The sequence below is a fragment of the Peromyscus maniculatus genome, chromosome 1 (genome assembly GCF_049852395.1).
Source record: "Peromyscus maniculatus bairdii isolate BWxNUB_F1_BW_parent chromosome 1, HU_Pman_BW_mat_3.1, whole genome shotgun sequence".
NCBI classification, from domain to species: domain Eukaryota; kingdom Metazoa; phylum Chordata; class Mammalia; order Rodentia; family Cricetidae; genus Peromyscus; species Peromyscus maniculatus.
In genome coordinates, this window is record NC_134852.1 from 6,606,715 (window position 1) to 6,750,893 (window position 144,179).

The window sequence follows — 144,179 nt, forward strand, 5'->3', positions numbered from 1 at the left end:
TCCATCAATTCTCTTCCCTCAGAGCAAAGGAAAGGCCACAGAAAAGGGTGCAGAAAGATGGTAAGAGTCAGAGGGGATGGAGCACACCAAGAGAACAGAGCCTTCTATATCAACTAAGCAAAGCTTATATGAGATCATAGAGACTAAAGCATTGAGAACAGGGCCCACACGGGTCTACGTCATGTTCTCTGCATGTATATTACAGCTATTATCTTAGTAGTTTTATGGGACTCCTGATTGAGAATGAGTGGATCTTTCATTCTTTTGCCTGCTCTTAGGACTCTTTTCCTCCTGTTTGGTTGTCATGTCCAACTTCAATATGAAAGTTTATGCTTCATTTTATTATATTTTATTTTTTCATATTTGTTTGATATCTCTTAGAAGTCTGTTCTTTTCTAATGAGAGACAGAAAGGGAATGAATCTGGTTGGGAGGGAATGTGGGGAGGAGCTGGGATGAGTAGAAGGATGGGAAAGTATATTCAGGATATATTATATGAGAAAAATGTATTTTCAATTTAAAAATGAAAAAGAAAGCTAGACTGCAGGATGGAGGCTGTCAGATTCCATCCAGCTCAAATAGAATCTTTCAAGTCCCATATCTGTTAAACTATTTTTTTAAAGGGATAACATCTAGGTTGATGTGAGATATCTTTTTTCTTCTTCATTTTCTTGTTTCCTTGCAAAATTTATCACTTTGTTTCCTGGTCTGATAAATTATGTTGAGCTGTGCTTCCTCTTTCTCTAGTTTCAAAAAGTTTTATCTCAAAAATGCACAAATGTTTGGAAGAAGTAATTAGCAAAGCTTCTAAAAATAGAATTTCCAAATGGAAAACTTTTCTAGTGGCAGTGTGTCCTGTGTGTGGAAAGCAATTCAGACATTAATTTATTATTCAACAATAATAACTTTCAATGACATTGAGACATCTGCATATTTTATCTACATCTCCTTGTACATTGCTATGAAATTCTTCATAGTATTCCGTTGTCATTTTTAATATATTTTTTTATTATTTCCAGTTATGCATGTGGGTGTGGATATGTGCCTATGAGTGTGTCACCCTCTGAGACTAGAGGTGCAGATATCTCTGGTGCTGAGTTACAGGTGGCAGTGAGTTCCCTGATGTGGAAGCTGGAAACCAAACTCAGGCCCCCTAGAAGAGTAGTCCGTGCTCTTAACCATTGAGCCATCTTTCCAGGCCCCATGCCGTTATTTTAAAAACATGAATATCAGGTAGCTGGACACTGAGTCATTAAGAGTGAGTACTGCTTTTACTGAAGAACTGTGCCTATATCCACATTGGGTAGTTCATAACCACCTGGAAATTCAGCTCCAAGGATCAATACCCTCTTATGGCCACTATAGGCACCTACACACATGTGATATAAATTGAAACAGATACACACATGGATTTAAAAAGATTTTCAAAAAGTTGTTGTGGCTCTGTACATGCCAGGACCCTGAGGCAGGAAGGACAGTAATTTGAGGTTAGTCCTGTTGGTATTTCAGGCCTTTACAACCATACCTAGATTTCATTCATAGTTACTCATTTATTTAGTTTTATTTTGGAAAAAAAAACAGTCTCAATTATCCTGGGCTGGCTTCTTACTCTTATCCTACAGAACTGAAGATTATGTTGAACCTCCTGGCTCCACCTCCTCCAAAGTTCTGTAATTAAAAGAGTGTGCTATTGCATCTGGCCCTTTGTTGTTATTGTTGTTTGAAACAGTGTCTTACTGTGCACATAAGGTTAGACTAGAACTCATTACGTAGCCCAGGATGTCCACAAAACACATGTAGTTTTCCTACCTCATTTGCCCAAGTCTTGGGATTCTAGGGGTGAGCAACCATATCTGCCTTCACTTATAATTCTTAATATTTTTTAATTGTGCTCATTTATTTATTTGTGTGTGAATGTATGTGTGGGATGGTGTCAGAAGATAATCTGCAAGTATCCATTCCCTCCTTCAACCATGTGGAAGGGATTGAACTCTTTGACTGGCTTAATGGCAATTGTCTTTACCTTCTGACCCATCTTGCTGGCCCTACTGATAGCTGTTAATTTTCTCATTTCTCAGCTTTGATAATTTTATCAGACTTTATGACTAAAATTATTACCCTCTCTTTTTGGAGCCCCATTTGGACATCTCTCATTACCAACAGAATCCTCAAGTTCAAAAAAAAAATGTGTTACATCTAATCAAGTTGTTGGCAAAAGGAGTCCTACGAGAACACCAGAACAACCCAGGCGACTGCCAAGGCTATTTGTTGTTGTTCACACATTGATGCTAAGGTCTTGTTGTTGAAGACAACAGACACAAAATTTCTTGAACATGGAGAAGCTGAGTTGGTGACTACACAAAGCCTTCACCACTATGGACTAGTGTCCATGGTACTGGATAGTGCTATTCTCATTACCAAAGGAGAAACACCAATCCAGCCAAAAACTCTTCTATTTACAATGGTGTCCTGCCTGCAAGATGTCCTGCTGCAATAGTAGCACAAAGGTTGTGTGAGTACGGAACCAATATCCCATTAGATTTAAGGCCAATTCCATAAGATGAAAACCATCTCCACCACTGCTCTGGTGACCAAGAACCTGAGAGTAAATAGGCCAGGGACCTAGGGGGAACTAAATGCTACTGTTCTGCTATAGAAGCATAGATAAAATTACCCCTAATAGTATTATGCTATACTCACAGATCAATGCCTTGCTTAGTCACCATCAGTAAGCTTCCTCCTAGAGTAAATAGAAACAAATACAGAGACCTACAACTGGACAAAGTGCAAAGAGTGAAAGACTGTGAAACAGGCAATCCTAAATAGAACATCTTCATCAAATCCCTGCCCCCAAGTCTTAGGTGACCATATTGAAGTAGAGGAAGAAAGATTGTAAGAGCCAGTGGAGCTAGAAGACACCAAGGAAATAAGGCCCTGCTAAGCACAGCAGGACTAAAGCCCATATGAACTCACATACATAGGGCCTGCATGGGTCTGGGTCAAATGGAGTCCCAGTACTGAGAGGGGAAGTGGGCACAATCCCCCATCTCATAACCCAGAAGCTATCTCCAGTTGATAAGTGCTCCCAAAGGAAAACTTAGTTTTCTCCAGTGTAGTTTCACTGAATATACAAACCACTCTTAAGGGCAGGCCCCATACTCAGAAGTAGACAGCTAACTCACAACTAACTCAATGACATTTTTGGATTTTCTTTGTTTCATAGTGCTTTGTTAGGCCTTTTCCCCCCTTACAGATCTTTTGCATTTGTATCATGGTTTCCAATTCTGTGTTTTTATGGGATTTCTGTATATATGAATATTTGTGTCTCTACATGTTTCTTGTGCTTTTTCTCTGACTCTTTCTTATTTGTTTGTTTTGTCCTACCCCAGTTTGTTTGATTTTGTTTTATCTTATAATTATTTTTATACATCTGTTTTTCCAACAAGAGAGAGAAAGAAAAGGTGTGGATTTGAATGGGGAAGGACCAGGGAGGAGTTGGGGGGAGGAACCATAATCAGAATACATTGTATAAAAAAATCTATTTTCAGTTTAAATAATTTTAAAAAATTCAGTCTTCTCTTTTATTAATTGTTGCTACATGCATATATGTATAGACATATATATATTTCTGAATATATTCTGCCTAGTCTATATACTATCACTTGTATGTATGCATGTTTTTAGGGATGACTTTTTGGTATTGGGTAACCATTTGGTTACCAGCTCTTCCCTGGAAAGACTATTTCTCCCATTCTCAGCATTTCTTAGTTGCCTGTAGTTCTTTGTGTGGGGTTGAAATGTCACTGTCTTTCCCTCGTTCACTTTTCTATGTCCATTGTTGTCCTTGTTCGGATAGTGTTTAGGCAGTCATGCTGGTGAGACTTTATGGGGATAACTTTGAACATTACTAGGAGACACAATCTCACAGCAAACTTCCTGATCTTCTGGCTCTTAAAGTCTTTCTGACCCCACTTTTGCAATGTTCCCTGTCCCTCGGGTGTGGAATTGTGTTGTGACTTTAATCAATGGGATAGGGATTCACAGCTCTGAAATTTGATTGTTGTGGTTTTCTTTAACAGTCTTCATCTGTTGCAAAGAGAATTTTCCTTGATGGGATGAGGACTACACTTCTATCTTAAGATTTGGAGCTGGGAGCATCAGATGAGATAGAAAATGTGATATTTGTCTTTCTGGGTCTGGGTCACCTCACTCAAAACAGTCTTTTATAAGTCAACCTGTTAGAATTCTGCCACGCTCCAGTTGCATGATAGCACATGCACAGTTCAGGAGCTTGACAAGGGGTCTTTTGTCTTAAGGCATCAGTGTGCGCTGGTGATTACATACATGAGCTGTAGTCAAGCAATCTGTGTGTGCATGGCAGCGTAACTCTGTAAGCCCACCTGCACCTTAAAGAGCCATGGCTCAGACCCCACCTTCTCTCTCTCTGTTCTGTTCTCTCTTCCCCCACCATCTTTATCTCTCTCTTTGCACGTGCTCCTTCCCCAGGCCTGGTTCTCGTGTTCCCCTCCACCCTTCTTCCTCCTAATAAAGCTCTGATACTGATACTGATACTGGGTTTTGTCATGACCGTGACCTTCCAGCACCAGTAACCAGCACTGCGTATCATTCTTACACCACCTGTTTACCAGGCTATACTTTAGAGGAGTATGTGACCATACATTTTTAACTACCAAACTTTTAAGATAATTTTAAGATAGAATTAGACTTACTCATCTTGTTTTACATGTGTTGTGTGTTCATGTGTGTATTTGCAGAACAGGGCATCACATCTCCAGAAACTGGAATTATGGATGGTTGTGAACCACCATGTAGGCTGTGGGAGTAGAAACTTAGTCCTGTGTAAGAACAACAGGTCCCATTAACCACTGAGCTGAAACTCCAGCCTCTTTCCCCACGAGCTTTGTTGTTGTTGTTGAAATCCCAAGTAAACCTTCTTGCCACCTTGGACTTTCATATCTCTGTTTTTTGGTTTTGGTTTTGGTTTTCTTCCTTCCTGTGGTTAGGGGAAAAATATATATATATATATATAGCAAGAGGTTTGGCACATTACCAAAATGACATAGATGTGAGGGAACGTTCCAGCAATAAAAAGAGCAAGAAGGGAGCAGAAACAGACCCCAAAAGCTTCATAGTTAACCCCATGGTTGAAGTTTTAGAAGACAAAAGACATTTATGGGTGTCTTTTAATCCTTATCAAAAGCAGTGAGGACTATTATTTCTGTATTGATTTTAAGATGAGGATCATTCCTTTTCTCTACATTTGCTCTCCTTACATTTTGGACCTAGATTTCACAGATCCTTGTCCACTCTCATCAGTCTGGTTGATGGTTGTCAGCAATTAGCCTTTTGCTTGTGTTTTTCTTTATTTCTCCTTACATAGACCTTTTAGGCTTCTCTCAATAACTCTTTCAGTTTCCTTCCCTTTTGTCATTCAGAGTTTTCGTTTTTTCACCTTTTTAATATGTGTGGCCCACTGGGAGTTAAAAAGGGTAATTTTAGCATCTCTTACCTAATGTCTAATCCCAAGTACTTTTTTTTTATCTGATCCTTTAGCCTTTTGAGGAACATTGCAGGCCCTTTTTCTTGTTGTCCATTAGCATTTCTCACACTCTGGTCTGCATTTTAAAGAAGCCACTGAACTAGCCATCATACTCTCACAATGTCCTTCCAGGCAGGTTTTTAACCATTGTGGGAAGATATTGGTCAGGATTCCCTGGATCCCCCACAAAAACTTTGTTAATCACTTCTTTTGCTGGATAGTTTTATGTTAACTTGACACAAACTAGAGTTTTTTAGGGAAGAGGGAACCTCAATTGAGAAAAAAATGCCCCCACTGGATTGGCATATGGGCAAGTCTACAGGGTATTATTCTTGATAGATGGTTGGTGTGGGAAGAACCAGCTCACTGTGGGAGTTTCCAGAACTGGTTGTTAAGCATGAACTGTATAAGAAAACAAACTGAGCAAGCCGAGAGGAGCAAGCCAGTAAGCAGCACTTTGTCATGGTGTCTGCTTCAGCTCCTGCCTCCAAGTTCCTGCCTTTAGTTCCTGCCCTGCTGTGCCTGGATGGTGGGCTACAAGTTGTAAGATGAAACAAACCCTTTCTTTTCCAAGTTGCTTTTGACCATGGTGTTTTATCACAACAACAAAAAATAACTAATATACATCCTCATTGAATGACCCCTCAGAGGACCATCCCACCAAAAAGATGCCCAATCTATTTCAAAGACTGTCCAGAGGTTTCTGGGAGACATCTTACTAACACAATCTCCCAAATAACCAGTTTTTATTTCACCATTGGTTTGGGGAAGTAAGTTTACTTTAGTTGTCTAAATATTTGCTACTCCTAAAAGATGACAACCACATAGAATATAAAAGAGAGAAGTGTAAACTCCTGGTTGAACAGTTGAGTACTTTCCTGTCATCCATCCTATTTACTGGTATGCATCAATCTCTTTCCCATTCCATCCAGCACCCTGGAGTCTGTGGAGTTCCACATCACTCCTAATTATGAGAAAGAGATCAGACTGCACTTCTACCTTCTAAGATAGGCTGATCAAAACTAAAATAAACCTAGGTTCTCAACAATCAGATATGCAGCACCTCCTGAAATGGTTCCTGAGACTCACTGGGTTCTGTTGTCCTTCTGTGGTTCTTGGCTGAGAATGCCAGGAAGATTAATTTTCTATGGATTAATGAGTCTTCTGGTACCAGGTGACTCACCACTTCTGACACTCTGGAGAATCCTTCATAACAATGACAAGGTATATACATATATGTATACACACACACTATTTATTTATTTATTTATTTATTTATTTATTTATTTATTTATTTATTTATTTATTTATTTGCCATCTCTAGATAGAAACCCCAAGAAATGTTGTAGAATTTCTGAATAGAGAAATAGGACTCTGATGATCCTTTACATGAAGTACTTTTTATTGTATGCTAGCACAATCTCTACAAGGTTGCTCCTAAAAGACAGAGATCCAAATATCCAGAACAGAATGTTTATACATCTTCATCTTCTTTATCTCCCATATAGAGTGAATCACATTCTGATTGACTACTTTACTCTGGAGTGGGGGTTTAAAAGCTGGCATGGGAGGAGGAAGGAAAGGAAAATGTGTTTGCAGAAGAAAAATGGCAGGGTTGCACGTACGGTCAAGACATCGGCCAGGTTCCAGGCTGTTTCCTGTTTTTCTTCTTGGATCTTGGGAACCCCTACCACATGATCTTTAATCCTGACATTCTTACCCTTGCTGTCTTGCCTGCAATCACACAGCCTATCTTCCTGCTCCAGTTCTGTGCCCCGGCTGTGTTCCCTGACTGCAGGTACTGGTCTACTAAATGTCTCTGTGGACCTTTACATCCACTCTTCCCCTCGGATGACACCTTTCAGTCACCGCTTGTCATTCACAAGGCCTTCACTGCCCCACATACTCCACCCTTTCCTCTGCTTAGTTTCCATACCTTGTGCACTCATTGGCATGTTGTCTCATCATGGTTAGGGAGTTTGCTCTTTGCTCTAATTGTAACCCCTGCAGAGAGCCTGGTCTAGAGGGTGTTTCTTGTGACAGCTGGGTGAGTGAGTGAATGGAGGTATTGAGAGCATCTGGCCTCATTTATTCACGTGACCTTCGGAGATACCCAGGAGCATGTCAATAAGAAGACAAGAAGCCAGAAATGGGGAGGAGAGAGGAGTCATGTGCTCCCAGGAAAATCAGGAGAGAGTGAGGCCATAACACACAGGAGGCAGGTGCTTGCAGAAGGGAGAGATCAACTCTGCATATCGCTGAGACCCAAGAGAGAGAGAACAAAAAAGGCCCTCTGGGCTAATATGGGCTATAAGTATTAGCACTACAGTTGGAGACAGGGACATCACCCAACTGTTCAGCTCCACATTGTACTCAGCCTATGTGTGAAGCATAAGATGGGGAGAGAAAAGTGGGAAGTGTGGTGATGTCCTGGGTCTATAGTCAGGCTTTAGTTCCTCAGAGTTTGGACACCAGAACCTCCTCAGTACCCCTGTGAACTGAGACTTTATACATCTCTCTCCCCAGGGTCTTCTTTCTCTCACACAAGTTTTCTTCATGGATGGCAGCAGCTGAAATAGAATTGTGGAGACAGAATGATATATTTTGGAAGTGAGCCCTGTCAGATAGATAGGAGTTTGTGTCTCTGGGCCAGAGTTACCTCTTCTGGGGACTTCTGTACCTAGTCACTGGCTCCACAGCTTCTGCAAGAAGTTGTAAGCTAGTGGTCTCTCTCTGGGCTGAAAGAGGGAAAAGATTGCTAGACAGGAGGATGGAGCCCCCTTATGCCCAGGCATCTACAATGAAAGGAAGGAACCTTTACAGCTCACGGGATAAGTTCCAGGAGATGGAAAATTGCACAGAATACCTGCCATCTGCACATGTACTGAGATCACATTTTCTCATCTGAGATTTCACCAGAGGGTTTTTAAGTTCATCTGTCCCAGTCTTGATGGTTTCCCTGATATTGGTGACCTGAGCCCTGGTTGGATGGAACATAGGGAACCCCACTACCTTGAGACTCTGGTCACCTCTATTCAAATCCACTCACCCTTTTTCCTGCGTTTATCTTGACGCTTCAATTGGAGAAGGAGGAGGGTGAGAAGAAAAAGCAACAGAAGGAAGGCCACAGATATCCCAAAGAGAACCTTCAGGTACCTTTCAAGTTCTGGGGAAAGGTGACATCATGAATAAGGACCCATGCTACCTGCCTGAATTACCTACTGGGTGCAAGACCCATGCTGGGTCTTTGCACTCATTATCTGCCCTTCCCACAATCATACAACAAGGATTCATTACCCTCCCCCATTTACACCGGATCACCTGGCTGGAAGTGGTAAATCTGTGGTTTGAAAGCAGGGAATCTAACATCCGGCATTGCACCTTACCCCAAGGATGCTTTCTGCAAGCTAGAGGGAAATTGACTGAATTCCCTGCTGTGGTCCTGTTCTATACCCTTTCATGTGCCATTATGACTTTGGCAGAGGGGACAGGCACACTGCAGATTCTGGAAGTCTCCTATGTCAAGAGAGGTCCCAGCTTAGGTCACTGATGAAAGGAACTTAAAAATGTGGGCCATGCTACTCCCTTTTATAGTAGGAAAAACAGAGGCCCAGAGTAAAAGTTTAAGACAGAATCTCTCTCTCAAAAAAAAAAAAGAGGCTGCACCAAGCACATAAGTTTCTCTGCCCCCTTCCCCCCAGGGCCTACATCTCAACACTACTGTCACTATTCCCAAGGCCTATAGCCTGGATTCCAGAGTGTGCTGGAGAGTGATGTACACATGGGGGCTTGGTACTCTGTTCTCCACCCCACCCACCTACTCCTCCCCAGTCTGAGCCCTAGCATCTCTATCTGGATGTTCCCTTATGCATCCCACCCTCTAAGTCTCTTGGATGCTGCAGACACTGCTGAGATCTCGGCTTGGCCTCTGGGTCCTTGGTCACAAACTGAGATGACAGAGGAATCAGGCAGATGTGCTGAGGGTTGGTAGGCAGCCTGGGGAGGGAGCAAACTCCCAAGAGAGAAGTCAGTGACACTCACCAAATGTTGGAATGGGCTCTTGGGATGAGAAACTGAGGTCTTCAGAGGATCCTGGGAAAGAAAATAAGTGGAGTATGAAGGAGAGAGGCTGACGCTAGAGACTTTGTCTCTCATTGTCTTCTTACATATGCCTTGAAGCTACACAAGACTCTCCAGCTGTCCGCTTAGAACTTTCTGAATTTCAACAAAGAGGTGAGATGGGAATTCTTTGAAGGACTGATGTTAGGTTCTACAACTTGGGGTGTTGAATCCCCATTGGGTCCACCCTACCTATTTCCCCTCATGTTCTAGCTAAGAGCTCTTCCCAGTGGAGGGTCATGAGTTACCCTTAGAGCATGGAGAGGCCAAAGACCACTTACCTGAGACCACAAGCTTCACATGGTTACTGGGGTGTGACAATAAGTAGGGGAATGTGTCTTGAGATCCGTAGCACTTGTAGATGCCCCTATCCGTAAAGGTCACATTGTTTTTGATGAATTTTGCCTGGTATAGCCCAGCTTGCAACACTGATCTTAAATGCTGAAGTGAGTGTCCTGGCCCCTCTTTAGACAGAAGGAAACTGTCCATTTGATGCCATGATTGACACAGCAGGATAACATTTGCTCCAGAGGACACTCTGTGGTCTGGGGACACTGAAAGGGTAGGTGTGACCAAAACCTGTCCTGAAGAGAAGAGGGATGCATGAGGGGTGCCTCACGTTGATCGGAGATGATACTTCACCAGCACTAGTCTCTAAGACTCGGGTCTCACTGAGTCAACTTCTTTTCTGCAACTGTAGCACAGCCGTCATTTTGACCATCACAGCCTGGACTTCTGCAGCCCATACTGTCTAGTGAGGGTATCTGATTGGACTGGCTAGGCTCCTAACTTGTGATCAGGGTGTCCAGAATGTCTCTGGGGTATAGTCCCTTACAAGAGAGTCTATGTATACCATGTCATCTTTACTTGCCCAACCAGAGCCACTCATGGGGCTCAGGAAAAAAGTCAGCCCAAGAGCCCATCTGGGGTTGTAGGCCAGGGTGCCAGGAGAGGTCACTTCCTCCTTCCCTTCCCTGGACAGAGCAAATCCATTGAAGCTGATATCAAAGAAACACTGATGGGCTAGTGCCTTGCCTGGAGCCAGGATAGGTCATGAAGGTGGGCTTCCTGAACAGCCTTGGAAGGAAGACAGATGATTCCTATAATATTTCTGGCCCTTCCCATTATGCCCTGTAGGTACCACTTCCTTAACATTCTAAAACTCTAGTTCAAAAGCTAGGAGTTTCTTTCAGAACCTTCCTGAATGGGATTCCTTAGGGACCAGAGCCCATGAATCTCAAAAGATGATTAGACAGTTTCTGGGGCTACCTTACCTGTGATGTGTATTTCCAGGGGGTCACTTGGCTTAGACCACACATAGGTACTATTCTTGTAGCCATAACATCTAACCGTTCCTCTGTGACTGACTGTCACAGGACCTATATGGAAAAGAGCCTGGAACTTCCCAGTAGAGTTTATATGCTGTGAGTCCTGGGGCCTGGAGAACGTCTCATTTTCCTTGGTCAGAATAAAACTGTCATATCTCTCCCGTGAGACACACTGGAGGGTCATGTTCTCTCCTGAAGTAACCAGAAGGCTTGTCAGGGCTGATAGTGTGGGTTTTTTGGAGAAATAACCTAGGCAGAAGAAAGTAACATGTTACATGTGCTCACACAGCCCACATTGTCTCTCAGGATTGAGATGTGGGAGTGAAACACTCTTGAGAACAGACAGACCCCTGACCTGAATGTAGAAACTTAGGCTTGAACCCTTACCTGTCACCACCAACTCCAGGATATCACTCGTCTCCAGCCAGCTAGGAGGCTTGTAACAAAAACACAGATATCGCCCGGCATGGGACCTTTGAATAAGTGGGATGAGGAATTTGGCCTTGTTTCCAGGCTTAATCGGGGTCATTCTGTGCACAGAATCTAGGTTTGCATCATAAAGATAGTAATCCTGAACACCTGAGGTTGCCTCACATAAGATGGTCACCTGAGATCCTTTGGCAACCACAGAGCCTGGCTCAGCCCTGATGGCAGGCTTTGGAAGTACCACTGCAAGGAAATCAATAGCTATGATCACCATAGGACATCAAGTTGTGGATCCCAACACACTGCTCCAGTAACCTTTTCAGTTTCACTGCATCAGCCCACATCTGCTGTTCTCCATGCCCACTGCCCAGAGATGCTCCCCTGTCTTCAGTCAGGACCCGAGGCCCCCGAGGACACACTTACAGGCAGCTGCTAGGTTCCTGAGGCCCAGAGTCAGTCCTGGAAGAGAGTTCCCTGTGAGAGATTGGTCTCTGAGGCTGGAGTGCACCCTCCCTTCCACAGTTGCCTTCTGGGTTCCTGAGATGTCTTGATAGAACAATGCCGAGCTGCAGTGTAAAGCGCCCCCCTACCCCAGCCCCCGCAGTAGAAGGTTCTCTCCCCTTCTGCACATCTCACCAAGACAGACAAAAGCTGTGAGTGTTCCAGTCATGGCATCTCCTCCTGTGGTTGCACCCTTGTAGATGGTTGGGGACAATGCTAGCCAGATGGCAAGACACACAGGGTGTGGCCTTTTATGGTGGGTTCTCTCTCTTATCACAATGCTGTCATTTCAGCGGCCTCACAGGAAGAGGAACTGCCTCTCCAGTCAACTGTCTTTGGTTTCTCCAGTCATGTGCCACAAGAAGGATCTGGATTCTCTTTAATTTTAGAGAAAGAGTCTCATGAAGGCCATGCATTTCTCAAACACATGATCCTCATCCCCCAGTCTCCTGGGATTATAGGTCAGTGATGAGCTAGTCTTTCCTTAAAGAAGCAGCAATCTCACAGAACCTCCCTATATCTGTCTAAGTTACTTTTATGTCATCAATGGCCAGAACTTAGCAATAAATAGTCCTGGTGTCTTCTTGAGCAGTAACTTTCTAGCTAAGAGTTGTGTGTAGCTGGCCATTCCTTCTCAAAGACACCCCCCCCCACTGGATCTCCTTCATCTTTTCAGCCAGACTATCTTCACAGAACTTCCTTCAGATGACTTGTGGCTTCAACAGATGGCATCTCATCTGCCTTCTCTGATGCCAACATCCCAGAAATTTAGCCACATCAAAAGCAACATTTCCCTAGTGAGAGAGCAACTCCTCAGAAATCTGATTCCACTTTTGTCCCCCAGTCATTGCTTCATGGACACCTCATTTCTATTGGTTCTTCATGAATTATAGTCACTTAAGACATAGCTGGATGAAGTCTGCTGGTTAATTGAGCAATTGTAGGTGTCCACTAGTGTCCAGCCAGCTGAGGACAACTCTTACTGCTCCTCATGGGAAGAGAGAGTCTCCCTATCTCGACTCAGTCTTGGTGTTGGGCAGGATCTGTGTACCTAGGTCTTCAAGCTGGGCTTTGGTGGTGTTTGTGTGACTCTTCCCTTGGTAGCACACACTCAGTACTTTGTGTATGTTGGCTGTTTAGGTCAGTGAGTGATTTCCTGTTCGTTTCCCAGTCAGTGCAGATTTCGGATGGTTTTGGTGTAAATCGTGAAAAGTCCCTGAGTTTGTAGGCATTGTGAGATATTTGTGTAGGTCTCTAAGCCCACGACAACTTCCTGAACACTCCTGGGTTGTCAGTGACTTTAAAAAAAATCTACCTTTCTTGGAACCACTGGACATCACCTACCTCTGTCCTTGCCCAGTCCATCCCCAGCTCTTGGCCACTGACTCCCTACCAGCCAGTCTCTGTTGTCAAGGGCAGCCAAAACTACCTCCTGCCACTTTCTCAGCATTTCCTGTCCTGAAACTCCTCCTGCAGCTCACACAAACACAGCGTTCCAAAATCTCTTAAATCTTAACTCTGTCCAACATTTTCAAAACTTCAACAACATTTCATTTTTCCACCCTCTCTCCTCCTTAAACTGTCTCCAACAGACCAGGAGACTCCTCACTGCATTCACTCCAAAGAGCTCCCCCGCCCCCAGCACAATGCTGCCCACCCCACCCTATCACCCAGACCAGTTCCCCACATCTGCTGTGTCCACACTTGCTCAGCCTACACTGTTACTCTGTTATAGGACTCCTCCCTTCTACCTTCCTAAAGCCAAGTTCTCCACTTTTGATTAATTTGTGGCCCTTTTTTCACACCTCCCTCCTCCAAGGCCCTGGCCTCTTTCCCAACTAATTAACGCTTTCCTGTCCCAACACTGCCTACAACTTAAACTCAGTCATACAAAACAAACTGTCATATTCTGTAATGATAAAGGTTTACTGCATTTATGGTTTACAGAAACAAGTTTTATTTAGCCTTCTGTGTATCAGATTCATTTAACAGATACTTGCTCCTCATACCCTTCAGATATCTGCTGAATATCACAGTTACAATGTTTCATTAAGAAGTCTTTTCCTGATAGAAAGACATGCTAGCTCCTGGCAGCATCCCTAATCTCCTCCAAAGAATACAATAGTGGACAAGGAACCTCCACCTGGAGCTTGCTTTAAATGGGACAATCCTGGCCACTGGATGAAAAATCGCCCTTCACCTTGATTGCTGCCATGACCCTGTTCCAGACTGTGGAGAAGCAGCAGTGGGGGGTTGATCGCCTCACACTGCCAGTTACTCTCCAAGTTCCTACTCCACAGGAAAGTATGTCAGATCTTCTGGTCCTGGGAGCCAATGACTGATGCTGCCCTGGGCCCTCTGCCCCCAGTGACCACAGAAGAACCTAGGGTGACTGTCCAGGAAGCCAGTAAGTCTCTGTCATTTTGATACAAAACCATTTAAATTGTACTTCCTGTACAAATTTATCCTTCCCTGGTCTCTGATGACATTGATGACTAACTGTAGCTTTAACAACAAAAAACAGTCCTTTGTATATGTACATTTTTACCTCACTGACACGCTTCACACTAAGAAAGACTTGAACTCTGAAAGTTATGAGAAACAGATGAGTTATGTAGGTCAGGAAAAATGAATGATACAAGATGTGGAGGTCTAAGACAGGACTAAAGTGATGACTATGAGTTAAGATTCAAAGATATAAAAGTTGGAGTAAACCACGAAGGTTTGAATGGGTCATTTATGGGCCTGAGAAAGTAATTTAAGATCCTTGAGAAGTTGTGTCAGGTTTCTTTCCTTGTCTCTATGCTAACCCCTCTCTCTTACCCAGTCAGAATTTACAATCAGTCCTCCATATTTCTCCCTTACCTTGCTCCTTTCAAGGTTTTATTTTTCTCCTTATTCTCTCATGTCCTGTTCCCTTACTAGAAAAGGGTGTCCTTTCCAGAACTGATTTATATCTTGCCTTTCACCCTGACAACCGCTCCCAGGACACTCCTGCATCCTTACTCTTCCTTTCCTCAAAAATCCCCAAACCTCTCATGTCCTCTGCCTCCTTCTCTGGTCCATCCCACTGTATGGGGTACCATCTCTCCTTCTTTTGCTGCACATCATAAACCCCTCTCTATTAAACTCAAAACCCCTTCTGCCTACACCTCCAAACCCCAATACTCCTTCCCCTTAACCAGCCTATAGTGGGCCTCAAACCCATCACTTCTACACCACACCTCCTCACCCGATCATACTCCCCTATTAACAGTCAAAAAACTTCAAAGGAACCTTCCACCTATTCTAGGACCTTCACTTCATTACCTGTTGTCCATTTACACCCTTAAGTCTCTAACTCAAAGGTTATCCTCTTTATTATCCATGGCAACATCACTCACTTTTCAGTCTGAAATCTTAGACACTTTCTTCTCAATACTCCTGGGCCTCCACTCTCAAGACTGTTTTGCCTTCACATAGAGGGTCGCTGATTCTCAGCAACCCCAACAACTGACATGGACTGTCATTCCCTAGGGATTCAAAGACATTTCTGGTCCTTTTGGCCAGACACCCACTACAGACTTGACCTACCTCCCCTTTTTTCTCTCCCACCTTCTTCAGTATATAAATAACCTCCTCCTCTACAAATCTTCCCTCTATGATAGACAATCTGACATTGTTTCACTTCTCAGTTTACTCAGTTCCAGAAGTTACTGGTTTTCACCTTCCAAAGCTCAACTCCCCCAAGTCACCTGTCTTAAATTCTCTCTCATGCCAAGTACTAGGCACCTCACTTTAAATCACCTTGCCCATCCCCAATCCTTATTTCTGCCCTTAGGGCCAATTTCCTGCATTCATGAGCCTCTGGATAACCCTGGTTCATTCCCTATGCAAAGCTGCTCCTACACATCCTCCTTCCTCACATCCACAAACAATTACTTAAACTTAAAATGTTCTCCTTTCATTTCCAGCTCTCCACCTCCCAGATCTATGCAAACCTTTCCATCCTTACACTTCCAAAACACATAAACACTTCCTAACTGACCTTTGCCCCTGCCACCCACCTCTCCAGAACTATATAACACCATTCATGGCTGACTTCCCTGTGTAAATCTAACAAGTTAACTCTGGGATCCCTTCTCACAGTCTATTGATTGCCTAGCACAATCTATTCCCACCAATAGCCCCCTCAACCCCTGCATCTTTTCCACCATCTAGCATTAAATCTCTCCAGTTTCATCATTCATTCCTTACTTGTCCTCCACTCAGTCTCTCCGTACTTGTCCCTTTGCCTTACCTTCTCCAGTTTCTGCGCCCTCCTGTCCAAAGCTCTCAAACCTCCTACTCCATCCCTTCCATACACAAGAAGGTCTTCAAGCCTACAGTTCTGCCTATGCTTTTCATGTGGATGGTAGCTCCTTCCTGTCAGTTGGCCACATCAGATTGACCCCTCCATTATCAGTGAAGACAACAGCCACAACCATTTTTACAATTTTTACATTTCACTCCATTTTCATGACTCACCCACTTCCCTCTAACTACACAACCCAGATAATGAGATAATAATCCAGATACCAGGCCCTCCTTCAACACAGGACACTCTGCCAACCCCTGCTTGGTGTATTCATCTTCATCCTCCATTTCCAATTCCCTCAAGACCACCCATTCCCCACAAAACTCATCTCTCCTCTCACATTGCTACTTCTCCTCTGTCCAGATGATTGCCAACCATCCACCACAGATGACTCCCCTAAATTCTTTAACTGTCCAGACATCCTCAGACACAAACACTCTGAACACATCCTACATTCCCAATTACAAGACACAACTAAACCCAAGCTATACCCTCTCCAACACTCACACACACACACACACACACACACACACACACACACCCTTTCATGGCCAAACCCTCCCTTGGGTCAAGGTCATGCAGTCAAGGTCATGCAAACTTCCCTGATAGCTCCTTCAGTGCCTCTCACTGCTTTCCTTTCACCTCTATTCAGTACCCCAGGTTAGTCACAATCCCTCTAACCACCAGTGCCCCATTGCCAATGCCCCATCCCACCACTGCTTGTCCCCTTCACCATCCAACTCCCCTTTGGGAACCAAAGCCGTGTTCTCTCAATTTCCCACAGCAAACCCCCAAACCTTTTACACACTGGCCCTCTCCCCAACACAGCCACACCTTGCTTTCATATAGCATTTTTTCTCAAATTAACCTTATATAGCCAATCTAAACTTTCCTGGCTCCTCCCGAGAACTTGCAAGCTAACTCCAGACAAATAATACTCAAAATTTTCCTTCATTGCCTATTCCTAAAGATGGGATTTCTTCCCCTTGCCCTGGTCTTCGGACTCTTCTTCACAACCACCAGGACCATGAACAGTAACAATTAAACCTAACAGTTTCAAATATATATCCATGGACAAGTTTTTCTAAAGTCCTAAACTTCACCTCTATACCTAGTCTATCTGTACCAACAGATTTCAAGTCAGCTACAGACTACTCCAAAAATTCCAGCACTAGCCTCAGCTATCTATATCCTGGTCCAGCCTCATGTACTATACTTCCCCATACTCATATGGTCCCACAGAACCTGGACATCAACGGACAGACACATCACACTCCTCCCAGTCTTAAACAATACCCCAGCTTTCTTGGGTCCCATAAAAACTATGCCACCTTAATGTCAGCAGGAAGCAGCCAGAGAGAATGATGCACACTTACCCAACACCCAGCCACCCAATAATAAAACAAAAAGTTGGGAATGAAGGGACACTAGCCCACAGGAGCATGTGGCTCAGGCAGGCCTTGCCCTTCTCCCCAGTTTCCTCTGCCTTGCTAAAACCTGTTAGATTACATTCCTAGAGCAGGCCACCAAGGTCCATTTCCTATTTGGCTAATTCCTCCTCCTAAGGCTGACTACCAAAGTCCAGCTATCAAAGTATTAAAATCCAGCAATCAAAAGCCCCCTTTGGCTCACCTAATTAACATGCCCAATTAAAATTAACCACCTCATTCTAACACAGGGTTTCCTCTTGTAACTTTATAAACTACCATTTTCCTATGTGCCATATCTGTCTCCTCTCTATACCTGGAGGCAGTCCTTTTCCTCCAGGACAAATATTCCTTCCCTCTTTCCCTAATTCCCTTCCCCTTCTCCCTCATCCTCTATCTCCTGTCTTTGTCTCTTATCCCTGCCCTCTGTCCCTCTGGGGAAAATAAATCTCCTTTGTGCTGAGAACTTTGAGAAATTCATCTTGCGGTCCTGGGACAATACATATCCTTTCAGTTTGTCTTTTTCTGATAAACAGTACCAGTGTTACATAATCTTTTGTCTTATTAGGGTTTTTATTGCTGTGAAAAAACACCATGAACAACTTGGCAACTCTTATAAAGGAAAGCATTTAATTGGGGCTCGCTTACAGTTTCAGAGGTTCAGTCCATTATTATCACGGTGGGAAGCACAGCAGCATGCAGCCAGGTATGGGGCTGGACTAGTAGCTAAGAGGCCTACATCTTGCAAGCAACAGGAAGTCAACTGAGACACTAGGTGTTATCCAAAGCATAGGAAACCTCAAAACCCACCTGCACAGTAACACATTTCCTCTAACAACGCTGTACTCACTCCAACAAAGCCATGCCTCCTAATACTGCTACTCTCTTTGGGGGCCATCTTCTTTCAAACCACCACACCATCATTATAATTAAAACCTCTTTGGTGTGCAAATGAATGGAAATCACTGTAAGAATTCCACATATTCTTTAGGCATGATTTTTTCAAACTACATTTTCAAGTACAATTTTTATCGATAAATAACGTATAATGGCTATTGTTGGTTGTCTGCTTGACTATATGTGGAATGAACTATAATTCAGAAATGGAGGGCACGCATGTGATGTGGATCTTGAAGCAAGAAGACAACATGCTTTTTATCAGCATCTTGAGGCTGGATGACACACCTTTAATCTGGGCCACACCTTCTACTAGAAAGATAAGGAAGAAGGAAAAGTTGTGTTAGTTCTTTACCTGCTTGACCTCACCTTGTCAGGACATCCATTTTCTTCACTGACATTGAAGTCTACTTCTTCAAGATTCTGGCATAGACAGAAGACAAGTTGAGACACACAGCCTTGTGGGACTGAGCAACTACTAGATTCTTGGGCATTCTGTTCACAGATAGCTATTAGATCAGCTGTACTGCATGTAGCCTATAAGTCATTCCAATAAATTCATATATATATATATATATATATATATATATATATATATATATATATATATATATATATATAGACAGAGAGAGAAAGAGACAGACAGACAGACAGACAGACGGACAGACAGACAGACAAAGAAACAGAGACAGGAATAGAGGAAGAGATTTATTCTATAAGTTCTGTAACTCTAAGAACCACAATTAATACATGTTTTCATTTTTCTCCAAATTATCATTTATGCTAACACTGTCATTACCTTATGTCTAGCTTTCTCAAAAAAATTCTTTGTGGTGATAAAGATTTAAATTATAAATTATTCAGATATTTTTGTGGCAGAATTTTTATTTTAGCCTTTAATTTAACCATTTCCTTCAGCTTGATGTGCAATTTAAAATATATTTAGTTATACAACTTCATGTATATATGTGTATGCCTGGGTGTATGTGAGAGTGCACTGGTGTGCAATTTGAAATATAGAATACTTGGTCATTGTGATTTACTTCTCTGTTCATTGACTATTAGAAGATGAACCATGTACTTACACATCTACTGTCTGGATACTCTTTGACAACAATTCCCTAATATAGGTACTTTATTTTCTTACAGAAACACATGAGATACTCAGATTTATTTCTCAGACTCTGTGACCATGAAGGGTCTACTGCTCTCTCTTCTGTTCACCTCTGGCTCCAAATAGGGTCCTTCTCTGATCAATTGCAATGAGGTCAGAGGGAAATCTGGATTAACGAGGTTTAGGTATCCAGTGCTGGTTCAAATTTCTTGAATCTGACCCTGAGAAATTTATTGTAAACATTTAAGTACAGTACAATTTGGAAAAAAAATTGTATAGTGTAATAAAATCCCCTGTATACAAGAAAGCATAACTATGTTAGAACTCAACTCAAAGTACAAATCACTTCTTATAAGAAGATAGGTTCTAAAGATAGGGTAAATGTATTATCTTAAAGCCTAGGGAAGGATCTGGTGTGGACTCAGTCATACAGATAGTATAGAGATCACTTGAACTATTGACCACCTTGGGTCTTAGTTGTGGGAGTTTGGGGGTGCCACTGCCCATACAGACAACGAAAAGGTCACCTGGACTATTAGCCCCCTCAATCCTGCCTGTGGGAGCTTGATATGGCCTGGCCCTATAGATAGCATAAATTACCAGGTTATTTATTATAAACCTCCATCCCCAGAATTCTGGGTGGAAAAACAGGTTATTTATCATTTTCCTTGAAAAGACAACCCTGCTTGTATAACATACCTGGTTTCTCTATGCAATCTGTAAGAGCAAGGACTTTTGTGCTCCAAACAATAGTCACCTGGAACTTTGTGGATCAAGTGTAGTGGTTAGGAAGAGCATTTCTGAAGACAACCTTTTTGGCCTCCACCTCTGTGAAGGGTGAAAACCACTCCTTAGAGAGTATCATTCACTCACTCCTGAATAAAAATTTCTCTGTGGGAAGAATACTGATTGACATTCTGATGAGTTCAGAAAGGGCAGGCAAGGAGCTATTTGAGAGACAATGAGCTTCATGTTGTGGTAGTCTGGATGCAATGGGCCCTCATAACTCATAGGGAGTGACATTATTAGAAGGTGTGGCTTTGTTGGAGCAAATACTGCCTTGTTACAGGAAGTGTGTCACTGTGGGGAGGACTTTGAGGTTTCCTATGCTCAGGATACTAACCAGTGTCTCAGACCATTTTGTGTTGCCTGCAAGAAGTAGGACTCAGCTACCTCTTCAGCACTATGTCTGCCTGCATGCTCCCCTCCTTAATGATAATGAACAGAATCTTTGAATTGTGATCGACCCACCCCAATGTCTTTTTAAAGAGTTGCCATGGTCATGAAGACTATTCACAGTAATATAAACCCTGACTAAGACAACATGGAACTGGGATATGAAAACCAGTTTGGGGATGAACCTTAAAAACTCTATATAGCACACGTTGGTCCTTTTGAGGTCCTAGGTCTTAGCCTCATAAGCAGAGTTTAGTATTCTGCTCTTACATGAAATGAGGATAGGATGCTGCCTCTTTGGACAGAGGTGGTGTCTACCAGATTCCATTAGTGGAACAGCTGGTTAACAGGCCTAAAGATATTCAGATATCTCTAGAGAGCATAGGTGAAAGGATGCCAACTTAGTTCTGAGCTGACACCTCACAGGGCCTATCCTGAAGACCCAGACAAGGTCCATCTCCTCTGCTCTTTCACTGCTCTCCTCTCCTTGCATGTGGATGAGATGGTCATCACACACCCTGCCTTCTGACAACAGGGCACTGAAGAGGCTGGGTCCTTGACTGGAACTCTTGGGCTTCTCTCCTGTAAGTGCTCCTGCTCATCCCTGGGGACCAGTCACTTGCAGGAGAGGCATGTAAACCTTAGCATTTGTACTGGTCAATGTAAGAGCCACTCATAGGGCTCAGGACAAAGTCAGTATTAGAGAATCTAACTTGAAGCTGTCAGTTGGGTCTCTGGAAAAGGTCACATCTTCTTTTGCTTGAACAGAATGAATCTATCACAGCTGATGTAATATCAACATTGAAGGGTCAGCTTCTCTCCAACGACCAGGATAGAGCTTTGACAGTTTAACAGGGAGAACTTTTTGCGCAATCCTAGAGGGAAGTCGGGCTGTCTGTTGAAGTGATTGTTCCTTCTAAATTTCTGTCTTTCCAATTCAGCCTGCAGGGGTCCTTCCCTCTCACACTTGGCACTCTAGCTCAGGGTTGGAACTCCCCTCTGCTGCACACTTGCCTGGACACTGCGAGCAAAGCTCACAGAAAAGGGTTTAAACAACTCAACAAATGATAGAGTCAGTGATGGGGCTTCCTCACCACAGATGTGTATTTCTGGGGTTGAGGGGGGGCCGATTTACTGGATTCTGACCACACTTGTGGGATTCTCTCTTGCAGTAGTCACAACCATTGAATGTCCCCAGGCAATTAAGGGTGTCACAAAGCCTACAGAAAACATGGCCTGGAACTACCCAGAGGAGGTCTCCCATGAATCTAAGGCCCAAGAGATCTCCTGTTCTCTTTCCTTTGTCAGAGATAATCCATCATTGCCTCAGCTGTGAGAAATGCTGTCTTATCATGTCATCTCCATTACTCACCACAGGGATGGGCTAGATAGATAGGCTATGTGTGCTGCAGAATACTAAGAGAGGAGGTGGGTATATGTTCAGTAGGGTCACACAGCCCACTTGTCCCTCAGGGCTGTGTGTGATTGGGGAACATCACTAACAGAAGACCCATTTCTGAGTGAAGAGTCTTGGGCTGGGTTCCCTGAGTGTGTTCTCACATGTCACCACGAGCTCCAGGGTGTCACTGTAAGCTTACCAGCCATCAGGGTTGTGATATTTTCCTGTTTGTTGACATGTCATAGATGTTATGGAGAACCTGGCCTTGTTCCTGATCTCCAATGGTGTCTATCTATCTCAAGGTTCTGGGTTTAACTCTTGTTGCAGAGTTTATATTTGGGTCTCCATGGTCCCCTGACACCATATTGTCACTGGATTCCCTGAGGTGATCACAGAACCTGGCTCAGCCCTGATGGTGGGTATGGGAATGGTACCTGAAAGGAAGCAAGTGAGGAGGTTGGTGTGTTTGAACAGTGCTGTGGTAATATATTGTGTACCTTAATAAAGCTTGCCTGAGGGTCAGAGGACAGAGCCAGCCACTAGATTAGACATAGATGTCAGGCAGTGGTGGCACATACTTTTAATCTTAGCACTCAGGAGGCATGGATCCATCTGAATCTATGTGAGTTCAAGGCCACCCTGAACTACATGAGGTTGGCTCAGTCTAGGAGAGAAACAGAGCTAGACAGTGATGGTACAAATCTTTTATCCCAGCACTTGTGATCTCATGCCTTTGCTTAGGAAGCACACATGCCTTTAATCCCAGGAAGTAATATGGCAGGGCGAAGAAAGGTAGATAAGGTGTGAGGAGACAGGAATTAAAGGCTCTTTTTGGCTGAGGTCTTTCAGATGAGGACTCAGAAGCTTTCAGGATCAGCTGAGGAGTTGGCAAGGTGAGGTTGGCTATGGCTTGCTCTGTTTCTCTGATCTTTTAGCCTTTACCCCAATTTCTGGCTCAGGTTTTTTATTATTATTATTATTATTATTATTATTATTATTATTATTATTAAGACCATTTAAGATTCAAACAACACAGTGGCACAGAGAAGGCTACAGTTAGAGATGACATGTAACCTGATTTTGACTAGCAGATCTATTTTCTCCAGAATATCCCAGGGTTCCATTACAAAGCCATCCTTTCATTTCTGTATCTTGGGTTCAACTGTTTCTCATGCTCCATGTCAATAGGCTTAGGAGTCTGGCTCCCCTCACCCATAATCCGCTGAGAACTTACATAAGACTCACCATTATTTCAAGACATGCTTGGGCTTCCTTATCTGATACCAGGAGCTATGGATCTCATTGGGTTCTGACCATGCTTACAGGTTTCTCCAGTGTTAGCTATACCATCTGAATGTTCACCTCTGGCTGAGGATCACAGCCCTGTAGGGAATAGACTCCTGGACTGCCTGGGTGCATAAATACTGTGAGATCAGGGATCAGGAGCACTCCTGTTTTCCTCCCTTGCTTTGAATATTTTATCATGTGCTTATTGTGAGACACACTAAAGAATCGTATTCCCTCCTGCAGTCACAGCAAAGCTGGAAAGGGCTGACAAGCTGGGTTCTCTATAGTGGATACGGAAGAGGAAAGGAGACAGTGTGTTAAATGGGCACTCATCTTATCATTGCCAGTCAGTGTCAGGATATGAGAGTTGGACACCCTGAGAGAAGACCCTTTCTCTGAAGGTAGATGCTGGGGCTGGGAACCGTGGGTACTCTCTCACCCATCGCCACCAGATCCAGAGCATGAACAAGCTAGTACAGATCTGATAGTCACAGAGCTATCTCTCTACATGGTGCCATTCAATAGATAGAATAGGAAATTCAGCATTACTACTGAGTTCCAGTAGGGTCTGTGTGCACCATGGATCTGGGCTTCCATCTTTACAGAGATGATATTCCTGGGATCCTGTTGTCCTCTCCACATGATTGTCACTCAGGTCCCCCAGAGAACCACAGAGCTTTGCTCAGCTCTGAGGATGGGTTTAAAGAGTGTCCCTGTCAACCCTCAGCCTAAGGTTCTTCCTTGCCTCTCAGGATCAGCCCATACCTGCTAACCACCACCTCAACTGCCCAGGAGGGGCTCATGGTTACCAGTTAGCAAAGAGCAACCTGGGAAAGCTAGAAACACACTCACTCATTAGTACCAGGGTCTAGAGTCCAGACTCAACCCTGGAATAGAGTGACCTATGAGTGGTTTGTCCCTGAAGTCCAGTCCAGTTTTATATTTCTCAAGAGCTTCCTGCATCCCCTAGGGTTTCTGATGGGACCACAAAGTGTCCTCCCACCTTCGCATCTCACCCAGACAGAGAAGTGTTGTGAAGGGAAAAGTCATGGCGTCTTCAAGGGGCCACAAGGCCTGGATGGATGGACAGGCACATAGGATGTGGCTGATGGAGGCTGGTGCTACTTGTCATGTGATTGTCATTACAACAGCCCCACTGGATAGGGCATTTCACTCCCTAGATGCCTGGTCCTCATTTCCTTAGTACTCAAACTAGGACAGCCTCAAGACCCTGTATTCACTTCTTACAGAAACGGTGTTTGCCTCATGGGTGCAAAAGATGTTGAGAATAAATAATGGTTGGGTGATTAGCCATTAACAAGATATTTATAGCACCACAAGGAACATCATGGGAAGAAGAGCAGAAAAGATACAAGTACCAGAAGATGGGGAGTGTGGTTGTGAAATGCTGTCGTCTGGGAAGTGGTACAGCTGTTACAAGCATGAAGCTAGAAGAGCTGTGGTCACTTGTTCTGACACCGCATAGGACAGTCAACAACCAGTCATAGATGCAGGTGGGAGCCTAGGACCATGTGCTCCCCTGCCTCTGGTTAAACCCCAAAGTCACAATACAAAACAGAAAGAAAAGAATATAAAAAAGGATTTATAGGGAAGAATTCAATTTGAGAGGGGTAGGAAAGAGACAACAGAGGGCAGAGGGGAGAGTACAAGTCTGAAATGATAAAAGAACAAGTTTAATAATTAAAAAATGTTAATGAGAGACTGGAGAGATAGGTCAGCAGTTAAGAACACTGACCCCTGTCATAGAGGACATTGATTTGTTGTCTTATGGGGGATATTTGATGAAAATATCCTGTACATTCAAAAAGACAGACTTTTTTTACTGAACCTCAGAGCCAGAGTTAATAATACACTTTGATTCCATTTAAGACTAATAACCTGCCTCCTATTCACCCTGTTTAACATGCCTTTAAGAGACCTTTAAGAGGACAATGTATCAACAGACCTTTCTTGCCTTGGATTTCCCACAAAATAAGCTTTTATGACTTATGCTAATGCATAACTTTAATATTAAATTAGTTAATTTCCCATTTTCAAAACCCAGAGTAATATATGAAGGTACGTGTGTTTTATGGTCATAATGTGCTGAAAACATCAGACAGGTCAAAAGTGATCTTGTACAACAAATACCCACCATAAATGCTTAAAACAGCATATGTATATTACTTCATAAGCATATACTAAAGGACTGAATTCTTTAGGGTTAGTCAGAATAAGTGAATTAGTAATCCCTTATGAAACTCTGTTAAAATCTCTGTGGGTTGTCCCTTATTCCTTCCTCATGTGATGAGTTCTTTGTTGTTAAATACATACAGAGACAAGCCTTTTGTTAAGGACTATCAGATACTACAAAGACACAGCCAGACACACAACAGAATGACAGACTAGTTAGAAACCATGAATTGCAGATGGACAGAAGGAGCAAGGAGAGAAGTAGCGAATTCAGTTTTGGTCTCCATCTTGGTCAAATCAATCTAAAGAAAAATGTTTCTTTCCTTAACGCAGCACTGACACATTTTGGTGATGTTTCTGAGGTTAACTTTTTTTTAATTAAGAATTTTTTTATTCATTTTATATACCAGTGACAGATCCCTTTCTCCTGAGGCTGTCTTTAATGTGTTTAACTAATGTACAAAATCAGTTCCTAGCATCTACCATGAGTATTAGTGTGCTATTTCTGATATAATGTGGTATAGTTTTTTGGAGTCTATTGTGTGACTTCTTTGCTCAAATTGTTTATGGTCATCAGGAAAAAAGAAAAAACTGTACTGAGTGAAATAACTCAGGCAAAAAAGACAAAGATCTTGAAGATGGAGAGATGTCTTTGTGATTAAGAGTACACACACACTCATCTATGGGACCTGACTTCAATTCCAAGCACCCATGTCAGATGGCTCACAGTTTGCTATAACTCCAGCTCTAGGGGTATCAGATGCCTCTGGCCTCCCTGGACACCTGCAACATATACACACCACATCTACACATATAGTTTAAAATAAAGCAAATCTTTAAGAAGACAGAGGCCACTCAAGGCCTGAGCTGGCAGGAAGACACCTATGTGCCTTCTGATGCCATTGGACTCAGGTAGATAATAGCCACCCATAGGCTAGCTTGGGCCCTTAAGGCTTGGGCTAGTGGGAAAACATGCATAGGCCTGCCTGGTGCCAATCTGCTTTGGTGTGAAGATACTCCTGACTATGAGCTGCAGGAATATATTATGGAGATTCAGCTGTATATAATAAAGCTATACCTAGAAAGATCAAGGTATCTTTCTAGAGAGAAATCATTTACCAGGGAATGTTTGGTATTATCCAGCCTTTAATATATCAGCTGTCTTCTGCTATGAATTTCTTGTGTGCTCATATACTACTAGACCATATGGAAAACAGTATAAGCTTCTCAGACATACTGCTAATCTACTAGGTAACACCCCTACAGGCAGTGAAGGAGACAGGAAGACTGCAGATACATAGCTTTGTTTCTTGTGCAAACGAAGTTCAGACCATCCCTTTCCTTCAGACCTAGTGGCGTTCCAGAGGTATTGACTCAAGACAAAAAGAGGTTTTTTTGTTTTGGTTTGGTTTTGTTTTGCTTGTTTGTTTGTTTGTTTGTTTGTTTGTTGTTGTTGTTGTTGTGTGTGCAACCATGTGCAGTAAAGACTAGGGCAGAATTCATGTGGCCAGAGAGAAGAGAAAAAGGCAGAGTTTCTGTAGATGGTCATTCAGACTGGCTCAGGCCAAGGAGTAAGGAGCAAGGAAAAGTTTTGCAGACTCTGGATTTGAATCATGTCAGAAGAGGAGAAGAGGAAGAAAGGATGGAGGACGAAGGAATAGAGGACAAAGATGAGATCAGAACTTAGTTGTTACTAGGGCTATGAGAGGACAAAAAAAGAAGGGACAGAGAGGAACCGAATGTTAGAATGGAACTGAACCTGTGTAGATATAAGTTTGTTGTAGAGAAATAAAGTAAATGGACATAAGAAACTGGTGTGCATAGATTCTTTTCCCTCAGATAACCCCACACTGGATGTAGCATCATCCCCAGGACTCTAGAAAGGATTTTCTCAGGCCAGGCCCTTGGGAAAACTCTAATAACTCCCACTGACCAGCCTGGGTCCTCAAGGTCTGGACTGACTGAAGACATCATCAAGCCTGCATGATGCCATATGTCACAGGTTAATAGAAGCTACCCACAGGCCAGCCTGGGTCCTCAAAGCCAGGGATAGCTGAAGACATCAACCAGACCACCTGGTACCTCATTGTACCAAGCAGGTAAGCTCCATTGTGATGAGCACAATGTGGAGGAGAAATGGAAGAGGAAGAGAAGCAGAATGGTTCATGTGCTGTAGAAAGATGTGGAAAAGAAGAATTGAAGGTGGTGAGGAGCAGGCTGATATGGGTGGTATACTTGCCACCCGAGGCCATGGTGTAATCTGGTTCCAGACTGATGCCAAGGGTCATGTTTTAGTCTGTGGTCCTACCACTGCCAAGGTCTGTGTTGATGTTCATGGCCCATGTTGCCACCAAAGGCCACAAGGATGCCCAGTCTCTGGGCTACCACCCAAGGCCATGTAGAGGTCTGAGAGCCTTGTGACAACAGCAGCCATACTGATCTGAGTGGCCTGCACTGCCACCTAGTGACATGGTGATGTCTGGGCCAGAGCTGCAAGTGAAGCCCATGCCTGGGCCCTACGAGATCAGGGTCTTTGATGATGACTTTGCCTCTGTTACCACCAAAGGCTGTGGAGGTGTCTTGGGTCTGACCTGCAACCTAAGGCCATGTTGGTGTCCAAAAGCCATAGTACAGCTATGAGATACGGATCAGAGTGGTTTGCTCTACTACCTGGGGCCAAGATGACCCCCGGGCCTAGGCTGCTCTTGAAGGTCATGTCTGGGCCCACGGTCCTGTTGAAGCTAAGATCTGTGTTAAAGTCCATGGTGCTTGTTGCCACCAAAAGCCACACAGAAGCCTGGGCTTGTTGGTGGCCACAAATGGTGGATGACTACAAGGAGGCAGTGTTTTCTGCACCCAGAAAGGCTGCTGCACCTCTGAACTCACCGCAGTGATAACAGCATATACAAGCCCCTAACAAGCTCAGGTCAGACCAAATATAAGCATAGAGAGCGTAGTTGGGCATGAAGGCTCCACCATAGCTGAGGCAATGCTGTCAATTGATAGCTTTTTGGAGACAGATGCCACACCAACTCCAGTGTCGTCCATGTGACATGAACAATTATGTCAATAATAGCGCACGGGAGATAGGTGTCCCACGGGACTAAACTCCCTGGAGGTCCCTGGCAGAGTGCTCGTGTTATGCCTCCTTCTCGAAGGAGATGTGCTTCATGGATCATGAACTCCCTGGGATATGGGTTCTATATAACTGCTTTTCTGATAATGTTCTAATTAATCTATGAAGCACAGCCAAAATTAATGAATGCTTGGGTTGTGAACTATGGAGGATAGGGGAAGCTGAACATGGACCTTATTTAGATATAGCAGAATGAGCTATTCCTTAAAGACCCCAAGCCACTAGATAATAGAAAGTATATAATAGAAAGTATATAGTAGAAAGTAGAATAGTTCAGGCACTTCTAGGGAATGAACACTCACCCACTAGGAACCCTTTAGAAATCCCAACTAAAGGGATTTATGACAAAAGACATTATCTCATAGGAGGCAGATGGTGGGCTCCTCTGTTGAGGAAGTTCAGCATGAAAAACTTAAGGACTACAGCAGAACCCCTTCCACTTACAGGCATAAAAGTATAAAAGTCCATATTCCAGCAGGTAAAAGGGTTTTATATTAAAGGAGATATGTGATAAAAGAACTGAAGAAAGACTTAGGGATGATCTGCAACATTCAAATTGGCTAAGTGGGTCATGAGAACCAGAAAAATAGAAGTGCTTAACAAACTAGCAAGTGGCTGAGATAAAGATGAAGGACACAGCTGCAAGAAGCCTTCACAAATCTAGGAACTGTACTAAGGTTAAAAAACACAGACTGCTCTTTGGGTCATAAAGTTCTTGTGGGTAAAGGGATATATGTCTAGCGCCGATTAATAATTGTGTGCTTGCTGTTTTTTAAAGATGATGTAATTAAATTATTGCCAAGCTCTTGTTGTTCCTTGTATGACTTGATAGTTTTCTTTTCTGTATATAAACTACTGATTTGCAGAAGTAAAATTGCAGCAGACTCAAACCACTTCTGATTTGAATCTGTCATTCACCGAATCCTTGCCTTCCTGACTACCCAAGCCCTGATCCCCCTACAGTCGTGGTACCCTCGAATAGCCAGTCCGTGGTAGACAGTCTGTTTTTTCAAGGGCATGGCCTCTGGTTGATGGACCATAGTCCAGCGAAGAACTCCTTGGTATGTTCCTGAGAATATATGCTAGGCTTCTTATGGTCACTTGAGCAACTAGAAAGAAATATAATAACAATGAGGGTGTGGATCTGGGGCACAGCCTGAAATGTCTACACACTTGTGATGGGTTGTAGGATAGCTCTCAATATCTGCCAAGGGCTCTGGTGTTTTAAAGAATACATTATAAGTGTCCATTCAGCACTTATCACTGCAGTGTTTAATAAAAATACATAGAAATGGAAACAGTTATGAAGAACTATGTAAAGGAACAGAACAGACAAAGTGACTTATATTAGAAAGGGTGATTAGCTTACATGGTTTAAGCTGGGAAGTGCAAATGTCTGTTTCCATGCCTGAGAAACTGAGACTCCAATAGCTGTTCAGTTCATGAGGCCGACTTTCTCAGCAGTTACAATCTGGTACTGAAGGCCTGGGTGACTTCTGTAAAGTTACTGATCTTTGCTCCATGTGGGAAGGTTGAAGAATGGAGGGTTTTTTTTTTGGTTGGTTGGTTTTTTTTGTTTGTTTGTTTTTGTTTTTTCGAGACAGGTTTTCTCTGCATAGCTTTGCGCCTTTTCTGGAGCTCACTTGGTAGCCCAGGCTGGCCTTGAACTCACACAGATCCGCCTGGCTCTGCCTCCCGAGTGCTGGGATTAAAGGCATGTGCCAGCTGGGATTAAAGGCATGTGCCACCACCGCCCAGCTAGAATGGAGGTTTTAATGAGAGAGAAAGATGAGAAGAGGAAGTGCAGGAGGGAGATCAGAGGGAGCAGACAAAGGGAAAGGGGAAAGGAGGGACACAGGAGGTGGAAGAAACCGAAAGAATGCATGCACTCAGGAGCAAGGCCTGAAGGTGGACCAACAAAATCCGCACTGCTTTGCCATCTGACATATTTATGGCTGAGACACTGCATGGAGGTGCTGAAAATTCTAGGGAAATGTGTCACTTTATTCTTCCTTAATTAAAATGCACTTGCAGAGCCGGGCGGTGGTGGCGCACGTCTTTAATCCCAGCACTCGGGAGGCAGAGCCAGGCGGATCTCTGTGAGTTCGAGGCCAGCCTGGGCTACCAAGTGAGTTCCAGGAAAGGCGCAAAGCTACACAGAGAAACCCTGTCTCGAAAAACCAAAAAAAAAAAAAAAAAAAAAAAAAATGCACTTGCAGAGAGCCAGGCAGTGGTGGCATATGCCTTTAATCCCAGTACTCGGGAGGCAGAGGCAGGTGGATCACTTCCAGTTCAAGGCCAGCCTGATCTAAGGAGCTAGTTCCAGGACTGCCAACACTACACAAAGAAACCCTGTCTCATACAAACAAACAAACAAAAAAGCAAAGCATTTGCAGAATTGCCCGCAGGAATCTCTTATTCAATTCCAGCTCCAATTAAGTTAGATGTCAAGTGTTGTATATTGGGTATGGGTGTTCACTAGGGTCCATGGAATCAAGAGACTAGAGGCACCTCAAGTCTTTCACAGCTGCAGGCTGCAGGGGGCGATCCACCTCTATGGACTGGTCTGTTGTAGCTCAGCAAAGGGCTCTTTTATTGTTCTCCAATTGACACCCTTTTAGCAAGTTAATCTTCATATTCCAACACCTGTCATCTAAGCTTCCCAAAGGGACAATGCCAAATGCTAATTCTCGACTGAAGAATACCTGCTATGTTCTGAGTTCTTCTTGAACCAATTTGCATAGGCTTTGCACCTTCAGAAGACTCTCAGAGAAGATTCACATTGAGGGTACCCAGGGAAAAAAGGTAGGAATCACAAAAGTCAGATTAAGGCTAGGTGCTGACACTCTGAAGTCAAATCAGCTGTAGCTCTGCAGGTATTCTTCCAACAGTCAAGTTTAATCATCACAGGATCACATATACCTCTCCCAGGATCTGCTCTTGGCCTTCAGGATACAGACTCATCAGGAATTATGAGTCACGGTCATAATAGCTGTGACTACAGTTCCAAGGGTTCACTGTGTGCTGCACACAGCAAGAGGTTGTGGGCATCATCAGCTAGAACAGCCTTGCTGAGAATACAGAACTTCTGAATTGTTGAGGATTCCACTGCAGGACTCAGAGATGAGGGTGACAACTCTTAGACATTTTTAATGGGAGAAGTGAAGTTGGATTGACCGTTCAGACATATCTACGCTAGGGGACCAAGTGCTCAGGGAGGGCTTGTTCTGAGCAGTTGTTTTTGTGGTTTTCTGTTTGTTTGTTTTTGTTTTGTTGTTGTTGTTGTTTTTCTGGGATGTCTTGCAAGAGCTGAAGAAAACTGGTAAGTGAGTAGGGTGTTACTAGAACATGGGAGCTCAGGATGTAGTCACCACAGTCCCAGGTCACACTTCCAAAAAGTCCCGGCTTTTGCTGACCACACAACTTTTATTCTGTCTAAAAAAGTAGGTCTAGGGGCTAGGTGATGCTGTCACATGAGACTCACAGTTCACCTCACCTCTAACTGGAACCCAAAGACCCTCCAATGTCTGCACTGGGAGGTCTGTGAACTATAGGAATTGTGGAATGCAGGCTTTGCAATTCCATTCTTCACCACAGTGGCAGCACTGTGTCCCCTGCAGGCCGCACCCTTCCCCTCTGTACATCACAAATTCGAAATCCACTGGAGAGAGGATGTGTGTTAAATACTTTTCCTACAAGAAATAAATGAACAGAAGAAGGGAAAACTGTGTTGATGGACATGTTAGTTAGAATGATTATGACAGTGGATCCATAAGGTAGAGGTGTATAAAATCACCAAATTGCACATCTCAAACACATAAACTTCTGTTTAGCCATGTTTCATCTAAGATTAGGAAGAGTTTCTTTTCCTTTCCTTTTTTTATTTTACAATTCTATAAGACCACATATTTTATTTGCATAATATTATTTAATTGCAAATTTTAGTTTATATGTGAACTATTTTATCTAATTAGAATACTCCCTACAGAATAGAAACTTTTCAAAAGTTAAATATAATTATACTGTCCCCATCCACTTTCCTTCCTCCAATGACTCCCATCTCCCTCTCAGATTGATGGCCTCTTTTTCTTTAATTTGTACACACACATACATACACACACACACACACACACACACACACACACACACACACACACACAAATATATAAACACAGCCTACTGAATCCATTTAGTGTTGCTTGTTTGAACATGATTTCAGGGTCCACCATTTGGTGATAAACTGAAGGCCATCCCAGGGAAAAACTGATTCTCTCTCTTAGTATTGCTTAGTTGCCTGTTGTTCTTTGTCTAGGGGAGGTGCCCTGTGATATTTCCTCCTTACCCATTAACATTTCTCCTGGTGCTGCCCATGCTCAGCTCTTGTTTAGGCAGCCATATTGTTGGGGCATCATGGCTGTAGCTTCTCTGTCATTCCTAGGAGACACAGTCTCCCAGAGCAGAGGCCATGCTTGGTTCTTAAGGCACTTACAGTCTTCCTGTCTCCACTTTGTCAGTGTTCCCAGAACCTTAGGTGCAGAAGCGGTGCTGCAGATGCATCGGTTGAGGCTGAGCAGAACCCATCAGTTTTCCCTGCAATGTGACCAGCTGTAGATTTCTTTAATGGTCTCCGGCTCCTGCGAAGTGAAGCTTCCTTGATGAGGGGTGAGAACTACATTTATCTGTTAATTTGTCCACTGTTTTAAAACCAGAAATAAACCAAGAAAACATAATATTTCATTGGTGATACAGTTGAGTGAGTTCAGAGTGAACACCCTTTCTTGAAATTGTAAGACGATGACTAGCTTATAGAATGGTAATGTCTGAGGAATTACAGGACTAAGCACTCTGTATTGGAGTGCTCATGCCAACAAGGAGGCTCATGACTGAGAGAGGCTAATTCTCCTTATAATGGTCACTTTCTTCCTGTAGTTCTCTGCCTAAGCATTGGACCCCATGAAAATTTTCCCCTTCCATGTGAATGCATTCATTGATAGTGCATTTATTTCAAGTGTAGAAATAAACCATTTCTCTAGACAGTTCTAAGAGAAAGAGTTTCACTGAAGACTTCCTGGCTTTTATAATCTTTCTGTGGTGTTCCCTGGGCCACAGATGCCAGAGCTGTGATATACATGTATCTGTTGGGGCTGGACTTCCATGATCTGTTGATCACTGAATTGTGTCCACTTGTTAATTTCTGTGATGATCACCATTGGTTGTAAAGAGAGGCTTTTTTGAGGCAGGATTAAGACTCTGAAACCATATATATATACAAAAAAACAAAACAAAAACAAAATCAGACTGACTCAGTAGATTTTGTTTATATATTTGTGCACATGCATATTCATATAGCACAGATGGATGTGTACATATGTAACAATAATAAAAAGAGTTCATCAACTTGAGAGTGGGGGACATGGTAGAGGTTGGAGGAATGGTATCTGGGAGGGGCTAGAGGGAGGTGAATAGTGATATAATTCTATTTTAATTAAAAACATATTTAAAAAATAATCATAAGAAGTAACCCCTCAAGGGCTGGAGAGATGGCTCAGAGGTTAAGAGCACTGGCTGCTCTTCCAGAGGTCCTGAGTTCAATTCCCAGCAACCACATGGTGGCTCACAACCATCTGTAACGAGATCTGGTGCCCTCTTCTGGCCTGCAGCCATACATGCTGTATACATAATAAATAAATAAATCCTTAAAAAAAAAAAAGAAGTAACCCCTCAAAACAATGAATATTTTTTATCTCTATGAGCCATATAGTAAATGTATCAGAGTTTTGACAAACTCTATGAATTCAAAGAAAAAAGATTGAATTTGCTTTCTATTTGGAGGACTCATATGAAGACAAGACAAAGCAAAACATAGAGGTTATCAGTGGGATAACTGACCTGATAAGTGATGACATGGATGTGTAGATTTGTGGTGGATATTGCTACATATGTACATCGTGGAAGTGGAAAAAGAAAGACTCTAAGAACCAGAAGATTGGGAGAATGGCCACCAAGTAATGACTTCCAGGTATAACACAGCCATTGCAAATGTGAACTATGTAGCCTGCACTGGATGAATAAAATACTGGCCCTATCAACAATCTATTATGGGTCAGGTAAGGACTCATGGATCTCTGATCATGAGCTATTGACTCGTGATGAATTCTGGATCAAGGAGACTCATTGTCTTAAGTTGCATACACATCAGTGAGCCTGCCAGGTTCCTATAGTTCTAAACACAGGTTCAGAGGGACAGTTTGGTTAAAATGGGTGGGAAATTACAAAACAAAAGAAACACAGATAAAGGATTAGGACTTTTAAGGATGAGATAAGAGTTGCTATGGATAGGAGGGAAATACAAGAGGATGGGATAAAAATAATCAGAAAGAAGTATATGCATGTATGATGTTGTCAACAAACACATCCATTTAATGAAAAAGAAAAACAACTTGTAAAAGGGTATAATTTGCTCTGCAAAGAGAAGTTTTGTGAATGGATCTAACATCTATGTTTCAGTCAAGTTGTTGAATAGAAATCTCATCTTTTCCAAGCCTCAGCTACCTCTGAAGTTCATGTGATGGTGTTGATAGGCCAAACTATGAGGAGGCAGATCTGTGCCTGAAATGATATTCTGTGGAGAGAAAGTCTCAGTTTCCGTATGAATATAAACAATATCTGATGCCTTAAATCAACACCAGACATCAGTGTTACCATGATCCTGTCATGCTTGTATGTTGCTGTTAAAACTCATGCAAACTTCAAAACAATAGATTAAATTCTTGGAGAAGATTGTCTCCTCCCCATGCATACAGCCTGGTTTCTTTTTCTTAGAAACATTGGTGTCTGTAAATTTTCATTGTGGTTAACTGTAAGTGTGCTTTTTTTTATCACCTACACTTTTCACATCTCTCAAATCAAGATCTTAGTTTATTGTGGGGATTATAATTTCCCCAAGAAGTGTGTGAGGAACTGTTGAGAAAAGTATCAGAGCTAAGCTTCCAATTTAGAGCAGATGAACCTTCACACTTTCCAAGTCATGGTCCTCTGGCCAGAGTTTACATCCTAGTAACCATGGAAACTGGATTGCAAAGCCCCACCAATCTTCACCTTGTTATTTCCTGGAAGAAATGGTTGACAAAATAGGTTCATGGTGACCTGAATTTTCAGCCCAGATAAGATCAGGTACTGAATTTCTGTGGAAGTGTCTTGCTCTGACATTCAGAACTCACTAAATGGGAGAGCGCGCCCTGGATGTAGGAGAGAGCCAAACCCCAAGGTTTTGATATAATTCATGAAAGTGAACACTCTAAGAACGGTTGAGGCATCTCACCTTCAAACAACGACCTTCAGTGATGCTCCATACACCCTGTCCAGCAAATGAGGTATTTCCTCCTGTCTGTTTTGTTTGTGACAGTCTCACAATGTATACTAGGCTTGCATTGAACTCACAACAATCCTTCTGCCTCAGCATTTTGAGCACTGAGATTACAGCCACGAACTACTACTGTTATTGATTCATCTCACTCCATTATTCAAACCCAAACTGTGTGGATTTCTAGTGTCAGTTTTAAAGGCCACATTGAGAAGAGCTGAAAATGGGGGGGGGGCTCATTTTCTCCGCTCCCTAAAGCTAGAGCCCCTCCCTCTCCCACAATTCCTCAGTGTTGCTAGGGGTGTTGGTGAGAAAGAAATGTTTTAGTGTGTCACTCTGGATTTAGCTATTTCACCTTGAGACTGATGTTGCCAATTTATTTCATTTTTTTTATTAAAATTGGGGTTTGAGTTAAAGAAATAAAGCATATGCGTCATTCATGAAGGAATGCAGTTATTAACCCAAATTGTTAAGTTACATGGAAAAACAATAGAAAATGAGTACTTTAGGGAGGCAAAGGGGTGAGAAAAGAAGGGACCAGTCAGAGAAAATAACAGCATTTGTGGGAAAGTATCAGAGTTTAATGGAAGAATAATTATCTTCAAAAACTATCCTGACATCTCTGTGCTTCCAAATCATGTCACTCCCCTGGAGATCCAAACTCAGAGTTGACCCAGTCTGTGCCAAGATTTAACTCCAGAACCACATCAGCTTGTAGAATTCACTACGTACAGTAGTCGTTTTTCCACCACTCTGAGATGGGTACTGCTGTCTCTGTTGTTCACCTCCTGGCTGCATCTGGTGTCTTTCTCTGGCTGTGCTGAGCATCAAATAGAAGAATTCCAAGAACCAACAGGACCAAGCCACCCAATGTGATCCTGGTAAGATTCTCCACTGTGTGATCTTGGAGATGTGAGCCTGGGTGATTTTAGACACAGAGGTCACACTACAGCCCAGACTCCATGTTCCACACAGGGTACTTACCCCCACTAGATAGACAAGGCTTGACTATCTGCAGCCCGCTCTGCACCTGTTCTCCTTACTCACCTGTTTTGGGGTCTGACATGTTTGGTGATGAGCTGGTGGTCTCAACCATTCCTAAGAACCATAAAAGAGGAATAGAATAAATAAAGTGGTTAAGAGAACAGGTCATTGACTATTTCCTGGATTCCTCCTCTCTATAAGTGTATGTTATTCTGATCATGATGGTTTGAGATGAACTACTTAACTGTTGGCTAAGGGTTCTTTCCATAAGCTCCTCTTGCTTTCAGATATAACACCGAATTCATGCCACCCACTGTGGACTGAGCCATCTCGCATCAATCATTAATCAAGAAAATGGCCTACAGACAAATTTGAAGGTGACATCTTTTCAAGTCATGTTCCCTCTCTCTAGATGACTCCAGCTTGTTTCAAATAGATAAAAAAAACTAATCACCAAAGAATGCATTATATATATAAATAAATTATATATATATAATATAAAATAATATACTTCATATATTTTATATTTGTCATATATCATATCTTATATAATATCCATTTTTATATATTTTATATTATATGAAATGTCAATTTATATATTGTCAAAAAATGAGATATATTAATAAAGACATTTAACAAACTGTTTCTACATTTGAGGATAGAGAGATGGAGAGATGGCTCTGTGGATAAGAGTGCTCAGTGCTCTGGCAGAGGACCTGAGTTCAGTTCCCAGCACCCATGTCGGTGGTTCACGTAGGTGAACACTACGTGGTTGTTTCTGCCAAACACTTCCCACCAGCCATTGTGCACAGCAGCGGCCTCCATTTCTCAGTGTCCATCTCCAGTTTAGTAGCACAGAATGAACAGAATTGGCAAAGACCTCTTTGGGGTGTGACAATCATTTACAATTCAATCACAAAGGGCTTCCCACTAATGGGACAAATATTCATAAATCAGTGGGGAAAAAAGCTGCCCAGAGACATATACAGCACTGAAAAGCCAAGCCGTGAAGGAATGCCTAAAGATGTGGCCATCATTTGAACCAGACAAGGGAAACAGAGCCCAAAGTTGTGAACAGCATCTGTACACCAACCTCTGAAAATCTATACAGAGGTGTGACTGGCATCTCTGAGCCCTGGAAGGAATGCTTAGAAAAAACTGGCACCCAGGCAAGATATCACATTTAGATTCCACATGCCTACCCAGACCTATCTATAAACTACCTATCTAGTTTATTCACATGAACTCAATAATTTGTTAATTTAATAAAAAATGTTTTTGAAACAAAGTCTGTCTGTGTAGCTCTAGCTGAATTGAAAGTTATTATATATACCAGGCTGGACTAGGACTCAGAAATCTGTCTGCCTCTGCCTCCCAAGTGTTAAGATTTAAGGTGTGTGGCACCATGGCTGCATTAATAAACATCAATTTAGAAGAGCAGCTTGTTCCTGCTGTACTCAGTTTCTCTCTCTCTCTCTTTTGGCCGCGTATTTATTTTTGCATCATATATTTTCTCTATATTGCTGTGGTAGTTTGAATGTAATTGGCCCCCATAGGCTCTAAGTAGTTGCACTATTAGGAAGTGTGGCTTTGCTGGAGTGGGTATGGCCTTGTTGGAGGAAGTATGTCGCTGTGGTTTCCTATGCTCAGGGTATTATTACTCAGTGTCTCAGACCATTTCCTGGTGCCTTCTGATAAAAATGTAGCCAGCACCATGTCTACCTGCATGCTGCCATGCTCCCTGCCATGATAATAATGGATTGAAATTCTGAACTGTAAGCCATCACTTCAATTAAATATTTTCCTTTATAAGTGTTGCCATGGTCATGGTGTCTCTTCACAGTAATAGAAACCCCGACTAAGGGAATTACCATTCTACAGTCTTTTTTTTTTCTTGTGCTTGCTAGGCAAGCACTCTACCACTGAGTTAAATCTCCAACCCTTCCACAGTCTTTTTAAAAGATGTATATTTAATTGCGTTTATTATAGTGTATACGTGGTAGTATGTTAGTGTGTGCACATGAATACCATATCACCTGTGTGGAATTAGGGAACAACCCCAGGTGTCAAGTAAGTCTCACTTCTGTATCTGGCTTTGTGTAGGTTCCAGGGGATCCAAACTGAGATCTTTCACTTTCAAGTAAGTGTTTGAACCACTGAGCCATCTCTCCAAACCACACTCCACAGTCTTACTCTGATTTTCTTTTTTCCACTCCACTTATACCCTCAGCACTGCACACAGTACTTCAATGCTCCATTACCTACTAAAGTGACTAGAGTGGAAGGGAGGTTTATTTTTTAAGTGAGTGTTGTAGTGTACTAGTTTTTAAAACAAACTAAGAACATGAAAACCAATGCAACATGGTTTCCTCTGAAAATTAGTTTCCCCATAATGGTTTCCAATGTGCATGGTTAAGGAAAAATATTAAAGAATTCAAAAGAATGATTTTAAACAATAATTGAAGGAGACATGGACAAAAATTTTGAGGTAATTCAAAGAGTGAAACAAACAGCTGAATAAAATAGGGAAGCACCAAGAAGGACCATTTTACTTTTTTAGAGTTACTTTTTAAAGTCATGAGGTCAACAACTTGGACTACTATGCATGTAAGTGCTAATGCAAATTAAAACCCAAGTTGATCTCCAGCAGCAGTTCATTCTATGTTGACAGTGAGAGAACACTTTGCCTCTTAGGATACTGTTACTATTGGACTGAAATGCTGAAGAAACCCCTCCCCCTATTTTGTTTTTTGCAAAAATCAAGGTATATTCTAGGGTTTCCTGGTTGACCTCAACAGATAAATTGAGATGATAGTCTTAGTTCAGAAATTATCTGAATGTAGATTTACAGTCTATGTGTACAGCTGGCTAGTGAGATCGCTTTCACAGTTCTGCATGTATCCCATCGGCTCCCCATTAGTCACTGAACTCTTAAAACTGGTATTGTAACATTATCACAATGTTTTGCGCCAATTTTATAAACTTTACAGTGCAATATGTGTTCCTTTTCTGAGGCAAACCAAAGGTATATTTCTCAAGGTTCTGCTGCTAACAGCAGTGTTGATGGAGGATTTTTTATACATTTGTAATAGATAGAAATAAACCAGAAAGAAAGAAGAAAAAAAGTGGTGGAGGAAAAGGTGAACACTGCAAGAATACTCAAAAGGGCTGAGAGTTGCAAATGCCAAGAATGGCTTTGCATAGTAAATGGAATAGAACAGCTCTGAACTATAGCTTACTTTTCCTGGTTTGGTCTGACAGAATGATTGGATGCTTTTGTACAAAAATCAGAGCCTTGCCGGGCGGTGGTGGTGCACGCCTTTAATCCCAGCACTCGGGAGGCAGAGGCAGGCGGATCTCTGTGAGTTCGAGGCCAGCCTGGGCTACCAAGTGAGTTCCAGGAAAGGCGCAAAGCTACACAGAGAAACCCTGTCTCAAAAAACCAAAAAAAAAAAAAAAAAATCAGAGCCTTAAAAACAAGGATTTGGTGAGATTGTAAAATGGTGTGCCACTTTGGCAAAACAGTTTGGTGGTTGGTCAAAATGCAAAACACTGTTACTCTGCTACTCAACAATTCTACCCTTAGGAATAAATCCTCAAACTACTGAAAATGTGCACCTATGAAACATGTACATGAAAGTTTACAGCAGTGTGTTGCTAATAGTAAAAAAGTTAAAACAACTCAAATAGCTATCAAATACTGGAGAGAAATAAAATGTGGCTTATTCATACAATAGAATATTATTAAGACATAAAAATGAATGAGAAACTGACAGATTAAATGACTTTGGTGAACCTTCATAATTTCATTTGTAGATCTTTCCATTTCTAATTTATAAATACATTTGGGGTTATAAATTATAAATGTACTGCCTCCTGTCAACATTGTATACTTCTATTTGATGATTTCTGTGTCAAACATTATATGGAAATGTTTCCAAGTATTTTCTGTATTAACTGTGAATGAATAGAACAAAATAAATTGCCTGTGATGGAAAAAAAAATAGGGAAGCAAATATAGGATATGAAAGTGGAATTCACACAGACTGATAAATACAAAGAACTGTTGTAGAATATTATTTTAAGATGTGCTACACCTGTTTATGCTGTAGAACATTTAATGATGCAAAGATGTGCTGCATTATTTTATGTTGCATTTGTTTAACTCTGTGAAGTTGTGTTACTTTACCTGTCTAAAATACCTTATTGGTCTAATAAAGAGCTGAACAGCCAATAGAAAGGCAGGAGAAAGGATAGGCAGGGCTGGCAGGTGGGGAGAATAAATAGGAGAAATCAGGGGAAAGGATTGAGGAGCAAGAAAAAGAGAAGAGGATTCCAGGGTCCAGCCACCCAGCTACATAGCAAGGCACAGAGTAAGAAGTAAAGAAAGGTATAAAGAATAGAGAAAGTTAAAAACCCAGAGGCAAAAGGTAAATGGGATAATTTAAGTTTTTAAAAAAAAAATCTGGGTAGGAACAAGCCAAGTTAAGGCTGGGCGTTTATAAGAAAGAATAAGCCTCTGTGTGTAATTATTTGGAAGCTGAGTGGTGGGCCCCCAAAGAGCAAAGAGTAAAAAGAAAAAACTACAAAGGTCTAATTAAAATGAGGGAAAAGAAACTATATGAAAGAAAAAGATAAAAAAAAAAGAATAATAAAACCAAAACCTTTTATAAGCAAAATAAGACCACTAGTGGAAAGCCTCACAAACAGGATTAACCAAGTACAGGGCAGAAGAATATCAGGGCCTGAAGACAGGCAGGTGAATTAGAACATCCTGAAAATGACTAAGAAAAATTAATGCAAAAGTACAAACAATTTGTACAAAATGTTCTGTTGACAATGAAAAGACCAAATCAAAAAGTCATGGCCAAAAAGGTGAAGAATTTGATTGCAGTGATGCAAAAACAATTTGAATAAAATAATAGCAGATATTTACTTTTGCTAATCTAGGGAAAGATGTACCTATCCAGGCAAAGGCACTGGAATACCAAGCAGTCATACTGCAGCCACAAACACTCCTGCTTCAAACATTCATATTATAGTTAAAAAGCTAAATATACAAAGGAAAGAAAGCATAATGAAAGATGTGAGAAACACATAAAGGACAGACCAATGGTGAAGGCATGGACCATTATATTTCAGACTATGGAAGGCAATAACTACCAAAACTGGTAGAGTAATATCCTGGAAATAAATACAGTAAAATCCAAGAAAGCTGTCATAATGGGAAAATATTTCCATAATGAAAACAAGCTGAAGTTATCCATGAATTCAGCTCTACAAAAAAAATGCTTGAAGAATCCTTGGGTGTGGTGATGCATGCTTTAATTCCAGCACTAGGGAGGCAGAGGTAAGAGGATCTCTGCATTGAAGTCCAGCCTAGACTACAGGGTGAGTTCCAGGGCAGCTAGGACCACAAAAGGAAACAATGACTCAGCTCCCAATACCTAGAAACACATTTTACCTAGAACCCCCAGTGGCCATACCTGGCAGGATGACAGAAGAATTTCCTGTCAGGCAACACACAGCCACCATACCTCCTAAGAAACAAAGAGGATGACAGAAACCAAGGAACAAATACACACTCAATAAAGGCAAGATCTGATAACATCACATATCATCATCAATTATAATCATTCCAAACCCAGATGCTTAGACATCAATGTAAAAACACAATTAATAACAGCCAGGAAAATATGTCTCCCCCAGAATCCTGTAACATTACTGTAGTAGACTTGGAGATTGCATAAGGCAAGGACCATAAAATAGGCTTTATGAATATTATATTGGTCTTTAAAGGGACTGGATAAATCCCTTAAAGAATTTAAGAAAGCACAAACGAACTGTGGAAGGAAGTGACTAAAACTGTTCAAGACCTAAAAGTGGAAAGAGAATCAATAAAGAAAACCCAAACTGAGGAAATTCTAGAAGTGAAAAATTTAGAAACTCAAACAGAAACATCAGAAGCAAGCCTCATCAACAGAGCACAAGAAATGGGAGAGAAAATATCAGGTGTTAAAGACACAATAGAAGTATACATTGGCCAAAGAAAATATTAAATCAAAAATTTTCCTGACACAAAACATCCAGAAAATGTGGGACACTTTAAAAAGATAAACTCTAAGACTAATACTAGAGGAAGAATAAGAAAACAGGTCAAAGGCACAGAAAGTATTTTAAACAAAATGATAGAAGAGAACTTTCCTAACGTAAAGAAGGAGATTCCTGTAAATGTTAAAAAAGCATATAGAATACCGAATAACCTGGGTCAGAAAAGAAAGTGCCATCAGCACATAATAATCAAAACACTAAACATAGAGAAAAAGAAAGAATATTAAAATCTTCAAGGGATAGGGATTAAATAACATATAATACAGACCTATTAGAATAACACCTGACTTCTTAATGGAGATTACTAAATGCCAGAAGTGCCCGGATAGATGTTCCATAGACTCCCAGAGACCGCAGATGACAGCCTAGAATAAGTTTCCATCACAATAGATGGAGAAAATAAAACATTCCATGGTAAAACCAAATATAAGCAATATTTTCTACAAATCTAGCCCTACAGAAGGTACTAGAAGGAAAACTCCAACCTGAAGAGGTTAACTACATTAGTAATGGAATAAACAATACATGACCAGCAAATTAATTCTCCCTTCCTCCCTCCCTCCCTCCCTCCCTCCCTCTCTCTCTCTCTCTCTCTCTCTCTCACACACACACACACACACACACACACACACACACACACACACACCACCAGCAGCAGCAACAGCAAGAAGAACAAAATAACAGGAATCAACAATCATTGGTCATTGATATCTCTCAACATCAGTGGCCTCAATTTACGAATAAAAAGACACATATTAACAGAGTGGATGTGAACACGGGATATATCATTCTGCTACATCCAAGGAACACAGCTTAACATCTAGAATAGACATCTCCTCAGGGAAGAAAGATGGAAAGAGATGATCCAAGCAAACAGACCTAAGAAGCAAACTGATGTAGCTATTTTAACATCAGACAAAAAGAGACTTTCAACCAAAACAAATCAGAAGAGATAGTGAAGGACAATAAATAGTCACCAAATGAAAAAAAAACACCAAAAGAGCATTGCAGTTCTAAACATCTATACACCAAACAAAAAGGCACCCAAATTTGTAAAAGAAACACTACTACAGCTTAAATAGATATTAACCCTCACATACTGATAGTGGGAAAGTTCAACATATCACTCTTACAAATAGACAGATCATCCAGACAAAAGCTAAACAAAAAAAATCTGGAGCTAACTGATGTTATAAATCAAATGGACCTAACACATTATAGAGCATTTTACTCAAACACAATGGAATATACTTTCTTCTCTGTACTTTCTGGAACTTTCTCCAAACCTGACCACATATTCAGGCACAAAACAAGTCAACAGATATAAAAAAAATTGAAATAACACCCTGCAACTTTTCATAACACAATGGATTAAAGCAAGATATCAACAATAACAGAAACAACAGAAAGTTTAAAAACTCACAGAAACTAAGTAACTCACTACTGAATGAAAATATGGGTCAAGAAAAAAATTGAAGAATTTCTAGAATTGAATAAAAATGAATACACAACATACCCAAACTTATAGGACCCAATAAAGCTAATTCTATGAGGCAAATTCATAGCACTAAGTGCCTACATTAAAAACTGGAGTGATCTCATAAGAGCGCCTCTGAAAGGTCTAGAACAAAAAAGAAACAAGCACACTCAAGAGGAGTAGATGGCAAGAAATGATCAAACTCAGGGCTAAAATCAACTAAACAGAACTAATACAAATAATCAATGAAACAAAGAGTTGGTTCTTTGAGAAAATCAATAAGACTGACAATCTCTTATCCAAATTAACAAAAAGGCAGATAGGTATGTGAATTAACAAAATTAGATGCGAAAAGGGAGACATAACAACAGACAGAAGGAAATCTTGAGAATCATAAAAGTCATTTTGAAAACCTCTACTCAACCATGTAGGAAAATCTAAAAGAAATGGATAATTTTCTCCATATATACCACCTACCAAGGTTAAATCAAGATCAGACAGGCAATGTAAACAGACCTTTAATCCCTAGTTAAAATAGAAGCATTAATTAAAGTCTACCAACAAAAACAAAAAGAAAAAGCCCAGGACCCGATGGTTTTAGTATAGAATTCTACCATACTTTCAAAGAAGAGTCAATGCAAATACTTCTGAAATTATTGCACCAAAGAGAAACAGAAGAGACATTGCCCAATTCATTTTACAACAGTTACCCTGATGCCAAAACCACATAAAGATCCAACAAAGAAAGAGAATTACAGACCAATTTTCCTTTATGAACATAAAAGCAAACATTCTCAATAAAATACTTGAAAATTGAATCCAAGAACACATCAAAAAGATCATCCCTGAGGATCAAGTAGGCTTCATCACTGAGATTCAGGGATGGTTCAACATATGTAAATCAATAAATATAATAGATCTTACAAACAAACAAAGCCAAATGATCATATCACTGAATTCAGTATGCCTTTAACAAAATTCAAAACCCCTTCTTTTTGTTTTCATTTTTTTAATTGAAAATAGGTTCTTTTCTCATACAATCAATATATCTTAATTACTGTTTCCCATCTCTTTACTTCTCCCAGTTCCTTCCCATCTCCCCTCCAATCCCAATACACTCCCTTTCTGTCCTTCATTAGAAAAAAAAGGCTTCTAAGAGACAACAAAACATAACAAAATAAAGTCTAATAAGATATGGCAAAAACTATCACATCAAGGCTAGACCAGGTCATATAACAGAAGGAAAAGAGCCCCAAGAGAAGTCACGAGAATCGGAGACTTGCTCCTTCAAACACTTAGGAGTCCCATAAAAATAATAATCTAAATGCTAAAATATGTATACAGAGGACCTGTTTCAAACCTTTGTAAACCCTATTATTACTGCTTCCATCTCTGTGAGTTCACATGAGCCTTGTTCAGTTGGATCAGAAGGCTTTGTACTCTTGGTGTCCTCTGTGCCCTGTGGCTCTTACAATCTTTCCACCCCCTCTTCTGCAGGGTTTCCTGAGCTCTGAGGGGGAGGGATTTGAAGGAGATATCCCATTTAGAAGTGTGTCAATACCCCTTCTTGACAAAAGTCCTGGAGAGGTTAGAGATACAAAGGAACTCAGCATAATAAAGACAGTTTATACCAAGCCCATAGCCAACATCAACTTAAATGGAGAGAAACTAAAATTAATTCCACTAAAATGAGGAACAAGACAAAGATGCCCATTCTCTCCATAAATATTCAATATAGTACTTAAAGTCTTAGCTACAGTAATAAGACAAAAAAAGGACATTAAGAAAGAGGATTTTCTTAATATATCAGAAATAATATCAGAAAAGAAGTCAAAGTAACTTTATTTGCAGATGTTATATTAGTATACGTAAGCGACCCTAAAAGTTCCACTGTGAAACTCCTATAGGTCGGAATATTTTCAGCAAAATAGATGTGTGCAAAATTAACTCACAAAAAATCAGTAGCCCTCCTATGCACAAATGATAAATGGACTGAAAAAGAAGCCAGTGAAACAGCGTCTTTCACAACAGCCTCAAATAATATAAAATATTTTACTATGACAACTCTAGCCAAAAAAGTGAAAGGTTTTTATGATTTAAAAAAAAAACACTTAAGATGTTGAAGAAAGCTGGGCAGTGGTGGTGCACGCCTTTAATCCCAGCACTCGGGAGGCAGAGCCAGGCGGATCTCTGAGTTCGAGGCCAGCCTGGGCTACCAAGTGAGCTCCAGGAAAGGCACAAAGCTACGCAGAGAAACCCTGTCTCGAAAAAACCAAAAAAAAAGATGTTGAAGAAAGAAACAGAGGAAGATAACAGAAGACAGAATGATTTCCAATGCTCACAGAGCAGTAGAACTAATATGGTGAAAATGGCCATCCTACCAAAAGCAATCTCCAGATTCAATACAAGCCCCATCAAAATTCCAACACAATTCTTCTCAGGCTTTGACAGAACAATTCTCAACCTCACATGGAAACACAAAATAAACAGGATACTTCTAATGTTCCTGAACAATAAAGAAAAAGAATTACAGGATGCATCACCATCTCTGATTCCAAATTGTACCACAGAGCTGTAGCAATAAAAGCAGCATGGTATTGGTACAAAAACAGATGTGTTGGTCAATGGAATCTAACTGAAGATCCACATACCCATGAACACCTGATTTTTTTTTTAAGAAGAAGGCAGAAATACGTGCTGGAAAAAGATATCTTCAACAAATTGTTCTGGTCAAACTGGATGTCCACATGTAGAAGAATGCAAAGCGATCCCTACCTATCACCTTGCATAAAATGTAAGTCCAAGTGGATCAAAGACCTCAACATAAAATCAGATACACTGAACCTGATAAAAAAAGAAACTGGGAAATAGCCTTGAATACATTGGCACAGGAAAAAGCTTTCTGAACAGAACACAGCACAGGCACTAAGATCAACAACTAACAAATGGAACCTCATGAAACTGAAAAAGTTTCTGCAAAGGAAGTCATCATTTGGACAAATGATCATCAGCCTACAAAAAGACAAAAGGATTTTTACCAACTACAACTCTTATAAAGGACTAATATCCAAAATATGTAAAGAACTCAAAACTACATATCAAGAAAGTAAATAACTCAATTGAAAATGGGGTACAGATCTAAACAGAATTCTCAGGAGAGGAAACTTGAATTATTGAGAACACTTAAATAAATGTTCAACATCCTTAGTCATCAGGGAAATGCAAATCAAATCTACATTGATATTTCATCTTACTCCTATCAGAATGGCTTAGATCAATAAAACACGTGGCAGCTCATGACGCTGAAGATGTGGAGTAACTGGAACACTTCTCCATTGCTGGCAGGATTGTAGTTTTACACAGGCACTAAGAAAATCATTGTTGAGGTTCCTCAGGAAGATGTGAATTGATCTACTTCAAGATTGATCTATACCACTCTTGGGCATATATCCAAAGGATATTTCATCCATCACTATATGCTGCAAGCCACAAGAATAGGAAGTAGGTTTTCAGCTGATTATGACAAGCTAATACCTGGAAGAAGACAAGGGTCTTTCAGAGGTCAAACTGAGGCTTAAAAGGAGTCTTGGTGATATTAGCTCTTGAGCATTAGTCATTTTCCTACAATGGCATTTCTTCTGTGCTATTGTAGCTTTTTCATTCAACTCTTTTTTCTAAGAGCAGTGTGTTGATCATTTATTGGGCGCCATGTCCCCTCTACAATGGAATATTTAGATAAACTTCTGTGCTGACAGCTATACACAGCCAGAACCCCAGTTCAAGCCTCCCTTTAATTATCGTCATTAGCAGCATCCAACCAGGACCATCCCCAGACAGACAAAAATATCTTGTCAGAGATACCTCTGTACTCTCTAAGAACAAACTTAAGCCCCAGGCTATCTGTTTGAGAAGGCCTGGTGGATGTGCTAATTAAGCTTAACTTTCTCCCTTTCCAAAATCTTATCTCTAGTTTTAGATCTACCTTTAACTATTACCTCAGAACTAAAGGGTTTCTACTTACAGGTACATCAAAATGACTCAGGCTGCCCAGCCACCGAGTGCACTCCCCCATCCTGCCAAAAAACCACAGTAGCCAAGGTAGCTTGGACAGATAAGGGCCCAAGGGAAAATAAGGCAGTTTTATTTTCACTCATCACTGATAGACTCCTAACACTTTAACCACTTCTAAGAATATTGTTGAGCACATAAAATTCCCCTTGCTCAGATAGTAACTGAATTTAGCCCTCAGTAGATTCTATTCCCTATTAGTCACTTCCCTTTTTGGGTTGCAGATGATGGCTGGCAATTATTGCTCTTCTGTGTGGGTCTTATTGCCCCTCCTTTTGACCCTGAGGGAATTCAAGCCTGGTGATCTTGCCTTAGCCAGAGCATTGCTATAGCATGGGTATATAACTGTAAACCTCAGAGACTTGAGGGGATGGATTGGACAAGAACTAGATTGGGGGAGAACGAGGTTGGAGGACTAGAAGAGAGAACTAGAAGAATGAGATGGAAGATGAGGAAGAGCCAGATGGGAAAGAACTAGATGGGTAAGAATAAGATGGGAAGAACTAAAGAGATGGGGAAGAAATGGATGGGAAAAAATGAGAGAGAATTTAGAAGATTATAGAGAGTAACTAAGAATGAAGAGGAGCAAAGAAGGGTAAGAACAAGATGAGAAAGACCAACTTGGGGCAGAACTAAGATGAAAGAATTAAGATAGAACACAGAGGGAAAGAAGCTAAGTAAGATACCAGAATAGAAGCAGTGCAGAGAGAACTCAGAAAAATAAAGTGAATGGATGAAAGAGTTTTTTGTACATAGATTTATTAGAGAATCCCTTAGATCAATCCACCACTGGTAGCATCTCTTCTGGGACTCTGGGAGAAGACTATGGAGGGGCTGGACCCCAAAACCTTTTGGTAACTATGTACTCTATTTCCCTTCCTGGGAAGCTCTATCTGTTCTCCCTAGTCATTTACTCTGTGCCTACCTCTGTGGTTCTATAGTTTGGATATCACTGACTTAGCTAATATATACACATAAATGAATACATATTAGATTTGTGTTTGTGGGTCTGGGTCGCTTTGCTCAGAATGTTTTTTTCTGGTTCCAACTATTTACCTCAAATATTCATGATTTGATCTTTTTAATTACTGAATACTAGTCCATTGTGTAAGCTTGTCACATTTTCTTTATCCAATTATCCTTGAGATATATCTAGGTTGTTTTCAATTTTTAGGTATTGTGACTAGAGTAGCAATAAACATGGTTGAGGAAGTGCATCAGTGGTAGAACAAAGCAATCTTTGAGTATATGCCTAAGAGAGGTAGGTGTAGCTGGGTCTTGAGGTAGGTTGATTCCCATCTTCCTGAAGAACCCATGCTCATTTTACGTATTTTATTTTATTGGTATCCTTTAGAAGCCTGTTTGATTTCTAATGAGAGACATAAATGTAATGGATCCAGATGGGAGGAGATTTGAGGAGGAACTTGGAGGAGTAGACGGAGGGGAATCCAGAGTCAGGATATTTTATGTGAGGAAAAAGAATCTGTTTTCAATAAAAGGGAAAAAAGAAATAACTTCAAACTGAAGAGAAACACAAATATATTTATGTGACAACAGGAAAGCATAAACAATGTTGGACTAAATGAAGAGTAGGAACCGGACAAGTACAACCAAACAAATCAGAATCAACCAAACAAAAGGAATTAATGCACATCCTCCAATAACAATTAAATATTAATGATCCTAACTTCCAAGTCAAGCACACAGACTGGCAGATAGGATTACAAAATAGGACTTGTCTGCTTCTTGTCTCCATAGAAACCCACCTTATCATCAAAGACAAATGCAACCTCAGGGTGAAGGATGGGCAGACACATTTAAAATACAAAGAACTATAAAGCAGGTATGTGTTGCTATTCTAATATCTGATGAAGTAGATTTCAAGCCAAAACTAATCAGAAGAGATAAAGAAAGCCACTTCATATTGGTTAAAGGAATTGTCAATTAAGAGGATAATACTATTCCAAACATGTATGCATCACATACATGATTTCAGGATCTTAAAATAGATACTACTGTATGTAAAAATGCAGATTAATCTCAACACAATAATAGTAGGTGACTTGAATACTTTGCTTGCACCAATAAACAGGTCATGCCAATAAAACACAAAGAGAGAAACACCTGAGTTAAATGATACTGTAAATCAAATAGAACTGCCAGGCATATGCAGACAGTCCCATTCAAACACTGCAAAATACTCATTCTGCTCATCAACCCATGAGACATTCTCTAGAACTGGCCATATGACACACACAAAAAATCTCAACAAACATGGAATAGTGATGTCAGAAGCTATGTGATGGGACAAACAGGCAGCGTTAGAACTCATGGAACATGAAAGGGCAGTTGACAAAGCCAAACTTTAGTAAGCCTTGGAGAGGCAAAGTCCAGAGGACTACATGTCCTGAGGACCTCATGCTGTTATTGAGCATAGCACTGATCATTGCTCTCATGGTCACCACATCCCTCATAATCTATGGGTAGTATGTTTGAAAACTCTTGGGGAGTTTCTAGTCCGTCACTGGGCAGTATTACTGGTATTACAATAACAGTGATTGACTTTTTCCAAGCATTGCTGCTGGAGCAGATTAATGATTCAACCACCACCCTTAGGAAGAATTTAGACTTGTAGAACTGTTAGAAAGGTTAGGTTAAGGTGTTTTGTTAATAACTTTGAGGTAGAAAATCTTGGGGAACAATTTAAAGTTTAGAAAGACACACTTTTAATAGCTGAACAAGGGATTCAGTGAGGTCAAAAAACAAGAACAAAGATAGCCCAGTTAATATTAGCTGACATATCTTTCTTGCTAGGATGGGTTGGTCATCAAGAGTGATAATCAATTCCTTGTGCCATTTTCTGCCCTCAGCTTCCTACTATAAAATACTATTAATAAAAGGATATGCACCCCAAGGATTTAAAGTAGAGCTGACTGATGTTTTTCATGTATAAAAGTTTAGATTTGTGATTCTTTTAAGATTTTTTTATAAGATTACCTTTTGAGGTAAATAATAAAGTGATTTATCCTTTCTTTGTAACAGCAAAATGCAGCCTGTCAGTAAAAGAACTGGCTGAGAAAAATACTTTGCTTGCTTATGCTCTGTTAATCTATAACAAGTTGCTTGGACATGAATGTATATAGGTTCTTGGAGGTAATTTGTTTTTCACCTATAATTCCTAAAATGTTTAATCATGAAAGAGATTGGAAAGAGATATGGAAAACATTATGTTTTTTTAACCTGTCTGCATTGTGATCATTCACTTAAGAAATAGAATATATCCACATTGTAATTTTTATATTGCTTGAAAGATTTTGCTCTGGTATATAAGCTGTAGGGAAAAATTAAGTATATATAAATGTGATACATCTGGACATAAATAAGAAAAAATTTAAGAGATTAGAGAGAGATGATAAAAAAGATCCTAAAGGTGTGTGTGTGTGTGTGTGTGTGTGTGTGTGTGTGTGTGCATTTCCCTTTTTTCCACTAGCCACAGTTAAGTTTTGCCCCACTTGCCAGTCCCAGAGAAATAAGTTTTACTCCCTCAGATAGAAAAGTCCAACTGAATGATTACTTAGCCAACTCTGTGGCTCTCCCTCAGTTCCTGAGCTGCTGAAGATTGGCTGTTACAACAGCAGAGTAGAAATGATTTCTTGTGTTCTAACTGACCCTTATTGGGCAAAAGAGCTAGAAATCTACAGCAAGAGAAACTACAGACACACGTAAGTTCTAAGTTCATGGCGGCTGGGCAGCACTTTATCAAAGAGGAATGGTTCTCAAGGAAATCAAATGCTGACCAGGTGGCACAGTGGGTAAAAACCAGAAAGGCAAGAGTCCACTCTCCATTCTGATTCAGTTCAGTGCTTGATGTCTTCGCCAGAACAATATGTCAGCACAAAGGAATAAAGGAAATTCAGGTCTTTCAGATGTTATGAAACATGTTTGCTTTCTTAATAAATCTTGCATTTATAGACAGATACACAAAACCATGTATGTATGCATGGCACGAAAGGAGAAATGAAAGTTTCCAGGGCAGAGAGTAGACTAAGAGGAAGGAGAAAATAAGAAAGTAGCAGATAGTGAGGTGTGGTGTGAATATACCCAAAGTACATAATGAATGTGTATGGAGGGATACCTTTACGAACCACAATACCATGCGCAATGGTTTTATGCCAGTTAAAATTACATTATTTGAACAAACAAAACGAAGTAAGAACTATTTTTGAAATAGCTGTGTCAAGAAAGAGATTCTCACCTGAGATTATGAGCTCCAGGGGTTCACTAGGTGCTGACCATACTTGGGCATTGCTGTTGTCATACCCGTAACACCTGAACTTCCGCCTGTGGCCGGGGCTTACGGGACCCATCGGAAAAAGTGCCTGCATGTGCCCATTTGGATGTCTCTGTGAGTCACCCATCCAGGAGAGCTTGTTTTCTCCCTCCTCGGTCAGAATGAAGGTTTCAAACCCCAACCATGAGACGCACTGAAAGGTTACGTTCTCTCCTGGGGTCACCACAGAACTGGGCAGGGCTGACAGGCTAGGTTTGCTATAGACATCTAGAGAGAAGGAGGCAGGATGTTACAGGGTTCACATAGCTCACAACATCCTTTCCCTGTGTCTATGCCGTGGCAGGGAACTGGACCAGTAAGTGTCCTCTCACCTGTCACCACCAGCTCCAGCATGTCACTGTGCTCTGAAGAACCAGCAGGACTCTCATAGTAACAGCGATATCGTCCTGCATAGAGCTCTGTAATGAATAGGATGGGGAACATAGCCTTGCTCCCAGGCTCCATTACGGTCTGGCTGTACAAGCGTGATGTTCTTCCTTCTTTATTTAAGTAGTACTCCTGTGCTTGGATGTTTCCTTGACACAAGATGGTCACCGACTTCCCCCAAGAGATGATAGAACCTGGCTCAGCCCAAAGGATGGGTAAGGGGAGTGCTTCTGAAAAATATTCAAAAGTTGGGTCCCAAGATATCACCTCCCTCATTCTTGCACTTAGTTCTAGGACCTTCCAGATTACAACAGAATCACCTCTCACCCACCGTTCTCCATGCTCGCAGCACAGGACAGTATTTGTTGTCTCAAATGAGGATGAAGGAGTTGGGACAGCTGTGAAACTACTCACCTTTCTGCACTATGGTAGTACTGGGACTCAGACTCAAGCCTGGAGGAGTATTTCCTGGAAGATATTTGTCCCCCAAATGCTCAGCAAATTGCATTCTCCCAAGAGCCCCCCTGAGTCCCTGCATTTTCCTTAGAAATCTGGATCTTACTCTCAAACAGATTACAATGTCCCTTCCACCTCTGCGAATCTCACCAATGCAGAACAGGACAGTGAGGATGGTGATCATGGTATTTCCTTCCGCCGGCTCAAACACACAGATGAGAGACCACGGCGCTTGGCAGCACTTGCAGACACAGGAGATTTGGACGCTGCAGAGCCTGTGCTCTGAATCATGAGGTTTCTCATTTCAGAGAAAGGAAATATCACCCCAAGCAGGCATGGTTTCATTTCTCCTGGCTTGTGGCTGGATCAGGCACCAGTCTCTTTGCTGGCATTAACAGGCTCTCCCACAGACACATCCACTAACTGCCTCATTACTTTGACATCAGAAAACAGCTGCAAGGAGAACTTCTTTATTCCTGGGCCAATCCAGTCTCAGCGAGAGTGACTGAGGGCTGGTCTTTCCTCCTAGAGCCTCCCCTTGGGGGTTCTCTTTCATTCCTTCAGCCCATCCATCCATACGGTACTGTGTGGTCCTTATCATGTCCAGTAATCTCCCCAACCCAAGACATGTTTTATTTTCTTGGGGAAGGGGTGTTGCAAGGGCAGAGGGCAGGTGTGAAGGGATGGGGAAATGGATGAGATCAAGATATGTGATGTAAAAGACACATAGAATAAATAAAAAGAAAGTTAAAAATAGGCTATAAATCTGAACCAAATACTCAAAATAGAAATACAAATGGATAGTAATTATTTAAAAGTGTCCAGTGTCATTAGTATCAGATAAATGCAAATTAAAACCACTTTGAGTTTCTGTTGTGCCAGAATTAGGATAGTGGTTATCAAGAAATTATTAAAAATATCAAATGCTTGCAAAGATAGGCAGAGAGGATCACTTATTCACTATTGCTGGGAGTGTAATGGTACCACCACTATGGAAGGAAACCAGTAGGAAGGTTCCTTGACAAGCTGAAAATATAACTAAAATATGACCCAGGTATACCACTCTTTGGCATATGTGCATAGTGTAGAGATACTTGCTCATCCATGTTCACTGTTCTGTTCATAATATTTAGGAAATGGAATGAGCATAGATGTCCACCAATTGATGATTGGATAATGAAAACATGATATGACTGTTATGTAATATCCAGCTCTTAAAACAAATTTAAAGAAGTTAAATACACATATCAATCCAGGAAGCTAGAAGGGGCTCATTGGTGCAGAGGGGAAAGAAACATCTTAAAGGTAGATGTGGAGAGAGGTTGAATTGGGAAGAGGGACATGAGGTGGGATGGAGAAGGGAAGGGAAGATAGGTAACGGATAGATAACCAACACAGAGGATGTTTGAAAAAGCAATACAGAAATCTGCTGTTTTGTGTGTGTGTGTGTGTGTGTGTGTGTGTGTGTGTGTGTGTGTGTGTGTGTGCGTGCGCGCGCGTGCATATCACCAGAACTTGATGATAAAATTCTTATTGCTAAAGACATCACACGCATTTGTTACAGGACATACAGAAATGAAGTTGATACTGACCAGGAAGCTTCCTCCCCAGTAGCTAGATTTCATAGTACCAGAAGGTGCTATGCATTCCTCTGGGTGAAGAATCACCAATAGCTCTGCACAGATACAAACCCTGTTTGCTACAATAATAACTGGTGGGGCAAAATATGCCCATGGATCCAGTAGTGGCATAAATGTTATAGATAGGGTCAGCCAACTGCTTCTTGAGTAGAGGCAATTTATTCGTGGTACTGTAAAAGTGGACAAGAACCTGGGTCAGGGAACACACATACTACCATTATTTTGCCAAATTGACATAATAGCAAACCTCTAAATTCATTTCTCAGTACACACAGATTTATACAGATCTCAGACTTCATCAGAGAAGTTTCTTTGCACAGTGGACAGCAGTTAAAGCAGAAATGTACAACTGGTCAAAATATAGAGGATAAATGTCTATGGACTGCTCGGCCACAGAAGAGACATCTACGTCACATCCCTCCTTGCAATGCTCAGGATCATCTTGGAAGACAGTCCAGAAAGATCGTAAGAGTCTAAGGTCAGAGAGGACTGGAGTGAAACAGTGTCTTCTGGACGTGCCGGGACTCCTGCACTCATGAGCTCACAGCGGCTGTAGTTGCCTACACAGGACCCAAAGAAGATCAAGACAGGTCCTTTGCAAACTTAGCAAGTGCTTTTGGCCACTGGTCCATCTCTCCAGTCCCACATATGTAATAAAAAAAACCCACTTTATTATGTGGTCTAAAGTGTGAACTTTGCAGACGACAGTATCATGTCATAATGTCAAGTGTTGGATGTGTCTGGGCCTGATGCTTATTGAAGAACATGCTGTTTGGCTCACTTGAATTTGTGTGAATTCTTGTTTCATTCTCACGATTATTATTTTTTTGATACTGCTTGATATGGAACCTAGTGTTTTGTGGCATTTGCACACAAATGAATGTCCATACACACCAATACACACACACACACACACACACACACACACACACACACACACACACACACAAAGAAAACAAAACAAAACAAAAAACATCTCATCGTATTTGAAGTAAGCGTATAGTTTTGTGTAGGTTCACAGCTGTTTTCAGGCATTTCTACCACTGAACCACATCCCTTTCCTGTTTTCACCTTTTATTTTTTGATTCTCACCCAAAACTAATAATCCTCCTTCTTCAGCAACCCAAGTGCCTGGAATTATAGGTGTTCATCTCCAAGACCTACCTTCCCATTTTACTAGTCATTTTTAATTTCACCTGATTGTTGTCTGAATCACACATGGGATTTCAATCTTCCTAATGCTGTGACCTGATCTGTGACCCTCAGTAACCTGTCCTGGAGAGCTCCATGAGTGCCCTGTGGGCTGAAAGTTCTTGAATATCGGCAGTGCTGTTCATATCTACTGCTTTCTTACTAATGTTCTGTCTGGATGTCACGTCCAATGTTAGTAAAGATGGGAGTCTAGTATAACATTTCCTCTATCTCTTTTTATGTGTTTGTATGTAATGATACAGAAGGAATATACACACTGTTAGTTGTTCATGCTGAAGTCTTGATTCAGAATGATAATATAGAATGAACTTCTTTGTCTCTTGTGACAGATTTTCACCTCAGTTCTATTTTGCATAATGTAAATGTGACTACTACGTCTTTGATCTATCTATCATCTATGCTTACATCTCTCTGTCTCTTTCTCCCTTCCTCTCTATCTATCTAAGAAAGACATAGAGCAGATGGGCAGCTGGAAGGCATATGTTTTCTTTTTATTTTTCAACCTAGAAGAAAATAGAATTTACCTAAGACCTGTGATAATTAGTCATCATTGTTAATGCGACTAGATTTTTAATCACCTAGGAGATACACTTCTAGTTGTGTCTAGCAGGACATTTGCAGGGAGGTTTAACTGAGGAAGGAAGATTCACATTGAACGTGGATGGAATCAAGGAACAAAAGAAGGCTAGAGAGATAGCTCATTGGTTAAAGTGCTTGCCTATCCTATTATGAATATAATTGCTTATTAATGTTTATTGACCATTTATAAATGATAAAGGGTGATCTTTCTAGATATTATCAACTTTAGCATCTGCTGGTTTACAGAGCAAATCTTCCCCTGGAAGGAAGCTGCTTGCTGCCAGTTTTTACTCTCATTTGCCTGCTCTCATTCCTTGTAATACATTGGAAAATAAATTTCAATCACTGAATCCACCCTCAAGCTCCTTCTGCTTCTCCTGACATCCTCTCAAATCACTGATGTCCCTTTTATTTATCATTGTTACATGTACACACCACTTTTTTATCCATTTAGTATTGCTCCTATGTACATATGACCAGGGCTGACCACTTGGGATTGAACAACCTGTGTGGAAACTCATCCCTGGAAGAAACTTATTCTCCCTTTCAGTAGCTATTGACTACCTATAGCTCTTCATCTAGGCATGTGACCATGTGTAATTTCCAGTGTCCATATTTGCATGCCAAAGGGTGATGTTATTATGCTGCTCTTGTTTTGGCAACTGAGTTGTTGAGATTTCGTGGATTCATTTTTCCTTACCATGTCTAGGGGACACATGCATCATCAGGTATCTTAACAAGATTTGAGAGCCCCTGGCTCTCAAAATTCATCTTCCCCCTCTCCCATAATTGTCCCCAAGCCTTAAGTATGGGAGTTGTATTGCAAATACATAAGTTGATCTTGCGCCCTGTTTCCAAAGACACCACACACTTTGGACACAGGATTTGGAGGAATCAAGTTGCAACTGAGCTGGTGTCTTCCTCCTTGAGAACTGGCCCTCATAGTACCAGAAGGTGTTCTGCATGCTGCCAAGTGAGGAGAAAAATCTGTATTCCTATCAAACTTCAAAGTCTACAAGCCACAACAATGACTGGACCAGCAAAATATCCACAACAGTGAAATAGTGGCACTACTGTCTTGTGAATAACCAACAGCTATCTGATCAGATGTAATGCCCACTCAATAAAAAGGGGTTCATGTCTGGTATTGTAAATTTAGACAACTGCTTGTGGCTAGAGATGTTGTAGACCGATGAGAAGAACCTACCACTTCCCTTACATAACTTTCTCACCTTTCATCAAAGAAGCTTCTTTTTCCCAACATACTGTCTTTGTTCATGCTCCTTGTTTCCTCCATATTCCCCATATTTGTATCAAATTATATTCTTCCTAATTGAAGGATTACTTTTATTTTTTCCTTTATTTCCAGCGTAAAGTATAACATTTCATTAATGTTGGTAGCAAGGTTCTCATTCATCTTCATTCGTAAAAGATGATTTCACAAGAAATAAAATTCTGAGAAGGCAAAACTATTTTCTTTCTCCCATTCAAATGAAGTCCATTGCATCCTGCCTTCTCTTTTGCCAAAGTCAGTGATCAATTCAAAGTCTCTTAATGAAAAATCCCATGCCATCAACATAGGGTGCTGCTACGATTTTTTTCTCACTTTGATTGTGTTTCTATATGTAGATCTCATTGTTTTCACTGACTAGAGTTAGGTATGGTTCTGAATCACAGAGGCCCTTGTAATGATTTTGAAAGTTTCTTTCTTCCCCTCACTGTAGTAACATAATTGAATATTTTGCAAAGTTACAGGATATTATTTCACTTTTCTTTATTTGTTGAGACTTTTTGTGCACTAATATATGGTTGATTATGAGCATTCCATAGACTGCTAAAAAGAAATCTGTATTCTTTCATGTTTGGATGGAAAGTTCTGTAGATGTCTGTTAGGTCTGCTTGGTTTATAATATATTTTCACTCCAGTGTTTCCCTATTTCATTTTTGTCCAGATGACTTGACTATTGTGGAAAATGGGGCATTAAGGTTAATCTATAGTTTCATACATAGTCATATTTCTTTTATAGAATTAGGTGCTTCTATGTTTGGCATGCTTGTTTAGAATTGTAATACCCTCTTGGTGGATTGTTCGTTTAGTAAGTATGAAGTGACATTCCTTAGCTCCCCTGACTACTTTTGGTATAAAGTCCGTTTTGTCAGATATATAATCTGTAACAGAGCAGCACAAAGAAGGGAGGGTAAATGAGTACAGATAATTCAAGAGTCTGTTTCAGGGCCACAGATACAGTGGTTAAGCAACGTACGTCATGGACAGGCTTCGGTTTAACACTCTGCACCACGAAGGAAGAAAGTCTGTGGCATTGAATTAAAGAGAGTGGGATGTCTCTGAAGCAAGGTGGTACCAGGGAAGGTAACGAGAAATCACTAGGTTCTGCACATCTGACAAAAGTAGCAACGGATCAAGAAAGAAATCGACACAAGTGTGAGAGAAACGGGAACCCAATCCAACATCAAGATTTCTATCTTGAGCGAGAGGAATAGAGCAAGGTTCCAGGGGAGTCACTAAGTAGAACAAGATCCTTCTGTCAAGCACAGCCACTATGACAGCATCAAGTAGCATGTGTCTGTGCGTCCTAGTTGAGGACAGTCGTCCAACATTTGGACATATTTAACTGAACAAAGATTACACCATGTTCTTTTTGCTATTCTTATACAGTATCATTTCAGGGTAAAAATATATGTGTCTTAATCTGAAAAAAATGTAAAAAAAAAAAATAATAAAGTACTTGCCTATCAAGCGTGGGAAGCTAAATTTGAATTCAGGAATTCACATGAAAAAATAGGCACTGTGATGCCCCAGTAATCCAAGCATTGCCATGGTGAGATGGTAGGCAGAGACAGGCAGATACCAGGAAGTTTGTAGATACCAGGAAGATAATCTGGACTTTGGGTCAAAATCCTGGGCCAAGCAGAGGTGAAAGATGCCTGAGGACTGATATTTGAGGTTGTCTTATACTCCCAACATGCACACTGTGCATATGTGCACCCACACTCACAGGTGCATGCCCGAATACACACTCAAATTACAGAAATGAGGTGGGAAAAAGGGTAAATGGGGTTGTGCTTCTCCTTCTGCTCCTTCCTATTTTCTTTTCTAGTTTTGCTGTTTGGTTATTATGGACACAATGTAACCAATGGCCTCAAGCTCCTGTTGCTATTACTTCACTACCATGGTGGACTATCTTCTCTCAAACTGTGAGTCCAAACAAACCATTCCTTTCATAGGTTGCTGTTGTCTTAGTTTTTGACACAGCAACAAGAACAATAATTTTATTCTGTATTTATATGTTCATCAGAGATTTTTATATTGCCTTATTTTATTATTATTTTTATTGTTTATTTGGGAATTTCACATCATGCATCCTGATTTTACTCACCTTCCAGTCTTCCTTTCTGCCTCCCTCCTCTGTGACTTCCCCTTCCAAATCAAAAGTCTATTTTATGTTGTCTATATATTCACTGGAGCATGGCCAAATTCCTAGTGTCCAGCCCCCTAAGGGAGGATAAGTCTTTCTCCACCTGTATCCCGACCAGAAGCCATCCACTAAGGAGAGCCATTTGCTGGCAGGAGTTGGGCAAAGCCAGGTCTCCTGAACCCATGCCACTCCCTGCACCTGCAGTGCTCTGGACCGGTGAGGGGCAGAGTCAGGTCTCCCACAAAAGGCAGGGTCAGCTCTTCAGTGCCCATAAACATTAACATGGCTTCAGGAAGCAGCCCAGATCACAGGCATCAGCATGGGCTTCAGTGGTGACATGAGCTGCAGACATCAACATGGCCCTTGTGTGTATCAGGGCCACTTGTGGCCCTCGGCAGCTGCGTGGTTCTTGAGTCTTAATGTGACCTCAGCTGGTTACACATGCCACTCACATCAGCATTATGCCCTAAGGCAGCAAAACCTGAGCACATTACCAAGACATCAGGCAGTGGCACAGATTACATACTTCCACATGTTCCTGAAGCCTGGGAGCAGCACCAAGGACCACAGGCAGTGATAACATGGCCTGCAGTTGCATCATGGGCCACAGTGGTCTGTTCAGAAGGTCCAATCCAGGAAGTGAACCTTTCTTCATCTCAGGCCTCCATCACTGCCCAGAGCCAGGGGTATCCCAAATCCAGAAGGCAAGTTCAGGGGATGGGGCTCAGTCTGTGTCTGAATAAGCTCCAAGCTGTTATATACCACCCAACCAACCCTACTGGTCAAGATGGCCTGTTGATCTCAGCCTCTTTCTCTCTCATCTATTACCACCATCACACTCCCAGTTCCACCTCGCTCCATAGCACTCGTGCCACCCTGTTTTTTTCTGTCTTTCCCAACTCTCCATCACATATTTGTTCTTTGTAGTGGTGCCTGACACTACCCCAGGCTGTAAGCTTGGCTGTCTTCATCACTGCCCTGGGCTGTGAGACCCAGCTTGGTTTGTATTTCTTACGGGGCAGGGATCATGGGGATGAACACCTTAGTGTTTGTGTGTCTGATAAACTCTCCGCTACTTCTCCACTTCTGAAAGGACATGGACATATGGTTCATTCATCTCTATTTTGGGGACATGCCTAAAAGGTTGAAATTAGAGCCCCACCTTATCAAACTCAGCACCCAAAATAGATGCTTGCACATCCATGTACTGCAGTATTATTTGCAATAGCCAAAATATGAATCAATAGATTAAAAATGGAAAGTATGCACATTGTTTTCTAAAGATTTATTTTAAATTATGTGTATGTGTGTGCTTGTCTCTGTGTGGATATATGTGTGTGCTGGGGGGCGGGGCGGGGGAGGTGCTCAAGGAGGCCAGAAGAAGGCATCATATCCTCTAGAGCTGGAGTTAAGGTGGTTATGGGCTGCCTGACATAGGATCTGGAAAAAACAAACTTGCGTCCTCTAGAAAAGCAACAATTACATTTAGCTTCTAAGCCATCACTCTAATAAACACAATGGAGTTGTACTCAGCAATAAAGGACAAAATGATTCCATTTATAAAAAACTGGATGGAACTAAATATAATCATACTAAGAGAAGTAACCCCATGTCTTAGTTAGGGGTTTGTTGCCATGAAGAAACACCATGACCATAGGAATTCTTAATTAAGAAGATATTGATTGGGGTTGGCTTACAGTTTCACAGGCTTAGTCCATTATCACCATGATAAGAAGCATGGTGGTGCACAGGTAAACATAGCGCTGGAGAAGGAGCTGAGAGTTCTACATCTGAATCAGCAGGTAGCAAGCAGAGAGGGTGACACTGGGCCTGACTTGAGCTTCTGAAACTCCAGTGCCTCCTGAGGTGACACACTTCTTCTGACAAGACCACAATGACTCCAACAAGAACATACCTCCTAATAGTGCCAGTCCCTGTGAGCCTATGGGAACCATTTTCGTTCAATCACATCCAGATTCAGGGAGATAAATTTTTCATGTTTTCCTCCATAGGCAGAATCTATATTTTTAAAAGGTGTAGAATAAAAGGGAGATTCTTAAGGAAGAGGAACAGACACCAGAAGCAGCACAGGAAATCAAAGAGTGACCTACAGAGGCCAATGTATTCAAAGTAGGCATTATGTTTCCATGGAGATGACATAATAAAATCCATTGTTTGTGCAACAAATATACACTAATAAATTTTTAAAGCATTTCCTAGATAACATGTTCAATGCCATGTCTAGTCTTTTTAAGCTTTAAGAATTTTGTTCAGATTAAGAAAAAATGCCCTACTCATCAATTAATTCATAACTATTTTAATAGGATAGTATTCAAAGCACAGTGGGGTTTGAAATATTTTCATATATAATGTTCTGATGAGAAATATGAAACACTGTTTTTTCCTACGAATGCTAAACAATTAGTCACATTCTTTAAATTCCAAAGTGCTCACAAACACACACACACACACACACACACACACACACACACACACACACACACATCTATGGCTTAAAAACATTGTAGTTTCTCCTTCTGCCCATCAATCCCCATCTCTGAAATTCTCTTTTGAAATTTCAGCTCCAAAAAGAATAATGTAATTTGGGATACTAAGAACATGCAATAGTTCCACAAATAATAAGTCAAATGGCAAAGAAAAGTGACCATTTTAATCATTAGCTAGAAACAAAACTGTGTTAAAAACTAGGAAGAGTTAGACAAATTATTGACAGAACAACTGAAATGATAATCAAAATGTCATTTTTCATGATCATTTATTCCACATGCAAAACTTCACATTAAAAGACTTAGGTTTTCATGGGTTTACTCAAACAGGGGAAATGCGATTTTTATATTTATTTTTGAAGACTTCCATTTTGTGGTTTTTATCTGTAGCAAATTAAGATGAGAGGGAAAGCAAAATGAAAAAAAAATGTTGGCTTATTTTAAGCACTTGGATCTATGCTTATGAAAATGCAGAACCACCTGGCGTAATGGCACCTGCCTTTAGTCCCAGCCTCTGGGAGGCAGAAAGGCAGTGGGATCTTTGTGAGTGCCAGGACAGCCTGGTCTCCACAGTGAGCTCCAAGCCAGTCAGAGCTCCTCACTGACACCCTGTTTTGAAAAGGGGGAGAAGCAGAACCCGAGAATCAGCAAAGAGGAAAGTCAAAGGTTTCATCAGTGAAAATATAAATAAAGTGGAAATAAGAGGTAGAAAGGAAAATAATGTAACAATAATGGAGAAAGAGAGGAAGAAGGGGAGGAAGTAAAGGAGGAGGAAAGGGGGGTACAGGAATATCGCTACACCATCAACAAAGGCAAGCACAAATGAGACCACACTTTTACAAATAAAGGGAGAAAGAGCATAAGTGTTCTACAAACCAAAGAAAACTGAAGGACACTCATGTGCTGTCTGTGAGTTTATATAAGTTTGTTAGTACCCCTCCTCTCTGCTGTCCCCAAGGAGCTCATCTCATATCTCGGGTATGCTCCTTGCCTTGTGAGGTTCAACTGTTCTTCCAAGCATTCCCCAAAAGGCTCTAATACCCTAAATACATTCCACATTCACTCAGGGACATCTCAGCAGGTGGAGTTCTTTCCAAGGCCCATTCTGCCAAACGATCTGTTCACAGGGTCCTGGCAGAAATTTCTCTCATTTCAACCTGTGGTGCCTCCTTATGGTTCCACCAGGCTTCAGCCAACATTATCAATGGAATAAGGAGAACCACCCCTGCCATGCCCATCCTGATTGAATTCTCCAGGGTGTAATCCTTCATGACAGAACCTGGCAGGGGGAACAGAAAACTTTATCAGGCCATCCATCACAGGAACTCAGAAATGCAACTCTTTTCTGTCTACCTTAAAAGAATTCTTTCTGTCCAGACAGTATCCTCTGCCCTGAAATCATAATAAGTCTTTCAAGGGGAACCACATTCATTAATTCCTCACTCTTGCAAGTTTCCTTTGAACTTCCTGGTCTTTGAGTCTGTGCACAGGCCTGTTGGTGGCTATCATCTTTCTCCTCCCCAACCATGCTAGGATTCAGGGGTAGAAATCCTCCATGGACATATGTCTATTCACTTGAATGTCCTTTGTTGCTACCTGGACTTAAAATAGCACATGTTTCTCTCAAGCCTGCTAGAGGGACATGGGGGACCATGGTCCTTAGTTTTACCTCTATCCATTGTGAATATCAAGGAATCATTTTCTCTCCTGGTTAAAAAAAATGATACCAATAAGGAAACCTTCTGGAACTCACACATCTAGGGTTACGGTCTGATTGACAGTTGGGATGCAGTGAACTAGAGTATATTCAAGAGGAAAACAGAAGCAAGAGCAAGTGATAAAATGTCAAGAGAGAAATAGATTTAAGGGCAGGGCAACTGCAAGGAATCTTTAAAGTTCTGTGTGTATGCTGACTACCGACAGTGTTCACATACTTCCTTGTGTCCCCACCCTCTGACACGGGTATCCCTGGTACTCACCTTGTGTGACGTTAAGATGATATGAAGAGTTGGTGGCATCAGGAACTGGGAGGCAGAGGAAGAACAGAAGATGAGGTCTTGATTCTTCCTACAAGTTTTCAGCCCACCTCTTTCCTCTGTGCTTGCTCCAGGAACTTGGCATTTGTTGTAAAGTCACTTCTCTATAGGAATGATCACTGATGCTTCCTGGCACCACATGCTAGTGACACTTTTGTGAGTTTAATTCCATGCTGTCATTCTCTTGAATATTAATTTCTTCTATAAATTTTAGCATTGGCAGCAATATAGTATACCAAACCAAACTGAGAAAGAATACATTTTTTATCGCTTTTTGGAAACTTAAGTATGTTATGTTTTTAAACTACTCTATCTACCTTCCTTTGTAGATTAATGGAGTAATAATATGATGGAGATTTCTTATAGCCAACCTGTGTTTCAATGAGTTTCTTTCTTTTTTTTATAGAATTGTGAATTGCTGTTTTTGGAGTTAGGAAAAAATGCTTTTCTGTCCTCTACTCTCATTGGCATTATTCACCAATCTAATTAATTTCTATATATATTTCTGTATTAAAATATTTATGCTGAGAATCAAACCTAGGGTCTTGTCTTGCCTGCACATGTTAGGCAGATGCTCTACAAATGAGATGCACTCTCAAGACCTTTGTATTTTATTTTTTTAAAGGATTTATTAATGTTTATGTTGTGTCCACAGGTGTTTTGCCTGCATGTGTGTCATATACCAAATTCATGCATCCTACCCAAAGAGTCCAGAGAAGAGCATCAGAGCTTCTGAACTAGAGTTAAAGACAGTTATGAACCACTGTGTGTGTGTGCTGGAAACCAGACACAGGTCCTCTGCAAGAGTGGTAATTGTTCTTAACCACTGAAATGTCTGTTCAGGCCCCAAAGATTTTTTTTAATCTTGTGAATGTGTGTAATGTGTTTCTCTGTTGTATATATACTCACATGAGTTCAGAGCAGTTGTAGGCAGAGTATTGCATGACAGCCCTTGGAGATGGAATTATAGGTGGTTGTGGGCCATCCAACGTAGGTGCTGGGAAACAAACTTGGTTCTTCTTGAAGAGTATCAAGTGTTCAAGTGTTCTTAACCACTTATCTACCTTTACAGTCTTTCATTTCTTTCTTTTTTAAAAAATAACTTTATTTTATGTACATTGGTATGAAGGTGTCAGATCCCCTGGAACTGGAGTTACAGACATTTATGAGCTGCCATGTGGGTACTGGGAACTGAACTCAGGACCTCTGAAAGAGCAGCCAGTGTTCTTAACCACTGAGCCATCTCTCCAGCCCTGCCTTTCATTTCTTAAAAAATGTTTTATTTTACTAAGTGTTTGAGTGTTTTGTTTACATGTATGCATGTATGTATGTATATATGTATGTATGTATGTATGTTTGTATGTGCACCACATGTATGCAATGCACACTGATGTCAGGAGAGGACATTGGATCCTCTGGGACTGGAGTTACAGTTGGTTGTGAGCCACTATGCAGGTGCTGGGAATTGAACCTGGGCCTCAACAAGAGCAACAAGTGCTCTCGACCACGGTGCCATCATCATCTCCTCCTTATGTTTTTTAAGTTAACTGCTTTTCCCCCCCCTCTCTCTCTCCCTCTCTCTCTCTCCCTCCCTCCCTCTCTCCCTCTCTCTCTTCCTCTCCCTCCCTCTCTCTCCCTCTCCCTCTCCTCCTCCCTCTCTCCCTCTCTCTCTTCCTCTCCCTCCCCTTCTCTCCCTCTCTCCCTCTCTCCCCTCCCTGTCTCTCTTTCTCTTTCTCCCTCTTCCTACCTCTCTCTCCCTCCCCCTCCCTTTCCCCACCTCTGTGTGTGCCCACATCTCTGATTTACTTGACTCTACTTATCTCTTTTGGACCCAAAATGTAGTTTTCTCCTGAGTCATCCTATAACATCAGTGATTATTTCAGAATATGGTCTTTAAAAGCCAGTTTGGAGATACAGGAAAGACATACAAACACACAGGTACTGGTGTTCAACCTCTTCACCCAGGACCATAACATAAGGCCATTATGACTCAAGCAGAGGAAGGAGGGAGGGTCCAACTAAAGGCAGTGTGAGGAATCATGGTTGAAGCAGCGTGAGAGAGCACAGCACAGTCCTGAAACTCAGGTCAGGTAGAGGATATGTCTGGGTTTCCTGGTTGAGAAGGGAGACGTAGTAAAATGGAAACTCAGTTTCTGAACTTCACAAGGTAAGAGTGGAAAGAGCCTCTTTCTGACCCATGGGTTGTATCACCAGGGTTTCTCTGCTGTTTGTCTCTGTTCATAACTCCTCTGATCCCCCCATCTATGCTTTTAAAAAATTATTTATTTCATTTTTGAGATTATAAAATACGTAACTCTCCCTTTCCTCTGCCAAACCTTCTTATCTGTTTCTATATAATAATATTAACTTGAGTTTCCTTTGTCATAGTCTCTGTCATTAAAACTCTCATCAAGTCTATTTCTCTCCATAAGTACCCAATACTTACCATCCTCCTGTCCTAAGACTGCCCAGTTCTAGAACATTCAGTACATATATGAACGAGAGCCTAAGGAATAAGTCTGGAAACTCTCACCTGAGATTACAATGTCCAGTGGGTCACTTGGGTGTGACCACACATGGGAATGTTGACTAGAAGAACTGTAACATAGGTAGGTCCCAGCGTGTGCTGCAGTCACAGGAGCTATAGAGATGTTGACTTGGGAGCCACCAGCATAAGGCTCCCCAGCTAGACGCATTTGGACCTCATTTACATCCTCTCTGTACACAACCAGAATGAAGGTCTCAAACATGGCATCTGAACAGCACTTCAATGTCATCATCTCTCCTGAATTTATTGGAGGCGCTGGTAGGGCCGAGAGAGAAGGCTTTCTGTAGACTCCTAAAAACAAACAGGTTGTGAGTTTGAGAGTCACTCTTCCTCACCCCACATCATGGAAACTGGGATAACAAAGGTTCTCCAAGCCCAAGTCTTTCCTCCTACTCATATCCCCATGTTCTCTTCTGTGACTATCTCCCAACCCCACACACTTATCTATTTTTTTCTGTCTTTTCTTCAATTCTCTATGTCTATAGCTTTAGGCTCCATCTGACTGGGGTTGTCCCATGAAGATGACTGTTGCATTCATCTACCACAGACCTCTTCTATTTTCTATGATGGATGAGGGTAGAAAACATGGCACGCTGGGTTTCAGGCTCCCCTCTGTATACATTTCATGCCTTTTGGGGAAAAGTGAGATCCTTGCCAGGATGTGTTTTCTCCTGGGCTAGACTGGTTCACCCAGTGTGCCTGGGCCTTGTCTGTAGTCCCAGCTCACACAGGGCAGCCTTGAGTCTGGATTCACGAGCATCACCCCCCTCTCAGCCTGATGGCAGCAACAGTCCCCTGGTCATACTTGCCTCGGCTTCGCCTCTCTTCCTTTTGTCTCTGACTTGGGTACATATCTAGTTACTAATCACTGATGTTAGAAACGATCATAAAGATGGCATAAGAAAAGGAACATGCATGTGTGATATCTTCTAGTTCTGGAGGTAAAAAGTCTGAAATGAGCCCACTGGTATGAGTCTCGTGTCTTAAGGGTTGCATTTCTTCCAAAGGCCCCAGGAGGAAGAGTATATTTCTTTTTATCTTCCAGATTATAGAAGCCTCCTGAACTCCTGTGGCTTGTGGACACTTCGTTTTCAGAACCCGGAAAAAATGGAATGTGTCTCATGCTTCCTTGCTCTGACCATCGCTATCTTCTTCCTTCTCTTTTATGAGCTAGTGTAGCTACTCTAGCCTATGTGGATAACCCAGGACATGCTCTTCATCTTAAAGGCAGCTGATTAAACCATGAATTGCATCCTCAACCTTTGTCCCTCTTCCATATGGGAGTTGTTTTGTACCAACTGTCCGGTGAGAACTCACCAGGGTCTCAGGAAAACTACTACATTAGAACCTTCTGAGTGCAGTATCCTTCATAACCTAAATATCTCGTATTAAGTCTCACTCTTAAAGATCTCTCCATCACAACACATCTACCCTTAGAACCAAGATTTTAGCACATAAACTTTAGGTGGAGGTTAAACAACCAAACCATCAAACCACATGACAAATATTAATTGGTTCTAGGGCTGGGAATATGAATATCATCAGGGGAACACTCTCCTAACTACCTTAGTGCCCAGTCCCCTATACTGATGTTTCTGTGGCTAAGATACTTGAAGACATCCCTGCTATTCTGGGGGACTCCTATCTAGTAATCAGACTTAAAATCTCAATTGAAATGGTGGGATAATGAAGAACACCTCTGACATGGGCTGTCTCACCTGTAACTATGATCAACAGGGGATTGCTGATTTCTGACAATCCATCATGGACAATAGGAGCAATGCCCTGACATTTATAGATCCCCGCATGTGCCATGGTCACGGGGTACATGTCAAGGCTGTGTCGAAATATGGTGCCTTGGGACTCCCCATCTTCCTTGAACAAACGGAATATTTCAAACCCAAAGTGGGACTGACACCTCAGAGTCACATGCCCTCCAATGGGAACCAGAGGACTAGGCCAGGCAGACAGGGTGGGCTTGTCAGGAACCCCTGTGAAGAGAGAATGGCCCAATCTCAGAAAGGAGGAGGCAGGAGCACCTCCTTTTCCTTTGTGCTCAGTGCTCTCCTTGCTTATGTATTTCTGAAGTTCCTTCCAAGCCAATACATCCAGAAATACATGATGACGCCACATCCTACTGAAGCTTTTGTGCAACTACTGCCTAAGTGATCCAAGCCATTATGAAAATAAATTACATATAAAAATGTAGTCATCAACAGAGAACCAAGTGACATCAATTTGCATCAGAAAAAAAAAACATTAAGCAGCTGAGTTTGACTGGAATAATCTGGAATTCCCAGGACTAAGTTCCCCCACCTCTTCTGGTACAATAACAGCTGACCTCTGCATGCTCCATCATCATGGATGTTCTGGGAAGCTTGCATCCGCATCTCATCTTGAGAGGGACTGGTGTTCCAAGCTATGTGTCCTTCCCCACTACACAAATGACGTCACTTTTCCTAGACACTCAGGCCTCTTCCAGCCTTTCCCCCAGTGTTGATTGAGTCAACCAAGGAAAGAAAGTCTGGGGGTCTCTGGGACAGAATCAGAGAGCATATTTCCAGGCCTTCCGCTTTCCAACTTATGTCACTCACAGACATTCCTGGTAGTCCTTACAGCAGCCCAATCCCTATGCTGTTTACCTTCCTGTTGCAGAAAAATCTTTCTGTGTAGCATGAGAAGTAATCCATGATTTGAGGTCAGACTCACCCACTTGTGCCCATGTCCTCTGAAACAGGAAGACTCCTGGAGGGAAAGACCCATGACAGATGAACTGTCTCCTTCCAGCAGCCTGGCCCTCTATCTCTCTGCCCTGGTTGGTCCTCTGTACATTAGAAGTCAGAGTCCACTCAGTGAAGATGAACTCATGTACCAACATCCACCACTGCATGGAAGCCAGACCCCCTGCTGTGGGCAGATCCAGCATCCCTGGCTGATATTTCTACCCTTGTACTCCACATCATTCATTCCCAGCAGAACTCACCAGGACACACCAGGCTGAGGAGCGTAGGCAGCATGGTGCTGCTGCTGCTGCTGCTGCTGCTGCTGCTGTCAGGAGGCAATGCCCCAATATAACAGACAGGATTTCCTGAGAGATCCACTTCATCTGTTTCACTGGCTGACCACAGCTAAGGAAGCTGATACTTGTTGGCTCCTTGTATCTTGTATGTGGCTCACAAATTATGATGACTTTTAGAAAATTTTCAAGACTCCAAGACTTGCTTTCCCGATTTTTTTTTTACCATGGCTGTACTGGAACATGTCTTGACTTCAATTCCTCTTATTCAGAGCCATCAAATGAGGTAATTATATCAAAACTGTATCTATAGGTTTTTTTATACAATATTTAAATATTCTCCCTATGTAGTGTATATTCATTAAACGAGTACTTTTAAGATAATAATCTTAACATGTGGCCCCTAGGACCCGGGCCCTGGGACACAGCCAGTCCCAGGGAACCCCCACCCAACTCTGCCCCAGTTGCTGGCCAGCAGGGAAAACTCCTGCAGGAAGACCCACACACACACCAAAACCCACCATCGCACCCTGCATTCTACATGCCCTGCCCCAATACCCCCTGTGAAACCAGTAACTTCCTGAGGCACAGAAACCAAACCACCAGCTGTCAATGCACCAAGAGGTGAGTGATTCTCCTCACACCCAGAGTCCTGCCCCTAGGACCCAGGCCCTGGGACATAGCCAGTCCCAGAAAACCCCTACCCAACTCTGCCCCAGTTGCCGGCCAGCAGGGAAAACTCCTGCAGGAAGGCCTCCCCACTGACAAAAACCCCCCATCAGACCCTGTAATCTACAAGTTCCACACCCTGCCCCAATAACCAACCACCTGTGACCCCAGTAACTTCCTGAGGCACAGAAACCGAACAGCCACCTTACATTGGACCAAGAGTAACTTCCTGAGACAGGGAGTCCACCAGATCTCATTAGACCAAGAGTATTGTTCTGAGAGATAGAATCTGCCAACTCTCATTGGACCAAGAGAGGCTTCCTGAGACACAGAATCTGTCACCTCTGACTGGACCAAGAGCCCTAATAAGACCAAGAGCAGGAGTCACATAATCAACTAACTTGGGTTGAGCTAAGAGTAGCTCCCTGAGATATAGAATCTGCCAGCTGCAATTAGACCAAGAGCTAAGATTGGACCCAGAGGGGTCCCCTGAGACACAGAAACAACAATCACAGAATGGACCAATAGCAGCTCCCTTAGACACAGGCACCTCTTTTACCTATTAGACGAGGACATGGGCAGCCATCAAGGTAGAAGCACATACAACAACATAAAGAGCAACATGGCATCACCAGAACCTAGCCCTCCTCCAACAGCAAGACCTGAACATTGGAAGAAGCAGAAGAAAGTGACCATAAAATAGCTTTATAAAGATGCTACAGGCCTTTCAAGAAAAATTGAAAATTCTCTTAAAGAAACTGAGGGAAAGGCAAACAAAAAATTGGAAGAAATCAATAATCCCTTAAAGAAAGCCATGAAAGCCATGAAGAAGCAATTAAACAGGTGAGGGAAACAGTTCAAGATCTGAAAAGGGAAATAAAAACAATGAAGAAGACACAAACAGAGGGAATGCTGGAAATAGAAAATCTGAGTAAACAAACAGGAAACAAAGATGCAAGCATAACCAACAGAATACAGGAGATGGAAGAGAGAATCTCTGGTGTAAGGGATACAATAGAGGAAATAGATTTGTCAGTCAAAGAAAATACCAAAGCCAAAAATGTCAATACAAAATGTCCAAGAAATCTGGGACACCATGAAAAGGTCAAACCTAAGAATAATAGGGATAGAAGAAGGAGAAGAATACCCACTCAACGGCACAGAAAATATATTCAACAAGGTCATAGAAAAAAACTTTCCCAACTTAAAGAAGTAAATACCTATGAAAATACAAGAAGCCTATAGAACACCAAACAGACTAGACCCCCCCAAAAAAGTCCCCTTGACACATAATAATTAAACAACTAAACATACAGAATAAAAAAGAATATTAAGAGCAGCAAAGGAAAAAGGTCAAGTTGCTCATAAAGACAGACCCATCAGAATAACACCCAACTTCTTTTTTTTGTAGCTTTTAAAAGGAAAATTTATTTGACAATGTTCACTTAGCGTAATACACCTAAAAGGAAATCACAATACAATGAAAGACTTAAATCAAGGCCTCAGAATTTCATACAAACACCAAGACCAAAAATCCTAAAGTAAATGATATTGCTTGTCAAAATTACTCCATTAACTTAAAAAAAGGGGGGGGGGGAGCTTTAAACTCACCTGCCTTACAGGTTTATCAAATGAAATTAGAACAAACATGCCAAATGTTTCACTTTAATTGTAGACGCAGCTCCTATATTGAGTTTTACAAAAAAGCATGTCTTTTTAACATGCACCAACAGTGTTCAATGTAATGTATGTATAAGAGCAACATTTAACATAATTCAACTGCTTTAACCTAAATACGCTTACTGCTTACGTACATCCTACAGTAACTAGAGAAAAGCTGGGAATTGTTTAACAGTTACAGTTCTCTCAACTTCACTGTATCATCCTAGGTGACTATGTTCAACATTGAACTGAGGTCCTTTGAGTGATGCCAATGTTCACTTAAGGGGAGGCATCAATCACAAGGCTAGATTTCAAAACTATTAAACTGAAGTTTTTAAAAAAAAAATGACCAAGAGTCAGTGATCAAAATCAATTACATTCCCCATCCACCACTCATACTGGACATGCTAGACATCCCTCCCATTCCATTCATGCCCATAGATGCATGGCTTCTGCTACTGTAGTAGCTGCTGTTCACTACTCCTTGGCTACCTATGCAATGTTTGATTGAAAATTTCTTAATGGACACTTTGTAAGCCAGAAGGACCTGGACAGATGTAATGCAGACACTAAGAGACCATGGATGCCAGCCTAGACTAGTATACCCAGCAAAACTTTCAATCACCATAGACGGAGTGACCAAAACATTCCAAGACAAAATCAGATTTAAACAATACCTATCTACAAATCCAGCCTACATAAATCACTAGAAGGAAAATTCCAACCTAAGGAAGTCAGATACACCCATGAAAACACAGGCAATAGATAACCCCACAGCAGAAGAGAAATGAACACACACTACCACCAAAAGATAACAGGAATTAACAATCATTGGTCAATAATATTCCTTAATATCAATGGACTTAATTCACCTATAAAAAGACACAGGCTAACAGAATGGATATGAAAGCAGGAACCATCTCTCTGCTGCATACAAGAAACACACCTCAACTTCAAAGATACCTCAGAGTAAGAGGCTAGGAAAAGTCTTTCCAATCAAATGGTCTTAAGAAGCAAGCTGGTGTAGCTATCCTAATATCCAACAAAATAGATTTCAAACTAAAATCAGTCAAAAGAGATCAAGAAGGATACTACATATTCATCACAGGAAAGATCTACCAAGATGAAGTTTCAATTTTGAACATTTATGCCCCAAACACAAGGATGCCCACATATGTAAAAGAAACATTATTAAAGCTTAAATCACACATAAAACCCCACACATTAACAGTGGGAGACTCCAACATCCCACTCTCACCACTGGACAGATCTGCCAGATCGAAGCTTAGCATTCCACCCTAACAGAAAAGAATGTACCTTCTTCTCAGCACCCCATGGAACCATCTCTAAAATTGACCCAATACTCAGTTACAAAATAATCTCAACAGATACAAAAAAATGGAATAACCTCCTGTATTCTATCAGACCATCATGGTTTTTATTTAGATTTCAATAACAACAAAAATTACAGAAAGCCTACAGTCTCATGGAAGCTGAACAATGCTCAACTGAATCACAAAGGGGTCAAGGAAGAAATAAATAAAAAAATTAAAGACTTCCTAGAATTCAATGAAAACGAAAGTACTACATACCCAAACTTATAGGACACTATGAAAGCAATGCTAAGAGGAAAATTCATAGCAGTAAATGCCCACATAAAGAAGTTGGAGAAATCTCACACTAGTGACTTAACAGCATACTTGAAGGCTCTAGAACAAAAACAAGCAAAGTTATTCAGGAAGAATAGATGCCAGGAAATAATCAAATTGAGAGCTGAAATCAATAAAATAGAAACAAAGAGAACAATACAAAGAATCAATGAAACAAAGAGTTGGTTCTTTGAGAAAATCAACAAGATAGACAAGCCCTTATCCAGACTAACCAAAAGGCAGAGAGGGAGCATCCAAATTAACAATCAAATGGAAAAGGAGACATAACAACTGACAATGAGGAAATCCAGAGAATCATCAAGTCATACATCAAACACCTGTACTCCACAAAATTGGAAAATCTAAAAGAAATGAACAATTTTCTGGATAGGTACCACATACCAAAGATAAATCAAGACCAGATAAACTATTTAAATAGACCGATAACCCCTAAGGAAATAGAAACAGTCATTAAAAGTCCCAATCATAAAAAGCCCAGGACCAGATGGTTTCAACACAGATTTCTACTAGATCTTCAAAGAAGAGGTAATACCAATACTCTTTAAATTGTTCCACACAATAGAAGCAGAAGGAACATTACCAAACTCCTTTTATGAGGCTACAGTTACTCTGATTCCCAAGCCAAACAAAGATGTAACAAAGAAAATTACAGAACAATCTCCCTCATGAACATTGATGCAAAAATACTCAATAAAATATTAGCAGACAGACTCCAAGAACACATCAATAAAATTATCCACCACGATCAAGTTGGCTTCATCCCAGAAATGCAAGGTTGTTTCAACATATGAAAGTCTGTCAATGTAATACACCATATAAATAAACTGAAAGAAAAAAAACCACATGATCATTTCATTAGATGCTGAAAAGGCCTTTGACAAAATTCAACACTCCTTCATGACAAAGGTCTTGGAGAGATCAGGAATACAGGGAACATACCTAAACATAATAAAGGCAATTTACAGCAAGCCAACAGCCACCATCAAATTAAATGGAGAGAAACTCAAAGCAATTCCACTAAAATCAGGAACAAGACAAGGCTGTCCACTCTCCCCATATTTATTCAATATAGTACTTGAAGCTCTAGCTAGAGCAATAAGACAAGAGGAGATCAAAGGTATACAATTGGAAAGGAAGAAGTCAAACTTTCACTATTTGCAGATGATATGATAGTGTACATAAGTGACCCCAAAAATTCAACCAAGGAACTCCTACAGCTGATAAACTCCTTCAGTAAGGTGGCAGGATTCAAGATTAACTCAAAAAAGTCATAGCCCTCCTATATACAAATGACAAATTGGCTGAGAAAAAAATCAGAGAAACATCACCCATTACAATAGCCACAAATAATATAAAATACCTTGGGGTAACTCTAACTAAGCACGTGAAGGACCTATATGACACGAACTTTAAGTCTCTGAAGAAAGAAATTGAAGAAGATATCAGAAAATGGAAAGATCTCCCATGTTCATGGATAGGGAGGATTAACATAGTAAAAATGGCAATCTTAGCAAAAGCAATCTACAGATTCAGTACATCTCCATCAAAATCCCAACATAATTCTTCACATACCTGGAAAGAACAATACTCAACTTCATATGAAAAAACAAAAAATCCAGGATAGCTAAAAGAACCCTATACAATAAAACAACCTCTGGAGGCATCACAATACCTGACTTCAAGCTCTACTCTAGAGCTACAGTATTAAAAACAGCTTGGTACTGGCATAAAAACTGACACGTGGACCAATGGAACTGAACTGAAGCCCCTTACATTAATCCACACACCTATGCACACTTGATTTTTGATGAAGAAGACAAAACTGTACCGTGGAAAAAAAGAAAGCATCTTCAACAAATGGTGCTGGCATAACTGGATGTCAACATGTAGAAGATTGCAAATAGATCCATACCTGTCATCATGCACAAAACTTAAGTCTAAATGGACCAAAGTCCTCAACATAAATCCAGTTACTCTGAACCTGATAGAAGAGAAAGTAGGAAGTAGTCTTGAATACACTGGCACCAGAAATGACTTCCTAATTGTATACCAGTAGCACAGACATTGAGAGGAAACAATTAATAAATGGGACCTCTTAAACCTGAGAAGCTTTTGTAAGACAAAACCACAGCCTATATCATGGGAAAAGATCTTCACCAACCCCACATCTGACAAAGGGCTGATCTACAGTATATATAAAGAACTCAAGAAATTAGACATCGAAATACCTAACAGTCCAATTTTTTTAAAAAAAAATGGGCTATAGAGCTAAACAGAGAATTCTCAACAGAAGAAGCTCAGATGGCTGAAAGACATTTAATGAATTGCTCAACATCCTTAATCATCAGGGAAATGCAAATCAAAACTACTCAGATACCATCTTACACCTGTCAGAGTGGCTAAGATCAAAAACACTGAAGACAGCTTATGCTGGAGAGAATGTAGAGCAAGGGGAACACTCCTACACTGTTGGTGGGAATGCAAACTTATACAGCCACTTTGGAAATCAGTATGGTGCTTTCTCAGAAAATTGGGAATCAATCTTCCTCAAGACCCAGCTATACCACTCTTGGGCATATACCCAAAGAATTCTCAATCATACTACAAAGACACATGCTCAACTGTGTTCATAGCATTATTTGTAATAGCCAGAATCTGGAAACAACCTAGATACCCTTCAACTGAAGAATGGATAAATAAAATGTGGTACATATACACAGTGGAGTACTACTCATCAGAGCAAAACAATGACATCATGAAGTTTGCAGGCAAATGGATTAAACTAGAAAATACCATCTTGAGTGAGGTATCCCAGACTCAGAAAGACAAACATGGTATGTACTCACTCATAAGTGTATACTAGATATAAAGCAAAGGATAACCAGACTGCAACCCACAGCTCCAGGCAGGCTATCTAGTAAAGAGGACCCTAGGAAAGACAGGGATCACCCAGTGATGGAGAAATGGATGAGATCTACATGAGCAAACTGGATGTGGGGGAGGCATGGAGGGCAAGGGTGGGGGAAAGACAGCTTAGGAGAGCGGGAGGTTTGAGCTGGATCAGGAACAGAGAGGAAGAACAAAGAAAGAGATACCATGATAAATGGATACACCATAGGAATAGGGAAAAGCAGAGTGCTAGGGAGGTCCCCAGGAATCCACAAAGATACCTCCACCATAGACTACTGGCAATGATCGAGAGGGTGCCTGAGCAGACCTACTCTGGTCATTGGATGGCTGAATACCCTAACTGTCATAATAGAGCCCTCATCCAGTGACTGATGGAAGCAGATGCAGAGATCCATGGCCAGGTCCCAGGCGGAGCTCCAGGAGTCCAATGGACAAGAGAGCTTTTGCGGGTCACAGTGAAATGCCATAAGAGTTCAATATATTCCCCAGAAATCTATTCATCTCAGAAACAAAAGTAAAATCAACAAATTCAGTAGTACAAACTCTCATAAAACTAGAAAAGAGCCTGGAGCCCAAACATTGCTTGCAATTTCCACAAACACCAAGTTTTCCATTTTCTTCCCTTTTCCCCAATCCCAGAGAGGTGATGATCCTTTCAAAGATTTTAAACAAGAACTTTTTGTTGACTTCCTATAGTTGTCTGTCACTAGAGTCTCTACCAATGTCACATGTGAACCTTTGCCATCTGAGCAATGGCTCCGCCTATCCCCTTCACACCCAACTACACACTGAATGGTCAAACCAAGGGGTGCCCTGAGGCACAGATGATGGCATTTATTCTGGCAAAAACTGTGCAATTTGCCACACCAAAAATAAGGAGTGGCATTTATGGCTAACTTTCATGGTTTAATAGGTGCAGGCTTTGTTCATATGTCTTCATGGCTTCCAGACACCTGGAATAGAGGCCAATCAGCCTGGGTCTGATTCCAGCCTGCCTCGGTGCCTTGTATTTAGAGGACCCTTCTAGCAATTTCCTTTGCTTAAGCAAAGAGAGTAAAGAAAGTCTCCTGCAGCCACTCCAATGATGTCTGCCACTCTTCTGAGCCCACAAGCAGACCTAACCAGGCTCATTCATGGTCCTGGGTTGCTTAGGGCAAAACAGACAGCTAACATCCAATAAAAGGCTGTGGTTTCTGAAGGAGCAAAACCTGGAACTGAGTCATAGCTGCACTGTTTGGACTCCTTGTCTGTGTCCACCTCATGGTATGCTGGGAAGATTCACCAAGATGCTTAGAGAGGTCCTGAGAGTGCACAGTCCACTCAGATGGCCTCCTTCATAGCCCCTTTTTGTTATAATACTGAAGAAACAAACATGCAGGGTTTCCCAAACTCTGAGCAAGAGGATTGTGGGAAACAAACTGAGTGAAGAGCCAGGCAGCGTCTGTGATTCAAGTCACAGGAGTCTCAGGAGCCACCACTGAAGGAAAGGCATGCTTGGGCAGGAAGGAGAAGATGCCCCTTTCACCCCACCTTTGTCAAGACAGTTTCAGTATTAACGCTCTTTCTACAAAATTGTTTAGAAGAGAACAGGCGAGTCCAATAGAAAAAACCAGAGGTCTTTTTTTAGGTCAATGGACATGAGAATCAGCGAAGACCTTGGAAACGATGGGTGTTGCCCCTTGCTGGTCACACCAGAAGACACTCCTGACCCCTACTGTCCCAGTGGTGGCTACCATAGTAGCTTGAAATGCAAAGGAAAAAAAGGGGGGAGTAACAGAGTGTGCAGGCAGGGGCCTGGTCACACCCTATTGCTCTTCCCAATATCTACAAGAGGTGAAGAAAGAAGTTGGAAGATAGCCCCCCCACACACACACACACACACTCAGGTTACCCAGAATTCCTTTAACTCTCTACTTCCCTTGGGTGATCCTCCTCTAAACTGTACAGTTTCCCACACCTGACCTGCTTTCCCAGGAAACCCCAGGGGCTTTATCTGTTTCTCCTGACCCCTACCAAGTGACAGCCAAATGCAAGCTTCCAAAGTGCCCAGCATCAATGTGATGATGCCCGGATGGTCACAGACCTGGGCCAGGCAGCGCCTGCATGTCAGAAGCTTACCTAGATTTCTCTGTGAGGAGAGCATGAGGGATGCTGGTCTGCATTTCCACTAAGGCAGTCAAAGAACATGCACATGGCAGGACAACTGAGAGGAACCACAAGAGTCCAGGCAGTGCAGCGAGGAAGAGAGACTCATGAGCACACAGGATGTGCGGATGGCAGTGACTGGCCTGGGGATTCACAGGACGCCTTCAGAATGTAATGTTTCAATACCACTAAAGTGCTAAATCCACCCCACACCCCGCCCCCACACAGACTATGAGATGTCACACTAAATCACCAGTAATAAAGGATGCTCCCTGGGAACAGGCTGGGGCAGGACACCTTTTTAAGGCAGCGGGAAGAAATTTCCTCATTTTTCCAAGAGAAGAGTAAGAATTATATACAAGGTGGCCAACAAGTCTGGAAAACCAGGGAAGTCTTTAACAAATGCTTTATTGACATATGATGATAGACAAAATATAAGCATCTTCATTTCTGGACTTTATGGCCACCTATAGACTGCATCTTTGGAATCGGAAGAAAACAAAAAGAGTCTGCATTCCCATAATGGTCTTTCTCAGTGCAGGCGCAATGTACATCTAGTGCAAGACGCTCCAAGCCCACAGGCTTATTCCCTTTGCTGACTTCTTACCCTCTTCTTGGATCACTCACAGAAGAAAAACACTGTCAGCATTAATATCTAGCAGCATGTTCAATATTCATCTTGCCTTGACTAAAGAAGCCTAGACCACCTCTTTAGTCCAGTGATTTCCATACAATTACTACATTTATGCAGAAGATATGATCACCCCACTTTTCCTCAAGTGAGCATTTCCTTTGTTTTTGAGAATTCCCAAAGACTTTGAGGAATCTTTTTTTAAACAATAAAAGGTACAGAGTAGGTTCAAGACAGTCAGAGCAGCTGTTTAACCAAGTAAGCTTTCTGCCTAGCTCAGATCCCAGGATGAAGGGATTGAATCCAGCCCCCTGGTTCTCAATTTGTAGAAAGAGGAAGTTAGAGGGATAAAGGCAGAAACTATCATGTTACTGAACAGCCTATGAAGCGAGCAAGCAGACGAGAGAAGACACAGTCAGCAGAAACTAGGATGTCTAAGATTGGAGGGAGAAACCGTCACTGTGGAGAAGCAGTCACTGAGCGCAGTCAGCATCTATTCAATTGTCATCAAGAGAGTATGGCAGAGGACAAGCTGGGACCACGGCCCTTCAAGTTCTCAGGCTTACAGTATTGTGGTTCAACAGCCTGTGTGGAAGGTGGCATGAACCAGAGCTTCCTCCGCCATCTCATGCAAAAAGGCTATGAGAGCAGCATGTGGCTGTCAACCCACCTAGTGCAGGCTCAACACTGGTGGAAATCCAGTTTGTACTCACTTTCCCGTGAAGGGCGTGATGTACCCGCAGAGCTATACCTTTTTTTCAAAGGCAAGGAGGGTTTCTTCTTCATGAATTCTTTCTACCCACTAGATTTGCCTCATTACTTCATCACTTAAACTAGAAAAGATGTTGCACGCTGTCTCAGCTAGCTTCTAATTTGGCCAGGGCACCAGGACTACACGCATGATTGAGTGAACGACCATGTCGTCTTGGTTCTTCCGATGGCAGGCTCAGTATGCTTCCTTGGATTGAATAGGTGCGATCTTGTTTGAGAAAAGCATATAAACATAAGGCCATGTTTTGTTAGTCTCCGTCCCAGAAAACTGGTGGAGCACTCCTCAGCTCTTGTACAGTTCGATGACTGTTTTCACCGCAGCCTTGTGCCTGGCAGCAACTGCTTCAGGTTTATCACCTTCCTGCTGGACCAGTGGCTCACCAGTGACGTCATCAATCCCCTGCACTTGAGGCGGGTTGAAGTCCAGGTTATAGACTCTCCCACTAGAAGAGTGAACCCATCGTTGGCTCAGACGATCCTCAAGTGTCTCAAAAGGAATATTAAAACTGACCACAAGGTCCACATCACAGGTTCTGTCCAAGGCTTCTGCCTGTACTAATGTCTCATGGAACCCATCTAGCAGCCAGTGTTCGGTGCTCCGGGTCTCCAGTTCTGACACCATTAAGCGTGTGATCACATGATCTAGAACCAAAAGACCTTTTTCTAGGTACTGCTTTGCCATGTCACCAATTTCCATGCTGGCCTTGAGGTTCTCCCGCAAGAAGTGGCCGCTGGAGAGATGCCGGAGGCCAAAGTTCTGGGCGATCCTCTGGCACACGGTGCCCTTACCCTAGCCGGTCAGGCCCAGGATGACCACACACAGGAATTTGGAAGCCACGGCTTTGGCGGGGAGGGGGTGGCCTGGATCTCAGCCCATGCACTTTGCCCAACAGGCCCTGCCTCAGCTCCTCTGCAAGCGGGGATTCGCCGGCCCAGTTTTCTTTTCTTGGTGGGGCTGTCTGTTAAACACCAATGTGTCAGTGATTTCTCAAAAAAATTAGGATAATTTCATGTAGAGAGGAGGGTCCCATGGAATAATTTTAGATTTACCTATTTCTGGTTGGGATCCAATTTTCCCCAGTTTCCTGCTGTTTCACAAGATACTTGGTATGAACTAAAGAATTGTTCACTCACACACAAAATAAAATTGTCAAGTTGCTTTTCAGGGTGGTTGTACCATTTTGCTTCCCATTGACAGGTGAAACTGATACATCCAAACATGAATTTTTCTATGATCAAAGAAAACCTAGGTATTTGATTTTCCAAAAACTTACCAAATTGTTTCACAGAATGTTTGTACCATTTTGGTTCCCATTCATAATATCTGACTGTCTACATGAATGTTTAACTACGGCATGATTTTATCTTTGTCCTTTTTAAAAATGGAAAATGAAAGCCTTATTGTGGTTTAAATTTGCATGTTCCTTGTGGCTAGTCATTTTGAAATTTTCTGTGTAATTACTTGCCACCAATGTATTCTCTACTGAAATTTCTGACCAGAACTTTGTTTGCATTAAAATTGGAATTTGTCGATCAAAACAAAAGAGAGATCCAACAGTATACACAAGGGAATTATGTAATTATTCAACCTGGAATAAAGTGCATGGAAGTTAACTAAGTAATGAGAACTTCACAGATGCTGTAGGGTGAGAATAGAAGGTGTCAGTTAAACTCCATGGAATTTGAGGAGAACTATCTGTACCTTTCTATTTCTGTAATAAAACATTATCACCAAGTGAGCTTATAGGAGAAGTTATTTGAACTCATAGTTCCAGAGGGTTAGAGTTCACCATAGCATAATGAATGAATGATGGGAGGCACAAAATGCTGGGGACTCACATTCTGAATTATAAGCACTGTTAAGAGAGTGTGAACTAGAAATTATGTGAGTATTTAAATTATCAAAGCTCACACCCAGTAACACACTTCCTCCAACAAGGCCACACCTTCCAAACCTTCCCAAAGAGTTCTGTACCAGCTGGAGACCAAACATATTTCAAATGCCTGAGACTATGGGGGCATCTAATTCAAAATACTGTATCCCACTTCCTAGCTCTGATAATTTCCTGGGCAAATAGTGATGCAAAACTCACTTAGTCCAACTTCAAGACTCTCCATGGTCTTTTGCAGGCACAACACTGTTTAAAAGCCCAAAGTTTCTTAATTGTAACCTTTGTGCAACCAAAATGCAAATTATATACTTCCAACATACAATGGCACAGAAATATATATTACCATTCCAAAAGAGAGGGGTGGGCACATAATGAGGAAATACTGTACCAAAGGAAACCCCAACCCAGCAAAGGAAACAGCAATTTCTTGAGCTCCATGTCTGATGCCAAAAATGGTTATCCTTTATTTCTTATAGATGAATCTTTTTATTTTATTTTACATACCAACCACAGTTTCCCCTCCCTCCTCTCCTCCCATTTCCTCCTCTTACAGCTTTGCTAAATGCAGCACATTTTTTGTCTTAGGCTCAGGGGTATGTGTGCAGACAGCCAGCACCTCTGGCATCCCCAACGTTCTTGGGATCTCTTAATGCAAACAAGGCTTCACTTTCAGAGCTTCATACAACAGTGTCTCAGGGTATCCACTCAGGGACTCCCCTGCCACATATTGCCTAACTTCAGCAGCTCTCTAAAACCATGGAGGAAGATTCCATGACCCATTATCTTACACTACTCTAAAGTTAGAACTATGTAAACCACTGCTAAATTTAGCTGCCAATTTGGAGTGCATCATTGACACCTTGAATGACATCTGCAGTATCTTTGGTTCATTGTTGTTCTCTAGGAGCAGAAAAGGCCTTGTGCTCTCTTTCACAACTGGAAGCTGAGGTGGTTGGGGTGATGTCCTAAGGGCAACCTTCCAGTGCAGATGAGGTCTCTCCTTAATCTCCATGTTCCTTTCTGCACAAGCATTAGATAAAACGTGAGATTTCCTGGTGTTCTTTTTCTCATCAACTGTCCATTTTTGTTTTCCTTCTGCCCCACTTGGTCTTCTTCATTATAAACCTGAATGAGAGTGATTACTAATAACAGCACAACAGAATCAATACTGGGATGTCTTGAAATCTCCCCCAAAGAAATTAGTCCATTAATTTTTTTCCTTTTGTTGAAAATAGCTTCTTTTCTTACACAAGATATTTGAATTACAGTGGCTCCTCCCTCCACTCTTCCTAGTTCCTCCCCACATGCCTACTCCCTCCAGATCCATTACTGATCTCTCGTTCATTATAAAAGAAGTCTTCAAAGAGATAACAACCAAACACAAAAAACATAAAATAATTTAAGATAAAACAAAACCCATCACATCACGTGGAGGCTGAACAAGGCAAGCCAGCAGAAGGAAAAAACAAAACAAAGAGCAGGAAGAAGAATCACAGAACTACTCTTACACACACTCAGGAGTCCCATGAAAATACTAAGCTGAAAGCTATAAAATATACTCAGCTGACCTGGCCAGAGGCCAATGTCGGCCTTGTTTCAGACTCCGTGCATTCATAAGAGACTTGCTCGGTCGACTCAGGGGGTCTTATTCTGGTGTCCTCTGTGCCCTCTGACTCTTGAACTCTCTCTGCCCTCTCTTATATGGGGTCCCCTGAGTTCTGGGGGGAGGGACTTGATGGACATAGCTCACTAGAGCTCTGTGTTGTAAGTACTCTGTCTCCCTCTCTGTCTCCCTCTCTGTCTCTGTCTCTGTCTCTGTCTCTGTCTCTCTCTCTCGTCATGCTACAGGTCTCATCATGCTCCCATCTGCTGAAGAAGAATGTTTCTCTGATGATGACTGAACAATGCAGTGATCTATGAGTATATCAAAATAGCATTAGAATTCATTTTATTAATACAATTTTAGATGTTTGATTTTACCTTAGGTCGCCGGGCTGTATAGTCTCTGGTTCTTGTTTACTGAAGCAGTGTTGGGTAGTTGGTTATGGGTTCCTTCCTGCGGAGTAGGCCCTTCTTCAAACTAGGTATTGGTTGGCTACTCCCACAAGCTTTGTTCCACCATTGCCCTAGCATATATTGCAGGAAGGACAGGTTACAGATCAAAGGTTTTGTGGTAGTTGTTTCTCTGCACATTCTTTTCCTGAACCATATCTCCCATACCCCTCTCCACCTGATCCTCCTGTTCCCATCCACAAGCACCACAATCTAGCCATAAAATCTGTTCTAAATCACTCCCAGGGAGATCCCTTCTTCTATATCTAGCCACTCTAGATCTATGGATTGGAGTTTGGTTATCATTTGTTTAATGGCTAATATCCACATATAAGTGAATACATATCATATCTGTTTTTCTGGGTCTGGGATAACTCACTACAGATTATTTTTTCTAGTTAAATCCATTGTCCTGCAAGTTTTTGTGTCATTAAAAAAACTGTGTAATACTCCATTGTGTAAGTGAGCTACATTTTCTTTATTCATTCTTCTTTTGATGGACATTTTTTCCAGTTTCTGACTATTATGAGTATAGCAGCAATGAAAATGCTTGGGACAGTCTCATTGTCTTAAGACTAAGTGCCCTTTGTATATATGCCCAAAGGTGGTATAGCTGGATCTTGAGGTAGATAGATTCCCAACATTCTGAGAAAATGTTATATTGATTTCCAAAGTGGTTATACAAGTTTGCACTCCCAGCAGCAATGGAGAAGTGTTACCCCTATTTCACATTCTCTCCAGCATGAGCTGTCACTTGTGTTGTTGATTTTAACCATTTTGACAGGTGTAAGATAGAATTTCAAAGTAGTTCTCATTTGCATTTTCCTGATGAGTAAGGGATATTGAACATTTCTTTAAGTGTTCTTCAGCCATTTGAAATTCCTCTATTGAGAACTCTCTGTTTAGATCTACACTACATTTTAAATCAGATTATTTGGGGTTTTTTTTTTTTGATATCTAGTTTCTTGATTTCTTTATGTATTCTGTATGTTAGTCGTATATCAGATATGGAGTTGATAAAAATATTGCCCAATCTGTAGGCTGCCACACTGTCCTATTGATGGTGTCCTTTGCCTTACAGAGCTTCTCAGCTTCATGAGGTCAATTTAATAATAGTTTATCTTAGTGTCTGCACTATGGGTATTCTGTTCAGAAAGTTACCTCCTATGTGAATACATTCAAGGCTATTCCACACTTTCTGATCTATCAAATTCAGTGTATCTGATTTTATATCAAGATATTTGATATAAAATCTACTTGGACTTGAATTTAATGCGGGGTGATAAATATGGATCTATTTGCATTCTTCTACATGAAGACATCCAGTTTGACCAGTACCATTTGTTGAAGATGCTGTCTTTTTTTTTCACAAATGTGTCTTTGATGTCTTTATCAAAAATCAGCTTTCATAAGTGTGTGTATTTATCTCTGGATCTTTAATACGATTCCATTCATCAATATAGCTGTTTTTATGATGTCTCAGTTAAAGTTCCTATTGCTGTGAGGAGATACTGTGACCACAGGCACTCTTATAAAGGCAAACATTTAATTGGGGTGGCTCACTTCAGTTCAGAGGTTCAGTCCATTATCATCGTGGTGTCACATGGTGCCATGCAGGCAAGCATGGTGCTGGGGAAGTAGCTGAGTGTCCTACATCTTGCAGGCAACAGGAAGTGGTGTGGGTGTCGCACACTGAGCAAAGCTTGAGCAAATGAGACCACAAAGCCCAACCCCACAGTGACACACTTCCCCCAACAAGGCCACACCTACTCCAACAAGGCCACACCACCTAATTGTGCCACTCCCTATGAGCTTATGGGGCCCAATACATTCAAACTACCACATATGCCAATATCGTACAATTTTTATTACTATAGCTCTGTAGTATAATTTGAAAATGGGAATGGTGAGACCTCCAGTTCTTTTGTTGTTCACTCTAGTTTTAGCTATTCAGAGTTTTTTGTTTTTTCCATATCTAATTGAGACTTTTCCTTTAAAGGTCTGTGAGAAATTGTATTGGAATTTTGATGGGGTTTGCACTGAATCTGTAGATTGCTTTTCATAGGATGGCCATTTTTACTATGTTAATCCTACAGATACATAAGTATGGAAGATCTTTCAAATTCTCATATCCTCTTTGATTTCTTTCTTCAAAGACTTGAAGTTTTTGTCATACAAGTCTTTCACTTGCTTTGTTAGAGTTACCCCAGGATATTTTAAATTATTTGAAGTTATTGTGAAAGGTGTTGTTTCTTTGATTGCTCTCTTGGCCCACTTGTCATTTGTATATAAGAGGGTTACCAACTTTTGTGAGTTACGTTTATATCTGGCTACTTTTCTTAAACTGTTTATCAGCTATAGGAGTTCCTCAGTGGAAATGTAAGGGCCACTTATGTATACTGTCATATCATCCGCAAGTAAATACATTTTGATGTCTTCCTTTCCAATATGTATCCTCTTGATCTCCTTCAGTTGTCTTATTGCTACAACTAAAATTTCAAGTACTATATTTAATAGATATAAAGAGAGCAGATAACCTTGACATATTCTTGATTTTAGTGGACCTGCTTTGAGCTTTTCTCTATTTAAGTTGATGTTGACTATAGGCTTGCAGTAACCCCCTTAACATGTTTGGGTATGTCTCTTGTATCCCTAGTAACTCCAGGGCTTTTATCTTGAAGAGATGTTGAATTTTGTCAAAAAACTTTCTGTATCTAATGAGATGGTCATATGGTTTTTGTCTTTCAGTTTATTTGTAGTACAAATTACATTTACTGGTTTTTGTGTATTGAAATATTACTGCATCTTCATCTGGGATGAAGTCTACTTGATCATGTTGGATGATCTTTTTGAAGCATTTTTGGATTTTGTTTCAAAGATTTTGAGTAATTTTGCATTTATGTTCATAAGGGGAATTGGTCTGTAATTCTCTTTCTTTGTTGAGTCCTGATGTGGTTTGGGTATAAAGGGTAACTGTGGCCTCATAAAATGAATTGGACAATATTTCTTCTGCTTCTATTTCATGGAAAAAATTGAGGATTATTGGCATTAACTCCTCTTCAAAAGTCAGAATTCTGCCCTTAAACCATCTCTCCCTGGGCTATTTTTGGTTGGGAAAATTTTAATGACTGCTTCTATTTCACTAAGGATTATAGATTAGTTTTAATTTTTTATCTGATCTTGATGTAACTTTAGTAAGTGGTAACTATCAAGAAAATTATCCATTTCATGTATATTTCCCATTTTGATAGAGTATAGCTTTTTTTTTTAATTATGCTCTTATGATTTTCTGGTTTCTCGTGGTATCTGTTGTTATGTTCCCCTTTTCTTTTCAGATTTTGCTAATTGGGATGTTTTCTTCATTTTAGTTAGCTTGAATAGGGGTTTATCTATCTTGATAATTTTCGCAAAGAACCAATTCTGTTGTTTGGCATTGTTGCTATCCAGCATTAATCTGTGGTGGTTTAATACAATGCAGGGAGTTACTTCAATTTTCTTACATTTGTTGAGATTTGCTTTGTGTCCAAGTATGTGGTCAGTTTTGGAGAAAGTTCCATGATGTACACAGAAGAAGGTGTATTCTTTGTGTTTGTGTGAAATGTATTGTAAATATCTGTTGGTCCATTTGGTTTATAATATCTGTTTGCTCCAGCCTTTCTCTATTAATTTTTTGTCTGGATAAAAGTGTGATTAGAGTAAGAGTGGAGTATTGAAGTCTCCCAATATCAGTGTATGTGATTTAATCTGTAGTATCATTTCTTTCACAAACTTGGGTGCCCTTGTGTTTAGGGAATAATTGAATTGAAATTAAGAATTGAAATGTCATCTTGGTGGATTTTTTCTTTGTTGAATATGTAGTGTACTTCCCTAAATCTTTTGATTATTTTTTGCTTGCAGTCTAAAATGGCTACACCAGTTTGCTTCTCAGGTGCATTTGCTTGAAATATTGTTTTTCAGCCTTTTACCCTGAAGTAATGTCTACCCTTGATATTGAGGTGTGTGTGTTTCTTCAATGCAACAAAAAGATGGATTCTGTTTTCCCATCCATTAGTCTGTGCCTAATGTTATTCTTTGTTAGTCTGTGCCTTTTTTTGAGTAATTCAGTACGTTGATATTGATATTGAGAGATACCAATGGTCAATGATTGTTGATTTCTGTTATTTTGTTGTTCATGGTGGTGATGGTGGTGGCTGTGTGCTTCTCTTCTTTTGATTTTGTTTTCCTGAGATTATTTATTCCCTGTGTTTTCTTGGGTGTTAGTTAGCTGCCTTAGACTGGAGTTTTCCTTCTAGCAGCTTTTGCAGGGCTGGAATTGGAGATATATATTGTTTAAATTTGGTTTTTATCATGAAATGGCTTGTTTTATATATCTATAGTGATTGAAAGTTTTGTTGGGAACAGCAATCTGGTCTAGCATCTCTGGTTTCTTTCAGTGTGTAGCATATCTGTCCAGGCCCTTCTGGCTTTTAGAGACTCCATTGAGATATTGAACTCAATTCTAATAGGTCTTCAAATGCTACTTTATATTTTTTATTGCAGCTTTTAATATTCTTTCTTTGTTCTGTACATTTACTATTTTTATTATCATGTGTGGATGGTACTTTCTTTCCTGGTCCAAACTATTTGGTGTTCTGTATGCTTTTTGTAACTTTACAGGAATCTCCTTCTTTAGGTTAGGGAAATTTTCTTCTATGGTTTTGTTTTCTGGGCCTTTGAATTGGCTGGTTCTGTGTGTAAGCTTGACACAAACTAGCATCATCAAAGAGGAAGGAGCTCCAGTTGTGGAAATTCCTCCATGAGAACCAGTTGTAAGGCATTTCCTCAATTAGCGGTCAATGGGGAAGGGCCCAGCCCATTGTGGGTGGTTCCAGCCTTGGGCTGGTGGATCTGGGATCTATGAGAAAGCAGGCTGAGCAAGTGAGGGGAAGCGGCTCCCCTTCATGGCCTCAAAATAAGCTCTTACATCTAGGTTCCAGCCCTGTTTGAGTTCCTGTTCTGACTTCCTCCAATGATGAACCACAGTTCATCATTTAAGTGTAAGCCGTATACACCCTTTCCTCCCCTGCTTTCTCTTTGACCATGATGTTTGTTCACAGCAATAGAAACCCTAAGTAAGACAAATCGGTACAGTGTAGTGGGGTGTTGCTGTGACAGACCTGACCATGTTTGGGGGAGGATTGTGGAAGGACTTTGGGACTTTGGGCTAGAAGAACCATTGAGTAGTAAGAGCTCTGGTGGGGAGGGGGGCTGGAGAGACGGCTAAATGGTTAAGAGCACTGCTGCTCTTCCAGAGGACCTGGGTTCAATTCCAAGCACCCACATGGCAACTCACAACTGTCTGTAATTCCAGTTACAGGGGATCTGACACCTTCTCACCAATGCACATAAAATAAAATTGAATAAATTTTAAAAAAGAGCTCTGTGGGATGTTATGCAAGAAGATAAGAATGTTGAGAACAGTGCAGAGGATGGAGGCCTGGCTGATGAATTTTCAGAGGGAAGTTTAAAGACTCTATCAGGGCTGTTTACTATTTTGAGTTAAGAGTCTGTGGTTCTTGCTGTGGGATATTCTGTATGTCCTGTGGGAGCCCGTTCTCAGGTTCCTCGTGGCTTTACCCAGCAGGTCCGCATAGAGGATGATTAGGACCACGGGCCTGAGTGCAGGTGTCTGAGATGGTCTGCACTTGGCTGTGCTGGGGGATGATCTGTATGTCAAGTTGCTCTGATTGGTCAATAAATAAAACACTGATTGGCCCGTGGCTAGGCAGGAAGTATAGGCAGGACTAACAGAGAGGAGCAATAAAAGAACAGGAAAGCAGAAGGAGTCACTGCCAACCGCCACCCTGACAAGCAGCATGAAAAGATGCCGGTAAGCCACGAGCTGTGTGGCAGCGTATAGATTTGTGGAAATGAACTAATTTAAGCTATAAGAACAGATAGCAAGAAGCCTGTCACAGCCATATAGTTTGTAACCAATATAAGTCTCTGTGTTTACTTGGTTGGGTCTGAGTGGCTGTGGGACTGGTAGGTGACAAAGATTTGTCCTGAATATGGGCAAGGCAGGAAAACTCTAGCTACAGGTTCTGGTTAGGTGGGGCTGAAGAATCAGCTGTGATTAACAAGACACCAGAACTATTGAAGCGAAACTTTTCTTTGCTGGGATACTTGATGCTGGTCAGTTGGAGCTAAGAAAGTAGGGTGAATAAGAACAGATCAGCACCACCAAGGTGAAATCTTCAGGGAAGTGTTTTACTGTGTTCCAGAGGTGGCCAAGGATGTACCTTCTGCTGGCAGCCGGACTTGGTAATGTGTAAGCATCACTCAGTTGATACTGGTTTTGTAGGCATGAAGGGGTCATGGAGAGCAGCTGAGGCTTGACACTGTGAGAGGCCAGGAGAGGACACTGGTAAAGGTGCAGCCTCAGTAGTAGTTGAAGGCCCAGGACTGAAGGGCTCAGGCAAAGAAGTTGATTGAGGTTTGGCACCATGAAGAAAGCCTATAAGAGGCTATTGGTGAGGACCTGTCTCAACTGAATGTACCAGGCTTTGCTGACTCCCCATGAGAGGCCTTACCTCCTCAGAGGAGAGGATGGGGGTGGGTATGGGGGGAAGGCTGAGGGGAGCAGGAAGAGGGATGAAAGGGGGATCTATGGTTGGTATGTAAAATGAATTAAAAAATTCTTAATAAAGAAAAAGTAAAGAAAAGCAACAACAACAAAAAAAAGAGTCTATTGGTGAAAATGCAGTATTTTGGAGATGCCAGTACCATGGGATGACCACCAAGTGTCATCTTGAAGAAGATATTTAATTTTAATTTTGATTTTCAAAGGAGCCCACACATGAAAGACTTAAGCTTTTAAAAGAGACTGAAATTTTAATGTGTTTGAATTTAAAATTAATAACAATTTTAATGTGAGATCTTGGGGATGAATAAGAAAGGAAGGGTTGTGGCTTTATAGTGATGTATTTGTGTGTCAAGTTGGCAAGGGTCAGTTGTACTGACTGGTTTTGTGTGTCATCATGACACAAGCTGGAGTCATCAAAGAAGGAGCTCCAGTTGTGGAAATGCCTCCATGAGAACCCAGCTGTAAGGCATTTTCTCAATTAGCAATCAATGGGGGAGGGCCCAACCCACTGTGGGTGGTGCCATCCCTGGGCTGGTGGTCCTGGGTTCTGTGAGAAAGCAGGCTGGGCAAGCCAGTAAGCAGCCTCAGCTCCTGCCTCCAGGTTCCAGCCCTGCTTGAATCCCTCTTCTGACTTTCTCCAATGACGGACTATGATCTGGAAGTATAAGCCAAATAAACTCTTTCCTCTCCAACTTGCTCTTTGATCATGGTGTTTTGTCGCAGCAATAGAAACCCTAACTAAGACAGCCTTTGATCTGGGATTCTCCTCTTACTATTCCTATGTTTCTTAGATTGCTGTTGAAGGGCCCAGCCCCCAGCAGGTCAGGGAAACTGGAGAGGTGATGTAGAGCAGGCAACCCACTGGACAGATGTATAGACACACATGGGAACTTCATCTGAGGCAAAGCTTAATTCTTCATTTTATTTTCCTTTCTGCTGGTGGTTCTACTCTAGTTTTTTTCTGTTCTGTTCTTCTACCCCGATGTTTCTCCTTTCCCCCCAGTTGTTCTATCTCTTCCCTGATGTATACCTTCTATTACATCTCTTATTTTTCTCTTGTCCATTTTATACCTCCTAATATAAAGATTCCTACATAACAAAAGATTACCTCACAACTGTAAGTTACATATTTTCCAAAAACAAACTAAAATTTTTACACAGGAAGAAATCACATTATGATCACAAGTTCTATGTTTTCCTTAGAAGCCCCCAAGTAGTTAAATATTTTTCTTTGTATTAATTTTCCCACCATAACATGCTCACCTCAAAGCAATGATTCTTTTATTATTGATTAACAAAGTTTTAAGCAAGCTAAGTATATTTCAGCCAGTTCCTTTTGTACTGGCAGGTAGCTGTTTGTGGTTTCAGTGTAGTAGATTTCTATTTTCTACTGCAGAGAAACTTTACCTTAAACAAGTAGTTAGCTCACCATCCATTTTCCTTTACACACAATAGGGTCATTTAATTTCCTTTCACAACTTTGTTTTTTCAAGGTGCATACTTGGGCCTGTGACTAATTCTGTAAGTTACATGACCAGGGAACTCGGGCCTAACCTTGGGTGTAGGGACATAATTGCTTTCTTTGATCATCAGCCTGTTTTTCCACAGGCAAAATTCATGGGTCTATAATACATGAGACTTTCTTTTTCTTATTTTTCATCTTCTACAAATCTTACTTCTAACAAAGGGGAAGGTGACTTTTAGGCTATTTTTGCCTTTTTTATATCTCTTATTGGAACGATTGTGGGAATAGCCTAAATCATTTCCCTAGTCATCTTTACTGTCTTAAGCATGTGTATCTTTTAGGATAACTCAGCAAGTCCAATTAAATAATAGACTGAACTAATCATCATTGCTCATATCTTCATCATGATCTGCAAGTAAATTGCCCAGTGAGGAGTGGGATTTTCCCAAGAAAGAATCACACTATACTAGGTACTAGATATACAGTGGGATCCTTTCATGTATTAATCACACCATGCCAAATACAGCAGCAACACAGTAGCAGCAAGCAGGAGAAAACACCACAAAAGCAAGGAGCATTCTGGAAACAGTCCCTCTGGGGCTTTGCCTCTCCACAATGCACTCGGAGTAGTTTTGTTATCCTCTGGGCTGGATTCCATAAGCTCCATGTAGCTCCTCTGACATGGCCACCAGCATTAGGGTTTGTCTTTTCATATGTCCCAGATTTTCTGGATGATTTGTGTTAGGAAATATTTAGATTTAACATATTCTATGATCGATGTACCTCATTTCTTCTACCTCACCTTTAATGCCCAAGATTCTTGTTGCTGGAGGGCTTCTCTCCAGGTTCCACCAAGCCCCACAGTCCCACAATCCACGTATAAAATAATCACTCAAATGCTTATATTACTTATAAACTGTATGGTTGTGGCAGGCTTCTTGCTAACTGTTCTTATATCTTAAATTAACCCATTTTTATAAATCTATACCTTGCCACGTGGCTGGTGGCTTACTGGCATCTTTACATGCTCCTTGTCCTTGCGGTGGCTGCAGTGTCTCTCTCCCTCAGCCTTCTGCTTCCCAGAATTCACCTCTCTCCTTGTCCCACCTACTTCCTGCCTGGCCACTGGCCAATCAGTGTTTTATTTATTGACCAATCAGAGCAATTTGACGTACAGACCATCCCATAGCAGATTCTCTCTTCCATCTCTTCTATTCTGTTGGTGAAGCTTGCATCTGTAGTTCCTGTTTATAATTCTAAATTTTTCATTTCCAGAATTCCCTCAGTTTGGGTTTGCTTTGTTCCAGGTCTTGAAGAGTTTTATTCATTTCTTTCCACTGTTTCTATTTTCCTGGGTTTCTTCTTTTTTTTAAATAACATGATTCTTTATTGATCTTTGGGGATTTCAAATAATGCACCCTAATCCTGCATAACTCCCAGTCCCTCCCTATCTGACCCTTACCCCTGCAGCAACCCCCAAAGAAGACCCAAAGATAATTAAAATCAGAACAACAACAAAACACCCTGCTCCTCTGTCTTTCCCATCTCCCCAGCACCTCTTCATTCCTTCTAGTGACATTAGAAGCTGGAGTGTCACCAGGTATGCCATTTTGTCCAGTAAGTCCCACCTGCAAATGTTCATTGCAATGAGTCATTGGTCTGGTTCAAGGCCTCTGTCCCACCATCCTCACTGGAACCTCACCAAAATTCCTCTTGGATATCCTGCTGTTGCCCTGAGTGACGGAGATCTGGTGGCTCAGATGGAGTAAATGTTAGGGTAGGCCAACACAAGGCCTAAGATGTGGGTCTAAGTGGTAACTGAACTGGTCAGTCTGAACCACTGGGATTTCCCACATCAGGTGAGGGGTGGAGCCAGATTTCCTAAGCCCATGCCATCAGGACCAGCTCTACAACACTCATGGTGAGGAGTAAAACTATCTCCCCTGAGTAGAGGGGATGCCACACCAACTCCAGTGTCGTCCGTGTGACATGAACAATTATGTCAATAATAGAGGATGGGAGATATGTGTCCCACAGGATTAAGCTCCCTGGAGGTCCCTGGCAGAGTGCCTGTGTTACACCTCCTTCTCGAAGGGGACGTGTTTCACGGATCATGAGCTCTCTGGCCTATGGGTTCTGTATAACTGCTTTTCTGATAATGTTCTCATTAATCTATAAAACACAGTCAAAATTAATTAATGCTTGGGTTGTGAACTATAGAGGAAAAAGGAAGCTGGACATGGACCTTATTTAGATATAGCAGAATGAACTATTCCTTAAAGACCTCAAGCCTCAAGCCGCAAGATAATAGAAAGTATAATAATTCAGGCACTTCTAGGGAATGAACACTCACCCACTAGGAATCCTTTAGGAATCCCAACTAAAGTGATTTATGGCAGAAAACATTATCTCATAGGAGGCAGATGGTGGGCCCCTCTGTTGAGGAAGTTCAGCATGGAAAACTTAAGGACTACAGCAGAACCCCTTCCCCTTACAGGTGTAAAAGTAAAAGAGTCCATATTCCAGCAGGTAAAAAGGTTTTATATTAGAAGAGATATATGGTAAAGAACTGAAGAAAGATTTAGGGAGGATCTGCAGCATCCAAATTGTCTAAGTGGGTCATGAGAACCAAAAAAGTAAAAGTGCAAATAAACTAGCGAGAGGCTGAGATAAAGATGAAGGACACAGCCGCAACCACAAAGAAGCCTTCACAAGTCTAGGAACCATACTAAGTTTAAAAAACACAGACTGCTCTTTGGGTCATAAAGTTCTTGTGAATGAAGGGATATGTCTAGCACCAATTAATAATTGTATGCAATAAAGCAACCTTTGGAGGCATCACCATCCCTGACCTCAAACTCCACTATAGAGCTATAGTAATAAAAACAGCTTGGTACTGGTATAAAAACCGACATACAGACCAATGGAATCGAATTGAAGACCCTGACATTAATCCATGCACATATGAACACCTGGTTTTTGACAAAGGAGCCAAAACTATACAATGGAAAAAAGAAAGTATCTTCAACAAATGGTGCTGGCATAACTGCATCTCAATATGTAAAAGATTACAAATAGATCCATATCTGTCACCATGCACAAAACTCAAGTCCAGTTGGATCAAAGACCTGAACATAAGTCCAGTTACACTAAACTTAATAGAAAAGAAAGTAGGAAGCACTCTTGAACACATTGGCACCAGAGACCATTTCCTAAATAAAACACCAACAGCACAGACCCTGAGCACAACAATTAATAAATGGGACCTCTCAAAACTGAGAAGCTTTTGCAGGGCAAAAGACACCGTCAATAAGACAAAAAGACAGCCAACAGAATGGGAAAAGGTCTTCACCAACCCCACATCTGACAGAGGATTGATCTCCACAGTATATAAAGAACTCAAGAAACTAGACATCAAAATACTGAACAGTCCAATTAAAATATGGGCTAAAGAGATAAACAGAGAATTCACAAAACAAGAAACACAAATGGCTGAAAGACATTTAAAGAAATGCTCAACATCCTTAATCATCAGAGAAATGCAAATCAAAACGACTCTGAGATACCACCTTACACCTGTCAGAATGGCTACCATCAAAAACACCAATGACAGTCAATGTTGGAGAGGATGTGGAACAAAGGGAACACTCCTCCACTGTTGGTGGGAATGTAAACTTGTACAACCACTGTGGAAATCAGTATGGCAGTTTCTCAGAAAATTAGGAATCGAACTACCTCAAGACCCAGCCATCCCACTCTTGGGCATATACCCAAGGAATGCTGATTCATACCATAAAGATACATGCTCAGCTATGTTCATAGCAGCACTATTTGTAATAGCCAGAACCTGGAAACAACCTAGATGCCCATCAATGGAAGAATGGATGAAAAAAATGTGGTACATATACACAATGGAGTACTACTCAGCAGAGAAAAACAATGAAAGCATGAAATTTGCAGGCAAATGGATGGAACTAGAAAAAATCATCCTGAGTGAGGTAACCCAAACCCAGAAAGATGGTCATGGTATGTACTCACTCATAAGTGGATTCTAGATATAAAATAAAGAGCAATCAGACCACAACCGATAGAACCATGGAGGCTATATATATATATAGCATGGAGGTCCCTAGGACGACTGTGGCTTATAATAAATTTCGGTTTTACTCAATTATTGAAAAAAAATAGCCAAATGAATGGAAACACATGAACTATGAACCAAAGGCTGAGGGGCCCCCAGCTGGATCAGGCCCTCTGAATAGGTGTGACAGTTTATTAGCTTGATCAGTTTGGGAGGCAACTAGGCAGTGGGACCAAGTCCTGTGCTCATTGCATGAGTTGGCTGTTTGAAACCTGGAGCTTATGCAGGGACGCTTGGCTCAGTCTGAGAGGGACTGGACCTGCCTGGACTGAGTCTACCAGGTTGATCACAGTCCTCGGGGGAGGATTTGCCCTGGAGTAGGTAGGAATGGGGGTGGGCTGGGGGTAAGTGGAGGGAGAAGAATAGGGGAACCCATGGCTGATATGTAGAACTGAATGGTATTGTAAAATAAAATAAATAAAATTTAAAAACAATAATAATTGTACGCTTGCTGTTTTTTAAAGATGATGTAATTGAGTTATTGCCAAGCTCTTGTTGTTCCTTGTATGACTTGATAGTTTTCTTTTCTGTATATAAACTACTGATTTGCAGAAGTAAAATTGCAGCAGATTCAAACCACTTTTGAGTGTGTTGTCTGTCTATCATTCGCCGAATCCTTGCCTTCCTGACTACCCAAGCTCTGGTCTCCCTATGGTCGTGGTACCCCCAATGGGCCAGTCCATGGCAAGGGGACAGCTCTCCCGTGAGGAGCAGGGCCAGCTCTCCTGCTTCAGTGTCCAGCAAGGGGCAAGGCCAGCTATCCCAAGGTTAGTGAAGGGTGAGGCTGGCTCAGCACAGCCCTCAGATTTCAACAGACATGAATCCTGTGACTTCCTGTGGTAACATGGCCATGGACATCAGCACAGTCCCCAGCTGCAGCACAAATATGGACCCAGGCATGGCCCTTGGAAGTAGCTCATGTCTAGATTTCACCATGGCCAAGTAAAGCAGTGTAGGCAACTTAGATCAGCGTGGTCCAGGCTGCAGATTGACCATCAAATACCAACATGATCTCAGGAGCTGACCAGTTCCCAGACCTCTGCTTGGACCTTGGTAATTATAGGAGCCATGTGTAGGAAATCTCACAGAGGTTTCCTAGTGAAATCTGAGCTTGCTTTACCCAGAAGGACTATCTAAGAGGATGATTGGACCATGGGCCTGGGTACTAGGTATTTGGTAGGATCTACACTTGGCTGTATCTAGCAAGGGGGAGGTCTTTTGCCCCTCCCCTTGGCATTGTTATAAAAAAAAAAACTTTTGAATAGAGTTCTGTGCCAATGGAGAAGGATCCAGGCCCTCCTGAGGCTATCCTGTGTTTCTATCTGTTTCTCTCCCCTCTATCCTTCTATCTAAATCTCTTATCCCTCACTCCTCAAGAGTTCCTTGAGGAAAAAAGTGGGAGAGGGTCCCCCATAGCCATGAACATCAACTCAGATCCTGGCTGCCGTAGGGCCACAGACCCAGACATGGCCCTTGGCAGCTTCTCCGGCATGAATGACATCCTGGCCCTGTGTGGCAGTACAGACCACTCAGATCGACATGGCCCCAGTAGCAGCATGGACCTCAGACACCCACATGGCCACAGGTTGCAGCCTAGACCCCAGTCATCCATGTAGTCTTTGGTGGCAATGTGGGCCATGGACATCAACACAGACCCTGACTGCAGTAGGACCACCGACCAAGACATGATCCTTAGCAGCAGCCCAGGTCCAGATGTCACTATGGCCCTAGGTGGCAGCACAAGCTACTCAGATCTGCATGGCTCCAGTAGCAGTGTGGTCCTTGGACTCCAGCATGACTCCAGGTGGTAGCCCAGACCCCTGGCATCAACATGGCCTTTGACGGTATCAGAAACCATGGACATGAACACAAGACCCTGACTGCTGTAGGGCCATGGACCCAGGCATGGCCCTCAACTGCAGCCTGGACCCAGATGTCAGCATGGCACCTTGTGGCAGCATAAGCCACTCAGCTCTATATGGACCAGGCTGCAGAATGACCCCCAGAGCCTCACCTGGCCTCAGGTCATGGCCCAGACTCTGGGACTTTGCATGACCTTTGGTAGTAACAGGGGCCAGGGACATCAACAAATACTCAGGCTGTGGCAGGGTCACAGTTTTTCTGGATTTCTTTTTTTTTAATGATATATTTTATTTACTTTTATTTTCATGTGCATTGGTGTTTTGTCTGCATACATGTCTGTGTGAGGGTGTTGGATCCCCTGGAACTTGAGCTACAGACAGTTGTGAGCTGCCATGAGGAATGCTGAGAGTTCAACCCAGGTTCTCTGGAAGAGCAGCCAGTGCTCTTAACCACTGAGCCATCTCTCTGGCCTCTAAAAATTTTTAAAGATTTATTTTATGTATATGGTGCTCTATCTGCATGTATGCTTACATACCAGAATAGGGCATCAGATCCCATTATAGATGGCTATGAATCACTATGTGGTTGCTGGGAATTGAGCCTAGCACCTCTGAGAAGAACTGCCAATGTCTCCAGCCCCCTTTAAAGATTTATTTATTTATTTATTTATTTATTTATTTATTTATTTATTTATTTATTTAATGTATAAGAGTGCTCTAACTGCATATTCAACTTTAAGTCAGAAGAGGGCACCATATGGTTGCTAGGAATAGAACTCGGGACATCTGGAAGAACTGCAAGTGTTCTTAAACACTCTCCATCCCCTTTTCTGGATTTCTTTAATCAGTTTATTAGCTTCTTCTTTAAGGACCTCTATCATCCTCATACAGGAGTTTTAAGGTCTTTTTCTTATGCTTCAACTATGTTGGAATTTTTAGGATATGATGTGATAAGATTACTGGGCTCTATTGGAGACATTTTTCTCTGGCTGTTATTGATTGTGTTTTTAGGCTGGTGTCTGTGCATCTGGAATTGGGATGACTATAGGTCTAGGTGCTGCTTTGTGGATTTGTCTTTTTTTGGATGATTGTTTGTGTCTTGGTTTCTGTTTTCCCTCTTGATTTTCAGACAGTGTACTGACTGTGTGTGTTGCCTGGTAAGAATTTTTCTTTAGACCCGATAGTTGTGACCACTGGGTGTTCCAGATCAAATGTGCTCCTCAGTCTTGGGAGTTGATGTTTAAGAATGGGGATAGGCTAGGTGTTTGAAAGTGATCACATGATGAATCAGAGCAGAATGTTCAACCAGGATTTGCTTATTTGTCTCCTTAGAATGGGAGGAGACATTGAATAGAGTTCACCCCAGAGGTTCTGCTACAGAGGTGGGGGTGAGACTGTAGGGATTTGATCTGGAGAGGCAGAAAGATGGATGTGGATCTGCCTTCAGCATGCTCGTTGTCCTGGCAGGAGAGGCCTTAGGGTTAGCAGGGAATGCATGCTGGAGTTGGAGGCTGAGACAAAGCAATGAGTTGGGAAAGGGGAGTTAGAAGGGGGAGTTCTGTGTGATCCACAGGAGATGGAAATGGGGAGACAATAAAGCAAAGCCTGCCACAGGTGTTCTACAGAAGAGCTGGAAATGAGACTGGGGACTGGACCTGGGGAAACGAAGGGAGGCGAGAACATCTGTAGGCAACCTACCTGGTTTTCTCATAGGCATGGCCTGTGGGCTAGCAGGGGGTGCCTACTGTAGTTGGGGGCTGCTATAAAGCAACAAATGGGGAAGGAAATTAGAAGGGGGAAATATGTGGGGCCCACAGGAGATATGGGCAGAGAGTGAGGAATGATGAAGCCAGTGCTCTGTTGCAAAGCCAGGGATGAGGCTGAGGGATTGCATCTGGAGGAGAGGAGAGAGTGGTGAAGGTCTTCAGCTGACTTTCCTGCTTCCCTGGACTGCTCAACTGGTGTGTTCACAGGGATGCTGTCCATTAACTTTAAATTTAGTTTCAGACAAGTCCTTAGGGCAAGAGCAGAAGGCAGACATACCATGTGCCAAAATATCACAGGAATGGCCTCTAGCTAGGTTGCTGTTAAAAGTCTTTGCTTCCCTCTGAAATATCTTCAGCTAGGCCTCCAGAGTCTGTTTGCTTTCACCACTGTCTTCCAGCGCTCCCACTAAGATAGTCAAGTAAGCCTTGCTTACAGTATTCTGTAGTGGGTAGCTGTTCCAGCTTTGACCTGGAAGTACTACCTCCATTGAGGCTTCTGGTAACTGTCACACCTACCTGCCCCTGAGGCAGGGCTGAGATGGGAGCCCTTAAGATCTGAGATCTGAATGCGTCTGCCCTTTTGGTTCCTGGTGATCCTGGATGCTGGATGGTAGACTGAGCGGAGTTCTCCAGAGAACCCAGCTGGACTGCACCTCACCTCTCCCAGATCCTGTAACCAACCCCTTTACTATCTGTAAGTTACCCCCTAAAATAAACCTCCTTTTTAACTACGTGGAGTTGCCTCAATAAATCCCCCAATAGTATTCAACCTTTTTTGCATTCCAAAATCATAAAATCTTCTTCTACATTCCTCTAAAAGGGAGCAAGGTCAGGTTTGTCACAGCAATATCCTGCTCTTGGTACCAACTTCTATAATATTTACTTTTCTATTGCTATGACAAAACATCATGACTAAAGCAACTTATAGAACAAGTAGTTTATTTGCATTTGAAGTTCCAAAGGATGAGTCCATGATGACAGAGTGAAGGCGTGGTGGCAGCAACAGAAAGCTGACAGCTCATGTCTTGAATCACAAGCACAAGAAGGAAAGAGTTGTTCTGTGGCAAGACTTTTCCTGGGAGACACAGCATACACAGTAGACACTACTCGCTCTAGGAAGGGAGGACATGACAGACCGAAGTATGGCTACCACTAAAGTCCAATTTGGTGAACTAATGAGTTTTGTTAAGATTACTTACAGGAGCAGAAATGACTCCATGTCATCTGCACCACCGAATTTTGCCCCAGCATGGGTGACAACTCACAAAGAGCATATTACACAGCCTTCAGGCAAGCTAAACAGGTTGGAGAGTGTCCTTTCCAAGTGATGCTGGTCTAAACCTCCACTAGGCAGCTCAGCTGTGTTTTTGATTTGTTTTGTTTATTCTTCCTGGTAGCTGCTCTGTTCTCAGATTCTTCTTTGCAGCTTACCTTGTCTAACTGACTCTCACCAGCTCTTCTTGTTAACTCTTAGGAAGAAGGGGCCTAGTGAATCTGGTCACTTTTGGGGCCTTCCTGAGGCTATTTTGAGTTGCTTGCCTTCTGACTTAAGATTTCCTGCAGGATGGATTATGGAGGAAATGGATACACAACGGTGAGCTAGAAATGATGAGAGTCTTTAAACATTCAGTTACACAATTCCTCCAAAAAGACCACACCTCCTAAGTCTCTCCAAACAGCATCACCAAATGAGGACCAAACATTCAAATGCCTAAGACTATGGAGGCCAACTCATTCAAGTCACCACACTGTCCCAATTGAATGGGTGTGGAGTTCTTTTCACAGATCTCTCTGACATTTCCCCTGCACCCAAATATGATGTTCTCTTTGGAGCACTCAACAGTGTGCTCCAAAGAAAATTTGTGCCACAAATTTTCTTCCATGATTATTCTCTACTTGGTAGATTCATCTCCAAGTCTCTACCATATTAAGAGATGCACTATTCACCTAAACTCTGCATCTTGAGGACTTCTCTGGCTCTTTTGAGCTTCAAACAGTAGAATCCCAAGAACAACCAGAATCAAGCCAGCCACAGCCATCCTGATGAGATTCTCCACTGTGTGATCTTGTGAGTGTGAATCTGGGAATTTGGACAAACAAGACAATAAAATCAGTACAGTCCCAAACTGAAAACCAAATGGAATAGACACTTATATCAATAAGAGTCAATACTATACTGGAGTCAATTGCTTTTTATTTATATTTATTATTAATAACTATAATGTCATGAAAATCATTCTGTTTCAATTATTAAATTAGTTGAATAATTCATTGATATTTCCATGAGTATATATATTTATCAACAACTTAAAATATTTTATACATTTTATTACATAGTATATTCATTAATAATATACAGCACAAGCTGAGAATATAGTTCAGTCACTAAAGTGATTAATGCACAATCATGAGAAATAGACTACTTGGAGTTAAAGGCTTAGGTAGAGATAGAGGGTTGGCAAAGAACAGGGTAAGGGTTATGTTAACCTAACTAAGATATAGAAGACATCCTAATAAAATCTATTAGTTTGTATATATTTAAAGGGGAGTTTAAACAGAAGCATCCTGCATGGGTTGACAATGATTGCTTCTAGAAAGTATGGGTTATTAAGTAAAAATACTATCGCAAGGTACAGAATACCTCCTTATGTGTTATTTGTCAGGGACACCCAAGAAGTACCCAATACAGGAGCCATTGCTCTTTGTTGTCTATTATAACTACTGTATGTACCTCTCACTAAAGATATCACTCATTTATGTAGGAGTACATAGAGAAAGCAACCTCAAACTGACTAGAAAGCTCTCTCCCTGCTGACTAGCTTAGATACTTCCATAAAGGGTTATACAGATTGCAGGGTGAGAAATGACATTAATGGTCCTATCAAGCTCTAGACCCCACATGCTATAATAGTGCCCTCTTTCGTAAGATGCCTACAGGTACAGTATTGACATGGCAGTTATGTGTGTAACCAGCTTTCTAATTGGACATAAGGCCTGATCCACAGGAAGGATCCAATGCATGATACTATAAACATAGACAAAAGCCCATAATAGGGAGATTATAGGCCCTAGGTGTGGGAAACTAGCTGTTGTTGTTTTGATAAATGGTCATACTGTCAAACTGCATTCTAAGTGTATACATCTATAACCACAGATCTGTGCTACTCCTAACTTTGGTGAGAGATGAGTCTTTTTTCAGTGGGTAGTGGTTAAAGTAGAGACTACTAGCTGGTCAAAGCCTCATTTTTAACTATGAGTGCTCAACTCTGGTAAAGGAACATCCTTTATCAACCTCCTCACAAGACTCAGGGAACCTCATAAAAAGGGGGTGGAAGGAATATAAGAAGCAGAAGACAGAGAAAAGAGCTGTGAAATGCTGATTCTGGTATTGCATCAACTGTCACACATATCAACTCACAGAAACTGTGGTTATCTACATGAGACATGCACAAAATTAAAATTAATCCAGTCAAAAATCTAGCATATATGGGGAAGGAACCCTCAAAGCTTTACCCCTAGCTCGGGATCTATTGGCATTGATGGTTGCTGAGGGTGATAGAGTCAATCCCCTTTGCAGATGTGACAACTGATAGGTTGACCAAGCCCTAGCGGGTAGTCCCATATACTTACACTGGTGGAATAGTAATAATAATTTTTAAAAGAAGACATGAAATTGGGATGGAGGTGAGGTGGGGAAACTAGGGAGAATTGAAGGGAGGTAGCAGAAGAAGAAGAATATTATTACAATACATTTTATAAACACATGAAAGTTTAAAGAATAAACAAGACCTACAGAAGATCAAGCCAGCCAAATTTCTGGCACAGATGGGTACGTCATACCTAGGTCCCTTGCCTTACTACTGAGGAGTTATTGGAAGCTAGTAGAGGATAGGGGAGGGAGAATCATTCTCTTTTGAATGTGTGGCCAGTAGTGGATTTTTCCATGCTCTAGTAGATCCACACCTATGAATACATAGGCAGCACTAACTGAACTGGGGGTTATAAAAAATACATGGAGTTCAGAGTGGGGTGTATGAGGAGGGTTGGAGGGGCAAAGTATGGGAGTAAATATAATCACATTTCACTAAAAATACATATGAAAGTAAAAATAAATTAAAATGTTCAGATATTTAAAAACAACCCTACAAAACAAAGAATATATGTAAAAAACAAAGACAACAAAATCTGTGCATGGTGATTGGCCCCTGTAATTCCAACACTGGGGAGGCAGAGACAGGCTGATTCCTGGTCCTCACTAGCTGACCAGCCTTGCCTACTTGGCGAGCTCCACACCAGGTGAGACTCTTTCTCTAAAACCAAGGTGTATGGCTCCTGAGTCTCTATGTCTGTTTTATATAACTCCACACTAGGCATGCCTCCTCTGCCTACTGTTCTCACTCATTTTCACTTCAAAAACTCCAGTCTTTCTGTCTCTCATCTTTCCTAAGACCTCATCCGTCATCCTAGTCATGATGATATGGGCTCTCCTGCATGGTCTTTGAAGAATATGAGTCTCTTACAGGACCAAGGATCCACACCTGTGTTTAGGATATTCAGAGGCCATTGGTAAATGGCCATATGGAGGACATAGTATATCCACAGCTTGTGTATTGACTAATGTGGAAGCTACTTGCAGGAACCAACGTGACATCAGCCTGAGAGAGCTAGGCCCAGGCTGCTGGGAAGGGCAAGATGGGATGTAGTGTTTGCCATCATCTGATAGAATAAATCTATCATAATGACTGTCACTATGACATTGGAGGGTCAGGGGTCTTTCTAAGTGCCCAGATATATCCCTGCTGGGTCAAAATAGGGGCCTTCCTAGAGAAGTCTCAGAGAGAAGATGAGCCAGGTATTAAGGATATATTTCATGCCAAACAACTTCCTCTCCCATCCACCTTTTTTTACAAGTCTTGCTATGTCTCTACATCAAGACCCCTGAGCATCTCTCAGCTGCCTTTCAGCTTTATTGTACTCATCTGGAATAGGGATCATGCAAAGAATTTATGGGCTTCAAATAAATGTCAAAGATGGGATTGCCTCACCTGAAAGGAGGAGCTGCAGGATCTCACTGGGTACTGACCACATCTGGGAGGTGCTCTTGTAGTATCCATAGCACCTGAAGGCCCATCTGTGTTTGGAAGTCACTGGTCCTACAGGAAACAGGGCCAGAAAATGTCCATTGGGGTGTTTCTGTGAGTTCTGAGTCCAGGACACATTCTTTTCTCCTTCCTTAGTAAGGATGTAACTTCCATATCTCTGATGTGAGCTACACTGGAGGGTGACATTCTTTCCTGAGGTTACCAGAGAGCTTGGCAGAGCTGAGATATTGGGCTTGCTGTAGAATCCTAAAAGAGGAGACAAACATTCCACATTATCTAAAGACTGGACTGTGAGAAGGAGATGCCATGAGATCAAAATCCCTTACTCAGGGCATAACCTGAGCTTGGGACCCTTGTGAGTCCCTTACCTGTCACCACCAGCTCTAGGGCGTTGCTCTGTTCTGATAAGCCAGCAGGGCTGTAATAGTAGCAGTGGTATCGTCCTGCGTGGTACTCTGTCGTGAATGGAATGGAGAAGTTGGCCTTGTTCCCAGGCTCAAACACAGTCTGTGGCTTCAAGGATTTTGAACCTTCCTTTTTATACAGATAGTACACCTGGGCTTCCTCAGTCCCAAAACACCAGATAGTAACAGACTGTCCCTTGGTGACCACGGAGTCTGGCTCAGCCCAGATGGTGGGTATGGGGAATTGTCCTGCAAGAAAATCAAATGCTGTGTCACAGGGTATTCCTTTCTTAAATTCTACCTCTGAGCCCCAGGGTCTTGAAGCATCACCATAATCACCCCACACCTGCTGTTGTCCATTTCCAGGGCACAGGAGTGGTTTTCTTATTTCAGTGTGGAAACAGCCTCTGGTAAGGTATGGGGAATGACTCACCTGCCATCGTTGTGGTTCTGGGTTCCAGACTCAGCCCTGAAAAAGATTTCTCTGTGAGATTTTCTCCATGAAGCTTGAGAAGATCCTCTCCTCTACAAAGCCATCCAAGGCCATGGGATCTCCTGATGAGCCACAGCTTAGTTATGGCCTGAGGTCCCTCCTAGAATTAGGTGTTCCCTCCACCCTTCAAATCTCACCAAGATGAAACAGCACTATCAAAGTAGAGATCATGATGTCTCCTTCCCGGGGTCCCGGCTGTGCTGACTGATGAGACTACAGAAACTGTCAGGACATATCAACACAGAGGGCAACACGAAAGACACTGTGCTCTGTCACATCAAGAAGAGGAAGTCTTGTGCAACTGGCTCACTGGTGGAATGCTTGCCTAGCAAGGACAAAGTCTGAGATTACATACACAGTACTGGAAATGAAAATAAGAGGAAGTGTCCTCCTCAAGAGTGAGTATGCTATTTTCACAAGACTGTGGCTAAGCTGGGTACAATGTCTACTGAGGACATTAGAGAGAGTAAATGGGGCCTTACTCTGCTGCAGTTCTTTTCCTCTCCGGTTCCAGTAAATAGCTTCAAATATACCTCATGTCTTCCTGAGAAATGACTCCCAGGTGAGTGTGACTGAGGACTAAGAGCTGATGATCCTCTTTACTGAAGTTTTCTCTGACATCTGTTCATGCCCAGGTTCCTCCCTCTATAATAGTCTTGTGTTTAAGAATTTAAGAAACCATGGGTTTTTCTCTCTACCATGTTCATATCTACAATATCATGATGTCTTACCATCCTCAGTCATATCTCTAACTCTGATGATGCATTGGGGAATATGCAAACTGATGTTTCAGGGTGGGTTCAAAGCAGCAGAGACACCAAGCACCTGTGTTTGTGGCTCATGTGGAGCTGCTTTTGAGATTATTACAGGATTTTTACATGCTAGATTGTGTCATCTCTCCTAAACACCTTGTAAATGTAAGAATTGTTCTTCTGCTATTCATACAATCAACTACTTTCCCCTTATCTCTCACTAATGTGTCAGTACCAGACATGAGACTCCTTGATGACACCTATAAGTTCCTTCCTTGGACTTATGGATCTCACAAGAATGAAACGGGCACTGTAAATGTGTGGAAGCCTTCTATGGCTTCCTATAATACAAGGAGATTTAAAAAAATAGAGAAGTTAACACTTACTAAAAATTTAAATGAATTGAGTCCTTGTGACGCAAGACTATTAGAGAGGAAAGAACCTGGGCATGAACAGATGGCAGGGATAACTTCAGTATGGTTGCTCAGTAAAGAGGATCATCACCTGTTTTGAGAAGTAAAACTCATACAGAGTTCTGGGGCCCCATCTCACTCTTGAAAAATGTACATGTTCTGAAGTTTCACAGTTAAGGAAATAGGAAATCTTAAAAATTTTATGGGCTCTTTGAGAATATCATACAATGTGTTTTGATTATATCCATCCCTCACCCAGCTCTTCCTAGATCCAGCTCCTTCCCTGCATGATCAACTTTGTGTCTTTTTTGTGTTTTGTTGTTTTGTTTTGTTTTAAAAAAAACCATCAAGTTCAATTTACTCTTGGATGTGTGGCCTTCCACTGAAGCATGGTTGACTTACCAGAGGCTATACTTGTTCTCCCTTTCTCAACAGATATCAGTTATCAATATCTCCATAGATATGGATGGAAATTTGTGTCCTTCTCTCACCTCTATGCTGGGATTTGGTCTAGTTTGATCTTGCACATATGGCCACAACTGCTGTGAGTTCATGTGTGAAGCTGCCATGCTGTGTCCAGAAGACACTGTTTCCTTGTAGATAGCCATAATCTCTGGCTCTTAGAATCTTTCCACTCCTGTCTTCCATATCTATCTCTGAGTGTTGAGAGGAAGGGGAATAGCCATCAGAAATGTCAACTCACTTATAAAGAAAGAACATTAGAAATTAGATTATAGGCCCCGTGGTGGCCCTCAGAGGTAGACAGGCCCGGTGGCAGTGACAAGCAGAGGTAGGTAGGCCCGCGGCGGCAGCCAGCAGAGAAATACAGGCCCGGTGGCAGCTGGCAGAGACATACAGGCCCGGCGGCGGCCCACAGAGGCAGACAGACCCAGAGGAAGCTGACAGGGACATACAGGCCCGGCGGTAGACCACAGAGGTAAACAGGCCCAGGGACAGAGACAAGCAGACACAGCTTGGAACAGGGACGCCTCTAACCCCAACACCTGGGGAAGAAGCTATCTCCATGGGACGGAATCAGAACGAATCTGAACACTCCATCTGAGGACAACCCAGGGCCCAGCTGCTGATCCTGTGAAACCCAACAACGTGGAGGTGTTGGTGAGACTACCCCACTCAGCTGAAACCCATCTGGGAGAGGATTCAGATGCCTACAGTTTGAAGTCTGAAGAAACAAGATCAGCTGAGGAGTTGACGAATGAACAAAACATGACCTGGGAAGACAGAAGAAGGTGCTACCCAGCCACCAAACCAGATCACCAGAATCATAAGAATCACCGACTGAAATCAGCTGCCCCTGAAGAAATAGCCCAATAGCACCAATTTAACCAAGAACCCCTACTAAACCAAGACTAAAAATTAGAACAAGAGAGGCACTCTCAGACACAGACACCACTTGCACCGCACAGAGGAAGAGATGAGTAGATGCCAGTGCAAAAATACAGGCAACAACATAAAGACCTATATGGCAACATCAGAACTTAGTGATTCTACACCTGGAAGACCTGAACATACCAAGACAGAAGAAACAGAAGAAATCAACCCTAAAAATGACTTTAAGAAGATGATAGAGGCCCTTAAAGAAGAAATAAAACATTCCCTCAAAGAGGAAATAAAAACTTTCCTTAAAGAGGAAATGAAAAACTCCCTTAAAGAGGAAATAAAAACTCCATTAAAGAGGAAATAAAAAACTCCCTTAAAGAAATGGAAGAAAAAAACGAACAAAAATGGGAAGAAATCAAATCAAGCCAAGAAAAAGCAATTAAACAGATGAAAGAAACATTCCGAGATCTGAAAAATGAATTTGAGACAATAAAGAAAACACATGCTGAGGGAATGCTGGAAATAGAAATCCTGACTAAACGAACAGGAACTACAGAAACAAGCATAACCAACCGATTGCAAGAGATGGAACAGAGAATCTCTGACACTGAAGACACGATAGAGAAAATAGATTCGTCAGTCAAAGAAAACACTAAAGACAAAAAAGTCCTAACACAAAACGTCCAGGAAATTTGGGACACCATGAAAAGACCAAACCTAAGAATAATAGGGATAGAAGAAGGAGAAGAATACCAACTCAAAGGCACAGAAAATATATTCAACAAAATCATAGAAGAAAACTTTCCTAACCTAAAGAAAGAAATACCTATGAAGATACAAGAAGCTTACAGAACTCCGAATAGGCTGGATCCAAAAAAAAAAAAGTCCCCTCGCCACATAATAATCAAAACACTAAACACACAGAAAAAAGAAAAAATATTAAGAGCCACAAAGGAAAAAGACCAAGTAACATATAAAGGCAAACCCATCAGAATAACACCAGACTACTCAATAGAGACTATGAAAGATAGAAGATCATGGACAAATCTCATGCAGACACTAAGAGACCATGGATGCCAACCCAGAAACTATACCCAGCAAAACTCTCAATCACCATAGGCGGAGGAAACAAAATATTCCAGGATAAAACCAGATTTAATCAATACCTGTCCACAAACCCAGCCCTACAGAAAGCACTAGAAGGGAAAATCCAACCCAAAGAAGCTAAACACATCCATGAAAAATCAAGCAATAGATAATCCCACACCAACATACACCACAGAAGGACAACACAACACAACCACAAAAAATAACAGGAATTAACAATCACTGGTCATTAATATCCATCAATAGCAATGGTCTCAACTCACCTATAAAAAGACATAGGCTAACAGAATGGATAAGAAAACAGGACCCATCCATCTGCTGCATACAAGAAACACACCTTAACTTCAAAGACAGACACTACCTCTGAGTAAAGGGCTTGGAAAAAGCTTTCCAAGCAAATGGACCTAAGAAACAAGCTGGTGTAGCTACCCTAATATCTAATAAAATAGACTTCAAACTAAAATCAATCAAAAGACATCAGGATGGACATTACATATTTATTACAGGAAAAATCCACCAAGATGAAGTCTCAATTCTAAACATTTATGCTCCAAATACAAAAGCACCCACATTCATAAAGGAAACACTACTAAAGTTTAAAACGCACATCAAACCCACACATTAGTAGTGGGAGATTTTAACACACCACTCTCACCAAAAGATAGATCTACCAGACTGAAACTTAACAAAGAAATAAAGGACCTAACAGATGTTATGACTCAAATGGAACTAATAGATATCTACAGAATATTCCATCCTAACACAAAAGAATATAACTTTTTCTCAGCACCCCACGGAACCTTCTCAAAAATTGACCACATGCTTGGACACAAAACAAATCTCAACAGATACAAAAAATTGGAATAACCTCCTGTATCTTATCAGACCACCATGCCTTAAAGTTAGACCTCAACAGCAACAAAAATTATAGAAAACCCACAAACTCATGGAAACTGAATACTGCCCACCTGAAACATCAATGGGTCAAGGAAGAAATAAAGAAAGAATTTAAAAATTTTCTAGAATTCAAGGAAAATGAAAGTACAACATACCTAAACTTATGGGACACTATGAAAGCAGTGCTAAGAGGAAAATTCATAGCTCTAAATGCATACATCAAGAAGATGGAGCAATCCCATACCAATGAATTAACAGCACAACTGAAAGCTCTAGAACAAAAAGAAACAAACTCACCCAGGAGACATAGACGCCAGGAAATAATCAAATTGAGGGCTGAAATCAACGAAATAGAAAACAAGAGAACAATACAAAAATCAATGAAACAAAGAGTTGGTTCTTTGAAAAAATCAACAAGATAGACAAACCACTAGCCAAATTAACCAAAAGGCAAAGAGAGAGCACCCAAATTCACAAAATCAGAAATGAAAAGGGAGATATAACAACAGACAACGAGGAAATCCAGAGAATCATCAGATCATACTTCAAAAACCTGTACTCCACAAAAATAAAAAACCAGGAAGAAATGGACAATTTTCTGGATAAATACCACATACCAAAATTAAATCAAGACCAGATAAACCATTTAAATAGATCAATAACCCCTAAAGAAATAGAAATAGTCATCAAAAGTCTCCCAACCAAAAAAAGCCCAGGACCAGATGGTTTCAGTGCAGAATTCTACCAGACTTTCAAAGAAGAACTAATGCCAATACTCTTCAAAGTGTTCCACACAATAGAAACAGAAGGAACACTACCAAACTCTTTTTATGAGGCTACAATTACCCTGATACCCAAACCACACAAAGATGCAACAAAGAAAGAGAACTACAGACCAATCTCCCTCATGAACATTGATGCAAAAATACTCAACAAAATATTGGCAAACCGAATCCAAGAATACATCAAAACAATCATCCATCACGACCAAGTAGGATTCATCCCAGGGATGCAAGGATGGTTCAACATATGAAAATCAGTCAATGTAATACACCATATAAACAAACTGAAAGAAAAAAACACATGATCATCTCCTTAGATGCTGAAAAAGCCTTTGACAAAATCCAACACCCCTTCATGATAAAGGTCTTAGAAAGATCAGGAATACAAGGAATATTTCTAAACATAATAAAAGCAATTTATAGCAAGCCAACAGCAAAGATCAAATTAAATGGAGAGAAACTCAAAGCGATAACACTAAATTCAGGAACAAGACAAGGCTGTCCACTCTCCCCATATTTATTCAATATAGTACTAGAAGTTCTATCTAGAGCAATAAGATAACAAAAGGAGATCAAAGGGATACAAATTGGCAAGGAAGAAGTCAAGCTTTCACTATTTGCAGATGATAAGATAGTATACATAAGTGACCCCAAAAACTCTACCAAGGAACTCCTACAGCTGATAAACTCCTTCAGTAAAGTGGCAGGATACAAGATCAACTCAAAAAAAAATCAGTAGCCCTCCTATACACAAATGATAAAAGGGCTGAGAAAGAAGTCAGAGAAACATCACCCTTTACAATAGCCACAAATAATATAAAATACCTTGGGATAACACTAACTAAACAAATGAAGGACCTTTTGATAAGAACTTTAAATCTCTAAAGAAAGAAATTGAAGAAGATATCAGAAAATGGAAGGATCTCCCATGCTCATGGATAGGTAGGATCAACATAGTAAAAAGGGCAATCTTACCAAAAGCAATCTACAGATTCAATGCAATCCCCATTAAAATCCTAACACAATTTTCACAGACTTGGAAAGAAAAATACTCAACTTTATATGGAAAAACAAAAGACCCAGGATAGCTAAAAGAATCCTATACGATAAAGCAACCTTTGGAGGCATCATCATCCCTGACCTCAAACTCTACTATAGAGCTATAGTAATAAAAACAGCTTGGTACTGGTATAAAAACCAACATATGGACCAATGGAATCGAATTGAGGACCCTGACATTAATCCATGCACATATGAACACCTGGTTTTTGACAAAGGAGCCAAAACTATACAATGGAAAAAAGAAAGTATCTTCAACAAATGGTGCTGGCATGACTGCATCTCAATATGTAAAAGATTACAAATAGATCCATATCTGTCACCATGCACAAAACTCAAGTCCAAGTGGATCAAAGACCTAAACATAAATCCATTTACACTAAACTTTTTTTTTTTTTTTTTTTTTTTTGGTTTTTCGAGACAGGGTTTCTCTGTGTAGCTTTGCGCCTTTCCTGGAGCTCACTTGGTAGCCCAGGCTGGCCTCGAACTCACAGAGATCCGCCTGGCTCTGCCTCCCGAGTTCTGGGATTAAAGGCGTGCGCCACCAACGCCCGGCCATTTACACTAAACTTAATAGAAAAGAAAGTAGGAAGCACTCTTGAACGCATTGGCACCGGAGACCATTTCCTAAATAAAACACCAACAGCACAGACACTGAGCACAACAATTAATAAATGGGACCTCTCAAAACTGAGAAACTTTTGCAGGGCAAAAGACACAGTCAATAAGACAGCCAACAGAATGGGAAAAGGTCTTCACCAACCCCACATCTGACAGAGGATTGATCTCCACAATATATAAAGAACTCAAGAAACTAGACATCAAAGTACTGAACAGTCCAATTAAAAAATGGACAAAAGAGCTAAACAGAGAATTCACAAAACAAGAACTACAAATGGCTGAAAGACATTTAAAGAAATGCTCAACATCCTTAATCATCAGAGAAATGCAAATCAAAATGACTCTGAGGTAACACATTGAACCTGTCAGAATGGCTACCATCAAAACCACCAATGACAATAAATGTTGGAGAGGATGTGGAGCAAAGGGAACACTCCTCCACTATTGGTGGGAATGTAAACTTGTACAACCACTGTGGACAACATTATGGCGGTTTCTCAGAAAATTAGGAATCGAACTACCTCAAGACACAGCCATCCCACTCTTGGGCATATACCCAAGGAATGCTGGTTCATACCATAAAGACACATGCTCAGCTATGTTCATAGCAGCACTATTTGTAATAGCCAGAACCTGGAAATAACCTAGATGCCCGTCAATGGAAGAATGGATGATAAAAATGTGGTACATATACACAATGGAGTACTACTCAGCAGAGAAAAACAATGAAAGCATGAAATTTGCAGGCAAATGGATGGAACTAGAAAAAATCATCCTGAGTGAGGTAACCCAAACTCAGAAAGATGGTCATGGTATGTACTCACTCATAAGTGGATTCTAGATATAAAATAAAGAACAATCAGACCACAACCCATAGAACCATAGAGGCTATATATATATAGCATGGAGGTCCCTAGGACAACTGTGGCTTATAATAAATTTCGGTTTTACTCAATTATTGAAAAAAATAGCCAAATGAATGGAAACACATGAACTATGAACCAAAGGCTGAGGGGCCCCCAGCTGGATCAGGCCCTCTGAATAGGTGAGACAGTTGATTGGCTTGATCAGTTTGGGAGGCAACTAGGCAATGGGACCAAGTCCTGTGCTCATTGCATGAGTTGGCTTTTGAAACCTGGAGCTTATATGCAGGGACACTTGGCTCAGTCTGGGAGGAAGGGACTGGACCTACCTTGACTGAGTCTACCAGGTTGATCTCAGTCCTTGGGGGAGGACTTGTCCTGGAGGAGGTGGGAACTGGGGGGTGGGCTGGGGATAAGAGGAGGAAGTGGGAGGGGGAGAATTGGGGAACCCATGGCTGATATGTAGAACTGAATGGTATTGTAAAATAAAAAAAATAAAATAAAATAAAATAAAATAAATGAAATTAGATTATTTGACCAAAATATTTAAATCAGAAGTTCCTGGAAAGATATACTCCAATATGATAAACTCCTGAAAGATTACAACTATCAACCCTGATTATTCTACCCAGCAAAACTATATATTAAATTGAAGTTATTGTAAATCTTTAAGCAAAGAAACAGATAGACATGTTACTATTTTAAGATCACCATTAGGTGGGTAATGGATGTGAAAGAATTGTAAATGATAGAAAACTATGATAAAATCCATAATGATTTGAATCTGTATGGTGTGCCCATCAGTATTCTAAGGGTGTGGAGTTCTTGTGCATCCCTAACACAAATTTTAGCTATTGAATATACTTCAGTTGAGTGGGTCAAAAAGAGAACAGTTATCTGTCTTTATCATACTGAGGAGTTTAGAAAGGTATTTTATAGTCTCTTACTGCCCCAGGAAGCTGACTTTAAAGACACAAGTGTTTTAGTGAATGGATGTGTCTGTCTGTCAGGAAGATATGATAACCTTTGTTGAGTTCCCCCTCTAAAAATGAGAGGAATTTGTGAGGAAGAAGACTACCTTCACTGACCATGAATGGCAAAAAAGAGGCATTGTGATGTTTCAGGCATATCAAGCCCTGTGGAAGAATTCAGCATGGTGGACAGCAAAGGTTTTTAGAAGAAATTCTGGAGTGGTAAGAGAACTGAGCTAATGTGGTGACAGCAACCTAGATTAGGGCAGGAGGTGGATGGAGTGATGATACTAGTATGTGAACTTGAATCTCACTGAACATGGACAGTATTGATACCTGGAGGACAGTTCAGGATGGGATTTTTTTTTTTTGGAGTTCATGTTAAAATGAAATAGAAACATGGAGGAAATGAGAATAGCCTCTGTCCGGCTTGATCAGAGAATCTAACATAGCCACCACAGATGGTACCAGAAGGAGGTTTGGGTAGGCATTAACAGGACCTAATTTACTTGAAGAGAGAAGTTAAACCTTTTTGCTAATCGCTCTTGTGATTTGGTTGCTGGTAATTTCCTTCTTCTTACTTCTTCATTGCTGTAAGGGCAGTGGCTTCTCTTAAATCCTCTTTATCTGAACTTCCTCATGATTTCTTTGCAATACCTCTTCTCTCCTGACCATGGAAGACACTGATAGATCAACATTGTAGATTCTGTCTCAGTGCTCAGGACACTAATACTCACTGGAAGAAATGTATTTTTCCATGTAAGGTATGAGGGATAACATTTACTAATATTCAATCTCAAACAAGTAACAGCCTCCCTCAGAGGAGGGTGAAGGGAATATACTTTCTTGCAGGAATGGTGTGAGGATCAGTCAGGCCACAAATTTGGAAGGGTTTAAATCTAGATCGCAATCCTCAGAATAATAAGTGGAAGGTTAATAAAAAATTAATGGTGCAGGAAAAATTAATATAGAACTCTGTAAGCTAATTAAAATATTGAAAACTAAATGGAATAGACTAGCTTGCATGAGTAAATAATGCTCGTCTCAGAAGCCATCAGTTGTTAAATGAAAACATCAGTGCCAAGTGTAAAATATTTTCACTCCCATTGTTGATCAGGGAGGCTCCTGCAGCTACCAAGGCTCAGAAAACAACATCATTTGCTGACATTGCTCTGGATTGACCACTAGAAGTGGATGGTAAGACACTGTTGGTGAAGACACCATGCACTTTGGCTGAGAAGACCAAGCTGGAATGAACTGAAGCCTTCCTTCCTATTAGTCTGCTTTCATAGTACTGGAAAATGCTGTGTAGGTTCCTGGAAAAGGAAACATATCAATGATTGTACCTAGCTGTAACCTCTTGGTCTTGATGATGATGTGTTTTCTCCAAAATTAAAGGATCATAAGCATTACATTTTATTCTAATTTTACCCAGCTTTCTTTGTAGATTGACAATCAAGTTGTAAACTGAATATTGGCAGTGACTTATGTGTTTATTCATTGATTTATTTGTAGAACCTTAAACAGCCATTTTGAAGTTATAATTTCTGATTCTTTACCTGTTTATGACCTTCATTTGGCAGCAGGTTTAACTGGAAAAACGTATTTGCATATAGTCCAACTATTTAGATATCTCTGAAGGTATTTGGATTCAATGTAAGTTGTTTTTTATTTGTTTTATTCATCATTAAAGTGTTGGGGATCAACCACAGGCCATCTGCCAGATAAATGCTTAAGCACTGAATGATACTCCAAGCTCCTATTCATGAGTGTGTTTTCTCTGCACACAAGCTACACTATCTGTGTGATTAGTCTAGTTTAACTCAATGAACACTATTTTCTAGCTGTCTATCGCTTCTCAGATTATCTGTCTTTTATAATAAGCATCCACCTTTGTCTGTATGTTTTCCATTATGTATTCTTGTTTTTTAGCTGGTTCCTTGCCAATTTTAGTCATTATCTCCAATTTTATGCTCCCTTTTGTTCTGAGCCCCTTTCTCTCTCCTCAACCTCTGGTTCAGTCTGTGTGTGTGTGTGTGTGTGTGTGTGTGTGTGTGTGTGTGTGTGTGTGTGTATGTGTGTATGTGTGTGTGTGTATGTGTGTGTGTGTGTATAGGTTTTTCTATTTTTGTTTATTTGACTCTAATTATTAGCAGTATGGTTGCTTCCACAGGGACAATAAGGAAGATGGAACCCACATCCTCCAGATAAAGGACATCAACATCAATGAGGACAAATTGTACATAAATCACAATAAAGCAGGAAGAGTCAGATTGCATCAGTTCGTTTAGCAATCTCGGGATCCCTGAGGAATTACCCCAAGATAAGATAAACTCAACCCTGTAACTCAATTTAATATGTAGCAGTCCAGTTCTCATTGTAGAAAAATGAGAGTAAAGGTAAAATGGAAACTCAGGTTTCTTCACGAGTACAGAGAGGAGCATACCACTTGCTGGCTATTGTGTGCCATCACCATGTCTCTCTTTGGTACTTATACTCATTCATGACCTCTCTGTATTTCATTTGTAGCTGCACCATTTGTTATGTTAAATGGTCTGTACTTATGTCTCCTTTTTCAATGTCTTTCTTGATAAAACTCACCAGAAGTGTCACTCTCCCCAAGTAAACCTGCTTGTCATCATTCTTATGACCTCCCTATGTGCCCATCCATGGTCTAGAGCACCTGATCTGTGTCTTAAAGACAGTAAGGGACAGATGTGGAGACTCTGACACATGATCTCCATGTCCAGGAGGTCACTGGAGTCTGACCATGCATAGGATCAATGACTGACAGAACCATAACATCTGTAGGTCCCAGCATGTGCAGGAGTTATGGAGATGTTGGCCAGGGAGCCCCCAGCATAAGATTCCCAAACAAAGTACATATGGTCTGGCCTCCTTTTATTCCTCTTTCTGCAGAACCAGAATGAAGGCCTCAAATAGCATGTTTTGAACAGCATGGTAGTGTCACTGTCCCTACTGACTTCACCAGTGAGCTAGGAGGGCCAAGAGCAAGAACTTTCTTCAGACTACTAGAAATGAGCAGATTATAAATTTAGAGGAAGTTCCTCTTTACTCAGCTCAGGGTGACCTAGAAAAATAAGGGTTCTCCTCCCTCCATCTGTTCTTCTTAGTGTCTCCCTGCTCCTTTTAATATCTATGCCTCCCTCTAAACCTGATATCTTGTTTATGCTCCATTTCTCTGATGCAGAAAAGACCCATTGCATCATTGACTTTGGTGTCTAACAAGGAACTACGGCAAGAACAAACCAGTGCCCCATGAAAACAACATTAGTACCTTATTGAGACAATGTCACTAACAACCCAGAAATCATGCATTAGGCTCCAAATCTTAAACTTGCTTGTACTCCAAGATGTGAACATTGGAGAGCAATCATTCAGTCTATCATCTTTAGGGTACAAGATACATCTTAAAATTGTATCATGTGACCTAACTATGCATAAGTCAGGTTTAGAATGTGGTTGTCATTGAAGGCTGGCTGCCCTTCCTGACATAGTACCCAATCCTTTGTACTGAATTCTCCATAACTTAAAACATTTAGGTTCATGTTTTCCTTGACTAGATACTCTGAATGAGAAACATGGGATCATTGAACAAATTTCAGGGTACAAGCTCCCTCACCTGTCACCATGATCAACGATGAGTCACTCAGTGCTGATGATTCATGATGGTATTTAAGGTCAAAACTTAGACCTCTGTAGGTCCCTATGTGTGCTGTTGTTATAGAGCCCATCACAAAACTCTGTAGTGTGTTGATTGCTGCATCTGGAGGATGCATCCTGAAACAGACTGAACATTCACACTCAAGCTGGGACTAACACCGGAGAGTCATATGCTCTCCAACAAGAATATAGTAGCTCTGCCAGGAAGACAGGGGAGGGATCTTATTTCAGAGAGAAGGCACAGCCTTGGGGAGAAAGAGGTACAGCTGCCTCCTCCTTCCTTGTACTTAGAATATCTGATTTCCTGGTTTGTAAGAATCCTTGATAGCTGTCATAATTAGTTTTTGTTGACTTGACAGGAACCTAGACATACCTGGGAAGAGGAAATGTCAACTGAGGAATTGTCTCATCACATTGGCCTGTGGGAATGTCTATGGGTCATTTTTTATACTGCTGATTGATGTTGGAGGATCCAACCCACTATGGATGGTGCCATCTATGACCGGGTGGCCTGGATGTATAAGAAAGCCCAATCATCATCAGAGAGGCTTCCTCTGGCAGCTGATGGGAGTAGATACATAGACCCACACCTAAACATTAGGCAGAGCTTGGAAACCCCTCGAAAGATGGGGAGGAAGTATTGTAGAAAACAAAGGGGTTGAGAACACTGGAAGAGTATGGTTCACAGAATCAACTAAACAGTGCTCACAGGGTATCAGAGACTGAAGTGGCAATCAGGGAGCCTGCATGGGTCTATGCTAGGCCCTCGGCATACACACTGTGGTTGTTTAGCTTGGGGTTTCGTTTGGACTTCACAGTGGGAGTGGTGGCATCTCTGACTCTTTTCACTGCTCTTGGAACCGTTTTCCTCCTCCTGGTTTGCCTCATCCAACCTTGATATGGGGGTTTGTGCCTAGCCTTATTGCATCTTGTTGTGACATATTTGGTTGATATCACTGATAGGCCTGTGCTTTTCTGAAGGGAAATGGAAGAGCAGTGGAACTGGGGGAGAAAAGAAGTAGGGACATCTATGAGAAATGAAGGGAGGGGAGCCTGTAGTCAGGATGTATCATCTGAGAGAAGAATAAATAAAAAGATGTTTTTTTAAAAAAAGAAAGCAAGGTGAGCAAGCCAGGGAAGCAATAAGCAGAATTCCTCAAACTTCTTCACTTTGGTTTCTGGCTCAAGGATCTCTCTTTGCATTCCTGCCATGGTTTCCCTCAATGGTGGACTATAATCTGTAAATCAAAGACACCCTCTCCTCCTGCAGCTGCATTTTGGCCAATGTTTCGTCATGGCAACAGAAGCAGCTACACCATTACTATGAGTGCTCAGGGTTAAAGGATGGCATTTTCTATCCCTGAAGAATGGTATGTCTTCCCACAACAAAATTGGTGCCTGAGAATGTTGGGTAAATACTGTATAAGGGAGTAAACACATTGTGATAAAAAGAGGAAAACGTGTGTGTTGGAGGTGGGGAATTTTATGTGAATGAAATAACACCAGTTAACGTGAGTAAAGCATTAAACATTAGAATCTCAGATCAGTAATTTCTGAAATTCCTGGAACTTAGCGTAAGATTCTCTTTCCTCAGAATACAAGAGAATGCCACCGCAACTATCCTTTGCATTTTCTACCATCCTGAAGTGCTGGAGACCTTGAAAGCTGCGTGGTACTGAGAGGTTGCTGTCTCCAGCTCTGTTTCCGTGCATGGTACTGAGAGGTTGCTGTCTCCAGCTCTGTTTCCGTGCATGGTACTGAGAGGTTGCTGTCTCCAGCTCTGTTTCCGTGCGTGGTACTGGGAGGTTGCTGTCTCCAGCTCTGTTTCCGTGCATGGTACTGAGAGGTTGCTGTCTCCAGCTCTGTTTCCGTGCATGGTACTGAGAGGTTGCTGTCTCCAGCTCTGTTTCCGTGCGCGGTACTGGGAGGTTGCTGTCTCCTACCTGCACAATACCTCTTGCTCTGGGCACACAGCTCTCCTCTACTTGCTGGTGTCACTTGGATCAGTCAAAGGCAGAATGAATAAACTGGTGGAAAGTGTTCAGGGTCCTCTCTTTCCAATTGAATATAGATTCACCCACAAGGCTTCCAATACTCAACCCGCTTTCCCATGCCCTGTGCTGTCGACCACACTGTCACAGCAAAATATGGATTGCATTTTAATCCAAACTTTGGTGACAGACTCACCCACTTGTGCCCAAGTCTTCTAGACCCCTTGAAATAAAGATACATTGTAAATTATCTGCTTCATATACAACCCTGCCCCTGTTTTCCTCCCATTGCCTGGTCTGTGAGCCTTGGCAGCCAGAACATGGTAGATAAGGGTTAACTCAGGCATCAATGTACACCTAACTGGTGGAAGCAAGGTAACCCACTGCAGCTGTAGACAGCCTCCCAGACAAATACTTCCACTTCCATACCCCTCATTTCCACTCTAACTTATCAGAAGACACCAGAATGACAGGTGTGGGCAACATGGTACTTCCCGTGTCAGCAGAACTGACAGGAGTCAGTGCCCCAGCATAGTGTACAATGCACAGCATATCCTCAGGGCCTGGCTAATCTGGTTTACCAGCTGACTGCAGTATTAAAAGTTGATGCCTGTAGGATCCTTTTGCCCTTTATGTGGCTAAGAAAGAAAAGGTACATTCAGAAAAATTTTATATACAGCTCTCTCTTTGCAGAATTCAGCATGGTTATAACCAAAACACATCTTTGACCCAAACTCATGTTCAATATATTTTTTATCATATTAAATGATTCATCATACATAGTGTGTACCACCTTGATTAGGTACAATTAGCATTATATGAATAATCAAATAGTGAAAACCAAAATCATCTTATGTGATAGATGCTATATTTAATTTGTCAGCATGGTGTAATTGGGAATCATCATGGGGAAAAAAATCTCTTCGTATATCCGTGATAGAGTTTCTAGATGAAGTTAATTAAGGTAGGAAGTCTTTCATTAATTGGTACCCTTCCATATGCTGGCACCCCAGACTGAATAATAAAGATGAAAGGGACTGAGTATCAACATTCATAACTCACTCTGCTTTCTAATCCAGTGTGACCAGCCACCTCAAGTTCCTACCAACATGGCTTGCCTACATATGACAGATTATGCCTTCAAATTGTTAACTTATTTTAGTTAACTCTTCCTTTTTACACATCTTTTGTTAGGTATTTCACCAGATAAAAGATAAAAGTAACTAATATAGAAAATTGGCTCCAGAAGTGAAGTAGTTAATGTGATAAACCTGACCATGTGGAATGGATAATGTGGCAGGAATGTGGAAGCATTTGGAAATTTGAACTAGAAAAGCCCTAGAATGCTATAAGCAGAGTTTTAAAAAATCATCTATGGGGAAGTTTGGAAGATAAAACTGTTCAGAAAATGCAGACAGTGAAGGCCTGGCTCATGATATTTCACAGGGTAATAAGAAGATGCTCCGAAATTGTGCTAGAGGCCAATCTTGTGATATTTTTACAAAGATTCTGATTGCATTCTTCTGGTTCTAAGAACTTGTGTAAGGCTGAACAGAGAAGTAGAAGACTGATTTGTTTGGCAGAGTAAATTTCAAAACAGGGTAGTATTCAGGATGTACATGGCTACTACCTGCTAATTTAACCTTGGTCTACATGAAAGACAGTAAAAAGCAAAGCAGAAAGATATAAAAATGTGCAATTTGGCAAGGAAAGAAGTGTAAGCAAGTTTAATGTTATAGACAAGGTAAGTTTGAAAGCAAATGGAATTGTTAAAGAGCTTAGCACTGTAAATAGAAACTTCACCAGAACTGTAGTCAGAAGATTTCCTGTGTCCAAGCCTGCCAGCGGCTGAGACAAATCTCGCCCACCCATATACCCAGAGGCTTATATTAATTATAAGTGCCGTATGGCCATTAGCTCAGATTTATTACTGACTAGCTCTTACACTTAAATTAACCCATGATTCTTATCTATGTCTAGCCACGTGGCTTGGTACCTTTTCTCAGTTTGCCTTCACATCTTGCTTCCTCTGTGTCTGGCTGGCGACTCCTAACTCAGCCTTCCTCTTCCCAAAATTCTCCTTGTCTGCTTATCCTGCCTATACTTCCTGCCTGGCTATTGGCCAATCAGCAAATGCTTAGAGGCAGGTGGAAAATCCAAACAGATAAGACAGGAAGAGGAAGGAAATGCAGAGGAGATGCTGCCAGTCACTGCCATAAGAAGCAAGATATAAAAGTACCAGTAAGCCACAAGTCACATGGAAAAGTATATATTTACAGACATAAAATATTTATCAACCAATCAGAGCAATACATATTCACAGCATCCAGAAAGACATTTCCCCATCACTTCCCCTTTTCTGTCTAAAAAAAAGGAAGGTTTTAACTTTAACCTAGTAAAATTACTTATAGCAAAACAGTTATCTAGCAGGGCGGTGGTGGCGCACACCTTTAATCCCAGCACTCAGGAGGCATAGCCAGGCAGATCTCTGTGAGCTCAAGGTCAGCCTGGGCTACCAAGTGAGTTCCAGGAAAGGCTCAAAGCTACACAGAGAAAACCTGTCTCGAAAAAACAACAACAACAAAAAAAACCAGTTATCTAGCAAGAATTAAAATTACAATATCTAGTCTATTTGTATTTGGCAAAATTAAAGAAAATATTTTATCATCTATCCTATATTTTAAAGTCTAAAGTTTCATATCTAATTTATCTTTTATCATGACCAAGGAAAATTATAACTATCTAGTCTTCAACTTCATCAAAGACCTCAGAAGGGTATAATATTACCTAAGTAAACAGGAAGTGCATTGTAAGCAACTTCCAAAATCCTAGAAATGACAGAGACAGCTGCCTGCCTGGACAGTCATCCAAAGTTCCTCTGTAATGTTGAGGCATCCATCTTCAGCCCATAGGCCTAGTCTCTCAGTCATTGTTTTTTCTGTGTCCTGTAGAATGTCTGGCAGTTTCTTCTGTGAAGCAGGAACCTGAAGGACCATCTTGCCTTACAAAGTTCAGTGATCACCTTCCTATGGATCCTGTATGTCTAGTTTATACAACATATCATCAAGCAGTCAACACAAGGGCACTTTTTGCCCAGTGGCTAACTTTTGCCACAGAGAAAGCAAACTCCATAATGTGTTTCTTCAATGCCCAATATCTTCTCTGAAGTAGATTGGTGCTGCCAGGAGCAGACATGTCTCAATGTCCAGAAAGTCAAAGTTCTTAAAACATTTAAAATGTCATACTCTGTAGGTCTTTGAAGTGTTTGAAGATTTCCTACCTAACTGAATTATATCAAGAAAGGCTTCATTCATCAAAGCCTCCATTTTGTGAAAATGCAAATTCATTAAACAGGAGAGGCCTTTCTGAGAATGGTGATGAAGGGCTTCCTGCTCATAAACATATGAGGCACAGGAAAGGATTTCCCAAGAGTCATCACACAAAGACCAACAGAACTGTGGCTCAAAGGGCCAGGTTTATCCTGAGTTGTCATCACAACTTCGCAATGCTGTTATTATCACAGAACTGTTTTTGCAGTCATAAAAATTCAAGACAAAAGGCTTAAGAGAATCTTGCACCATGTTTCTAGAAATCCACTGAGGGAGCTGGAGAGGTGCTTCAGTGGTTAAGGGCACTTGTTACTTTTCCAGATGACTTGAGTTTGACTCCCAGCATCTGTATCAGATGGCTTACAAACAGCTGTAACTCAGCTCCAGGGGATCCGATGCCTCTGGCATGTGCAGCCCCCCCACATATACATTATTAAAATTTTTAAATTTTATAAATCCACTGAGGCCATCCAATGGGTGATCCTTGAAGGCAAAACCTAAGTTGCTATGAAGACTTCAAAATGGTTATGTTAGGACTGTGTGACAGACACTAAGAAAAATGCATGTAGAAAGTGGAGCTGGCTGAAGAGTGTAGCTGAAAGGTTTCCTGTGTCACACCTGGCCCACTTTCAGGACAAATGTCTCTCACCTACTGGTCCCACAACCAACTGGACCCAAATAAACACACATAGGCTAATATTATTTTTACACTATGGCCATGACAGGCTTCTTGCTATCTAGTTCTTACATCTTAAGTTAACCCATTTCTATAAATATATACTTTTCCATGTGACTTGTGGCTTACCAGTACTTTTACATCTTGCTTCTTATGGCATGACTGGCAGCATCTCCTCTGCCTTTCCTTCCTCTTCCTGTCTTATTTGTTTGGATTTTCTACCTGCCTCTAAGCTGTCTTGCCATAGGCCAAATGGCTTTATTTATCAACCAATAAGACAACGTATTTTCACAGCATATAGAAATATATTCCCCCATCAATAAAGACTTGTGTACAATAGGCAGCAAAACAGGAGGGGTGAAGCTAGCCCAGCTTTTTGGAGTCCAGCTTACTCGGAGCCCAGATGGGAGACATGGAGCTATCAAATTTGATTTTTCCATTCTTAATTTTGTCCTTGTTTTTTTAATCTGAATGGGAATTTTATTTGTATCATTATATGCTAGAAATGCATGTATTTTATATTGTAGGAACTCACAGTTAAGAGATTTTCTTGTGCCTGCAAAGACACATAGACTTTGTACTTTTAAGTAGTGAGTGCTGTGTTTGTCCTAACAAAATTTAATTACAGCACTCAGGATAAGACAAGAGCAGCCATCATACAAAGGATCAGGGAGGAGAGAAAAAGAAAGAAAAAAAGAAATCAATGATTATGTCGGTAGGTAGGTAGGTAGGTAGGTAGGTAGACAGACAGACAGACAGGTAGATAGAGTAGTGTAAGACAAAATTGTCAGTAAACTTTGATATTAAGTAGGTAAAGCCTAAAAGTAAAGAAAAGAGAGAAGGAAAAAAGAGCACAATTTTATACCTAAATATTTAAGGGAATATAGCTCAGTGATTGAGTGCTTACCGGTCATCAATCCTGCAGAAAACAATGAAAAACAACATCTAAGCATGTATTATTTTCTGAACTACTCTAATTTAATCAATCTGATATAAGCAGATTCTATGAAAAGCCTATAATCAAAGAAGAGAGAAAAGGGGAAGAAGAGTACAATAAAGAGTGAGAGAAGCTCAGGAGGCCCCATCACTTACTAAGGAACTAATGGTGACTGTTAGCTGCTGGGGAAGGAAAATCATACTTCCTCGAGGACATGGCCGGCCACTCATTGGTTGCCTACACTCAAATGGATGGCCCCACACCCATATTCATACAGTCAACACTAACTAGACTTAGTAGGTTATGAAAAGAAGAAGATGACATGAATTTGAGGAAAGAATGTATTGTATGGGATTCAGGTGAAGTTGGAGCAGATAAATGGGAGGTGGATAAAATTACATATTATGGTGCACATGTATGAAATTCTCAATGAATGTGTGTATTTGTTTTATTGAGACAGGGTCTCTACGTGTAATCCTAGCTGTTCTGGTATACTCACTATGAAGGCAACTCTGACCTCGAACTCACAGAGATCCACCTGCCTCCACCTCCAAAGTGCTGTGATTAAAGGTGTGTGTCACCATGTCAGGCTTCAAAGAATATTTTTATAGAAAGCAACTGAAAATAAAGAATAACAGCACTGAGTTTGTCCCTAAGCTGTATTTATGTTCCTGGTTTTTGTTTTGTTTTGTTTTGCTGTTCTTGTTTGTTTTGTGTCATTTTGTTTGTTTGTTTTAGATATTTGGGGGATTGGTGTCTTCTGATGGTAGATCTTTGTGGTATCTCTCCGTGTTGGTTTTTATCTTCTTTGCTCTGTAAGTAGAGGGTATGGTGTGTGATCCAGGCAATCTTTGCTATTGCTGTAGTTGGTCTTGCTGTCTCCAGGTACTGGATACACTGTCAATAATCTCTCTACTGCTAGGACTTCAATCTGGAATCCTGGTGTTTCTGAGATGCGGCAGCCTTTGTGCTTCTGTCTACTGTGGATTCATTTTTCACAGCTCACCGTTCCTCTGTGGGAGCTTGGAGTGTCCACGGGGAAATAACCACACCCTAGTCTATAGCAAAGATCAGATTTCTACATGGTGGTTTCTGTGGTTCCTAGTCCAAGATTCCCACCTCTTCCTGCATTCTGCCCAGTGATGGTCTAGTGTTAATTACTTTCTGTGTCTCTTGTGTTTAATTTCCTGTTCTCTTCCTCATCTCTACTCAAATACGTTTGTCCCTTGTGCCAGCATCCCCTGCTTCTGTGATCTAAATTTCTTAGTACTGAAAGTACAGCATGTGCCTTTTGAGGACACTCCTTTGTGTGTCTTGATTCTTGCTTTGTCTCTCATCTTATTCAGTCATATTCCCTCACCATCTGCAGCTAAGTGTTCTCACCTTGAGTCTTTGAAACAGACTTTCTGTAGCTCTGTTCTGAATTCTGAAGTGTTGTTTCCATCCTTCTTTGCTCTGAAACTTGAGTGCTGTTCTACTTTCCCTTACTTCAAAGCATGGTTGCTTTTCATCAACTCCTGGTTTCTCACTCATAGATTCTAGCCATTCCTGTATGAGTGTCATCTACTGTCTTCTTTCAAGGTCAGATTAGACTGAAAAGATTGCTCTAAATCAAGAAAGTTGTCCCCAATTCCACATCTGTAGAAAATTAATCCCAGATCATGATCCAAGATCAACTTCTGACTCCAAAGTTCAAACACCTTCAATAGATTTTATTGCTCTAGAGCAGTGGTTCTCAACCTGGGGGTCATGATCCCTTTGTAGGTTGAACAACCCTTTCATGAGGGTCACATATCAGATATTTTTCATATCAGATATTTACATTATGAATCATAACAGTAAAATTATAGCTATGCAGTAGCAACAAAATAATTTGATGGTTGGGGGTCACTAGTATGGAACTGTCTTAAAATTTCACAGAATTAGGAAGGTTAAGAACCACTGCTCTAGAGTGACACTTCAGACCCTGGCTTCCAGGGCATCCTCTCTAGGAGTTCACCACCAGTAGTAGGTCATAGAACTAGAGAGGCTGTGGAAGACAGAGTCTAAAGAAAGGACCCAAGATGATGAGACAGAAGGACAAGGGTCTCCAAAGAATTAAGAAATACTAAAATAATAAAAATGTGGCTATTAATATTAGTGGTGGTTTGAATGAGAATGTCTCCTGTAGGCTCGGGTATTTGAACACTTGGTCTCTAATTGAGGAGGTTAGGAAGGTGTGGTCTTGCTGGAGGAAGCATGTCATCAGGGGTGAGATTTGAGATTATGTATCTTCAGCCTACTGCTAGTTCCCTCTCTCTGCTTTGTGTTGTAGTTAAAGATGTGATCCCTCAACTTCACGCTCCTTCCACAATCCTGCCACTTGTGGCTGGGTCTCCCTGTTATGATAGACTCTTTTTTAATCTGCATATTTGTCTGTGGGAGGGTGTCAGATTCCCTGGAACTGGAGTTACAGCCAGTTGTGAGCTGCCATGTGGATACTAGCAATTGAACCCAGGTCCTGTGGAAGAGCAGCCAGTGCTCTTAACTGCTGAGCCATCTCTCCAGTCTCCATGATAGACTCTTACACCTCTGGAGCCATAAGCCAAAATAAACTCTTCCTTCTATAAGTTGCTTCTTGAAATTGTGCTTTATTATAAAAATGTAAAATAGTTACCAATATTTTATGTGAAATTTGTCATGCGTCAAAGACCTCTATGTGTGTGTCTCTCTGTCTCTGTGTGTGTGTGTGTGTGTGTGTGTGTGTGTGTGTGTGTGTGTGTGTGTGTGTGAGAGAGATCTGTGCTACAGGTCATATATATATATATATATATATACATATATATATATGATTAAATATATAATCATACATATGATTAAATATATAATATGATTAGTATATATGGGAGTGTATTTTAATCTAGGAAATTTTAATTTAAAGTTTAGTTCCAGAGATCAAGATATAGGTAAGTGGGAAAATGTGTGCTTAAGGTGCAAAAGGTTCCAAGCGCAATCCTCAGCAGTGAAATAAATAGACAAAGTTCAACTCTAAGTAGACAAAGCCATTTAGGATACTAATAGGTAGTAGTGAATATTGATTATGACATCCATGATATTGAGAATAACCTAGAAGACAAGCCACTAGGTATGTTTATGAAGGAATTTGCAGAGTTTTAACCAAAATGAGAACTACCCTCCGTGTGAGCAGATCCATCCCATGGCCTGCAGTGATGCACTGGATAAAAGGAGAATGTGGGATGAGCTGCAGCACCCGTGGTTCTCTTTCCTGACTTCACACGCAATGTGACCAGCTTCCTCTGGTCCCTGCTGCTGCTACACCTTTCCCACCAGGATGGATGAAACCTCAAACTGTCAGTCAGAATAAACCCTTCCTTCAGGAAGTCGCTTTTCCAGGTAGTTTGACACAGATAATGAGTAGCTGGCCACAGACTAACAGTTACTGGTTTATAGGTCAGATAATGCTGAGAGTATGAGTCCAGAAGAAAAGAGAAATTACATTTTATTTTAAGAGCAGAACTACATTTTGTAAAATGAGGAATGTTAACTCAACAATGCAAAACAAGCTTTTAATATTTTTGTAATCCTTTGAAATCTTAAAACTTGTACATTAAAATAATGAGTTTGAAAATGTTTAATAACAGAAAATATAGGACTTGAATAATTATTTCATTGCTCCAACTTTGCAGTTTTGTCTGCGGTAGCAAGTGCAGCTGTTAGAGAATGCAAAATTAAATATTCAGCTTATTCTAAGCACCTTAAGTGAAGCACAACAAAAAAGATCTATGGAACAGTATAAAAATATATGAGAATAAGTCAGGTGTGGTGGTATGTGCCTTTAATCCCTGCATGCAGGAAACAGAAGCAGGCTGATCTCTCTGACGTCCAGGGCAGCAGGACTGTAGAGAGAGTCTATCTCCAAAAGCGTAGGAGAAGAAATGTCAATAGTTAAAGTTAATAAGTGAGAGCAAAGAAGAAGAAACGGGGTAATAATATAACAAAAGTTATGATGGGGAGTGGAAGAGGAGAAGAGGAATACAGGAAGAAAGAGAAGAACAATGAGGAGAAGAGGAAGAGGAGATAGCAAAGTGGGTAAGAAAGAGGAGAAATATATTATCAACAACAGGAAAAATTACAGTCAGATCACTAAAAATAATGAGGAGAAATGAATGACATTTAGGAACAAATGGAAATATCTCATGTGGTATCTGTATGTGGAGCCCAGCTGCCAGTGTCCTCTCCTGATGCTTTCCCCAAGTAGCTCCCCAGTCTCTAGAGAGTGCTCTTGCATACTGAAGGGTTGTCCTACTTCAAAGACCCTTCTGATACTTCACCTGGCCCTGGGTGTATTCCACATCTGTATCACGTAATGGGCTGTAATTCAGGGCCCATTCTGTCCCATCATCTGTTCACTTCAGTAGGGTTCTGTAAAATTTTCCTTCTCTCCATCTTTAGCTCTTCATGGCTCCACCAGGCCTTAGTCAGCATCAGCAACAGAGCAAGTAGGACCAGCCCTGCCACAGCTATCCTGATGGAATTCCCCAAGGTGCAATTCTGAAAAACGGGACCTTTGGAAGAAACAGAAAACTTCACATGTAGGCCAGCAGCTCAGCCGCCGTACAGGAGCTGCAGAATGAAAGTGCTTCCCCGTCAACCTCGGCAGAATGCTTTCGGTCCATGTCTTCCATTATCCCTGCATCATCGCGAGCTCCTTAGGGACTCTGTCCTTTATTGCCCCGTCGCCACTGCAATCTTCCACTGAACCTCCCTGCTACAGTAGTGAGTGCCCTTTAGTGTGCCTTTGCCAGGAGACTGTTAGGAACTCACATTCCCCAAGAACACCAGTCTCACCTGAGACTGAAAAACCCTGGATTGTGAGGCTATGATACTGCTGAATGAAGAACAGAAAGACTGCAATTAAGACTGACCCCAAATTTATCTACTTTGAGATGAGATTTTCGCTGGAATTGCACCCTGCTTTCTTCTCTCTCTCTTTCCTTGGCTACATTAATCCACCCTTCTCTCGTGTATTCTGGGGACATAGGGAAGATTATAATGCACAGTTTCAAATAATTTCCCTTCTGAGTATTCAGGACTCCTCTCTCTGTCCGTTCATAAAATGAAATTAAAACAGAAAGCCTCTTGGAACTCCAGTGTTAAGACATGAATGAGAGTCAGGCTGGGGTAAACTGTGGAGGATGCTCAAGAGAAAATCTTAGAGTGGAGGCCAGATGAGGAAAGAAAGGAGTCACAGACCCAAGAATTAGCCAAATGGAAGGAATCTTGAAGTGCTGTTTGTCCTCGGGTCCGCTGAAGGACATGTAGGAATTCCGCCATTCGGTCCAATGACCAATTGGATGGAGGGGTTTGGGACCTTATGAACGTGGTTTTCTGTTATACGTGACACCTTAAAAATGGTGACCCAAGGGTCTCACGCTCTCTTGGGTGATCAGAGCAGGAGCAAGCTGTGGAGAAACGTGACTTGCAGTTTCGGTTCATCACCCTTAGGTGCAATGGCAGGATGGTGGTGGCATCTCAGCTCTGTTCTGTGTCATGGGTATATTTTATTGATTCCATTCTTTAACAAATCTCACCTGGCCCCCACATCAGTGTCCTGCTTTACAGACTTCATGGGCCCCCTTCCCCAGCTCCCCTAGCAACTTAACATTCCTGGTACTTACCTAGTTTAAGATCAAAAGGACATGAAGAGCCAGGGTCATCGGGAGCTGAGAGGCAGAGAGGGAGGGAAGGTGAGCACTGGAGTGTCCTACAGCAGTTTCCAGCCCATCTCTTTCTTCTGGGCTTTCTCTGAGAACTGAGTATTTAATGCATTTATAAAGTCACATTTCTGAAAGGACACCCACTGACACTTCCCAACACTGTATGCTTGTGGTCTACTTTTCAAGTCTAATTCTACCGTTTTCATCCTCCTGAGTGATAATTTATTGTGAGAATTCTGGCATTGTGATAGGTTGGGCAATAAGATCATACACCAGATAAGACCAAAAAAAAATAATACATGACCCCCAAATATAGAATTTATTAGCATTGCTCTTGTTTTTACTACTTTATCTTACCTTCTTCATAAATCGATAGGTAAACAGCATACTGGGGATTTTCTGTAGCACACTTACATGTCAATGAATTTCCCTACAGAAGTATGAGATACCATTTTTGGAACTAGTTAAGATACTATCTACTGTCACCATCATTATCCAGCATTATATTTAAGCATAAAAGCTATTTATGTATTTTAAATGTCATTGCTGTATTTTAAAACTATTAATTTTGTAATGCTGTGTGTCACACCGGCACTGTTGACAACACATGTCAGGCAGATGTTCGACAAATGAGCTATCTCCAAGCTCACTAGGTGTTACTGTTTGTGTAATATTTCACAATGAGGGTGTGTGTCATTTCTTCTCATGGGCTGTGCTGATCTCTGTGTTTCTCCAATGTTATACTTTGTGTGGCCAAAATGCTATTTATTGTATGTTTATTTGGCATCTAAAAATACCTTTCTCTGCTTTCCATATTCTCTAGCCTTCTTTTAGAACCATTCACCATCATGTCTTCCTTTTTCTTTGGCTCTGGGATCTGCTTTTCAGAATCATTTTGTCTCTCACTCTCATTGTCAGCCATTCCCTCTGATCACACTTCACTTTCTCTCTCAGTTTTCTTTCTATGTTCATAGTCTCTGTCTCTGTCTCTGTCTCTGTCTCTCTCTCTCTCTCTCTCTCTCTCACACACACACACACACACACACACACTCCTGACTTATCTGTGATGTGGGGGGTAGGGGTGCACTTTAGAGATGCAGAGAACTCAGTCACACAGGGATTGGTGTCCTTTTCTTCACCCAGGAATGTGATTTTCTGGCACTAACTATGGCTCAACACCATGAAAGAAAGCAGTGTCAAACTAAACACAGCGTTTGTTCCTGGCAACTACACCAAGGTCTTGGGACCCATGTTGAGCCAGCTCCCCTGTAATGAAATTCAGGTGTAGGGCATGTCTAGCATTTTCTGGAAGAGAATATGATGAACTAAAATGGTAATCCAACTTGGAACTGTACAGGCTTATTAACAAGGTCAGGATTGAATAACCATCTGTTTGATGCATGAGTGTCTATAATTATGTCATTTTTTTGCCTTAAGCTCTTTCTGTTGCTGTGATGAAACAGCATGACCAAAAAGCAAGTTGGGGAGGAAAGGGTTTATTTGGTTTACACTTCTGCATTGCTGTTCATCATCAAAGGAAGTCATGACAGAAACTCAAACAGGGCAGGAACCTGAAGGCAGGAGCTGATGCAGAGGCCATGGAAGGGTGCTGTTTACTGGTTTGATTCCCCTGGCTTGCTCAGCCTGCTTTCTTATAGAATCCAGGACCACCAGCCTAGGGATGGAACTACTCATAACAGGCTGAGACCTTCCCCATCAATCACTAATTTCGAAAATGCCTTATAGCTAGGTCTTATGGAGTTGTCTTCTCCACTGAGGTTTCCTTCTATTAACTCCAGTTTGTATGTCAAGCCAGCACAAGCTCCTTTCATTATTCCTCTGAACTGGCTGTATCTATGCTTTGTATATGTGTGTCCTTATATCTCCTTTTCCACTTTTGTCACTAAGTCTACCCCAAAGACTAATTCTCTCCAGAGTACCTAAAATGTATCAATTTTCTGACCTTCTGGGTCCTTCAAAACTTATAATGATCTGCTTACTGGAGAGGGTGGGGAACAAGACGAGACCCTCTCACCTTTGATCGTGATGTCCAGGGAGTCACTGGGGTCTGACCATTCATAGGGTTGGTGACTGACAGAACCATAGCATCTGTAGGTCCCAGTGTGTGCAGTAGTCACAGGAGCTATGGAGATGTTGGCCTGGTAGCCTCCATCATAAGGCTCCCCAACAAGGTACAGAGGGTCCATGCTTCGTCCCTTTCTGTGCAGAACCAGAATGAAGGTCTCAAATACAATCTCCGAGGAGCATTTCAAGGTCACTACCCCTCCTGACTTCACCAGGGGAGCTGGTAGGGCCAAGAGTGAGGGCTTTCTGTAGATTCCTAAGAACAAAGAGGCAGTGAATTTGGGAGTCATCCCACCTCAGCAAACTCTTAGACCTTAAATATGAGAGACTCTTTCTCCTTGAATCATTCCTCCCTCTCAGTATCTTTTATCATTTTGTGTCTACATTCTCCTCCACATACATTCCTGCTCTTCATGTATTTTCTTAGTTCTTTGTTTCTATTAGTACCTGACTGTTTTCACCTAGCATGTCCTAGGAATGTGTCTATTGCATCCATCTCCATTAGACCACTTTCCCACTTTGTATCATGAATGAAGAGAAGTAACCTGGAAGGCTGCACCTTAGACTGTTTTGGGTTTCTTTTAGCTTGTTTCATGCTCTTTTTGAAAAAGCGTAATCAATATCAGGGTGTGAAGATTAGTAAAAAACAAATGAGAGGAGGTTCCCGAATGTTCTCTCTATCCAGTTCTAAAAAGGGTTCTCTGCCATGTCTGAACCCTCTCTGAGTTCCAGTATCACAAAGAGTCCCTAGTCTGGATATGGGAGCATTGGGCAGTCTCAACCTGTGGTAGTTTCAGCATCCTCATCTTCCTGATATCAGTATATCCCTACCCTTCCCTCTTTGGCTTTGTCAATGTGTCCTTGACTTGTGTATCTGTATTAGATCCCAGTTGCTGCTGTGACAAATGATCACAAGTAGGCAGCTTAAATTGAATACAGGTATACTACTCTCTGGTTCTGGGTGTCAGAAGTCTGAAATAGACACTACTGGCATAAGTTAGGTGTCTTTAGGGCCGTCTTCCTTCATGAAAGTCTAGAGGAGAATTCAGTTCTTTTCTCCTCCAAGTTTCTAGAAGTTTGTAATTCCTTTTCCCATAGACGTTTTCTCCATCTTCATAGCTGGCTCTACATAATCTCTCTTACAGTTCACTGCACTGACCTTCAAACACCACCTGCTAACTTCTCTTCCTCTGATTGAGGCTGTTTGGGTTATAAGGTATTGTCTGTGCTCTCAGGGCTAACTGGGAAGACCCAGACTTCTACATTTTACCTCAATTTCCCTTCTATATGTATCCGTCCATTTTATCTTAATCTAAAACATATCTGATGTTGGATACCTCACTCATGAAAACTGATTAGGGTGAAAGTTTTAGAGGCTGGGGGTCAAAGAGAGGCAACCCATCTGCTTATCCTCTGATAAAGTATAATATGCCACAGATGGCAGAGGAGCAGAGAGGGAGGCAGCAAGTCACAAAGGGTAGCAGGCACTTTGCGTGATCTTGACCAGGGTTGGGACTATAGAGATGGCTGAGAAGCAATGGTTGCTCTTCAATAGGAAATGAACTCATTTCCCAGAACCCACACGGCAACTCATAACTGCCTGTAATTCCAGTTACAAGAGATTCAATGCCCTTTTCTGGCCTCTGAGGAGTCCAGAAACAAACATCTGTGCATATACATAAAATAAAAAGGGAAATAACAAGGTCCCATGAGAGCCTTATTAACTTCTGGGGGCATCTGGTACTAGTGCCACCTCTTAAACATAACTATGCACCAACACCTCCTCACTAGGGGACATGCTGTCAGCACATAGAACTTTACAACACAAACCATAGCCACACTTTTGAGCTATAGGATGTAAATATTCAGTTTCCAGGTACTAGTGGGAAGGTGACAACTGATGAGTATTGTCCTGTGCCCCTCAGTTCTGAGTCCCCTTATTTAATTACCCATAACCGGAAGCTCTGGGAGGTGTCTACCCCCTCTTCTGATAGAACTCCCACTGACAGTTCCTGTAGAAACATTAGGATGAGAAATATTGGGCAAGGAACCACCCCTCTGGACAAGGAGCCCTCTTACCGGTGACCACAATCTCCAGGCTATCACTCAGTGCTGATGATCCATGAGGAGATTCAGAGTAAAATCCCTGGCATCTGTAGATCCCTGCATGTGCTGTGGTCACAGGGCCTATCACAAAGCTCTGCTGGGAGCTGAAGTTCTGCATCTGGAGGATGCGACCCCTCTGTTCCTTGAACAGTCTGAACATTTCAAACCCAAGCTCAGACTGACAGTACAGAGTCACATGCTCTCTGATGGGAACGATAGGGCTTGGCCAGGCAGACAGGAAGGGCTTTTTAGATTCCACTGTTGGGGAGAAGGAGACCAGATTTAGAGAAGAAAACAGAGAAGTCCCTCCCCAATGTGTTCAGCAACCCTTCTCCTTTCCATGTTCCCAAGGTTCTTCCTGGCCAGTTGTGCCCAGCACTATGCATTAGGACCGCCCACCACACAAGCATGCTTTCCTCTAACAAAAGGTGGTCCGAGAATTTTGAGCAAGTACTTCATAAAGAACTCAATACTTTCAACAAAATAGTATCTTCTATATATAAAAATAAGATGCAGAACAAGGTCTTAGTTGAGAACCCAATATTATCATTCTGCTAAATGGACATAGTATTAGAATGACTACTACTGACTTATTTGTATACTCAGTAGATCACAGAATCTCTCACCTCTCTTCAGGTAAGCCTCTCTTTGTAGTAGATGGCAATCAACACAAGCACCACCCGCCAAAAAACACAAATAAACAAACAAACAAACAAATGAAAAACTGGTCGACAAGTAAAGAACTAAGGACTTCAGCATTCTCAGCCCCAAACTAGAAATTTATATATCACCCCAAGACTCAGGGACCTTTGTGAAATAGGGGACAGAAAGATTGTAAGAGCCATAGATGGTGGCTAACTTCAAGAAAAGAGAGTTTTACAAGCACAGGAAGGTAGATGCACATATGAACTCAAAGGGATTGGGACAGCATGCATAAAACCTGGGCAAACTTCAGCCACACAGAATCCTGGGACAAACAGGGGAAGGCAGGCATGAAATGCTACCACTAGCTGAGGAGATATTAGCATTTGATGGCTGCTGGAAGAGGAAGAGTCAATTTTCTTTTAATGATATAATGCTTGGCAGTCTGACCAACCCCAACACTAGCACACACTGGTATTGTTGGAGAAAGAAAAAAGGAACTAATCTCAGAGTTGGGTGGTAAATGATTGGAGGGTTAAGTGGATGTTAAGAGGAGTAAATATTTTCAAAATACATGATGTGAAATTTTCAAAGAAGTAATAAATTTTTTTGAGACAGGGTCTCTCTAGACAGCCCTAGATGTTCTGAAACTCACTATGTAGACAGAGATAGCCTCAAACTCACAGAGATCTTCCTGTCTCTGCCCCTCAAGTCCTGAGAATAAAAACATGTACCACCACCACACCTGACTTATAAAAAATATTTTTTAAAAAAAAGTCAGAACAGACATCGGATTCTATATGAATAAAATGATATTGGTAAATATGAGAAAATCATTAAACAACAGTCTACATCACACATTCATGGGGCATAATGCCAGATTCTTCCACCTCTTCTGGCACAATAGCAGCTGTACTCTGTGTGTGCCACCATCATGGAGCTGCTGGGAGGCCTGTGATCCCTTCTGGTCCTGAGAAGGGGCTGCTGTTCCCAGCTGTGCTTCCTTACTTACTCTGCCTACTCCCATAAGACACCTTGCTTTCTTCCATGCCCCTCTATTTCCCTGTACAGCTTAATTTAGTGAGTGGCAAAATTGTTGGGTGTGTGTGAGCTATCACAGGCAAGGTCTTCAGGGACCCCACTTTCCAGTTCAACAGAGATTCACTCACAGGATTTCCCACATTCAACCCATGAGCTGTGTGCCTCTTACCCTCCTGTTACAGGAACATTCTATTTGGTTTGGCAAACAGACTCACCAACTTGTGCCCAGATCCCTTGAACCCAGACGAACCCTGCAAAGAAAGATTCATGATAGTTGATCCATGTCCTCACAATGCCTGATTTCCATTCCTCTTGCCTCTTACAGGTCTGCAAGCCTCTGAAGTCATACCTGTTGTGTGAAGATCAACCAACCCTCCAATGCCCATCCACTTGGGCATTCTTCTCTATACATACCGAGTCTCCTGGACTACTATTTCCACCCTGGTGTTCCATCCCATTCATTCCCAGGACTCACCAGAACACACCACACTGAGAAACGTGAGCGCCATTGTACTGCTTGAGCTGACTGGGGGCAGTGCACCAGCAAAAGCACACAGGATGTTGTGGGCTGAACAGCTTATCTGATTTATCAGTTGGCCACAGCATTAAGGTTCTCATGCCAATGGGCTTCTATTGCCCTGTAGGCGACTAAGAAAGGAAGATGGTTTGCATTACAGCTCTTTCCTGGCAGAGTTTACCGTGGCAGTAACTGGAACACATTTTAGACCTAATACATGTTCTGAAGGATTCAATAGAATAATTGCATTGAAATATATAAAATGTATATATTTTGTTGTTTTCACCTAATGTTCAACTCTCCTTCATAGTCTTTTAAATATCAGATAAATGATTATTATTATTATTATTATTACTATTTTACAACAATAGCAATGATTTTCCATGCTGATATCTCTAATATTTGGTTCAAATTATAAGCATCTGATTCCCAGGATGACAATGTATGTATTTATGATCATAAAATTCACCTGTAAAGAAAATAACCAGAAATGCTATCTTGAAATCCATAGCATGATTTGAAATTTGTTTTATGAGTAACTAAAAAACATCTAAACTCTGCCATGGGTGGCAATGCATCACTTTAATCTCAGAACTCTGGAGGCAGGGACAGGTGAGTTTGAATTTGAGGCCAGATTGGTCTACAGAGTGAGTTCCAGGACAGCCAATGCTGCATAGTGTGACCTTGGCTCAAAAAAAATACAAGTTCATTATTCTGGGTTTTTTTCTGCTGTACCTGAGAATTGGATACACTCATGTAATGTATCCATTCCCCTCCTCCAATTCTTCCTCTGTTCTCACCGCCGAAAGGACTATATATGTCTTAGAGAAAAATAATCAACAGTTTGATTCATTATTCTTCCTTTTTCTTCCTCTCCTTCTCTTCCCATATCAGTCACTACTCTCCCCCTTCTCTCTATTTCTCTATTTAAATTATACACGAATATTCAGCTATCACTTAATATAGTGCTATGGAAAATAAACATTTCAACCATCAGTTGCAAATGTCCCTAGTCACAGTTGTTTCACTTCCTCCACTTGTGTGGCTCCTTCTATTGACTTTTCCTTCCCCTGTCTTTCTCCATTATCCTATGATTAATCACCTGTCTTTTTTCCTCCTCGGGGTTCTTGAAGTCACTTTTTAAAACATGTTATTTATTTACATAATCATTTGTTTATGTGCATGAGTGTGTTGCCTGTGTATCTGCATATGCACCACATATGTCCAGTGTAAAGGGAGGCCAGACAATAGTGTTGGATCTTCCAGAACTGGAGTTACAGATGGTTGTGATCTACAAAATGGGTCCTAGGAACTGAACCCAGGTTCAGTTCTTCAAGACAGCAAATGCTCTTAACTGTAGAGAGAGTTTCCCAGTCTCATAATCTTAACTCTGCCTTTTTCTCCTTTCACTCATACCCACAGTTAAGTGTAGTGGCTTAAATGAGAATAGGCCCGTAGGCTCTATGTCTGAGTCTTGATGCCCAGTTGGTGGAACTGTTTGGGAAGGATTACAAGGTGTGGCCTCGTTGGAGGAGGTGTATCACTGGGGTGAGCTTTGAGTTTTTGAAAGACTCTTGTTATTTCCAGTGCTCTGGCATGGTTGTGGATCACGATGTGAGCTCTCAGCTGTTCTTTTGCTCTGCTGCCATAAACTATAATCCTTTGAAACCATAAACCAAATTAAATGTTTACTTTTATAAGGAAGAAGAGAGACAGCGTTTATGGCTTCCAAAAATTTTAATAATTCACCACATAAGCAGGTCACTGATTGATCAGGGCTGCAGGACAAGGACTTAGGAGCAGGGGCAGAAGTGGGGTTCCTAGGCATAAAATTTTCTAACATTTGTTTCCAAGTTACAGTCATGACTTTTACCAATCAGGATTTAGAGATTAGGGGCTTCCTTGAATGTTCCATCATTGCTAACTGATATACAACGCAAGACTTTCAGTGCAACCAATCAGATTCATTTGTTCCTTCTGTGGTTTAGGAACAGTTGTAATGGTCCTAAAGAACTAAAGATGCGTAACAACTATTTCTTTGGTTTAGGCATGAGGTTGGCCAACCACTGGAAAGTTCTCCACTAGGGTTTGGGAACCTGAACTTTATTTCATCCTGCAGGTAAAATGGAGTTTGAAGTCAAAATGGCAGTACTCAGGCCAAGGTGTTTTTGCCTGCTTCCTTCACGTTGTATTTATCACATAGAAAAGTAACTAAGACAGAAACAAATGTCTTATGGTTCCACAGTATTATCAGAGTTGATTTTTTTAATTATTGACATTGAAAGAGCTTGTTATTACTTGTTTGTAAATTGGCTATTACTGTATTTTCATAATTAACCTACTCTTTCCTCTTTTATTTTTCATTTTAAGAAATAGATTTGGCCCGGTGGTGGTGGTGCACGCCTTTAATCCCAGCACTAGGGAGGCAGGGGTGGGCGGATCTTTGTGAGTTCGAGGCCAGCCTGGTCTACAGAGTGAGTTCCAGGAAAGGTGCAAAGCTACACAGAGAAACCCTGTCTCGAAAAACAAAAGAAAAAAAAAAGAAATAGATTATTCCTGCAGAAGAGGGGGAGGAAGGGTTGTAGGAGCCAGAGGGGTGAAGAACACTACAAGAAAACCCACAGAATCAACTAACCTGGGCTCATAGGGGCTCACAGAGACTGAACCAACAGCCAAGGAGCATGCATGGATCTGACCTAGGTCCTCTGCATATATGCTATGGTTGTGTAGTTTGGTCTTCTTGTATGACTCCTAACAGTAGGAGAGGAGGGGGGAGAGCTGTCTCTGACTCTTTTATCAGTTTTGGAGACCTTTTGCCTCACAGCCTTAATATGAGGGGAGGTGCCCAATCTTATTGCAACTTGATATGCCATGTTTGGTTAATATCCCTGGGAGGTCTACCCTCTTCTGAAGGGAAACAGAGAAGGGTGGATGGGGGAAATGGGAGATGGGGAAGGGCTGGAAAGGGGCTAGGAGGGGAGGAGGGAGGGGAAACTGGGGCCAAGATGTAATATATAAAAGAAGAATAAATAAACAAGAAAAAGAAATTGATTCTTTTCACATATAATATATACGGATTACAATTTCCTCTGCCTATATTCCTCCCAGTCCCTCCCTAAGCTCCCCTCCCATCTGGATCCACCCCAATTCTATAGCTCATTAGAAAACAAACAGGCATGGCCACATAGCCACCAGAATCATTCCCACCTAAGTGGCCATTCCTTCCACCCAGAGCCAGGATGCCATCCAGGCCCAAGCTGCTGCTAAGGACCATGTCTGGGTCCATGGCCCAGCTGCTGCTGGGGTCTGTGTTGATATCTGTGAATTGTGTCATCTCAGGAGGCTTTGGGAACCATGCAAGATGAAATCAGAGGGTCATGCTGAGCTGGCCCTGTTCTTCGCTGCCCTGAGAAAGCTGGCCTTGCCTCTTGCTGCACACTAGAGCAAGAGAACTGGCCCCTGAACTAAGGAAAGATGGTCCCCACCCCTCACCACAGGTGAGGCGAACCTACCCTGAGGGCATGGACATAGGGGAGTTGACTCTGCCCCTTCACCCGAGGTGAGTGGCCCCAGTGGCTTGGACTGAGCAGCTTGGCTACTACCCAGGCTCACAGCCTGGCCTTGGGTTGACCCACACCAGTTAGCATCTACCCCATCTAGGACCTGCTGGAGCTCTGTGGAACAATACCCACGGGAGCTCCAAGACTTGGGGCAATCACAGAATACTCCAGAAGAGTTCTGGTGAGGATCCAGTGATGATGGTGTACCAGAAACCAGAGACCTTGAACCTTTGAACGATGAACATTTGCCAGTAAAGCTGATGGGAAAAGAGGTTATACTATATCTCACATGGCTCCTAATGCCACCAGGGTGAATGAAGAGGTGTAGAGGCAGGAAAAAAAAGCAAAGAGATGTTTCTGTTGTTGTGGGGTTTGTTTTGTTTTGGGTTTGGGGTTTGTTTTGTTTTTGCTTTTGTTTGCTTGTTTGCTTACTTTGTTTTGTTTTATTTTGGGGGATTCAGCAAGGATGAGGAGAGGATATTGGGGGACCAGGAGGTGAGCGGAAATGGGGTGCATGATGTGACACTACCAAAGAGTCAATAAAGAAGTTAAATTAAAAAAATATATAAAAAGAAAACAAACAGGCCTCTAAGGGATTAATATATTATAAATAATATAAAATATTTTTAAAACTAACACATTGGACTAGACCAAAACAAACAGAAGGAAAAGAGCCCAAGAAATTACACAAGAAACAGATACCTAGAAACCCACTCATTCACATACCCAGGAATCTCATCAAAACACTAAATTAGAAGCCATAATATATATACAAAGTACCTGGACAGGCTCTGTGCATGCTGCGTCAGTCTTTGTGACACGGTCAATAAGACAAAAAGACAGCCTACAGAATGGGAAAAGGTCTTCACCAACCCCACATCTGACAGAGGACTGATATCCAGAATATATAAGGAACTCAAGAAATTAGACATCAAAATGACCAACAAACCAATTAAGAAATGGGCTATAGAACTAAACAGAGAATTCTCAACAGAAGAAACTCAAATGGCTGAAAGACATTTAAGGAATTGCTCAACATCCCTAATCATCAGGGAAATGCAAATCAAAACAACTCTGAGATACCACCTTACGCCTGTCAGAATGGCTAAGATCAAAAACACTGAAGACACCTTATGCTGGAGAGGATGTGGAACTAGGGGAACTCTCCTCCACTGCTGGTGGGAATGCAAGCTTTTATGCCAATATCATGTGGTTTTGTTACTGTAGCTCAGCAGTACAGCTTAAAATCAGGGATGGTGATACCTCCATCAGGTCTTTTGCTATTCAGGATTGTTTTAGATATGGTGGAGTTTTGTTTTGTTTTCCATATGAGGTAGAGAACTGTCCTTTCAAGGTTTGCAAAAAAACTGTGTTGGAATTGTGATGGGGATTGCATTGAATCTGTAGATTGATTTGTTTCTGAAGTCCATTTGTCATTTATATATAGGAGAGCTACTAATTTCTGAGAGTTTATTTTGTATCCAGCTATTTTGCTGAAAGTGTTTATCAATTGTAGGAGCCCTGCTGGAAATCTCAAGGTCACTTATGTGTACTATCATATCATCTACAAATAAAGATACTTTAACATCTTCCTTTCCAACTGTATACCCTTGATAACCTTTGGTTGTCTTATTGCTATAGAATTCAAGTTCTTTATTGAATAGGTATGGAGAGAGTAGACAACTTTCAGATGTTAGTGGAGTAGCTTTGAGCTTCTCTCCATTTAAGTTGATGTTGGCTATGGGTTTGTTGTAAACTTGTTGAGGTATGCCTCTTGTA

The 144,179-nt window shown here is 41.4% G+C and overlaps 4 protein-coding genes, 1 long non-coding RNA gene and 1 pseudogene across 9 annotated transcripts; 1 reads left to right on the plus strand and 5 right to left on the minus strand.

Moving 5' to 3' along the window:
• Positions 1 to 6,859: 6,859 nt before the first annotated feature.
• On the minus strand, positions 6,860 to 12,307 carry LOC143272708 (leukocyte immunoglobulin-like receptor subfamily B member 3A). Of its 2 annotated transcripts, XM_076568671.1 has the most exons (9): positions 12,069 to 12,307; positions 11,856 to 11,891; positions 11,394 to 11,675; positions 10,953 to 11,255; positions 9,960 to 10,262; positions 9,601 to 9,651; positions 8,609 to 8,725; positions 8,219 to 8,297; positions 6,860 to 8,129 (listed from the first exon to the last, which is right to left on the minus strand). In XM_076568671.1, exons 1-9 carry the CDS (start codon positions 12,100 to 12,102, stop codon positions 8,114 to 8,116), a joined length of 1,221 nt encoding a protein of 406 aa, XP_076424786.1. In that variant the 5' UTR covers positions 12,103 to 12,307; the 3' UTR covers positions 6,860 to 8,113. The 2 variants fall into 2 exon arrangements, with proteins under 2 accessions (XP_076424786.1, XP_076424785.1); XM_076568670.1 differs by lacking the exon at positions 8,219 to 8,297 and having other exon boundaries at positions 12,069 to 12,306.
• A 21,627-nt stretch (positions 12,308 to 33,934) lies between these two features.
• Positions 33,935 to 71,000, minus strand: LOC107399851 (leukocyte immunoglobulin-like receptor subfamily A member 5). 4 transcript variants are annotated; one of them, XM_076568759.1, is made up of 7 exons: positions 69,752 to 70,732; positions 68,019 to 68,324; positions 65,429 to 65,473; positions 53,564 to 53,848; positions 53,157 to 53,459; positions 37,309 to 37,359; positions 33,935 to 34,148 (listed from the first exon to the last, which is right to left on the minus strand). In XM_076568759.1, the coding sequence occupies exons 1-7, from the start codon at positions 70,164 to 70,166 to the stop codon at positions 34,141 to 34,143; spliced, it is 1,413 nt and encodes a 470-aa protein (XP_076424874.1). In that variant the 5' UTR covers positions 70,167 to 70,732; the 3' UTR covers positions 33,935 to 34,140. The 4 variants fall into 4 exon arrangements, with proteins under 4 accessions (XP_076424874.1, XP_076424880.1, XP_015844765.3 ...); XM_076568765.1 differs by lacking the exons at positions 33,935 to 34,148; positions 69,752 to 70,732 and adding exons at positions 36,821 to 37,179; positions 70,743 to 71,000; XM_015989279.3 differs by lacking the exon at positions 33,935 to 34,148 and adding an exon at positions 36,821 to 37,179.
• Positions 67,485 to 69,292, plus strand: LOC121826094 (uncharacterized). The gene is made up of 2 exons (XR_006068425.2): positions 67,485 to 67,652; positions 69,079 to 69,292. It is a non-coding gene; the product is annotated as an uncharacterized LOC121826094 (long non-coding RNA).
• A 10,519-nt stretch (positions 71,001 to 81,519) lies between the features above and the next one.
• On the minus strand, positions 81,520 to 82,189 carry LOC102910959 (adenylate kinase 4, mitochondrial pseudogene; annotated as a pseudogene).
• A 20,043-nt stretch (positions 82,190 to 102,232) lies between these two features.
• On the minus strand, positions 102,233 to 107,590 carry LOC107399854 (leukocyte immunoglobulin-like receptor subfamily A member 5). Its single transcript, XM_042269502.2, has 5 exons — positions 107,447 to 107,590; positions 107,250 to 107,285; positions 106,781 to 107,065; positions 106,356 to 106,658; positions 102,233 to 103,390 (listed from the first exon to the last, which is right to left on the minus strand). The coding sequence occupies exons 1-5, from the start codon at positions 107,478 to 107,480 to the stop codon at positions 103,254 to 103,256; spliced, it is 795 nt and encodes a 264-aa protein (XP_042125436.2). The 5' UTR covers positions 107,481 to 107,590; the 3' UTR covers positions 102,233 to 103,253.
• Positions 107,591 to 130,387: 22,797 nt separating this feature from the next.
• Positions 130,388 to 138,677, minus strand: LOC143272820 (killer cell immunoglobulin-like receptor 3DL3). The gene is made up of 5 exons (XM_076568861.1): positions 138,539 to 138,677; positions 136,614 to 136,898; positions 134,485 to 134,790; positions 132,411 to 132,455; positions 130,388 to 131,297 (listed from the first exon to the last, which is right to left on the minus strand). Exons 2-5 carry the CDS (start codon positions 136,798 to 136,800, stop codon positions 131,131 to 131,133), a joined length of 705 nt encoding a protein of 234 aa, XP_076424976.1. The 5' UTR covers positions 136,801 to 136,898; positions 138,539 to 138,677; the 3' UTR covers positions 130,388 to 131,130.
• Between the last annotated feature and the right edge of the window lie 5,502 nt (positions 138,678 to 144,179).

Bases quoted from the DNA above. Each gene is read 5' to 3' on its own strand.
- LOC143272708 (XM_076568670.1), bottom strand. From the start codon at position 12,102: ATGACTGGAACACTCACAGCTTTTGTCTGTCTTG. The intron at 11,676-11,855 runs GTAAGTGTGTCC...ATTTCCTTGCAG, and splicing joins CAGGAACCTAGCAGCTGCCT to TGGTACTTCCAAAGCCTGCC. The intron at 9,652-9,959 runs GTAAGTGGTCTT...TTTCTTTCCCAG, and splicing joins TGTGAAGCTTGTGGTCTCAG to GATCCTCTGAAGACCTCAGT.
- LOC107399851 (XM_015989279.3), bottom strand. From the start codon at position 70,166: ATGTGGCGTCATCATGTATTTCTGGATGTATTGGCTTGGAAGGAACTT. The intron at 37,360-53,156 runs GTGAGAATCTCT...TATGGTTCTTAG, and splicing joins CCTGGAGCTCATAATCTCAG to GAATGGTTGAGACCACCAGC. The intron at 37,180-37,308 runs GTGAGTAAGGAG...AAAATCACCCAG, and splicing joins CATGTCAGACCCCAAAACAG to GCTCACATCTCCAAGATCAC.
- LOC107399854 (XM_042269502.2), bottom strand. From the start codon at position 107,480: ATGATCTCTACTTTGATAGTGCTGTTTCATCTTG. The intron at 107,286-107,446 runs GTGAGATTTGAA...AATCTTTTTCAG, and splicing joins GATAGTGCTGTTTCATCTTG to GGCTGAGTCTGGAACCCAGA. The intron at 107,066-107,249 runs GTGAGTCATTCC...ATTTTCTTGCAG, and splicing joins CAGAACCACAACGATGGCAG to GACAATTCCCCATACCCACC.
- LOC143272820 (XM_076568861.1), bottom strand. From the start codon at position 136,800: ATGTTCAGACTGTTCAAGGAACAGAGGGGTCGCATCCTCCAGATGCAG. The intron at 134,791-136,613 runs GTAAGAGGGCTC...CTTTGTTCTTAG, and splicing joins CCTGGAGATTGTGGTCACCG to GAATCTACAGAAAGCCCTCA. The intron at 132,456-134,484 runs GTGAGAGGGTCT...TCTGCCTCTCAG, and splicing joins CCTGGACATCACGATCAAAG to CTCCCGATGACCCTGGCTCT.